General features: G+C 44.2%; 4 protein-coding genes and 1 long non-coding RNA gene across 6 annotated transcripts in view; 2 read left to right on the forward strand and 3 right to left on the reverse strand.

Annotated features, from left to right (window-relative positions):
* Positions 1–212: 212 nt before the first annotated feature.
* Positions 213–62,205, forward strand: LOC115457647 (persulfide dioxygenase ETHE1, mitochondrial-like). Of its 2 annotated transcripts, XR_003939990.1 has the most exons (10): positions 213–271; positions 20,698–20,842; positions 30,892–31,040; positions 36,689–36,818; positions 38,282–38,371; positions 38,475–38,591; positions 43,108–43,618; positions 47,966–47,976; positions 48,198–48,200; positions 62,193–62,205. XR_003939990.1 is itself a non-coding variant. In XM_030187170.1 (7 exons), exons 1-7 carry the CDS (start codon positions 242–244, stop codon positions 43,155–43,157), a joined length of 711 nt encoding a protein of 236 aa, XP_030043030.1. In that variant the 5' UTR covers positions 213–241; the 3' UTR covers positions 43,158–43,690. The 2 variants fall into 2 exon arrangements, 1 of the variants encoding a protein (XP_030043030.1); XM_030187170.1 differs by lacking the exons at positions 47,966–47,976; positions 48,198–48,200; positions 62,193–62,205 and having other exon boundaries at positions 43,108–43,690.
* On the reverse strand, positions 53,421–82,042 carry MPZ (myelin protein zero). The gene is made up of 6 exons (XM_030187169.1): positions 81,876–82,042; positions 65,001–65,167; positions 63,880–64,090; positions 59,570–59,705; positions 56,489–56,546; positions 53,421–53,979 (listed from the first exon to the last, which is right to left on the reverse strand). The coding sequence occupies exons 1-6, from the start codon at positions 81,940–81,942 to the stop codon at positions 53,881–53,883; spliced, it is 738 nt and encodes a 245-aa protein (XP_030043029.1). The 5' UTR covers positions 81,943–82,042; the 3' UTR covers positions 53,421–53,880.
* Positions 82,043–102,655: 20,613 nt separating this feature from the next.
* SDHC (succinate dehydrogenase complex subunit C) lies at positions 102,656–129,054 on the forward strand. The gene is made up of 6 exons (XM_030187333.1): positions 102,656–102,803; positions 106,638–106,694; positions 109,055–109,156; positions 113,255–113,316; positions 126,026–126,189; positions 128,601–129,054. The coding sequence occupies exons 1-6, from the start codon at positions 102,784–102,786 to the stop codon at positions 128,703–128,705; spliced, it is 510 nt and encodes a 169-aa protein (XP_030043193.1). The 5' UTR covers positions 102,656–102,783; the 3' UTR covers positions 128,706–129,054.
* Positions 129,055–138,251: 9,197 nt separating this feature from the next.
* Positions 138,252–140,224, reverse strand: LOC115458460. Its single transcript, XR_003940061.1, has 2 exons — positions 140,030–140,224; positions 138,252–138,429 (listed from the first exon to the last, which is right to left on the reverse strand). It is a non-coding gene; the product is annotated as an uncharacterized LOC115458460 (long non-coding RNA).
* A 155-nt stretch (positions 140,225–140,379) lies between these two features.
* The window catches only part of CFAP126 (cilia and flagella associated protein 126), a 10,381-nt gene continuing 6,581 nt past the window's right edge, over positions 140,380–144,179 (reverse strand). The window contains exons 3-5 of the mRNA XM_030187702.1: positions 142,136–142,216; positions 141,843–142,019; positions 140,380–141,013 (exon numbers count right to left, since the gene is read on the reverse strand). Of these exons, the coding sequence (XP_030043562.1) occupies positions 140,633–141,013; positions 141,843–142,019; positions 142,136–142,216 (639 nt within the window). The 3' untranslated portion in view covers positions 140,380–140,632. The remainder of the gene's footprint in view (positions 141,014–141,842; positions 142,020–142,135; positions 142,217–144,179) is intronic.

Below are 144,179 nucleotides of genomic sequence, written 5' to 3' on the forward strand. Positions count from 1 at the left end.
AAAAGTTTTATCTAGCAAGGATTTCAGTTCTGAGTTAGCTAAAATCCCCCCTCGGATAAGCAGCACACAGAACCGAAATCATAACACCTTATTGCCATGGGTAAGGTCTGGCAGGTGCAGGGAGAAGCAAGATTATTCAGTGTGGTTGCTGGGAGGAGAGAAAGGAGGGACAGAGCAGGGAGTGGCATGTTAGCTGCAGGCTGTCTCTCAAGACAGCAAAGAAGGAAGTGCAAAGCCGGTCATGACAGCAGCAGGATTAATCTTCAGGCAGGTAAGAGACTGACGATCACTGGCACAACAGAACAGAAAACAGAATGTTTTAGAAAAGTTAACAGGCTGAACTAGTTCTTGTCTATGATAGTTCCACTTCCTGCCATATCTAGAGAAAACAGAGGAACAAAGTCACAGTGCTTTGGGGGTGAACCATCTGGTCCCTTTACTTGAATGCTTCTGCACTGGCACCTGGGAAACATCACCAAGGGCTGATTAGTTATCTGAGAGGCAAAGTTAACTGCTCTTTTCTTTATCAGTCACAGTGAGAAGGACATTAAGGAACGTGACTCCCAGATTCCATAAGTCCTAGACAATCAAAGCGAATGATCCCATGCAGCCCTCATTTGACTACCTAAATAGCTGTGTAGGTGTGGTAGTGTCCATCTGTCCTGCGGGCCATGGGAATGATCTGAAGTAGGGAAGATGCATAAGAACATCAGCGTTGCCATATTGGGAACAGTGAATTTTCCCAAGTCCATCTTAATAATGGCTTATGGACTTTTAGGAAATTTCCTAGATCTTTTTAAAATCCTGCTAAGCTAACTGCTTTGACCACATTCTCTGGTAATTAATTCCAGAGTTTAATTACAAGTTGAGTGAAGAAATATTTTCTCTGATATGTTTTAAATTTACTACTTAGTAGCTTAATTATATACCCCCTAGTTCTAGTTTATATAAAAGCTGTATTTACTCACAAGTCATGCTAGCTAGGAAAACTCTTCAACACCCCCCCCCCCCCCCATCCCTGTTAAAAAGCAGGACAACAAATCCCTACATGCACTGGGGCAAAACCAGAACTGGATTAGCCCATGCCTAGTGACATAGTAACATAGTAGATGACGGCAGAAAAAGACCTGCACGGTCCATCCAGTCTGCCCAACAAGATAAACTCACATGTGCCATTTTTTGTGTACCTGTGTTTGATTTGTACCTGTCTTTTTCAGGACCCAGACCGTATAAGTTTGCCCAGCACTATCCCCGCCCCCCAACCACCCGCCCCGCCTCCCACCACCGGCTCTGGCATATTGCCCAGCACTATCCCCGCCTCTCACCACCGGCTCTGGCACAGACCGTATAAGTCTGCCCAGCACTATCCTCACCTCCCAACCACCAGCCCTGCCTCCCACCACCGGCTAAGCTTCTGGGGACCCCTTCCTTCTGAGCAGGATTCCTTTATGTTTGTCCCACGCATGTTTGAATTCCGTTACCGTTTTCCTCTCCACCACCTCCCGCGGGAGGGCATTCCAAGTATCCACCACTATCTCCGTGAAAAAATACTTCCTGACATTTTTCTTGACTCTGCCCCCCCCCTTCAATCTCATTTCATGTCCTCTAGTTCTACCGGAGCAAGGTGGTATCCCCAGTCTTATCTCACATGGAAAATGCACTGGAGAAAATGAAGGTTTGGCCACAGAGGTTGCTTGAAAGCGTTGGGGTGTGAGTCACAGCTGCTTGAATGACGAGGCTGGCATCCGAGACCACCAACATCTCTATTATTTTTGCAGGAATCTGTAAAAATTCTGTCTCCTGGGCTCTAGCTTTTTCTTGAAGCTGATAATCCATATAAGAGATATGAACTTCCAGCAAAACTCATGGCAGTCATTTCCAGCAGGGCGAAGAAACCTCTTGAAGGCCAGGAAGCATCCCTGTTTGGGTTGAACCGGTCAGGCCTTTGGGCAGGATGGAAAAAGGAAGGATTCATGACTTACAACAGGGCAGGAAGGAGCTTCTGCTAGTTCACTGTGACTCAGCTACCAACTGAAATAGATATGTTGTCATACTGCCTTTCTCTCAGCTTTCACCTCTAAAGCTAGGAAGATTATCCACAGGGGAACAGTTGCCACATGAAGATTATTTGCAGGGGAGCTGGATAGCTGCTACACCGGGCCCGGGGATGACAAAACCCACCAGAAGCAGCTGCAATACAGTGCATATACCAGCATGTGAAAGTTCTCAATGGGTAGATTGTAGGGATAAAGGGGAGATGCCCTTTTAACTCTGGCCCCAAGATCCCGAGGCCTTAGAGGCCACAAAAACAGAGAAACCTAATACAGCAGCAGATAAAGATCTATCTGATAAGCTCTACAACCGCTTCCTCTCCCTCAGAGATTCTCTGTGCTTGTCCCAATGCTTTCTTGAACTCACTCAGATACAGTCCTGGTCTCTACCAGCTCCTCTGGGAGGCCAACGCATCCACCACCCTTTCCATAAAGAAGTATTTCCTTAGATTATTGATGAGTCTATCCCCTTTTCACCTTCCTTTCAATTGAAAGAGACTTGTCTCCTGTGTATTTATGCCACAGAGGTATGTAAATGTCTATCATATCTCCCCTCTCCTGCCTTTCTTCCAAAGTATTATATTGAGATCTTTAAGTCTGTATCCGTATATTTTATGACGAAGACCACTGATCACTTTAGTAGCCTACTACTACTACTACTATTTAGCATTTCTATAGCGCTACAAGGCATACGCAGCGCTGCACCAGCTGCTCCATAAAGCTGTCCTTGATTTCATCAAGGAATTGTACCTCTCTAGCGTGTCCCGATTTACCCAGTCTATATTTGGATAATTGAAGTCACCCATTATTATCACATTGCCCATTTTGTTTGCGTCTCTGATTTCTTTTATCATTTCTGCGTCTACCTACTCATCCTGGCGAGGTGGACGGTAGTACACTCCTATCACCGTCCTTTTCCCTTTTATACATTGTGAGAGTGCAGGTGAAAGGGGATCCGGGAAGGCACGAAGAAAGGGGGTACAGGGAGCCGGGGAATCCCAACGGGGCAGATTTCATGTGCACAACACCCACATTCAGAAAGCTGGGCTACCGGAGGCAGAGAGGTTGGCTGGGTTAAGGAAGAAGGGGAGGAACTACCAGTCCCAGAATCCTTCTCTTCCCCACCCGGCTGTGCAAGAGTTAGGGAAGGAGATAGAAGATTGGGAAATGGTCTCTGAGGAAGGTGATGAGGGCCAGCTGGAGAGATTGGGGGCAGGGGAAGTTGAAGAGGAGGATAAAATGGAGATTACTGAAGGACTAGGGGAGGAACAGATGGAGATTGGAGCCCTGGCTCAAACCCAAAAAGCTGCTGTAAGAGGGTGGCTAGCTGTACCTTGGAGAGACTGGTGGAAGACCGGAGGAGAGAGGCTGAGGCACTGGGGGAAATCTCTACTAAAGAGGAAACAGGCGCAGCCTGTGGGGGAGAAAGAGAGCTGGGCACAATTGAAACCCAGCCTGAACCAGGTGGGAATAAAGCTGTGTAACCATAAGTACATAAGTACATAAGTAGTGCCATACTGGGAAAGACCAAAGGTCCATCTAGCCCAGCATCCTGTCACCGACAGTGGCCAATCCAGGTCAAGGGCACCTGGCATGCTCCCCAAACGTAAAAACATTCCAGACAAGTTATACCTAAAAATGCGGAATTTTTCCAAGTCCATTTAATAGCGGTCTATGGACTTGTCCTTTAGGAATCTATCTAACCCCTTTTTAAACTCCGTCAAGCTAACCGCCCTTACCACGTTCTCCGGCAACGAATTCCAGAGTCTAATTACACGTTGGGTGAAGAAAAATTTTCTCCGATTCGTTTTAAATTTACCACACTGTAGCTTCAACTCATGCCCTCTAGTCCTAGTATTTTTGGATAGCGTGAACAGTCGCTTCACATCCACCCGATCCATTCCACTCATTATTTTATACACTTCTATCATATCTCCCCTCAGCCGTCTCTTCTCCAAGCTGAAAAGCCCTAGCCTTCTCAGCCTCTCTTCATAGGAAAGTCGTCCCATCCCCACTATCATTTTCGTCGCCCTTCGCTGTACCTTTTCCAATTCTACTATATCTTTTTTGAGATACGGAGACCAGTACTGAACACAATACTCCAGGTGCGGTCGCACCATGGAGCGATACAACGGCATTATAACATCCGCACACCTGGACTCCATACCCTTCCTAATAACACCCAACATTCTATTCGCTTTCCTAGCCGCAGCAGCACACTGAGCAGAAGGTTTCAGCGTATCATCGACGACGACACCCAGATCCCTTTCTTGATCCGTAACTCCTAACGCGGAACCTTGCAAGACGTAGCTATAATTCGGGTTCCTCTTACCCACATGCATCACTTTGCACTTGTCAACATTGAACTTCATCTGCCACTTGCACGCCCATTCTCCCAGTCTCGCAAGGTCCTCCTGTAATCGTTCACATTCCTCCTGCGACTTGACGACCCTGAATAATTTTGTGTCATCGGCGAATTTAATTACCTCACTAGTTATTCCCATCTCTAGGTCATTTATAAATACATTAAAAAGCAACGGACCCAGCACAGACCCCTGCGGGACCCCACTAACTACCCTCCTCCACTGAGAATACTGGCCACGCAATCCTACTCTCTGCTTCCTATCTTTCAACCAGTTCTTAATCCATAATAATACCCTACCTCCGATTCCATGACTCTGCAATTTCTTCAGGAGTGTTTCGTGCGGCACTTTGTCAAACGCCTTCTGAAAATCCAGATATACAATATCAACCGGCTCCCCATTGTCCACATGTTTGCTTACCCCCTCAAAAAAATGCATTAGATTGGTGAGGCAAGACTTCCCTTCACTAAATCCGTGCTGACTTTGTCTCATCAGTCCATGTTTTTGTATATGCTCTGCAATTTTATTCTGTGTAAACTGTTTCATACTAAAAAGGTCTGGGCTGCAACCTACCAAGCTATTTGGTTTTTCCCTCTGATAATGTACTGTTCCCTAAGTGAAGTAATCTGAGCTAAAGTGAAGTGAAGTGAAGTTATATGGACTATTTTTGAACCTGAGTTTGAAGTTATATGGACTGTTTTTGAACCTGAATTTGACTGTGTTGAACCTGAATTGTGCTCTGGCCTGCTAGCCTAAACAACCTGGAGTGAAGGGTGTTTTGTTGATTTGAAGCCAGAAAATAAAAGCTCTTACTTATAAACATTGGGCTTTGAATGTGCCTCTGTGAAAGGAACGGAGGGAGGAGGAAGTCCTGAGAATTCACAGGGCCTGGAGCCAAGGCTGAGGAGCCAGATTGTGGTGGAGTGAAGGCAACAGTCGTGTGGAGGAAGAGGCAGCTAAGCAGGGTCTAGCCTGGCTGGGTCCTGGATGGGTGACCCAGCTACAACATGGAATTTCAACCCCCAATGATTCAAAGGTGTGATTTGTGTCCTGCTGGAACAGGAAGACATGAATCATTTGTTTACTCTTTCCAAAAATACTAGGACTAGGGGTCATGCGATGAAGCTACAAAGTAGTAAATTTAATACAAATCGGAAAAATCTTTTCTTCACTCAATGTGTAATTAAACTCTGGAATTTGTTGCCAGAGAATGTGGTAAAGGCGGTTGGCTTAGCGGTGTTTAAAAAGGGTCTGGACGGCTTCCTAAAGGAAAAATCCATAGTCCATTATTAAATTGACTTGGGAAAATCCACTACTTATTTCTGGGATAAGCATCATAAAATGTATTGAGCTTTTCTGGGATCTTGCCAGGTATTTGTGACCTGGATTGGCCGCTGTTCGAAACAGGATACTGCGCTTGATGGACCTTTGGTCTGTCCCAGTGTGGCAATACTTATGTACTTATGTAAGGTTCCAAGCATAAGCCAAGAGATTCTTCTTTGTTAAGGACAATTTGGGAATACTTCACTTGTTCAAGGTAAATGCCAAGAATCTGTGAACTATGTCTACTGTTCTAGTCCAGTGCTGGCTGGATCTCAGGACAATCAGTTGATGGCCTTCTGACTTTTCTGGGTGCATCTGTTATGCGCACTATAGCATAAGTAGATAATCCCATGATTACAGCTTCTTTTACCTTCAGTGTGGGGAGATGCACAGTACTCAAGGTCCATGACTTTCTTTTAGACAGCCAGATAAGAGTGCTGTATGTTATCAGGAAATATGCATGTCATCTGTGTGTGAACATATCAGAAGGCAAATTGCAATACCAGTAATGACCATGGGGTGTCAATATATGAAATTAATCAGAGAGTTCAATAACTAACAGCAGCCACAAGGTGTCAGTAAAATAGATTTGTAGAGGTGTGCAGGTAGAAAATATTCATTTAGTTTCAATCTGGACTATTTGTTTTTTCATTTTATGTTGGGTTTTCTTTGTGTTATTTTGCTTCATAATAGTGCTATTACAAAATAACAAAAAATGCACAGCCCTATTAATTAGAAGTGGCAATAACCAGCAGCTGCCACAGGGTGCCAATGTAAGCTTCGTGAAACAGGAACTGCCCCTTATGTGTAGCTGTTCAGTGGCATGTGTCTTAATAGATCTACAGAAATGGTAAGTAGAAATAATGGATTAATCAAAGGCTGCAGTACTAGCAGGAGCCACAGAGTGTTAGAATCATAGAGGTATTAGAGGCTGCAATATCGACAGTGGTCACATGGTGTCAGTATAATGGGAGAAAGGGGCATGCTAAGTATTGCAACAGAAGACAATTGGCTCCTCCAGTCTGTCCAATTATTATTTTTTTTTTCTGGTAAGCAATTTATGCACCACTGAGGTGAGATTAGTTCATTTTTTGAGAAGATCTCAGTGCTCTGTAAACTAGTTACACTGCTTGGTTTCTGATTCAGCGCAGTCTCCCAGGTTTAATTATCGCAAAGGAGAATAACACAGCACAAGCCTCTCATTTTAAATTAGTCCACATAGGAACTAGGACAGGTGAAGAGCAGAGTTTTTTTTAGTATATAGGGAGTTCTGTCTGATATCTACGGAGCTGCCAAGGGATCCAGCATCCAGCTGACTTTGGTTACTAGCTGTCTGCTGCATGGACTCAAGAGTCTCTGTGTCCGTGTAAATAAAATGCATATGCCTTCAAGCCCCTGAGTAATTGATCTGCTGAGTTACCCAGTTCCAGGAGGGAGACTTTTTGGCCGGTTCTGATTTTGAATTCACATCCCAAAGCAGTGTGGGATTTGTAGTTCCTGATTCTATCTATTGCTCTAGCCAAGGACAAGGACACAGCCAAGGCTTTCAGCCAATTTCAGTTTTTGGACGTCTCCTTGTAGTGCTGATGGCAAATGGAAGAGACAGGGCTACAGGTCCCAGAATGCATTGGTGCGCAAATTCAAAAACCAGGCATGATCAAAAGGTGGAACCAGATTGTGTTGGATTCTGCATTTGGAATCAGTTGGATTGCATTGCTGGTGGCCCCTCATTTTTCCCCCCAGAGGTTAATACAGTGACACATATCTCACAATGCATTGGGAAAACACTGCAACTAAGATGGAGGTGGGACTACCACCTGATCCAGATTAGCACTGAGAGGCTGATCCAGTCCTGGTTTTCTTCCATTAGATCTGTGAACTTAGGTAACACCCTCTTGTGAGAGTCCCTGAGTTCAGGGCTGACCTAGTTGGAGTATCCCTTGAGCAGGCTCCATGGGGCCCTGGAAGTATTGACACCTGGTGCCTCCATCTGGGGAAAAAAAGTAATAATGGGTCCCCCCCCCCCCCTAAAATTCAAAAAGACCACTATTGAACTACTTACAATTTATATATATGAGGCGTTATGATATTTGCTAATGAGAAGTATTTGTGATAATTAGTCTTCTGAGTGAATGGTGTTGAATAATCAAACAACTAAACAACTCTTGAACCCAAGTACTGTCCTTGCCAATGTGGCAGCTTCAAGCACATCTCTTGGTCCTTCATTAAGCCTTTTTATTGGAGAGGCAGTATTATCTATGCCCCCCTCACGCCTTTTCGGAGTCTTTGCCCTTGTCCTTCCCCACCAGACCATCTGGCTGGAGCACTCTGGACTGGTGGCTGCTGGACCTCCAATGAGAGCTGAGTCAGTCTGGCTTGACCAGTCTCTGCTGCTGAACTCTGAGTACTGATTGCACTCCCAGGAGCTTCCTCAATGGCAGTTTTTCTACCCTGAGCTTGCTCCCAGTGGCCTCCCTGACCCCAAGGCCTGCTTCACTACCGTCTTCTGGGGGTGCTTCTAGGGGTCCTTTTTCTTGCCAGGTCCACAACTCCTACCTCTTTTGAGCCAGTGGCCTGCAGTTCCACAGTTTTCTCAATAGAGGGAGCCTCCCCTCTTAGCTATAAAGCCAAGAACTGGAGATCCTGGACAGAATCCCTGAGTATCAGGGAAATTAAACTTCAAATTGAGTCTGAATTTCAGAGAAGTCACTGCTAGAGTGCCCCAGAAGTCTTCTGGTGAGTTCCACATTTTCCCAACAGATGGAGACTCCCCTCTTAGCCAAAAGCCAAGAACTGGAGATCCTGGACAGAATCCCTGTGTATCAGGGAAATTAAACTTCAAATTGAGTCTGAATTTCAGAGAAGTCACTGCTAGAGTGCCCAGAAGTCTTCTGGTGAGTTCCACAGTTTCCCAACAGATGGAGACTCCCTTCTTAGCCAAAAGCCAAGAACTGGAGATCCTGGACAGAATCCCTGTGTATCAGGGAAATTAAACTTCAAATTGAGTCTGAATTTCAGAGAAGTCACTGCGAGAGTGCCCCAGAAGTCTTCTGGTGAGTTCCACATTTTCCCAACAGATGGAGACTCCCCTCTTAGCCAAAAGCCAAGAACTGGAGATCCTGGACAGAATCCCTGTGTATCAGGGAAATTAAACTTCAAATTGAGTCTGAATTTCAGAGAAGTCACTGCTAGAGTGCCCCAGAAGTCTTCTGGTGAGTTTCACAGTTTCCCAACAGATGGAGACTCCCCTCTTAGCCAAAAGCCAAGAACTGGAGATCCTGGACAGAATCCCTGTGTATCGGGGAAATTAAACTTCAAATTGAGTCTGAATTCCAGGGAAGTCATGAGTTTTCCTGATCCTCCCCTCCCCCCCTCCCAGTTTCAGTTACTTTTAATCAAATCAATTCTTGTATACCGCTAATATCCCCGTTCCAGGGTTCAGTGCGGTTTACATTCTAGGTGAGACAAAAGCCGATAATGTTAGTGTGAGGTATGAGAACAATTAGAGACCATTGGTAAAAAGCATGAGACCAAAAACATTATAGGAAAGGATAATGGATGATACTAGGAGGTAGAAGTCAATGGATTATGAAGCAGTCTTTAGGAACAGAAAGGTTTTTAGTCTTTTATAATGCTGTTATATCGCTCCATGGTGCAACCGCACCTTGAGTATTGTGTTCAATTCTGGTCGCGGCATCTCAAGAAAGATATAATGGAATTGGAAAAGGTGCCGCGAAGGACGACTAAAATGATAGCGGGGATGGGACGACTTCCCTATGAGGAAAGACTAAGGAGGCTAGGGCTTTTCAGCTTGGAGAAGAGACGGCTGAGGGGAGACATGATAGAGGCATATAAAATAATGAGTGGAGTGGAACAGGTGGATGTGAAGCGTCTGTTCACGCTTTCCAAAAATACTAGGACTAGGGGGCATGCGATGAAACTACAGTGTAGTAAATTTAAAACAAATCGGAGAAAAGTTTTCTTCACCCAATGCGTAATTAAACTCTGGAATTCGTTGCCGGAGAACGTGGTGAAGGCGGTTAGCTTGGCAGAGTTTAAAAGGGGGTTAGACGGTTTCCTAAAGGACAAGTCCATAAACCGCTACTAAATGGACTTGGGAAAAATCCACAATTCCGGGAATAACATGTATAGAATGTTTGTATGTTTGGGAAGCTCGCCAGGTGCCCTTGGCCTGGATTGGCCGCTGTCGTGGACAGAATGCTGGGCTCGATGGACCCTTGGTCTTTTCCCAATGTAGCATTACTTATGTACTTAGACGACAGAGAGGAAAGCAGAAAAGCGAAATTGGAACCAGCAAGATGGAAAAATAAAATGTCCAGACAACAAAGGTAGAAACAAAGCATTTTATTTTGAATGTTTTAAATGGAATATGTTAGCTTTTGGAAATGTGCATAGCAAATGCCTTTGTATTGTGTTCTGTAGAAAATGAAATGCATCTCTGTTTTATGTCTCCAGTGTTGCAGTAATGCTATGTTTAACTTCTTGGGGTTCCTTTTCAATTTTTGTCTAAATATTTTTATTTCTAATTTGTGATCCCTTGTTCTGTATTTGGTGAGGGTCTGTTGGTGTGATAGTAATGGCAGGTGGGAAATTGGAGGGGAGGCAAAAAGGAGAAGGAATCAGGGAGGGGAGCCCTCTTTTATTTTCTGACCTGGGCCCAAGCAGGTCTAACACCAGTCCTAACCCTTGCTGTATAGGTGGTGAGGATTCCCAGACATCCTCAGCTAAGGACCTCCTCCAAAGGCGGCCAGAGCTCCCTTCTACCAAGCTCTGGCAACAGCATCCTTGAGCCATCGACAGCTAAGCATGTGTGGGGTGCTGGCATCAGTGGCTTAGGGTCATTGCTGCTGCCTGCCAAGCTTGGTAAAAGAGAGTTCTGGCCACCTTCAGAGAAAGTCTTCAGCTGACTGAGCTTGAGGATCCTCATTAGCTAAAGTATTTATATTTTGAGGTGGAGGTAGGGCGGAGCAGAGAAAATGTTGTGCCCACCCACTTTGGGCTCAGGCCCACCCAAAACTGGCTGTCTGGCTACGCCATGACCTGGACTAGTTTGCTTCACATAGTGTAACTTAGATCAGTTCCTTATCTCTTGCTTAACTATACAAAGGAGTTCCTTGATTTTAGCTAACCATCAAATTATCCCAACTGACTTTGTACACACATCTTGGTCCCTCTGATCCAGCAACTTTGGGGAATTTCGAGCTCCAATTCTTTCTCTCTCTGGGATGCTACTACTACTACTACTATTAAACATTTGTATAGCGCTACTAGACTTACGCAGCGCTGTACAAATCAACATGAAAAAGACAGTCCCTGCTCAACAGAGCTTACAATCTAAATTGAACAGACGAACAGACAGTTAGGGGTGGAGAAATTGCAGTGGTAGGGGTGATAAGTGAGGGTGTTGAGTAAGAGAGTCATGGTTAGGAGTCGAAAGCAGTAGCAAAGAGGTGGGCTTTAAGCCTAGACTTGAAGACAGCCAGGGACTGAGCCTGACGTACTGGCTCAGGGAGTCTATTCCAGGCTTAGGGAGCAGCGATAATAATAATAATAGGTGGGATAATGTGGGGTACAAATGCAATAAATAATAATAATAATTTCTTCTGTCGGATCCACTGTTAGCAGAGTATATGTTGAAATATCTGCTAATTGATTCAAGATTTCTGTTTCATAATAATTTTTATCCAGGAGGACCAATGCTCCTCCCTTATCTGCTCTACGGATGTTAATATTGTCACCTCCTCCGCTTCCAGGGCTGCGTATCTGCTCTTCAGTTGAAGGGCAGTTGTGGTATCGATCCTGCAGGTCTCGTGATCTGAGTCCAGTTATCCTCGTTCAGCACAGCTGCTTCTTCTTCACTGCAGGAAATCTTTGATGCTTCATGAAACATTTCTTACTTTCTCAGATGCTTCTCAACCTTGCCACCTCCTCTCTCAGTTTTCTTTCATGAAGGATTCAAGCTGAAGTAGCAGCTGGCTTCTTTTGTGCATGGTCTAGCCAGCAGAACCGCAGGGACTTCAAAAGAGATTATTTTGGTCACCTGTCCTTTTGAAATGGAGGTAGAAAAGAAATCCTGGTGCAAGCAAGCAAAGAAGCTCATTAAAGAGAAAATTAAATTAAGCCCTCTCTACTAAGATATAAAAAGAAATAAAGCAAGTTTCCCCAGCAATATAAAATAAGAATTTAAATTAACCCAATGCAAAAAAGCCCCTCCCCCCAAAAAATCTACTTCAATCTACAATGTCTTCCTCCTGATTGTCTGGAGAGTCTATAAATCAGTGATCAGCTTTGGGGTGGGTGGGAGATGGGGTGGAAGGAGGGAACTGAACACTAAACAGAGGCTTCCTTCACTTGCGTCTGTGCTCTAAACTGATGCTATGCCAAGCTCTACAATGCAACCTAAAATACTAAACTAGACTCTAAAACACTATTTATATAAAACCCTAACAGACAGTGACGGGCAGGGTTGCCAGGTGGAAAATTTTTTTCCAGCCCGATGAAGCCCAAAAAACAGCCCAAAACCCGCCCAAACACAAACCCCGCCCCTGACACCCCCACCCCCGCGTCATCAACCCCGCCCCCGCCGTCATCAACCCCGCCCCCGCCGTCACCGGCCCCGCCTCCCACATCACCGGCCCCGCCTCCCCGTCATCGCCCCCGCCTCCATGTCATCGGCCCCGCCTCCCCGTCATCGGCCCCGCCTCCCACGTCATCGGCCCCGCCTCCCACGTCACTAACCCCGCCCAAAACGTCATTAACCCCACCCAAAAACGTCACTAACCCCGCCCCCCCGCGGCCGAAAAAACCGCCCTGAAGGCCAAAAACAGCCCAAAAAACCGCAACCCGCCGCGGGCAAAAATTTCCCGCGGCGGGTCGCGGAAAACCGCCCAATTGGGCGGTAAAACCGCCCACCTGGCAACACTGGTGACGGGGCGATGGGGGTGGTCCGGCCTGGGTGCACGCTGCAGGAGGGGTGCAGGGCCTGCTGGTTCCCTGCTCCCTCTGCTGTTACTTCCTGTTCCGGGGCAGAGGGAGCAGGGAACCAGCAGAGCCAACAGCCGCGCGGCTGCTCCCAGCACCCCAGCAGGTAAGAAGAATGCACCCGGGGGGAGGGGGGGTGCGCAGCGGCGATCCACCCCAGGTGGCAGCTGACCAAGGAGACTTTAAAGATTACACTGTTGTGTAAATTGACTTTGCTAAATAAGTAGAGTAATTTAACAACAACAACAAAAAAACAATGAAATTACCTATTCAATCCCAAGTTTACCTTTTCCCAGGTTTGAATGCAAGCAAGATACAGCAGTAACTTTTCCTCCCCTCAGCAGGTCCTCTCTCAGCACCTCTTCAGCCCCGTCGATGCACTGAAGCTGTGGAAAAGTAACAATGGCCCACCCATTCCCTGCACAACTTCTGGTGCTCTGTGTCAGTCAAATGAGTCTCCTGCAGAAAAGCAATTTCACCCCCCTGGCGGTGTAACACAGCACACAATCTCTTTCCTCATGACAGAGGAGTTGACCCCACATATATTTCATGTTAGAAATGTAAGGGCAGTCTTTTCAAATTCAAAAAACAAAACCAACTTCCAAGTAACCAAATCTGGTCCCTATTGGGATACGAAGAAAAGAACAATTGGACAATTTTGGGATGAGCTCACAAAACAACCATCAACTCCAAATACCCTTCCTCCCGATCCCTTTTTGCTAACAGAATATCCCATTGCCTCCTACTTGGGTCATAACCCTTAAACCTCCTCCCCCCATGAACCCCCAACTCACCCCCAACTTCCTCCCCCTTTTTAAAACAAAGAAACATGTAACAAGAAATTGGGTGCACAAACCCCCTGATAACAATAACAACTTTTAACTGGTCCCCCTCACCAAGAATTAAGCCACATTGAGCCTGCGAATAGGTGGGAAAATGTGGGATACAAATGCAACAGAGAAATCTATATATATAAAACTCACCGTCAACGTTCTAATGTCTGACGTCACTGAAGCCAAGGTTCGTAAGTTCGAAGCTCTGAAGCCACGAAAAAACACAGTCTCGGGGCCCCGCCCTCACGTCAAACGTTATGACATTGAGGGCGGAGCAATTCACTCACATCGACGGCAGCCAGGGCGGCGCAATGGCGTCACTGACGACGAAGGTGCGTTGGGTGGGGAGGCAAGAGTCACACATCGACGGCGACCACGGCGGCACAATGGCGTCACTAACAACGAAGGTGCGTTGGGTGGGGGGGGCCTTGCTAGCGCCCGTTTCATTGGCTCCAGAAACGGGCCTTTTTTTACTAGTAAATAAATAAATAAATAAAAAGACGTTTGGAATCAGCACAATTTTTATAAAACTTACAATAATATACATAGCAGTTAAGTCAAATTGACTCAAACTAAAACAGACAGTGCTAAGTGAACACCCTGAGAACTGGTTAACAGATCGTGCAGTCACAACACTCAGACTCCCCAGAAAACCGGTGCCTCGGTAGGATAACAAAAATATATTAATAATACCAGAGCATATCTTCCACAGCTAAGCTAAGAAACACCTGAGCTTTCAAAAGATTGGTGTTCCAAGCTCTTATTTTTATCAGGAATCCGTTGCCATCAGGGAGTCAGCAGCTGCGGGCCTGGCTCAGAAACACATGGAGGTTCCGGGTCTTTCCAAAGACCCACCTTTCTCAAGTGGGTTTGACTCGGAAGGATTTATCACTGATTCTAAAAGATAAATCAAACAGAAAGAGCCATTTGTGTTTGATCTACTTTCTGTGCAACAAAGTCTTGATATAATTCTATTTTTCTATTCCAGTATGTAAAAGTTCCTTTCTTTCTCTATATTGAGCAACATTTCATTTAAGGCAAAGGAATGTTCGAGGTCTTATTGTTACAGAACATTCCTAGAGCTCAATGTTCCCTTTCAATCTTGATGTCCATTGCTGTTATAGGATCAGAAGAGTCACTGCTCAATATATGCTGATATATCTCTTGCTCTATTAAAGAACAGTACTCTTCCGTGTCCGACTCTGGGATGCCCCTAATACGGACATTGTTCCTTCTGGAATGATAGTCTAGATCTTCAACCTTTTCCAACAATTACAATTGCAGTGTTGGCATCAATTCGGCCCGCCATCTCCCTCAACATGACAGCCTGCTCCTCTATCTGATTCTCTACCTCCTCCACACGGTGACCCAAATCTTCCAGGCCACCGCGGAGATCTGCAGTCAATGTTTTCAATTCCATAGTTCTAGTTGCGGCATCTAATTTTTCCCGTAACTCACACTAACATTATCGGCTTTTGTCTCACCTAGAATGTAAACCGCACTGAACCCTGGAAAGGGGATATTAGCGGTATACAAGAATTGATTTGATTTGATCTTGTTGCAGTGCTTGTTTTAACTCCTTCAACATTGTTTTCAAATCACTTTGGTGAGTGGAGCTTGCTTATCTATCCTGTCAGCCAACTCTGATTCGAACAAGGCCGCATCCTGGGAATCTAACGCGTCTTCCCGCACTACTGTGTCACCAGACTCCTCTTTCCCCACCGCAACAAAGTTGTGTTTAATTTCACCAGTGTGTTTCTTCAACATCACAGCTCGTTTCCAAAAAATCCTGTTTCCACTTTGCTTAATAAAATCCTAAATACCGGTGAGGGGGACACACTTTTTTCACCTAATTACAGAGGGTCTTTTTCAGAGCCTCAGGCTGCTGCGTCCGTCTTGCGATGATGCCACCGGAAGCTCTAAACATCTAAATGTGTGTTTTTATAGGATTGTATTGGGAGGGTTGGTGTTGATGCAATCATGATTGTTGAGTTTAATTATCAAAATCTTGGGGGGAGGTGCGGTGCTAGAGGTCTAAAAGTTAATTGAGAAGGGGCACCAGGCTGAAGGTTCAACTAAGGAACCTAATACCCTTTACTGGCCCTGCTCCTTTTCAGGGAATGTGGGACCCTAGCCTTAATTTCTTTGAGGGTCAACAGACCTTTCATGTTGCTGGGGGAGGGGAGCAGAGCACACTCCACTGATTGAAGTGAAATCTGGTGTGGAGTCAGCTCCATGCCACTGTGGGTTCTTGCTCTGCCACTCCTATTGCTCATGCTGTGACCAGTGCAACTGCTTAACACAGCCCTGGGCCCTGTGTCCTCCACATGGAAGAAAATAAACAGGTGATAGTTTTAAGAAATGATGCAATATGTTGTATTTGGGTTTGCCAAAATAAAAAATATAGGCATTGCAGGTGATAAGTACATAAGTAGATAAGCATCACCATGCTGGGACAGACCAAGGGTCCATCAAGCCCAGCACCCTGTCTCCGACAGCGGCCAAAAGAACAAACAATTTGTCTCACCCATCCCAGAAATAGTGGATTATTCCCACGTCCATTCGCTAACATTCTATGGCCTTTTCATCCAGGAAGCCGTCCAACCCTTTTTACAATGTCCGCTAAGTCAACCGCCTTAACCACTTTTTCCGGCAACGAATTCCAGAGTCTAACTACGCGTTGAGTGAAGAAAGATTTCCTCCGATTCGTTTTAAATTTACTACACTGCAGCTTCATCGCATGCCCCCTTGTCCTAGTATTTTTGGAAAGTGTAAACAGACGCTCCACATCGACCCGTTCCATTCCACCCATTTTCTTATAGACCTCTATCATATCTCTCCTCAGCTGTCTTTTCTACAAGCTGAAGAGCTCCAGCTTCTTCAGCCTTTCCTCTTAGGGAAGTCATTCCATCCCCTGTATCATCTTCGTTGCCTTTCTCTGCACCTTTTCTAATTCCATTATATCTTTTTTGAGGTGCGGAGACCAGAATTGAACACAATACTCGAGGTGTGGTCGTACCATGGAGTGATACAACGGCAGAATAATATCCTCATTTTTGTTTTCCATCCCTTTCCTAATAATACCCAACATTCTATTTGCTTTCCTAGCCGCAGCAGCACATTGAGCAGAAGGTTTCAACGTATCATCAACGATGACACCTAGATCCCTTTCTCAGTCCGTGACTCCTAACGCTGAACCCTGCATGATGTAGTTATAGTTTGGGTTCCTCTTTCCCACTTGCATCACTTTGCACTTGTTCACATTAAATGTCATCTGCCATTTAGACGCCCAGTCTCCTAGTCTCGTAAGGTCCACTTGTAATTTTTCACAATCTTCGACGACTTTGAATAACTTTGTGTCATCAGCAAATTTGACTACCTCACTAGTTACCCCCATCTCTAGGTCATTTATGAATATGTTAAAAAGCAGAGGTCCCAGCACAGATTCCTGAGGGACCCCACTAACTACCCTTCTCCATTGCGAAGACCTTTTAACCCTACTCTGTTTCCTATCTTTCAACCAGTTTTTAATCCACAGTAAGACACTACCTCCAATCCCATGTCCCTCTAATTTCCTCTGAAGTCTTTCATGAGGGACTTTATCAAACGCCTTCTGAAAATCTAGATACACAATATCAACCGGCTCACCTTTGTCCACATGTTTGTTTACTCCTTCAAAGAAATGCAGCAGATTGGTGAGGCAAGACTTCCCTTCACTAAATCCATGTTGACTTTGTCCCATTAGTCCATGCTTTTGAATGTGCTCTGTAATTTTGTTCTTGATAATAGTCTCTACCATTTTGCCCCACACCGACGTGAGACTCACCGGTCTATAATTTCCCAGATCTCCTCTGGAACCTTTTTAAAATATCGGCATTACATTGGCCACCCTCCAATCTTCTGGTACCACGCTTGATTTTAAGGATAAAATACAAGAACGTAAGACCTTTGAAGTCAGAATGATTGAATATTTTAACACCCAACAGAAAGGACTCAACAAGGATCTGGGGTTCCTAGCCCATTATAAACCATAAAGCTGTATGTCTCTGTTGATCACCTTCCCCTCACCTATCCACACCCACCCTGTTAGAATATCAATGATATGCTTTGATGTCCCCATGCATACTTCCTACCCACCCCTCTCCTCCCACCCTGTCAGACTGTCATAGTAATGCTTGAATGTTTTCACTTATATACACTGTCAGCTAGCACATTTGCTTATTTCCGATCTGAGGAAGAAGGGCAACCTTCGAAAGCTAATCAAGAAATGTATTAAGTTATGTCCAATAAAAAAGGTATCATCTTATTTTCTTTTCCATGTTTTATTTTGTTTGATTTCTAAGGATAAAGTACAAATCACACAGTAGCTCTGCCAGCTCATTGTTTAGTTATTACTTATTTATTTATTGCACTTGTATCCCACATTTTCCCACCTATTTGCAGGCTCAATGTGGCTTACAAAAATCTGTTATGGCATCGCCATAGCAGGGAAAAGAATACAGTTGGTGTTACAAAGAGATAAATGAAGACAGGAGGATCTAGTGAAGCAGTTGTAGAGAAAGATATTCTGAATCAAGGAGTATAGGGGTTGTGTTCTAGTTAATTATGGGTTCTTGTGGTAGGCCTTGTTAAAGAGATAGGTTTTCAAAGCTTTGAGGAAGTTATTTTGTTCATTGATCGTTTTCAAGTGGATTGGTAGTGCATTCCACATCTGCGTACTCATGTAGGAAAAGCTGGTCGTGTGTGTTAGTTTGTATTCTATCAGTACCTTGGGATGAATACCATCCGGTCCAGGAGATTTACTACTCTTCAGTTTGCAGAACTGCTCCATTACGTCTTCCAGGTTTACAGATATTTCATTAAGTTTTTCCGACTCGTCAGCCTCGAATACCCTGTCCGGCACCGGTATCCCTTCCAAATCTTCCTCAGTGAAGACCGAGGCAAAGAACTCCTTTAGTTTTTCTGCTATTTCTTTGTCTTCCTTGATCGCCCCTTTTACACCCTGGTCATCCAGCGGTCCAACCGATTCTTTTGCCGGCTTCCTGCTTTTAATGTATCTAAAAAATTATTTACTATCAGTTTTTGCCTCTAGCGCTATCTTTCTTTCAAAATCCCTCTTTGCCTTTCTTATCAGCGCTTTGCCTGACTTGACATTCTTGATGCCGCTTCTTATTTTCTTCATTCGGTTCCTTCTTCCATTTTCTGAAGGATTCCTTTTTAGCTCCACTAGCCTCCTTTACCTCATTTTTTAACCATGCCGGCTGTCGTTTAGTTTTCCGTCCTCCTTTTCTGATCCGTGGAATATGTTTGGCCTGGGCCTCCAGGACGGTGTTTTTGAACAGCATCCACACCTGTTGTAGGTTTCTAACCCTCTCAGTCGCTCCTCTAAGTTTTTTTTTTTTACCATTCTCATTTTATCAAAGAGTCCTTTTTTAAAGTTAAACGCTAACATATTCGACTTCCTATGTTTACCTTTTTGAAAGCAAATTTCAAAGGCGATCATGTTATATCACTGTTGTCAAGCAGCCCCCGGACCGTTACTTCCCATACCAGTTCATGCGCTCCACAAATGACTAAGTCTAGAATTTTTCCTTCTCTTGTAATGGTACAAAATGATACAAAATGGTTCTGCTCGACTGTTGATGGGTATTACCCGGTATGAGTAAATATCTCCAATTTTATGCCCTTTGCACTGGCTGCCAGTCCAGTCTCGAGTACAGTACAAGCTGGTACGGTTGGTACACCAAGTATTGTGCTCTGATTATAAGAACACAAGAGTAGCCATACTGGGTCAGACCAATGGTCTATGTAGCCCAGTATCCTGTTTTATGGCCAAGTCAGGTCACAAGTACCTGGCAGAAACCCAAATCGTGGCAGAACTCCATACTACAAATCCCAGGGCAAGCAGTTGCTTCCCATGTCTGTCTCAATAGCAGGTTATGGACTTTTCCTCCAGGAAATTGTCCAATCCTTTTTTAAACCCAGATATGCTAACTGCTGTTACCACATCCTCCAGCAAAGAGTTCCAGAGCTTAACTATTCATTAAGTGAGAAAATATTTCCTCCTATTTGCTTTAAAAGTATTTCCATGTAACTTCCTTGAGTGTCCCCTAGTCTTTGTACTTTTGGAATGGGTAAAAAATTGATTTATTTCTACACCACTCAGGAGTTTGTAGACCTCAATTATATCTCCCCTCATCCGTTTCTTTTCCAAGCTGAAGAGCCCTAACCTCTTTAGCCTTTCCTCAAACGAGAGGAGTTCCATTCCCTTTATCATTTTGGTCGCTCTTCTTTGAACCTTTTCTAATTCCGCTGTATCTTTTTTGAGATACAGCAACCAGAACTGAATGCAATACTCAAGGTGTGGACACACTATAGAGCAATACAATGGCATTATAGTGTTTTTGATCTTATTCACCATCCCTTTCCTAATAATTCCTAGCATCCTAATTGCTTTTTTTGGCCGCCACCACCGTAAACTGAGCAGAAGATTTCAGCGTATTATCTACAATGACACCTAGATCTTTTTCTTGAGTGCTTATGTTCCTCGATACCTTAACGATATAATCCAGGAATACCAACCCGTTAGATCCTTGTGGTCTGAAAATTTGAAGTTATTGGTAAATGTTAAGTTTGCATATGCTAATAACACAGAATACGGCATTTTCGATAGCAGGACCACAAATTTGGAACAAATGACCAGATTATCTGAGACCGTGTAATAGCAGGGTTCAGTTCAGTAGATTATTGAAGACATGCATGGGGCTGATGTTGTCTGCTTTATTTTGAATATTGTACAATTCTGTCTTGTTCTTGTTTTAACGTTTCTTTTATTGTGTATTGTCATCTGCCTAATTGTAGGCAGACTAGAGATTTTTTAATAAATAAATAAAAATATTCTGACATAACACTGTGGGTACTGTGGTGACCGAAACTGTAATACTGTGTAACATATTGTCACTGACGTAATCTGTCGCTTATCGCACAAGGACGCACACATGGGATTCCCAGGGCATTGAATCAAATTTAAGACATCTGTCACAGACACTCTGAGAAAAGCTGTTCTGAAAGACAGCCCCTCACCCAGTGCTGATCTTCTTCATCATTCTCCCTCTCTTCCCACAGCTGTTTGAGCTGAAAAGCTCTACCTATACCTACATTCTGGCTGATGCAGAATCCAAGGAGGCTGTGATCATCGACCCAGTCCTGGAGACAGTGGAGAGAGATGCCCGTCTGATCAGAGAGCTGGGATTGACGCTGCTGTATGCAGGTGTGTGCTTAGATCTCTTCCCATCTTCTCACCTACCTGGGCAGGAGAGTCATGCGAGGGAACCCACAGCTGGAGAGCGAAGCAGGGAGAGGTATTGTGAGGGTAAGGCTGAAAGAGAAGGGAGAGCAGAGGAGGGAAGGAGTGTGTGACCAAGGAGGGTTGGAAGGGGAGAGCAGGAGAGGAGGATATTGAAGTATAGAGAGAGCAAGAGGATGAGTTTGAGTTTGAGGGCAGAAGAGTGGAGAGGGCATAGGAAGGTGAGGGTTACCAGGGCTGGATTTAGCTGTATTGTGGCTCTTAAGCTGTAACATTTGAGAGGCCCCCCTCATTAAGTAGGAACTAACTTTTTGGTTTAATAGTTGTCCATGCTAGTGAAGCATGAGATCCCTTGTAAAGTGAGGTCCTATTCTTTAGCTTGTCTGGTTTGACAAAGTACCTAATGAAAGACTCCAGAGGAAACTGGAGAGTCCTGGGATAGGAGGTAGTATCCTATTGTGGATTATCAATAGAAATCAAACAAAATAAAACATGGAAAAGAAAATAAGATGATACCTTTTTTATTGGACATAACTTAATACATTTCTTGATTAGCTTTCGAAGGTTGCCCTTCTTCGTCAGATCGGAAATAAGCAAATGTGCTAGCTGACAGTGTATATAAGTGAAAACATTCAAGCATTACTATGACAGTCTGAAGGGGTGGGAGGATGGGGGTGAGTAGGAGGTATGCATGGGGACATCAAAGCATATCATTGATATTCTAACAGGATCGGTGTGGATAGGTGAGGGGAGGGTGATCAACAGAGAAATAAACAGAGAAATACAGCTTCATGGTTTATAATGGGTTAGAAAACCCAGATCCTTATTAAGTCCTGTTTGTTGGGTGTCAAAATATTCAATCATTCTTATTTCAAAGGTCTTACGTTCTTGTATTGTTTTAAAATTACCTTTCAGTATTCTTACTGTGAAATCACTGGTGCAGTGATCTGGTCTTGTAAAGTGTTGGCCCAGAGGGGTGGGGGCTTGACTGGCACCGGCTATTTTCATGTGATGTCTGTGCAGATTGAATCTTGTCTTAAGCATCTGGCCTGTTTCTCCAATATAGCATCCTTCGTTACATTTTTTACACTGAATGATATATACCACATTGGAAGATGAGCATGTAAAATAGTCCTTTATGTTGAATATTTTTCCCTTGTGAATGACTGTGGGGTATTGTGAAATGTTTTGGCATAGTTTGCAGCTGGCTGTGTTACAGGGAAAAGTGCCCTTTTCTTTTTCCGTCTGTGATGGGAGTTTACTTCTGATCAGCTTGCGTTTTAAGTTTGGTGGCTGTCGGAAGGCCAGCACTGGTGGGGATGGGAATATCTCTTTCAGTAATTCATCTTCCTGGAGTAGCGGCTGAACGTCTCTTATGATTTTCCTCAATTTCTCCATACCCCCACCCTCCCACTCTGTCAGACTGTCAAAGTGGTGCTTTGATGTTTCTCTTATAGATACTATCTGCTACCACAGTTGCTTATTTCCGATCTGACGAAGAAGGGCAACCTTCGAAAGCTAATCAAGAAATGTATTAAGTTATGTCCAATAAAAAAGGATGCTGGGCATGATGGACCTTTGGTCTGTCCCAGTGTGGCAATACTTATGTACTTATAAATCCCTGCAGAACAGGAAGTTTCTTTATGCCCCCCCCGTGTAGAGGGATAGGGTAGAAAGGCGGGAAGAAAGGACCTAAAGAAACACAATTGTTATGTCTGTTTCAGAGTTATATACGGGTACCACCATTCTAGTCCAGCAAAGGACACCCCAAAACAACTTACATCGATTCTTAAAATAATGCACACTCAGTTATCATAACTAGAGCTGTACTTAATAGCTTAGTTTACTATTCAGCCGAATACGAATAATGGGCACTGAGCTTTAACATAACAAATAATTAAAGAAGCAATGTGAAATCAGAGATCAAGTGTTTATTTCAGTAGAATTTAGCACAGTACAGCCCCAGATTATTCGTATTCAAATTTAAATTGCTATTCGACTGAATGCAAATAATGTATTCAGGGCACTATTCCGGGCTGAATCGAATCAAATACAGCCCTAATCATAACTGGTCATTCAAATTTTTAGGGCCCTGTTTACTAAGCCACATTATAGGCGCATTAGCATTTGTAACGCGCGTTAACTGTGTACGCACCTGTAATATCCGTATGCTAATTGTAGGTGCGTTAAAAACACTAGCACACCTTAGTAGAGAAATCATCCTCTGTCGCACAGGTATATTCCGTTGCCCAAGGAGACAGAGTACCTATCCCCTTCCCCAGCATCTGATCTCTCCACACCAAGGGTACTAGCACTGAGCCCCCTCCCCATTAGCAGGGCCGCTGAGAGGGGGGGACAAGGGGGACAAAATTCCCGGGGCCCGAGCCTCCAAGGGGGCCTGGCGCCGCAGTCCCACCCGCCACCGGGCCCCTTCCACCCGAACCTCTGCCAGCAGAAGTGCTGTCTTCTGACTCCGGTGTGCGCGGCCTACACAGACGCTCTCCTCTCAGATGATCTTCACTGTACTCTGCAGGGCTTCTGTGCGCCTGACGGCCCGGTAGCAGAGGCGGGTGGGACTGTGGCGCCGGGGGTGCCGACAACCTGGGGGGTGGCCGTGGGGGCGAGGCCGGGGGCGGCCTTGTCCCGGGCCCGGCCCAGTCTCTCGGCGGCCCTGCCCATTAGCAGTATTCCCCAAGTCTCCATCTCCCCATTTCACCCTTTCTGTCTTTCTTTGCTGCTCCCCTCAGACATTTATATTGATCAAGGGTCAGTTATACTGCTCACAAAACATGCTGATTTATCATTGCTTAACTGAAAATAAAATAAACCTATGTTCAATGTCAGGAAGGAATTACAGTAATTCTAACCAGTAATCAGTCATTCAAGATATAAATCTTCAGTTAAATAGCAGGGAACTGATGTATGAGGACATGCCCTGTTGTTTTCAAATGTCTCACTTTCTGCAGAATTGCAATGGATTGAAAGCTTAGGATATGGTTTTGTGCACATTTTTTTCTTTTTTTTTTAATTCAGTTTATTGTATTTTTAAATAATAGAAACAAAAATTCAACTAAAATGTACAATATAAGACATATATAAAAAGTGAACTTTGATAAACAGTGGAACTACAATGGTGTTTTACAAGTAGTTTAAACAAATGAAGGAATAAGTAAGAAATGAACATACTGGATCAGACCAGTCAGTGCCGTAGCGAGGGCAGCTGACACCCGGGGCGGGTCACAGCTGCGCACCCCCCCTCCCCCGGGTGCAGCACAGCGCACCCCCTCCGGCGCGCACCCCCCCCAAAGCGCATTCTTACATGCACAAAGTAACGAAGAAACGAGGTGAGGGGTGGGCCGATCCGCCCCCGAATGCAAGTCGCTGGGAGCTGCGTCGGCTCCGCTGGTTCCCTGCTCTCTCTGCCCCGGAACAGGCCTGTTCCGGGGCAGAGAGAGCAGGGAACCAGCGGAGCCGACACCCCCCTAGCGGCGTGCACCTGGGGCGGACCGCCCCCCTTCCTACGCCACTGAGACCAGTGGTCCATCTAGCCCAGAATCCTGTTTTCCAAACAGTGGCCAAGCCAGGACAGAAGTACCTGGCAGAAACCCAAATCCTGGGAACACTCCATACTATAAATCCCAGGGCAAGCGGTTGCTTCCCATGTCAGTGATAATGTTGTATCAGTCATAATGTTTAAATGAGAAGTTTTGAAAATACTACTCTCACTAATAGTAATTATAGTAGTGTCAGTGGGTGATGTCCAGGGATGAGCATCTTTCAATCGGTTTCCAAATCTGCCTAGGTTGTGCATATCTGGTAGTGTTTTTCAGCATCTTTGAGTTCAAATGTGCAAACAAAACAGTAAGCTACTAGAAAGTTTTATTTAGATTAATGACACTCTACCAGTTGCATAAAATCATTTAAATAGAGAGCGATATTAATATATCAAATAGCTTTTATTGAGATTCTTTTAAATTTAGATTCATAGGAAACGATCTAAGAATAACAATAGCTATGGATTGATGGAATTTGTGGTCTAATAATTCTTGTATGTATTTCCAAATGTCCATCCAAAAAATTACTTGACAATCATATATTATATGGATTAAAGAGCCTTTCTGTGTATTACAGCTCCAGCATTGCATGTAATATATGTAAACCGCTTTGGTTATACCACAGAAAAAAAGGCAATATATCAAATCTGTGACCCTTGACCCTTGATCCTTTAACCATATTTGTATCCCTCTGCCTGTCGGCGTACCGCAGGGTTCTGTTCTTGGTCCCCTCCTCTTTTCTATCTACACTTCTTCCCTTGGTTCATTAATCTCATCCCATGGCTTTTTCTACCATCTCTATGCTGATGACTCCCAAATCTACCTTTCTACCCCTGATATCTCACCTTGCATCCAAACCAAAGTTTCAGCGTGCTTGTATGACATTGCTGTTTGGATGTCTCAACGCCACCTGAAATTAAACATGACCAAAACCTTCTCACTTTTCCCCCCAAATCCACCTCCCCACTCCCCCCGTTTTCTATTTCTGTTGATGGCTCTCTCATTCTCCCTGTCTCTTCAGCTCGTAACCTTGGGGTCATCTTTGACTCCTCTCTCTCCTTCTCTACTCATATCCAGCAGATCGCCAAGACCTGTCATTTCTTTCTTTACAACATCCGTAAAATCCGCCCCTTTCTTTCTGAGCACTCTACCAGAACCCTCATCCACACCCTTGTCACCTCTCGTTTAGACTACTGCAATGTGCTTCTTGCTGGCCTCCCACTTAGTCACCTCTCCCCTCTCCAGTCGGTTCAAAACTCTGCTGCCCATCTCGTCTTCCGCCAGGGTCGCTTTACTCATACTACCCCTCTCCTCAGGTCGCTTCACTGGCTCCCTATCCGTTTTTGCATCCTGTTCAAACTTCTTCTACTAACCTATAAATGTACTCACTCTGCTGCTCCCCAGTATCTCTCCACACTCGTCCTTCCCTACACCCCTTCCCGTGCACTCCGTTCCATGGATAAATCCTTCTTATCTGTTCCCTTCTCCACTACTGCCAATCCCAGACTTCGCTCCTTCTGTCTCGCTGCACCCTACGCCTGGAATAGACTTTCTGAGCCCCTACGTCTTGCCCCATCCTTGACCATCTTTAAATCTAGATTGAAAGCCCACCTCTTTAACATTGCTTTTGACTCGTAACCACTTGTAACCACTCGCCTCCACCTACCCTCCTCTCCTCTTTCCTCAACACATTAATTGATTTGCTTGCTTTATTTTTGTCTATTAGATTGTAAGCTCTTTGAGCAGGGACTGTCTTTCTTCTATGTTTGTGCAGCGCTGCGTACGCTTTGTAGCGCTATAAAAATGCTAAATAGTAGTAGTAGTAGTATTGGATGTGCCAGTTCTCCGTTTTGTAAGGAGGCCAAATGGCATAATGTGCTGTACAGAACGACTGTGTAAGTGTAGAAACTTTGTTCCAAAAGTGTTTCCAATCCACTTCTTGATTACTAAGGTGCACTAGTGTTTTTAGCGTGTGCTAAAAATTAGCGCATGCTAACTGTGTAGACGCCCATAGGAATTATGGTTATCTACATTGTTAGTGTGCACTAAAAACGCTAATGCACCTCTAGCGCAGCTAAGTAAATTTTGAATTTTTGGACTAATTCAGCAAAATATAAAATTTGTGAACTGGATGGTGCACACACTTTTTCTAACAAGAGGAAAACGCATCCTGAGCTTTGCAGGGTATTATTATTTTCATTGTAACTGTGCTTAAGGGGAGAGGTGTGGTAGCCGTGTTAGTCCACTTTTAAAGGTAATCAATAGAAATAAAATAAAATAAAACATGGAAAAGAAAATAAGATGATACCTTTTTTATTGGACATAACTTAATACATTTCTTGATTAGCTTTTGAAGGTTGCCCTTCTTCATCAGATCAGAAATAAGCAAAAGTCGGTAGATGACAGTATATATGAGTGAAACATCAAAGCATTTCAGTGAGAGTCTATATGCATGGAGACAGGGGATGAGTGAAACATCAAAGCATTTCAATGACAGTCTAACAGGATGGGGGTGGATAGGTGAGAGGGAGACAGGAGAGCAATACAATTTACAAGGCAATACAATTTTATGCTTTGTAATGGGCTAGAAAACCCAGATCTTTGTTAAGTCCTGTCTGGTGGGTGTCAAAATATTTAATCATTTTGACTTCAAAGGTCTTACGTTCCTGTATTGTTTTAAAGTTCCCTTTCAGGATCCTGTTAATATATGGCCTAGCTTTGGATCTACCACTGGAATAGTGAGGGCCAAAGCTATGAAGCCTACAATAACTGAAGAAGTACTGACTAGGCCAAATAACAAGTACATGATTTAATATTTCAGAATCTGTAAAAAGCAGGTCTGAACAATGAGTCCTGACACAAACTGGTACAACTGTCACTTTAAATCAGATGAACAAAATGGAGTCTATTAGTTTTGTATAGAAGGCTACAGAGGTTATACAGAGTTCTTAAGATGGTGTGAAAAGTATTGCGACACAGAGAGATGTGGAACTGTTATCTCAACGCTTCCCAAAACATGCTGATAAGACTGTGTGGGAAAGTATCATCTCAGAAATTGAGAGCTAGGTATCTCACCATAGACTTCTATGGAGAGATTTGTGTATAAAAGAGGGGACAAATTGCCATAGCTTTGGAATCCTCCCCAACGCTTCCGTCAGACGGCGAAGCTCTGTCCGGTTGTACCAAGAATCTGTCTGCTGAATGTACCTGATTAAAGTCTGATGTCTGCATTTGTACCAACTTGAAGACTTGTCTTTGGGTAAGAAATAAAATGTATCTATCTATTTAAACCAATCTCTGTCTTTATTCTATTTTCTCTTTACCTTACATTTAGCTTACAAGGCACATCACATACACTCAGTCTCTGGAGAAACTTAGACAGATTTTTATTAGGCATTATCTGGGAACATAAATGGCCCAGAGTATACCTAGATCCAGGAACACAGAAAGCAGTAGTTATGGGAATTAGAATTCGATTACAGCCCCTAATGCAAACCCAGAGCAGACCTCCTTGTGATTGGGTGACAATGGAGGTCAGAGAAACTATACAGAACCTGTTATGTGACATAGGTATCTTTAGCCCCCCGTGTGATCTGGAGTCAGAAAGAGGTCCAAGAGGGGGGGAATTAAAACAATCCTTACCATGAAATCACCGGTACAGTGATCTGGTTTTGTAAAGTGCTGTCCCACAGGCGTGACATCTTTGTTTGTACTGGCATTTTTCATATGATGTCTATGTAAATTAAATCTCTTCTTTAGCATCTGACTTGTTTCTCCAATGTAGCAGCCTTCATCACACTTTTTACACTGAATGATATATACCATATTGGAAGATGAGCATGTGAAAGATCTGGGTTTTCTAGCCCATTACAAAGCATAAAATTGTATTGCCTTGTAAATTGTATTGCTCCCCTGTCTCCCTCTCACCTATCCACCCCCATCCTGTTAGACTCTCACTGAAATGCTTTGATGTTTCACTCATCCCCTGTCTCCATGCATATAGACTCTCACTGAAATGCTTTGATGTTTCACTCATATATACTGTCATCTACCAACTTTTGCTGATTTCCGATCTGACGAAGAAGGGCAACCTTCGAAAGCTAATCAAGAAATGTATTAAGTTATGTCCAATATAAAAGGTATCATTTTATTTTATTTTCCATGTTTTATTTTGTTTTATTTCTATTGATGTGGTTAAGGGGAAACTGTGTTCACAGATCTGAGCAGGAGGTGACTGAGCAGTCACACACACATGCACTGGCATTACCCTAACAAGGTCACTTTTACCTTATCGGAGTAGGATCACTTTTCCTTTATTTGCCTATCTGAAGGCATTGGAGTCACAGCGCCAGGTTTTTGCCACTTCCGCTGAGGTAAGAGAGTACAGTGTGAGTGTTTAGTCTGGCCAGGTTTGCTGCAGAGATAGTGTTCACATCCCTCTGTTGCCCCCTCCGCCCCACAGGAAAGGGGTCCTAACCATTACTTCTGACCTGGCTCACAGCACACATGTCATATTGAAGGCTTAAAGCTTCATAGTATAAATGTGACAGGAGAGAAAAGCCTGAACAGAGTCCAACATAAAACATTCTTTCTTAGGATCATGGAGTTTTCGCTGTCATCACTGGCTAAAAACAGGGCTGCTGAGAGATGAGCCATATGCCATCCCAGCCCCCCAACCCACTCCCCACACATAAACAGCTAACTCGCTCCATGTAGACAAAGATACATGTCATAGTACTTATAGACATGGACCTCATGTACACCTTCAGTCACTACTCACACCCCATACCCACTATCTGGACTAACACACACATCCCCTGCTACTCTGCTGAGACAGACTTTACACATTTCAGCCAAGTCCCTCCCCGCCCACAGACATGCTTAAGTCTGTGAAGGAAGCAGTGGCATAGCCAGAAATATTTAACAGGGGGGAGCATCCTATGAGTGCCACTAGGCAAAGACTGGAGCAGAGATGATTTTAAGGTACCAGGGAAGAGGGAGTCATGGGAGATGCTCCCCCTGTTAAAAATTTCTGACCCCCTCTTCCCCGGTACCTTAAAATCATCTCTGCTCCAGTCTTTGCCTAGTGGCACTCATAGGCTGCCTGTGGCCTGCACGGGAGTATTCTGTCTGTACCATCCCGCCCTTCACAAAACAGGAAGTTGCATCAGAAGGGGTGGGACCAGTGGCGTAGGAAGGGGGGGCAGTGGGGCGGTCCGCCCCGGGTGCACGCCGCTGGGGGGTGTCGGCGCCTTGCTGGTTCCTTGCTCTCTCTGCCCCAGAACAGGTTACTTCCGGGGCAGAGAGAGCAAGGAGCCAGCGAGGCGCCGACACCCCCCCAGCGGCGTGCTCTCGGCGGATTGGCCCTCCCACCCGCCCCTCACCGCCTTCCAGGTATATTCTCGCGGGCGGGGCGGGGGGTGCGTCGCGCTGCACCCGGGGGGGGAGGTGCGCAGCGGCGACCCGCCCCGGGTGTCAGCTGCCCTCGCGACACCACTGGGTGGGACGGTTCAGAAAGGAAGTTCCAGTGCAGAGTACCACTGCCCAGGCGAAGACTTAAGCAGAGATGATTTTAAGATATGGGCCGGGGGGGGGGGGGGGGGGGCAGGGGGCCAGTTGACAGGTCTAACAAGAGGCGCATACGCAACACACTCACTTTGAATTGGAAAAGGTGCAGCAAAGGGCGACTAAAATGATAGCGGGGATGGGACAACTTCCCTATGAAGAAAGACTAAGGAGGCTAGGGCTTTACAGCTTGGAGAAGAGACGGCTGAGGGGAGACATGATAGAGGTATATAAAATAATGAGTGGAGTGGAACAGGTGGATGTGAAGCGTCTGTTCACGCTTTCCAAAAATACTAGGACTAGGGGGCATGCGATGAAACTACAGTGTAGTAAATTTAAAACAAATCGGAGAAAATTTTTCTTCACCCAACGTGTAATTAAACTCTGGAATTCGTTGCCGGAGAAAGTGGTGAAGGCGGTTAGCTTAGCAGACTTTAAAAAGGGGTTGGACGGTTTCCTAAAGGACAAGTCCATAAACCGCTACTAAATGGACTTGGGAAAAATCCACAATTCCAGGAATAACATGTATAGAATGTTTGTACGTTTGGGAAGCTTGCCAGGTGCCCTTGGCCTGGATTGGCCCCTGTCGTGGACAGGATGCTGGGCTCGATGGACCCTTGATCTTTTCCCAGTGTGGCATTACTTATGAATAAATATGCCACTGGAAGGAAGGAAGGAATGGGGATACTCACCCTTATGTTGCATTGGAAGTGAGCTTGCATGGCAGCTTGCTCACCGCAGAGGGCCTCGGTCTGAACATGTGAATAACTCTGTGCCCTGAGACATGGGCATTAAAATTTTTGTTTCTCAGGCATGTGTCCAGACCCCTGCACTCACCTTTCTGATGAAAAGGATTCCTTACTGCTTGGTAATTCTGGCCTCTTTTCGTTTTAGCCAATACGCATGTCCACGCGGACCACGTGACAGGCTCTGGACGGCTGAAGGAGAAGATTCCTGGGTGTCGCAGTGTCCTGAGCCTGGAGAGCGGGGGCAAGGCTGACGTTTATATTAAAGCTGGTGACACGATCAAGTTTGGTGGCTTAGTAAGGAACTGACTGTGTTCTTGCATGTCGTTAAAATAGCAGGACTGACAGCCTCAGACTGACTTTGGGGTGGACGATAGGGAACCTGGTTAGAGCCAAGGTTGGATTTTGCATTAAGCGGGGTAGGCGTTGGCCTAGGGGTGCCATACAGCTTAAAGTGGAAGGCAGGGCCGGCGGAACGCAGTAAGCAGGGTATGCATGGCAGGGGGGGCGCCAACATTTGGGGGCACCAGAAATGGCATACGCTGGGCCAGCATATCTTCCCCTTCTCTCTACCCCCGTCCGGCGTCTCCCTCACCTGCCCAGTCTAATTTTAAAATGTTCCTTTCTAAACATAGGGTTTCCAGTGCGGGAGCGATTCAAACATGCTGCCTTCGGCCTCCTCGGCACTCTTCCTCTGCTGCTGCGGTCCACCCAGGCGGAAATAAGAAGTTACGTCATAGGTGGGGTGGACCACGGCAGAGGGAGAGCGCCGAGGAAGCTGAAAACAGCATGTTTGAATCGCTCCCGCAACAAAAACCCTCTGCTTAGAAAAATGTTTTTTAAGTTAGACCATGCAGGTGAGGGACACGCCAGTCGGGGGGGGGGGGGGGGGTAAGGGTTCAAAAAGAGGAGATGCCGGAATGAGGGTGGGGAGAGAGGTGAAGTGGAAGAAATAATTGGCTTGGAAAATGGAAGCGGTTGGGAGAATGGGGGAGGGAGAAGAGAGAAAGAAGATACTGGAATGGGGGGTGGGGTGGCGCCGACTGATAGGTTGCGAGGGGGGGGGGCACAAGAGTCCCTACCACCAGCTCTGGTGGAAAGTCTGAGATGAGAGAGGGGGTGACCTGGAGAAAGGAGGAGAAGTTGTCCTTTGATTCCAAAACCACTGAGGGAAACTTTGAAGCAATCATTTCCAGATCCCCCAACTTCTGAAGGATACCCCACACTCCAGCACCTAGGGATGCATCAGATGTAATTTGTTTCTTGGTAAAGAAAAATGTCTCGGTCAGCATAGACCTCCTCCATTGCATGCAAATCTCTCCTATGAATATTCATTGTAGATATCCTGAACACCTGACTTGCTGGGGATTCTCTCAGGACAGGTTTGGGAATCACTGGCGTAGACAATGACAGCCCTGTATCATCCAGGTCATGTTAACCTAGTCTTGATTATCCCAATGGCATGCATGCTGATGTGCTCCTGGTTTTCTTAGGTCTATAGGGGTAAAACCAGGACTGGAACAGCTTGTCCTTGTTGGCTAGTTCAAGGCTTCCCAAACATAGTAACATAGTAGATGACGGCAGAAAAAGACCTGCACGGTCCATCCAGTCTGCCCAACAAGATAAACTCATATGTGCTACTCTCTGTGTACACCCTACTTTGATTTGTACCTGTCCTCTTCAGGGCACAGACCGCACAAGTCCACCCCGCCTCCCACCACCGGCTCTGGCACAGACTGTATAAGTCTGCCCAGCACTATCCCCGCCTCCCAACCACCAGTCCCGCCTCCCACCACCGGCTCTGGCACAGACCGTATAAGTCTGCCCAGCACTATCCCCGCCTCCCAACCACCAGTCCCGCCTCCCACCACCGGCTCTGGCCCAGACCGTATAAGTCTGCCCAGTACTATCCCCGCCTCCCAACCACCAGTCCCGCCTCCCACCACCGGCTCTGGCACAGACCGTATAAGTCTGCCCAGCACTATCCCCGCCTCCCAACCACCAGCCCCTGGTGACCCCACAACCCATCAGATTTTCACAGAACTTCCAAGTTACCCAGTTTCTGGAGGGAGATTTTAAACCTGACCTGGATTCCTGACAACTTCAACCTGGTGTAGCACAAATAACACACTGCATTGGGAGGTAGGCTTAAAACCAGGTCTTGCCAAGAAGTCTCCCTCATAGAACTAGGGAATGTGGCAGCTCTGTTTTCAAGATATCCACAATGAATATGCATTGGAGACTTGTCATGAAACGCCTAGCACCCGCCTGGGGTTACCCTGCGGCCACCTGAAGGGTCTGCCCAACACTGCCTAGACTCACCTGCACCTGGGCTCATGCTCTATACTAGCACCCTCCTCCCACCGACTGGGTCACTTTTGCCTCTGGGCTAGTCTCCCACTCTCATGTTATTCCCTGGTGATTTCTAGGACACTGGGACCACACCTCAGGGGGCCCACAGTTCCCAGAAAGCACCCACAGACCCAATAACACGAACTAGGATTCTTAGTCAGTCCAGGACAGCAGAGTCAGTAAACTAAATAAGGTTTATTGTCACAGAACTTGAACAGTGAACAGAAAAAGGTGAAATCAGCAATCAATAACAGGTAACTGAATATGGATCAATTATAAAACTACCTAAACATTTGTTTACTACCTGGGGAGTAGATAGGGAGTTCAAGAAATATAGCTGCTCACGGGTTGTATCATATAACTGCTCACAGGGTCTCAGTAAAGAGATCTTTCCCTCTCCACTCCCTGGCTGAGACTGGGGAAAATCCAGTACCTTCAGACTAGATTTGAAATGCAGGGCCAATCAGAGCCCAGGGCATCAATTTTGAAAGTAGCTGCCCAATGGTACTACAGATTGCCTTTCCATAAACTGAAACTGGAAGAGAGAAAATATTTTCCTGCAACAGCTTTAAAACTCAAAACAAGCGCCATCTGTTGGCTAATTAGGAGAAATACACTTTATAAAATAATACAGTTTTCAAGCTCAGAAACCCACTGTTTCGTCACAGAGACCCATTATATTAGAATTTCTCTCATGCATATTAATTTTGGATAGCCTGAAATCCCATCTGGTAGGGTAACTAGATGCTTCGGATCATCAGGTACAAGTTGAGGCCTAGTTTTACTTTCAGTGCATACAATAAGGCTAAAACCAGTACCGGCTCAGCTGGTTTGTGATAACAATGGAGCAATCGGGTAATCCTATAATCAACTTGTCTAGAATTGGGAGACCTTGAGATCAGATGTAGCACATAGGAATAGAAACTGCAAAGCTGCCAACTGACCTAATTTCAGGAGGGAAGTTTTAGGCTGATCCTGGATTTCTGGCAATGCCCATCCTGACACTTTCTCTTCCAGCTGATTTCAAATGGTTTTTAACCAGGAACTACAAATTCCACGATGCATTGCGATGTGAGTTGAAAAACCAGGACGTCAAAAGTTTCCCTCCATGAATTGAGGGCACTTGGCAGCTCTGCAGCTGCTTCTTTGTATCTTCCCCTCACACAGGGGTGACTAGTTGACTCCCGTTCAGCAAGAAGAGGCACCGATCCAGTCCAAATTTTGCCCCATTGCATGCAGGGAGTTGTAGTTCTAAAAGAAATCAATGGGACAATCAGAACTACAACTCCCTGCAGGCAATAGGTTAAAACCAGGACAGGATTAGTCTTTTTGGTTGACTTGGGGGCTGAGTCGGCAATTCATCTAGAGATTAACTACAGATAAGAGAAGCAGAACTAAGGGTCCCTTGGTGCACGGAGGCAAACTCTGGACTATCCCGGCTGGTAATTCTCATAAAGGCACATGGCTCAAACTCAGATCTGCTTGTTTTGAATCCTGGGCCCTTATAGATCTTTCTGGTCAATCCTATATAATAAAGCTCACCTCCAACGTTCTGAGGCTGCCTGGTGGCTTCCGGAGGTGGTGTCCTTCATGGAGTAGATCGTGACCTCAGGGAGAGGGGAGGAGCCACGAGTGTCCAATGTGGAGGTGGAGGAGTAGGGAAACGTCAGGGACAGGGAAGGGAGCTGCGAGTGTCCAAGAATCCGAACGGAGCGCCAGCGAGGGCCAACGGTCTGCGTCCTCCTCTCCTGCAGCCGATACCATAGGACATTGTCAGGTAGGCGAGAAGCTCGCGCGCGCACTGCAGCACGTGGGAGCGGGGAGCAGGACTCGGATACCGGCAATCGCGGTGATCGCGGAAAACCTTGCTAGCGCCCGTTTCATGGCTTTCTGAAACGGGCCTTTTTTTTACTAGTTTTCAATAAAACATCTTGGGAATAATTGGAAACATACTCTAGGAATTTCAAATTATTCCTATATTCAGCAGTAGATTATTAATACAGCTAGCGCAGCTGAAAATGTAAATATAAATTATACATACATATATAGAGAATATCTGAACATCAGGACTTCTACATGTATATGCACATATAAGACCCCAAATATTGACACTATATAGAAAAGTTATATGTTTCCTCAGAAGGTCCAAGTTATACTGGTTTTCCCACATCTAAGTTAAATGTATAATCTATCCAACTGATATTAAGCCTGTGACAGTCGGCGCTTTTGAAACACCGGCCACTGTGGATAAAAGAGCAGGCTATTATTATTATTATTATTTATTGCATTTGTATCCCACATTTTCCCACCTCTTTGCAGGCTCAATGTGGCTTACAATACATCATGAATAATGGATATACATGATAAGATAGATATTTAGTATTACAGACAGATCTTGGGTGACATGATTATGATAAGACAAGATAGTAGTCTAACAAGCAGATATACTAAGCAGGGGCGTAGCCAGACACCCAATTTTGGGTGGGCCTGGGCCCAAGATGGGTGGGCAGAAGAACCTCGCCCCATCCCACACGTGATTTGGTCTCTCCTTCTCTCGCCTGCATGACATCTGGTCTCTGAAACATCCCCCCTCTCCTGTATACCTTTTAAATAGTAGATTTTCACCAGCAGCGAGCAGCAACTAATACACACTGCTCATGTTGGCCTCACACCCTTCCCTCTGATGCAACTTCCTGTTTCCGCCTAGGCAGAAATACATCAGAGGGAAGGCTGTGGGGCCGGTGTGAGCAGTATGTATGTCACTGCCCACTGCAGGTGAAGATCTGCTACTTACAAGGTATGCAGGAGGGACACTTGTTGGGAGTTTTCAGCTGGTGGGGCTTGGGGATCCCTGCCAGCCACATCACAGGTATGCTGTTACTGGGTGGGCCTGAACCCAAAGTGGGTGGGCCTGGGCCCACCCAAGCCCACCCTTGGCTACGCCACTGATACTAAGTCTTTTCTGGATACTTGTGGAGAGATTTACATTTGTTGGTCTTTGTGGTATGCCTTGTTAAAGAGATGGGTCTTCAGTAGTTTGTGGAAGTTAGTAAGTTCATAGTTCGTTTTTAAAGTTGCGTGGCAACGCGTTCCAGAATTGTGTGCTCAGGTAGGAAAAGGTTGACGCATGCGTTAGTTTGTATTTTAGACCTTTGCAGTTGGGGAAGTGAAGGTTGAGGAATGTGCGGGATGATTTTTTGGCATTCCTGGGTGGTAGTCTATAAGGTCTGACATGTAGGCTGGTGCATCCCCATGAATTATTTTGTGAACTAGGGAGCATATCTTGAACGTGATGTGCAAACACTGAATATCAGGAGTCAGCAAGGGACCATTAGTGGCACTATTCAGATTGCTAATCAGGTAAAGCTTTTTTGCTGTTCTAACTAAAGGGCGACCAAAACCGTCCCCCCCCCCCCCCCCCCCCCCCCCATTTTGACTAAAACTGAATCTGCAGCTGAAATTTGCTGCTCGGTTTCAACTAAAATCGAAATTTCCCTGCCCACAAACCACACCAACCTAACTAATCCCATAGTGTTGCACTGCTACTGTGTCATGATCATGTTGAGATTCCCCGTCTCATCCTTCTCCCGCAGACTCTGGAGGTGAGATCCACTCCAGGCCACACAAACGGCTGCGTCACCTATATCCTGGGTGACCACAGCATGGCCTTCACAGGAGATGCACTGCTGATCCGAGGCTGTGGAAGGACAGACTTCCAGCAAGGTAGTAGGTTTGGGAGAGAGTCTGTGTGCATGTAGGTAGGGGCAGGAGGTGAACATGGAGGGAGAGGATGAACGCATGTCTGTTTGTGAAACCCCAGAGTTCATGAACTGCAAAGTTGTCTTATGATTTTCATAATTTACAATAAAAAGAGTCGGAACATATAAAGAATTCCATATTCTCCAGGACTGACAAGGCTAGTCGAACTCTACAAGGAAATCCTCAGCTCCTGGACAGTGGTTGATGGCATATTTCCAGGGCTAGCCCAAGGGTATCTGATGCCCTAGGTGAAACTTCAGCCATGCCTCCCCCCCAGTGGCTTAAGGTCCAGCATCTCCTCTTACCCTCCCTCCTCTCCACCCAAGTTACCAGCATCCCCCTTCTCCTCTCTAATTTCTTCCTAAACACCCCTCCAGATAGCTAGCATCCCTCGTCCACTCCCTAACCCCCATTAAGCATCTCCTCTCCATTTTCCTCCTCCCATCCTGTGCTCAGCATCTACCCCCTCTTCCTTGCCCCCGCTGCCACTGACCTACCTTTTCCCAGACCCAGGAGTGTAGCCAGAACTCGATTTGTGGGTGGGGGGCAGGGATAGACTGAGGAAGCCAAGCATTCCCTCCCCCTTTACTGGCAGGGATGTTCAAGCCCCACCAGCTGAACAGATTCTCTGCTGGAACCCCTGCCCGAAGCTGGTAGGGTGCTCCAGCCTTTGATACCAGACTTCTGTGCATGCTTAGTTCAACGCATGAATTAAGCATGTGCAGATTTGCTGACATCGGTGGCTGAAGCACCCCCCTCCCCAACATTCTGCTGCTTGAACAGCACAGGTGGGGGCTCTGGCACAGAATCTCTTTAGCTGGCAGAGCTTGAGCATCGCTGCCAGCCAAGCACCCAGTGCTGCAATTTTGGAGGGGGTCTGAAGGGGGGTCCAGGCCCCTGAGGCACCCCTTGGCTACGCCTCTGCCCAGGCAGAAGTTGAAATCAGACTCAGAGCTGGCATAGGGCCATTAAATACATGTCCATACTTAACTACCACTGTATGCTGTCCTCCCCTGACAGGAACTCCTGTATCAGAGGCAGGTGGGACATAGCAATTCTTGAGCGCAGGCCTGAATGCTGGCACTGAAACTGATTGCAACTTGGGATTGGGTCTGGGAGGAGGTAAGGTAGCAATGAAAGGGGCAGAGGAGAGATGCTGGACACAGGAAGGGTAGAAGCTGCTCTCCTGCTGCCCCCCAAATGTTGCTCCCCTAGGTGAATGCCTAATGTATCTAGTGGTAGGGATGTCCCTGCATCTTTACAACACTGGAGGAATGACTGTGTGTGTGTGATTTTGTTGCTGTTAGAAGTGTGTAAATCTTACAAGAAAACGTGTATGATCCAGACGGTGAACTATGAAAACCTAAGATTTTATGTGATGTAAAAAACCTACCCACGTTTCTGTATTTGTTTCTGTCTTCAACCAGGGAATCCAGAGACATTATACAAATCAGTTCATGAAGAAATTCTCTCCCTCCCGGATGAGTGCCAACTGTATCCTGCACATGACTACACAGGTAGGCCTCAAATCCTTAAGGCAGGTAGCACTACAGTGAGGGGCAATTCACTATTGATAGCCATAATCTGACCTGATTCTGAACTTCCTCCAATTAATTCCAGGACAGACGGTGACAACGGTGGCTGAGGAGAAGCAATTTAACCCCCGGCTCACAAAGCCTCTATCTGAGTTCTGCAAGATCATGAAGAACCTCAACCTGCCATACCCCAAGCAAATAGGCAAGACCTGTATACTATGGGAAGAGAGTGGGTGGCAGTGGTACTGGGGGGGGGGGGGGGGAGGTTTAATATCTAAATACAACCTGCTAATGTTTCCTATCCTAGGGCCAATGTAATAAAGTACAGTGGGCTTGCTTTGCACACAGTTTAGCTCAGCTTTTGTGTACAAAACAGGGCCGCCGAGAGACTGAGCCGGGCCCGGGGCAAGGCCGCCCCCACCCCCCAATTGCTACCACTGTTGCCTCCCTCTCCTGCTCTCAGGTCGCCGGCACCACAGTCCCCAGTCTCCACCCGCCCACCCCCGGCCCCGTCGACAGCCCCTCTCCGTCCACCACCGGGCCCCCTGCATTCAAATTGGCAGTGCCTCACCTCCATGTGAAAGCGACAGATCGCCTCCCTTTGGGCCTTCCCTCACTGTGCCTCGCCCTCGCGGAAACAGGAAGTTACATCAGACAAGGGCGGGACAAAGTGAGGGAAGGCCCGAAGGGAGGCGATCTGCCACTTTCACACGGAGGTGAGGCGCTGCCGATTTGAATGCAGGGGGCCCGGTGGCAGACGGAGGGGGGCTGTCGACGGAGCTAAGGGTGGGCAGGTGAGACCGGGGACTGTAGCGCCGGCGGCCTGGGTGCAGGAGAAGGAGAGAGACCCCGGCGCTGGACCCCCACTTGGAGGCCCGGGCCTGGGGAATTTTGTCCCCCCTGCTCCTCTCTTGGTGGCCCTGTACAAAACTCACCCTATCATCACTGCACAGTTAATTTAAATGAGAGCACATGAAAACCCTGTAGTTACACCATCCTCTGAGGTACTCTGCAATAGGAGATGTTGGAAGTGCAGCAGCTGTGAATTCTTCCAAATAATAACTCCCATGCCATTTTGTATGGTCTGTGTTTCCTTAATTTATTATGAATGCATTTTTGTTAACTGTAATGCCAGTACTGGCTCCTGCACTTCCAGTCTCTCCCAGGAGGAGGTGCTGTATGGAATAGTGTCAGTGCTGGAGAGTGGGGGGAGCTCAGACCTCCCTTTCAAGGAAAATAAAGATTCTGCAGTATTGTGGCTGAATAATTGTCTTGCTGAGGTTGATGGTTGGTTAAAATCTAGTGGTCTTGTAGTTAATATAAGTAAAACCACTGGTTTGGGTATTGGTAACATCTCTCCCTCTGATGTAGGTGTGTTTCTCACACGTGGTCAGAGATTCGAATGGCAGCAGGCTTTAAGGATAGTGGAGGTCATGTTAGGACAAGATGAAACTGGAAAAGATCAGGTTGCTTTGTTACTCAAAAAGCCTTTGTGAAGTTAAAAATAATTAGACAATTGAGACCTTTTTTTTTTTTTTTAGAGAAGAAAGCTTTGACAACAGTCACTTATACCTTTATGCTGAATCTTTTGGATTATTGTAATCATTGGTGTTAATTTGGGGGGGAGCAGGCTGTTAAAGTAAGCCCCTTGTGGCTACTTTACTACTACTACTACTTATCATTTCTAAAGCGCTACTAGACGTATGCAGCGCTATACACTGGAACATGAAGAGACAGTCCCTGCTCGACAGAGCTTACAATCTAATTAGGACAGACAAACAGGACAAACAAGAGATAAGGCAACCGGCTCCCAAAATTTGGACTCAGGCCTCCTCCTGAACTTTTTACCTTAATGGCGGGGATGCCGAGCCCCATCAGCCAAATAAATAGACTGCCGCTGCTCCCCTCTGCTTATTTTCAGCTCTGAGCAGCATACCGGAACTTCTCGCGTGCACAAGGTCCTGGCATATGCCTGCAAAGGTATCCCTAGCACGTCCACACGGGGGGGGGGGGGGGGGGGGGAGAGAGAAATGCATTGCCCCCCAGTCTACCCTGTGCCCCCCCCCCCCCCAAGTTGCAGGGCTAGCTACACCCGGAGAGAGAGCCTGTTGTTAAACATTTACCAGCACACCACTGATCGTAATGTTTTATATATGGGTTTGGACAACAAAAAGAAGCACCAAGAGCCTTCAAAATTGGGACACAATTCCTTTAATGGTGTAACTTTAGAAACAGTCTTCCAATAGTGACCCGACAGGGGTCGTGTTTCAGTGCACAGTGCCTGTGTCAGGGGTCAGAAGTGATGTGACGTCTAATGGGTTCAATGTAAGTCATCCCTTTGAGGAAAGGCTGAAGCTTCTAGGGCTCTTCAGCTTGGAAAAGAAATGGATGAGGGGATATGCTATGATAGAGGTCTATAAAATAATGAGTGGAGTGGAACGGGTAGACGTGAATCACTTGTTTACTCTTTCCAAAAATACTAGGACTAGAGGGCATTCGATGAAGCTACAAAGTAGTAAATTAAATACGAATCAGAGAAAATGTTTCTTCAGTCAACATGTAATTAAACGCTGGAATTCGTTGCCAGAGAATGTGGTAAAGGAGGTTAGCTTAGCAGGGTTTAAAAAGCTACATTGAGCCTGCAAATAGGTGGGGAAATGTGGGATACAAATGAAACAAACAAATAAAAAAGGGTCTGGATGGCTTTGTAAAGGAAAAGCCCATAGACCATTATTAAATTGACTTGGGGAAAATCCACTACTTATTTCTGGGCTAAGCAGCATAAAATGTATTGAGTTTTCTGGGATCTTGCCAGGTATTTGTGACCTGGATTGGCCACTGTTGGAAACAGGATGCTGGGCTTGATGGACCTTTGGTCTGTCCCAGTGTGGCAATACTTATGTACCTATGTACTTATCACTCAGTGCTTGCAAAGCAAAGACCGTCCCTTGTTTCAACGGATCAAACATCAGACGTCACATCACTTTTGACCCCTGACGCAGGTGCTTTGTGCCGAAACACAGCCCGTGCCGTGTCACTTTTGGAAGACAGATTCTAAAGTTACACCATTAAAGGAATTGTGTCCCGATTTTGAAGGGTTTTGGTGCTTCTTTTTGTTGTCTGTTTTGTACTCTGGACCCTCTCTGTATTGACTTATATATGGGTTTGCCCAAGATTTGTTTAGGAAATTACAAGTTCACCAGAATACAGCTGCAAGAGTGTTGTTGGGTGAGCTCCGTTGAGAGAGTGCTAGTTCCCTTTTGGCTCAATTACATTGGCTCCCCATGAGAGAAAGGGTTCCGTTTAAATGTTTGACCATAATTTTTAAGGTTTTACAGTGCCATAAATCATGGGATTTGAAAGAGAAGCTCGTTTCTTATATGCCAAATCGCTCTTTACGTTCAGGTCAGGGCTATTTGCTTCAAATCCCTAGCACTGACATTATAAGAATAGTAGGATGGCCATCGAAAGCTTTCAGAGTTATAGGTCCAGAATTGTGGAATAAATTTCCTAGAGATCTGAAGTTAGAAACAAACTTTATGGTATTTAGAAGAAAGTTAAAAGCTTTTCTGTTGCCCAGTTAATTTGATTATTCTTTTGCTAATGCTTATGTAAATTTTTGTCCTAGGAAGGAATTCTGTGTTTAGAGTATTATTTTTAATATCTTGATTTTTTTTTTGTTTTATTATTTTTCACCTTTTTTTTTTACTGTTTTCATGGTTGTGTAAACCATTTTGTATGACTTTTTAGTCTGAAACAAAAAAAACAAAAAGGCACACAACTGCTTACAAAACAGTAGATAAAAAACAACAACGCAGTGGAATCAAATGCATTTATTGGAACAATACCCGACGTGGCCACGTTTCGCCCTCAGGCTGCGTCAGGGGTACAGTTCAGTTGGAAACAGCAGATAAGTGGAACTAGATTTTTGGAATAACGGTTCTCATCCCACTATTAGTGTATATGATATATTTATAAACACATTTGATAGTTTGCACCCCTGACGCAGCCTGAGGGCGAAACGTGGCCACGTCGGGTATTGTTCCAATAAATGCAGTTGATTCCACTGCTTTGTTGTTTTTTATCTGACTTTTTAGTCTGGAAAATGGTATGTAAATGTCAGTAAAGGGCCCTTTTATCAACTGGCGGTAGAGCTACTGTCCGTATGTCACACAGTGACTCACCCAGGAGCCCAGCAATAGTTCTGTTTCTGGTGCTGGGAGTGGGCGTGCCAAGCGCCGCACGCTGCTTGATTACCGCCAGGTTACCGCTGGAGCCCTCACTGCTTCCTAGGCAGTATGGGTTCTGGCAGTAAATGGCCGCACGCCACTTTTTGAAGTGGTGCACGGCCATTTACTGCATGTATTGCAAAAATGCCTTTTTACCCCCCTGCGGTAAAAGATGGCCTCGGCGCGCAGCAATCGCCTGCACCAACGCTACCGCAGGCCATCTTTTACAGCTGCTTGGTAAAAGGGCCTGTAAGTAAATAAATAAATAAATAAAATTGCCTCATGCAGTCCCAGCCTGACCCACTAGAAGGTGCTGTTGGAAGCTATTTATTTAATAAGCTTATAGACCACAAGTCGAATAAAACTGATTTGTGCGGTTAACAAAGGTGCATTCAGAATGAAATAAACACAGCCAATGAAGGGCTGGAAGGAAAGAAAGCAGAGTGTAGGACTAAATCCTCACAATTTCTCTCTTTTTTTTCTTTCTAGATTTTGCAGTTCCAGCTAACCTGTTGTGTGGGCTGCAGGGTGATTCGTAGCCTTGCTGCAAGAAGATGCATTCTCCCTGCCTCACAGTTCTGCTACAGCCTCCCCCTTCCCAAACTCTGTAAATAATGAGTTCCTATGGTACAGAATGAACCATAAAACCCTCTTATAGCACCTCTCCCTCAGCCTAAATCTACCTGTGAAAAAGACAGTTGAATGCTGCTTTATACTGTCAGCAGTTCAGTGTCCCTTTGGGGCAGCTCTGAGCTTAATTGCACGGGGTGAGAAGACTCCGGCACTATATAGTGAGTGAGTTTGTGTGTGGATATTTACGTTTTCAGCATGTAGTGAATTTGTTAACACCAAATCAGAGCAGGATCATAAGAGTTTAGCTGTGCATTGGACCAGCTTGTGGTATGCCTTCATGTGTTACCAGGAAAGTGTCAGTGAGCTCCATGTTATCCAAGGCAGGTGGATGCAGTTCTGATTTTATGCCAGCAGCATATATGCAAATGTCCTTAGGGAAAACAAGACGATCTGGAATGCTGTGGGGGTAAAAACAGGACTGGATCAGCTTGTTCTTGCTGACGTGGAGGGGCATAATCGAACGCGATCACCTATCTCCATGGGCGTCTAAGTCTGAAAATGGGTAAGTGAAGACGAGGCACAGACCATATTTTCGAAAAAAATGGACGTCTTTGTTTTGTTTCGAAAATACGATTTGTACGGACCAAATGCCATGGATTTGTTCGTTTCTGGGCTGGGCGGTTTTTTTTTTTTAGCAATAATGGAAACTAAAACCGGACAGCTCAAAAACGTCCTAATCCGAGCCATTTGGTCGTAGGAGGGGCCAGGATTCGTAGTACACTGGCCCCCCTGACATGCCAGGACACCAACTGGGCACCCTAGAGGTCAGTGCGGTGGACTTCAGAAACAGCTCCCACATGCATAGCTCCCTTACCACGGGTGCTGAGCACCCAACCCCCAACCCCCAAAACCCACTACCCACAAATGTACAACACTACCATAGCTCTTAGGGGTGAAGGGGGCACCTACATGTGGGTACAGTGGGTTTTGGAGGCCTCCCATTTACCAGCACAAGTGTTACAGGTAGGGGGGATGGGCCTGGGTCCGCCTGCCTGAAGTACACGGCGGTACCCACTAAAAGTGCTCCAGGGACCTGCATACACGCAGGCCTCTAGGACTTGTTGCTGCTGTAGAACCTTGGCACACCAGTTGACACCTGAACACTAATGTCTCCGAAAACGTCCTTTATTGGAATAAGCACGTTTACTCACAGTTAACTGCAGATAAGAGGTTGTGCCCCACTGGCAAAGAGTCTCCCTGGTACTGAGATTAGCAGTAGGTCCGAGCTGGCAGAATGCTGTACAATGCCCACTTTCAGTAACTTGGGTAACACATGAAGGGGAGTTAAAACTGTCTTACAAAAATGCCACTACCTCATGGAAACAAAACAGGGCACACTATGACCCAGTAAGCAGAGGGAAAAGCACCATGGGAGTAGAGCCTACCAACTACCAACATCGTGAGCATTTAACACAAGCTAGTGGAATCACGGAGCCCAATACCCTACACCCACCACAATGCATTGCTGATGTGACTCTGCAGTGCGCATAACAGAAAAGATGTCACACTCACCCGAGAGCCACATCAGAACCAGGGAAAGGCTGTCAGAGGATAGAACACATTCTGCTGTCATGGAGGTGGGTACAGCATTTGAGGCTGGCAAAAAAAGTTTGTAAATTGGGTTTTGTTTGGTGGGAGGGGGTTAGTGACCACTGGAGGAGTCAAGGGAGGTGATCCCCGATTCCCTCCGGTGGTCATCTGGTCAGTTGGAGTACTTTTTTGGGACTTGGACCTGAAAAAAAAGGGTCCAAATAAAGCGGACCAAATTCTCGTCCAAAACGCCCTTCTTGTTTCGGTTATCAGCTAAAGACGCCCATCTCTCCTCAGCCGATAACCACGCCCCAGTCCCGCCTTCACCACACCTCCGACACGCCCCCATCCACTTTGTTCGTTCCTGCGACGGAGTGCAGTTGAAGACGACCAAAATCGGCTTTCGATTATACCGATTTGTTCGCCCACGGGAGAAAGACACCCATCTCCCGATTTGGGTCGAAATATGGGCGTCTTTCTCTTTCGAAAATAAGCTGGATAGTGTCTTCTGGTCATCCTTTTATGCTCATCAGGAAACTACTCTCCGAGCTGGCGCTACCTGCCTTTCTTAGAATATTCTATTTGTTTGTCTGCATTCCATCTTCTGTTAGTCTTCTTTATTTCCCGGAAGAAAAGTTGTCCATCTGAGGCCACTCTCAGTTGTCTTGTTTGTAGTATTGCTGTAGATTTATTGTAATGGTGCTGGCACATAAGTCTGATAACAAACAGAACAGCGGGAGCCTGTTTCAGTTAAGTTCTGCAGTGGTGGGACTATGTAGGAAGAGCTTTCATAACCCTTTTGCTTTCTCATTTCTTTTAAGAGAGCAAGCAGAAATAAACAGGGATAAGAATGATGATTCTGTATTTCCTAACTACTTAATAATTATTGCATGGAATAATTTGTTTGCTTTTTTCAATGTCTTGGATACTGCACAACCAACTTGGATGTGGAACTCTAGCTGTGTTACTCCTCCTCTTATCAAGAAGAGAAGCAGCTGAAATTCCACTGATGGACTAAGTCTTATAGAAAGGGCGGTGGGTGCATGGAAGAGTCATGGAATTCAAGAAAGTCTGGGGACAAAACATAGAGGATTCTTAAGAACAGGGAAATGAGGGGTAAAATCTCAGATCAGGTCAGGTTTGTGGACTTGCAGCTGAAAAGGAACGTGGGCAGTGTGACTGGATGACATCTAGTGGTGATTTTCTAGCACCATCCTCTGTTTCTATGGTGTGTTACTGCAGCTGCTGCTACTGGAGGCGGCAAGTGCACAGCTTGAGCATTGTCAGCTGGATTGCCTGTGCAGTGCCGAGCAACCACAGAAAAGTGCTCTTTTGGTCAGCAAAACAACTGTGATGTGAAAACAACAGCTGGAATGGAATTCTATAGTACTGAGCATGTGAAAATATTCCTGGCAGCTTTATCCTTGTTCCTCTTATTATGGGTGTCATGTGGGAAAAGATGATAACAGCACACAAGGACACGCCAGACAGTGCACATCTCACACTGCATGGAGAAACAAAAGCATGCATCATCCCAGTGGCATTCCTAGGGGGGCTGACACCCGGGGCGGATCATCGATGCGCCCTGCCCCCCGGGTGCAGCGCCCCACCCGGAACAGCGCGACGCCCCCCCCCCCCCCCTCCGGCGAAAGAACCCACGATCCCCCGGCGAAAGAACACCCCCCTGGGTGCACGCCGCTGGGGGGGGGGGGTGCCGCGCGCCTGCCGGCTCTTCGTTTTCATGCTCCCTCTGGCCCGGAACAGGAAGTAACCTGTTCCAGGGCAAAGGGAGCATGAAAACGAAGAGCCGACAGGCGTGCAGCACCCCCCCAGCGGCGTGCACCCGTGGCGGACCGCCCCCCTTGGTACGCCACTGCATCATCCTCTAATCTGTCCTTCCCCACCCCTCCAAAACAAATCTGAAAAATATGATTTATTTATTTCTTCCTGTAAATTAAAAGTTTTATTTTATTGCACGCTCAGCTCTTTCACTTTGGTGTTTGTTTCTGTGCAAAGGTGGCACAGCAGGGATGGTGAAACCCAACCAGGTGCAAGCAGATGAAATTCAGGGTGGACAAGTGCAAAGTGATGCAGCTAGTGACAAACAGTCCTAACTATCAGTACGTGATCCTGGGTTAAGAGCATGGGTGTGCTGGTAAATGTTTAACAACGGACTCTCTCTCCGGGTATAGCCAACCGTGCAATTTGGGGGGGGAGGGGAAGGGTTGACTTGGGGGCAACGCATGCCTCTCTCCTCCCCTCGTGCGGGCACCCTAGGATGCTGAAGCCCTACCTGCCAATAAATGGACTGCCACCACTTTCTGCTGCTGGTTTCTAGCTGTGAGCAGCATGCTATCCTGCTGCTGCTCAGAGCTGGAAACAAGGATCGGGGATCAGCAGTAGTCTATTTACTTGGCTGGCAGGGCTCAGCATCTCCACCAGCAAAGTAAAAGGAGAGGGCCTGAGCCCACATTTGGGGAGCCAGTTGTTAAAAGTAGCCAAGGGGAGGGGGGGCTACTTTAACAACTGGCTCCCAAATTTCTTAAAATCTTAACAAACGGCTCTCGCAAGCCCGTGAGAGCCTGCTCCAGCACACCACTGGTTTAGAGTCAAGAAAAAGATCTTGGAGATATTGTGGACAATACCCTGAAATCCTTAGCTCAGTGTTGTTGTTACATTTGTAGCCCGCGCTTTCCCACTAATGGCAGGCTCAATGCCACTTACATGGAGCAATTGAGCCCAGAGTCACAAGGAGCTACCTGTGCCTGAAGTGGGAATCAAACTCAATTCCTCAGTTCCCCAGGACCAAAGTCCACCACCCTAACCACTAGGCCACTCCCACTCCTCCACTGTTGCTACTATTTGAGATTCTACATGGAATGTTGCTATTCCACTAGAAGTCGGCCCTTGCAGATCACCAATGTGGCCGCGCAGGACGTCAGACTCACAGAAACAGAAGCCTACACAACCTTCTACATGGAATGTTGCTAGTGGAATAGCAACATTCCATGTAGAATCTCCAATAGTATCTATTTTATTTTTGTTTCATTTGTACCCTGCGCTTTCCCACTCATGGCAGGCTCAATGCGGCTTACATGGGGCAATGGAGGGTTAAGCTGCCTGTGCCTGAAGTGGGAATTGAACTCAGTTCCTCAGGACCAAAGTCCACCACCCTAACCACTAGGCCACTCCTGTGTGGGATGAGCTATCATTTGAAACAAATGTTTGCTGATAACAGTGTGCACCATCCCCCAAATTCTGTATATGACATCTTAAGTTGTGCGTGCTAATTTGGCTGCACGGCCAAATCATGCACATAACTTAATTGATTAACAAGCCAGTCAGCACTGATAATTGGCACTTAACCAATCAGTGGCACTAATTGGCTTTAATTAGAATTTTAGTCACAAGAACAGCTTGTAGGCATATTCTATAAACTACACCTAACTATAGGCATAGTTTGTAGAATCATGCTATGTGGTTTTTTGGCACCAATTTTTAAGGTGTCATTTATAGAATTAGGCTCTATTTGAATATAGTACACACTTTTCTTAAAGAGTGTGTACTGTACGTATATCCTACCCTCCTGAATGTGAAACCCTTCTGCTACCCGTCCTCAATAAGAAAATCTACATGCCATACAAAAAGCACCTTCCCTGGAAATCTAGGTTTTAACCCTAGAATTCAGGTCATGCTTAAACAATGACTGCCGGAAGCTGAGAGGAGATGAACAACCCTCTACTTGCCACCACCTTCTACTCCCTGCTACCAGTGGAGACAGGGAGGTACCAAGAGGAATAGGGGGTCTGACCTGGCAGGGCAGTTTTTGTTCACATGATTTTCTTTTCTTAGTTAGTGAGGCTCTGTCCTGATAATATAGTGGAGGAGTGGCCTAGTGGTTAGGGTGGTGAACTTTGGTGCTGAGGAATTGAGTTTGATTCCCAGCACAGGCAGCTCCTTGTGACTCTAGGCAAGTTACTTAACCCTCCATTGCCTGCCACATTGAGCCTGCTATGAGTGGGAAAGCACAGGGTACAAATGTACAAAAATAAATAATGAACATAAAGTAAATCAGACGTGAGTTTTTTTAAATTATACTTTTTAATGATGTTGAGAAAAAATGTACACAAGTTGGGGGGAAATGAGGTTGAGGAGCAGGATAGACATTTTAGTCCTTTTAAAATACATGTTCTAGCTATTGTCTTGCTTCCTGTATACATAATTTATTTTTATAGGTTATATATACATTTTTTAGGGCCTAGTAACATAATGCTCCCAATTTTCCAAAATGGCAGCTTCATTGCCCCTGTAACTCTCTCATGATTTAACCCCTAATCCATCACTCTAAACTGGAACTTGTAGTTCTAGAGTTCATCAGTAAGACTACAATTCCCAGAGCGTAATGCAGGATGAAAGTGAGAAACATGAGTCTACACTGGACTACTTGGCAACTAGAATCTTTCTAAAGAGAAACTTACCATCCGACCCCAGTCCATAACCAAACAGGGAAACACTCCAGGCTTTGCTAGCCTACTCAGTCAAATACATTACGGGATTTATATTTCTGATGGCAGGGTGAGACGGTGTCAAAGAAACAGAAAGAGCTACTTGGTCTGATGCCGATGTCGAGAATTCTCATGAGAGTTTGATTAACATTGTAATTGTTCACCTTCTTGAAGAAACGGGTCGGGCGATGCTGTCCTTCAGTTTGGTGGCATCTTATTATTGGTGATGGTAGTGGTGGGGGTTTAAAATTGTGGTGGAGCCCCCACTGACACTGCCATGCCCAAATATAGGGTTGCCAAGCTACTTCCCATCTCAGTGCATGGTTACAGCCACCAAAATGCATGGTGGGCAGAAGGTGGTAGGGCTGGGATGACTCACAATGGTTTCCTGCTATGAAAGGAGGGATCATTGAAAAATAAGGAGCAAATATACCTTTACAAATCAGTTAATCTTTGAATACAGAGAAATATACAGAAAAGGAACAGAGAAATGTCTTCAGCCCTCTTCAAAACCATGTAACGTCATAACCTCTCGGTTGCATGGCTGCAGACATTAAGATCTATAAGGCTGAAGTATTCTTGTGCCAGGAGAGTTGGAAAGGGGAGACCACCGGACCTTTTAAAAAAAAAAAAGTCTCCAAACTTTTTTCTTCCAATCTCCTCGCCTCCCCACTAACCTAAAAATGGTGGTTGAGGAGGAGATTGCTCCAGTTTGTAACTGGAGAAATAGCGAACCCAGTGTAAGAAACTGAAAAAACAAGGCTCTCAACCTTACCTCTCCCAGCACAAGAATCACCCTCGAAAGAAATAAACCTGAACCATAACACATATTAAACAAACAAAGACTCTAATTCAAGGTTTTAGTAAAGAAAGTAAATCAATTTGATTTCAGCGCAGGTGTAATTCCTTCAAAATTTTTGGAACTTCGGTTCCGGTCCATTAGGTCTGACGAGTTTTTCTATAGATGTGATGGGGGTGGTTCTGACACAAGACACATGAAGGATATCAAGTTCCCATGAAGCACATGGTGAAGGAAGGGACTGGGCGACCAGATGGCTCCATATCAAAAGAGACGGGCGGAGACGATCCTAGATTTACTTCAGTACGTACAGGGAGATGTAGTCCCTGTTTTTTAATAGGGAAATCAGAGCTACATTCCCTTGGATGTAATGAGAAAAAAATCCAGGACCAGTCCAGCCTTTCTGTTTTGACTTGGAGCTACATGGTGCCTACCTGAAATATGAGGGTCTTGGCGCCTAAGTCAGGGTGAAGGGAAAGATATAAGCTGCAGCAGGTCTTTAACTCAATGAAAGTAACTTTTGCAGTATTTCATTGGTTTGTAGAATCTAAGGCACGCTCTACTTCTTCCTTTAATTACCAGGCATGCCCTCTTAGGTTCTCCTATTTTTTTTTGTTACATTTGTACCCCACGCTTTCCCACTCATGGCAGGCTCAATGCAGCTTACATGGGGCAATGGAGGGTTAAGTGACTTGCCCAGAGTCACAAGGAGCTGCCTGTGCTGGGAATTGAACGCAGTTCCTCAGGACCAAAGTCCACCACCCTAACCACTAGGCCACTCCTCCACTGTTGCTACTATTTGAGAAGTCGGCCCTTGCGGATCACCAATGTGGCCGCGCAGGCTTCTGCTTCTGTGAGTCTGACGTCCTGCACGTATGTGCAGGACGTCAGACTCACAGAAACAGAAGCCTGCGCGGCCTTCTACATGGAATGTTGCTAGTGGAATAGCAACATTCCATGTAGAATCTCCAATAGTAGCAACATTCCATGTGGAATCTCCAATAGTATCTATTTTATTTTTGTTACATGCTTTCCCACTCATGGCAGGCTCAATGCAGCTTACCTGGGGCAATGAAGAGTTAAGTGACTTGCCCAGAGTCACAAGTAGCTGCCTGTGCCTGAAGTGGGAATCGAACTCAGTTCCTCAGGACCAAAGTCCACCACCCTAACCACTAGGCCACTCCTCCACTCCACTTAGTTTACTGTTGAACTGTATTCTGACTTAACACTCTGCAAATAATTTTTTGACTGGAACAGGGTCAGGAACTTTGTATGATCTTATAATGCTCAAGTACTGCAGGACTATTGGAAAACACAAGGTCAAAAAATTATATCCTTCCTCTTAATGCTCCATGAGAACAGGATTCGGAAGGTCAGGCCAAAACCAAACCCTCCCCCACCCAAACAAGGAATTAAACCAGGCTGAATTTTACTATGGAACTGCCTTACTGATTCCAGGGCCTCAAGGGAACCTGAAGCCAGTTCTGATTTTGTGAACTCCCTTACTATTGCATTCTGGGACTTATAGTTCTATCGCCTTACAACAAATTCCAAGGTCTGGATCTAGCCTGGGTTTTCAAAATTCTTACCTTTAAGCATTCTGGGATTTGTAGTTTTTCTTTTGTTGTTGAGGTAAAGGCCATACAATCCCAGCATGCTCAGAGAAGGAAGCTTTAAAAAAAAAAAAATCTAATCGTGTCTTATAGCGTAGGGTTAGTTTGGTCTCCAGGCCTGTTGGAACTTGGTCAGCCAATGTGGAACTACAAGTACCAGAAGACATTGAGGCTGGAGTTAAGAAGCTGAGTGAGGCCTTAAAGTCATGGAGCAGAATCACTGGGCAGCAGATCAGTGACCTCCAAGTATACAAATAGATCTAGGCTTGGCTTCTATTCAAGCCACATACAATTCAGGCCAATGCCATTATAAGAAGCATTTGGCAGTGGAAGGTACAAGATGGTCTATTGTTTACAGGATCTGTTATTTCCAACGAATTTTAGCACACAAGATGTTTGAGGTAAGGGGTGACACAGGTTGTGGTTTAAAGAAACGCACCAGCTGTCAAGTTCAGCACAGTTGGATTCAAAGGTTGATGAGAGCTTTCTAGCATTTAAGATTGGGAAACTAAAGACCAAGAAAGTTCCAGCACCTAGGGGCAGAACTGGGAGGTGATCTGCCAGCCCTGGTTGCTGAAGGGCTACTGGTGAGAACTGGAGAAAGGAAAGTGATTGATTGTTCTTATTCTCGCATAATTGATGAACTTATATCAATTGTTTTGAACTGAATTGGAAAAAAAGGACATTGAGTAAACTATTACCAGGGCCCTAAAGGGCTCTCCCTACAGGCCCCAGCCCTGGGGCTTATGAATTGTAAGAAAGAGAGGGCTCTCCTACATAAGTACCTGTGAACTTTTCTCTTGTGGGTACATATCTGGAGCCAGCCTGGGCTTTTGAGTCTTTTTGAACTGAATCTAGTGCTTGTGAGCAGGACAGGCACACAGAGGAAAACCAGCAGGTGCTCCTAGAAGCCCCAGCCAGCGCCCCCAGGGATTACAATATTATGGATCAAAGAAACAACAGAGAGAGAATGCTACATCAATGTTTGTTACAAGAGGTGATATAGCAATTTTAAAATGCTGTTGTACCTTATGCAAAATTTCAAACATGAAAGATAGCTGAACATCAACCTTTGAGTGTACCATATAAATGGGCCTTATAGTCAGACGTTTCAAGTATCTAAGCCACCAACCTATTACTGCTGAGCTAAGTCTACCCCTGACAGGTCGATCTAGTCCTAGGTTTGCATCCATGATCTTGTCATTTTCTGCTTTTATAATCTGAAGTTTGCAGATGCAAAGCTGTGAAACCGAGACTGGGCTCAGCATGTCAAGGAGGACTTGAGCTAAGCGGCATTGTGATGCACCTGTGGAGGGTAATTTCATAATCCAGCAATTAGTTTAAGCTAGCCAAAATACCTTTTCTTTATACGATACTAGTGAAAGTGGCTAAAAATGCATCTTAAATTAAGGCGCAATCATTCACGCCAGCCCTAGAGCTGGTGTAAATGACTGCACCTACATTTTGCAAATATGCATGTAAATTTTAGTATTTTATCATCGACATGCACATTTGCCCACACTCCTCCCAAACTACTCGCAGTGAAAGCGGCTCCGAATAGAATTACCCCCAAAGCGATTTGGACGCATATATGTCTTCTCTTACCGGCACTTAATCTTTACACCAGTGGTTCCCAAACCTGGTCCTGGAGGGTATCCACAATGAATATTGCGTGAGAGGGATTTCCATGCACTGCCTCCACATCATGCAAATCGATCTCGTGAATATTCATGACTGGCTGGCTGGGGTGCCTCCCGGATCAGGTTTGGGAACCACTGCTGAATGCTGTTTTTAGGCATAGAAGTGCAATTTCTGAATATAGGACCCAAGAAAGGGAACCCACTAAGGAGGTTTTCGAAGGAACTGAGCAGACCAGAGAAAATATAGCACCCTTGGCCTCCTATATCAACAGAATCAAGAAAAATCACCCCTTCACATGCCCTCCCCTTATCCCCAAATTCTTGTACTTGATTAATAGCGTTTATTGTTCGGTGTCACTTTTGATTAAATTTTTTAAGGCGTTCTTGAGGCTGGTCTTGCTGGGCGACTTCACTGCGGCTCTGTGAGGTTCTTCCTCGCCGGCCTTGTCCCCCTTCATTTCCAGCTCAATGGTCATGACGACCTTTGAACTGCGAGGGGACCCACCTTCCGCCTTCTGGGTACCTTCCCTGCCTGCTAACTGCTATTTTCTATCTCTCCGGGAGTCCCCGGCCCTGGATTTCTTCTCACTGGAGGACTTTACGAGTCTGGACTGATCAAGCATGGCATACAAGACTGGAGTCTAAAAAAAAAGATTTTGGTGGAAAAGAACATTAGAAATGTATTCACAATAGGAACATAGTAAATGATGGTAGATAAAATGATTGATTTGCCCAACCAATCTGCCAGAATGAGAATTTTCCCTTTGGATCCTCAGGAGCTTAGTCGAGATCGGGTGGCAGAGCCGGTGGTGGGAGGCGGGGCTGGTGGTTGGGAGGCAGAGATAGTGCTGGGCAGACTTATACGGTCTGTGCCAGAGCCGGTGGTGGGAGACGGGACTGGTGGTTGGGAGGCGGGGATAGTGTTGGGCAGACTTATACGGTCTGTGCCAGAGCCGGTGGTGGGAGGCGGGACTGGTGGTTGGGAGGCGGGGATAGTGCTGGGCAGACTTATATGGTCTGTGCCAGAGCCGGTGGCGGGAGGCGGGGCTGGTGGTTGGGAGGCAGGGATAGTGCTGGGCAGACTTATACGGTCTGACAGAGCCAGTGGTTTGGAGGCGGGGCTGGTGGTTGGGAGGCGGGGATAGTGCTGGGCAGACCTATACGGTCTGTGCCCTGAAGAGCACAGGTACAAATCAAAGTAGGGTATATACAAAAAGTAGCACATATGAGTTATCTTGTTGGGCAGACTGGATGGACCGTGCAGGTCTTTTTCTGCTGTCATCTACTATGTTACTATATGTTACTATGTTTTCCACCTTGCTTTTTTCTTTTTTGTGGATTAATCCACAAAGCATATCAGAATTATGATGGAAGATGCCTGACCCATGTGACTGTTTGTCACGATACTCCTTCCATGTATAAATCCTTTTGCTCCTGGATTAATGAATCTGACTTCACTCCTTGCTCTGTTGATACAGAGAAACTAGTCCCAAATTAAATCCTGGTTTGGTTTTCTGTTGTATTCATCCTTTGTACGGCAGTTGTCTCCAAAACTGCATTTACACACACTTAATCCAGGATTCATATGGACTTCACTCTCTGCTCTCATTCTAGTGTAAATATACACAGGTGTGAACGTACATTGACTCATGTATTAACATCATGTCTGAAAATAATATTAGATTCTTCATGGATGAGGAATTCTAGGACCTATATTGCTTTTGCTGAAACCTGGAATGTTGGTAGATGTGTTAATGGGTCCATAGATCACGGTGCTGTAGTTAGTAGTCGAGCTCGGAAGAAGGAAAACATGGAGACAAAGGGCCTGGTTTACTATGCTTTTGTCCCAGAGCTATAGAATTAGGCCCTTAATGGGAAAATCCACTTTGTACATTTGGAGGACACATGGAGATACATAGTTAAGACAGTTTTAGGCCTGTTTGAGCCTATTATCTCAACTTCCAGGTCAGGCGTCCTCCTACATCTGCGTGACTAAACCCAATCCCCACGGAATTCCCTCAGTAACATAGTAACATAGTAGATGATGGCAGAAAAAGACCTGCATGGTCCATCCAGTCTGCCCAACAAGATAAACTCACATGTGCTACTTTTTGTGTATACCTTACCTTGATTTGTGTCTGCCATTTTCAGGGCACAGACCGTAGAAGTCTGCCCAGCACTAGCCCTGCCTCCCACCACCGGCTCTGCCACCCAATCTCGGCTAAGCTTCTGAGGATCCATTCCTTCTGAACAGGATTCCTTTACTTTTATCCCACGCATGTTTGAATTCCGTTTTCATCTCCACCAGCTCCCGCGGGAGGGCATTCCAAGTATCCACCACTGTCTCCGTGAAAAAATACTTCCTGACATTTTTCTTGAGTCTGCCCCCCTTTGATCTCATTTCATGTCCTCTCGTTCTACCGCCTTCCCATCTCCGGAAAAGGTTCGTTTGCGGTTTAATACCTTTCAAATATTTGAACGTCAGTTTTCCACCTTGCTGTCTCCCATTATGTCCATTTCTCACTGTGTGGATTGACGGACCTGGATAGCCCACGTGGTCTTTGTCTGCCATAACGTTCTCTGTTTCTTTGCGTCAGTCTTTGTTTTCTGCTTCTTTTTTAGATTTACTGGTCTCTCTCCTCCCCTTTGTCACTTGCTTATGGCTTTTCATTCTTTTTTCATCATGCTACTTAACAGCAGAATGCCGCGGCCCCCCCCCCCCCCCCCCACATACATCTTTTTCATTGCCTTGGTTTAGCATCCCTCTGCTTTTCCTTTCCTAGCCTCTCTGTCTTCACTCTCCCACTTCATCCTCTGTCTGCCTCTCCAATTCAAAGAATTTCATGGGGGCCGAATATGTTGGTCTATACAACGCAAGCCCCAGGATGCGAGACATAAGAATTTTAGCCTGCATACATGAAGATATGATAGAGACACTTATCCCTAATTGTATAATCTTGTGCGCACAATTTTATGCTTACCATACACATTGCTCTCTTTTCGCTTTCTTTTATTATCTTCTGTTTTGTTTCACCTCTGGACTTCTTTCTCTAACTTATTCTCTTCCTACTCCTCCCTCATTCGTTTTACCCCACTTTTTTTTTTTTTTTTTTGCTAAGGATATTTCAGCTCTTGAGTTCACTCACTCACCTGCCGGCTCCGCTTTGAGTCTTTGCTTGATTTATGATGTTTTCCCCTTTCCATAGCACTGAAAGAAAAACATCAACACACCTACTATCACCAAAGGAGGATGAACTTCTTTCATGACGTTCAGAAAATCTATTTACTACTCCCTTCTTATCATTCTTTTCCCCGTGCCTTCTACACTGCCAGTAAAAACCAGCACCTTGCCCCCCCCCCCTCCACTCTCACTATGTCCAGAGATGCCAAGTTGCCCAGTTCCAGGCTGGAGACCTTTTAGCCAGTCTTGGTTTTGAACTTAAATCCCAAAACAGTGTAGGATTTGTAACAGGGGCGTAGCCAGACACCCAATTTTGGGTGGGCCTGGGCCCAAGATGGGTGGGCAGAAGAACCCTGCCTTGTCCCACAAGTGATTTGGTCTCTTCCTCTCTCGCCTGCATGCCATATGATCTCTCAAACATCCCCCCTCCTCTGCATACCTTTTAAATAGCAGATTTTCACCGGCGGCGAGCAGCAGCTAATACGCACTGCTCATGTTGACCCCACATCCTTCCCTCTGATGCAACTTCCTGTTTCTGCATAGGCAGAAATACATCAGAGGGAAGGCTGTGGGGCCGCTGCAGGTGAAGATCTGCTATTTACAAGGTATGCAAGAGAGACAATTGTTGGGAGTTTGACTGGGGGGCTTGGGGATCCCTGCCAGCCACATCATAGGTGTGCTGCTACTGGGTGGGCCTGAGCCCAAAGTGAGTGGGCTCAGGCCCACCCGGGCCCACCCTTGGCTACGCCACTGATTTGTAATGCCTAATCCTGTCCATTGGAATCAGTGCTACAAATTGCATAAAGCACCAGGATGGGGCCATCAGAAATCCAGGATTGCCCCAAATCTCTAGCCTAGAACTGGATAACTAGGCATCTCTGTATGTCTACCGGTAACAACATCACCTTGCCTTCTTCTATTGCTCCTCACCCTGTGCCATCTGCACCAGTGATTCCCAAGTCCAGTCCTGGAGTACCCCTTGCCAGTCAGGTTTTCAGGATATCCACAATGAATATGCATGAACTTGATTTGCTACACTGCCTCCATTATATGCAAATCTCTTTCATGCATATTCACTGTGGATATCCTGAAAACCTGACTGGTAAGAGGTACTCCAGGACCGGACTTGGGAAACACTGCTCTATACCCCTATTAAAAGGAATGGCCCTGCCGCTAGGAGAATTAGGCATCTGCTTAGGGTGGCAGAATTTGGAGGTGGCAACATGACTCTGGCACAATAGGAGACCAGCATGTCAATGAGCCTTTAAACCAGCAACGGGACTTTCAGTACAGGTTCATGCTTGAGCACTGCCACACTCTCCTTCACCAACAAGAAGTCTGAGTTGGGGAGGGCAGGACTGGCAGCTCTTGAGCATGAACCTGTACTGAAAGGCCCATGACTGTACTGAGTACCATTACAGCTTTGAGCCTGGAAAGAGGTAGGATGATGGCAGCAGGCCCAGCAGAGGGAAGATGCCGAACTGAAGGGAGGGGTGGTGGCATGGGATGAGGTAGGGAAGGGGACATGAAATGCTAGACGTGTTTGTGAGGAGAGAGGCATAAGTAGAGACATAATGATATACCATAAGAACATAAAAGTAGCCATACTGGATCAGACTAGTGGTCCATGTAGCCCAGTATCATGTTTTCCAAACAGTGGCCAAGCCAGGTCACAATTACCTGGCAGAAACCCAAATTGTGGCAACACTCCATACTACAAATCCCAGGGCAAGCAGGGAGATGCTAGCCACCTGATGGGGAAGGGTAAATACTGCAATACAGACAGAGAGGGCAATACAGTATACAGTCAGACAAACCAAAAGAAAAAAGCAACACTAGGCCTTCAGAACTAGGACAACAGGAGTACTTTATTAATCAATGACCCGACACGGGCCGTGTTTCGGCGCCAACAAAGGCGCCTGCCTCAGGGGTCGATGTACTGATGCAATGACGTGCAGATGACAAAACACAAGTACCTTAAAACACTGAGATGTTGTCTACAATGTTCGCTGTGACGAAAAAACCGCTGAAAGCGCTGGCTCCAACAAAGAACCGTTTTTTTACTATTTCTGCCATACAGGAGAAAGCTCTCTGTCGGAGCCAACGCTTTTTAGCGCCTTCTGGCGCCACAACGTAGAATTGAATACGACACAGGAGAAGGTTCTTTTGTTGGAGCCAGCGCTTTCAGCGTTTTTTTTTCGCCAAAGCGAACATTGTAGACAACATCTCAGTGTTTTAAGGTACTCCTGTTTTGTCATCTACACGTCATTGCATCAGTACATCGACCCCTGAGGCAGGCGCCTTTGTTGGCGCCGAAACACGGCCCGTGTCGGGTCATTGATTAATAAAGTACTCCAGTTGTCCTAGTTCTGAAGGCCCAGTGTTGCTTTTTTCTGAAGGGTAAATACTGACCACAAGGAAGGGGAGATGCTAAACCGCAACCCTTGAGTGGACAGTTGGCTGAAAGTTTGTCTAGGGCATCAGATACCCTTGGGTCAGCCCTTCTCGGCAAAAACCATCACCCTGACCTCTCCTATTACTCCTCATCCCGTGTCCTCTACACCCACAGTAAAAACTCTGTTTCCTCTTCTTTTCATTCTTACGACTCAGATGCATCTGGACATAGATGATAACATATAAATGCAGACACAGTACAGTCTCAATTATCCGACCATCCGGCATATCTGACAGACCCTCTGGTGACGTCATTACGTTGCCGTTAAGAAGCACACAGGTTCTCGTCCTGTTTTCTGGCTTCACACACTGCAAGGAAGCCATGTTTGATACACCACCATGCTTCTCTGCAAGTGAACCATACCTATGTTTTCCATGCATTTTTTAAAGAGGTTACCATAGTTTTCCATGTTATCTGACTTTTCACGTATCCAAAATGGCTCAGTCCCATTTGTCAGATAACTGAGACTGTACTGTACATATAAAGACACAGTGAAATACAGATACTCATAGATAAGCACACCTAGCTTTACATATAACCCCCCCCCCCCCCAACCTATAATGGACACATCACAAAGAAGCGCAGTGCACCTCACCTGAGCTCCCGACGCACTCTCATTTGCCTCTTCAGCCAGCAATATCGGATGAGGTAGGCAACAATTACCACGATGAAGACTAATCCCAGTGCTGTTCCAATAATTGCACCCAGGATGACCCCAGCTCGTATGGGCACTGGGAAGAATAAAGGGGGTTGTTACAGTGCATAGGAGTCAACCCATCTGAACTTCACAGCCTGTTCTGTCTACCACCCAGGTCAGCTGCCAAAACAGTGGTGGATCACAGGGGGCAATTCTATAAAGGGGGCCAAGACGCAGCACACTAAGCGCTAATTCTATGACGCTGGGTCGCCCAAATCTTAAGGAACACTAGCACAAGTCAGCATTTATGAGGTACTTAAGCCATGTCAATAGCAGATGTAAATGTGGTACCGTAACGCAGGGCTTCTCAACCCAGTCCTGGAGGCAAACCTAGTCCCATCAGGTTTTCAGGATATCCATTATTAATATGCATATCTGTAAATGGGCTCATCAAAACCACCCTAAATCAACAAATTTAAAGATTACTATCTTCCAGATCTTTGAAGATCAAATTAATTCAAATTCGTCTATCTTTTTTCAAGCGGTCGGTGCTCTCTTAAGCTACATTCCAGAGAAGAAATGTTCCACACCCACATGTGAAAATTCTGAATTCCACATGAGCTGGTTCCACTATTTGAAATATCCCAAAAACGATGCAACCCAAAAAATATCTCTTAATCCTTCCAAGTTTCCCAAACAGCAAACTCACTGTTATTTGTAAAGCAGACATATCCTCCATTACATAAATCTGATATTTAAATTCCCAAAAGATGGTTATACTTTAAGTCCTTAGCCGTAGGTGTGATGATTTTTATCCGTTTGCCATCAAGTTCCAGGCTTGGAATGATGGGGATGTTCTGAACACTATTCACATACAGTAGGGAAGGGTATTAGCTTTTATGTTTTATATTAATAGAAGAACTTGAATTAATTTAATCAACAAAGAGTTGGAACATAAGAATTGCCATATTGGGACAGAATGAAGGTCCATCAAGCCCAGCATCCTGTTTCCAACAGTGGCCAATCCAGGTTACAAGTACCTGGCAAGATCCTAAAACAGTACAATACATTTTATGCTGCTTATCCCGGAAATAAGCAGTGGATTTTCCCAAGTCCATTTTAATAATGGCTTATGGACTTTTCTTTTAGGAAGCTTTCCAAACCTTTTTTTAAACTGCACTAAGCTAACTGCTTTTACCACATTCTCTGGCAACGAATTCCAGAGTTGAATTACAGATTGAGTAAAGTAATATTTTCACTAATTCCATTTAAAGTTATTACTCCGTAGCTTCATTGCGTGCCCCCTAGTCCTAGTATTTTTGGAAAGAGTAAACAAGCGATTCACATCTACCCATTCCACTCCACTCATTATTTTATAGACCTCTATCATCTCTCCCCTTAGCTGTCTTTTCTCCAAGCTGAAGATCCCTAGCCACTTCAGCCTTTCCTCATAGGGAAGTCGTCCCATTCCCGTTATCATTTTCATTGTCCTTCTCTGTACCTTTTCTGATTCCACTATACCTTTTTTGAGATGCGGTGACCAGAATTGCACACAATATTCAAGGTGCAGTCACACCATAGAGCGATACAAAGGCATTATAACATCCTCCATTTTTGTTTTCCATCCCTTTCCTAATAACACCTAACATTCTATTTGCTTTCTTAGTTGCTGCCGCACAGTGAGCAGAGACTATCAATGTATCATCAACGATGACACCTAGATCCTTTCCTGGTCGATGACTCCTAGTGCAGAACCTTGCATTACATAGCTATAGTTTGGGTTCCTTTTTCCACACGTGCATTACTTTGCACTTGCTTACATTAAACGTCTTCTGCCGTTTGGATGCCCAGCCTCCCAGCCTTGTAAGGTCCTCTTGTAATTTTTCACAATCCTCTGGTGATTTAACAACTTTGAATAACTTTGTGTCATCAGCAAATTTAATTAACTCGTTAGTTACTCCCATCTCTAGATCATTTATAAATATGTTAAAAAGCAGCAGTCTCAGCACAGGCCCCTGGGGAACCCCACGATCTACCCTTCTCCATTGGGAATACTGACCATTTAACCCTTCTCTCTGTTTTCTATGTTTTAACCAGCTTTTAATCCACAATAGAATACTACCGCAATAGATTTACATAGATTTGCATGCACTGCCTCCTTGGTATGCAAATCTATCTAATGCATATTAATTATAGATATCCTGAAACCTGATGGAACTAGGTGTGCCTCAAGGACTGGGTTGAGAAGCACTGTTGTAAATTAGGCATGAAAATGAGGAAAGGCTAAAATGGCTAGGCCTCTTTAGCTTGGAGAAAAGACGGCTGAGGGGAGAGATGATAGAGGTCTATAAAATAATGAGTGGAGTGGAACGGGTAGCTGTGAATCGCTTGTTTGCTCTTTCCAAAAATACTAGGACTATATAGCATGAAGCTATAAAGTAGTAAATCTAAAATGAATTGGAAAATTTTTTTCTTCACTCAACGTGTAATTAAACTCTGGAATTTGTTGCCAGAGAATGTTGTAAAAGCAGTTAGCTTAGCGGGGTTTAAAAAAAGATTGGACGCCTTCCTAAAGGAAAAGTCCATAGGGAAAATCCACTGCTTATTTCTAGGATAAACAGCATAAAATGTATTGTTCAGTTTTGGGATCTTGCCAGGTACTTGTGACCTGGATTGGCCACTGTTGCAAACAGGATGCTGGGCTTGATGGACCTTCATTCTGTCCCAGTATGGCAATACTTATGCACCCCCCCCCCCCTCTGCACGTCCTCTTGCATTTACATACTAACCCAATTTATGCATGCACCTTGAGTAACAAGCCAATCAGTGATGATAATTGACTGATAATTCCAAAATGTGTAGCTGAAAAGGGGGTGTGGCCATGGAAGGAGTGTGGGTGTGTCGGGGGCATTCCTCAAATTTATGCATGTGGTTATAGAATTTGGGGGAGGATGCCTATATTTAGAGGTGGGTATTTACACCAGGTTTTCAGTGAGGTAAATGTTCCCTTAAACTGTGCCTAACTTTAGGCATGGTTTATAGAATAGCGCTAAGCAGTATTTTTGGACGCTCCTATTTTTTTTAGATGCCATTTACAGAATCTGGCCCTCAGTGAGTTGCACACTATCATTACAAAATACCGTTTATGCTGGGATTCTATATATCGCGCCTTAAGTTCCGTGAGGAAATCGACGTGTATTCTACAACAATGCATGTAACTTAATTGTTTAACTAATCAGCACTTTTAATTGGATGTTAAGCAATTAGCACTAATTGGTATTAACTCACTAAACATATTCTATAACATGGTGTGTGTAAATTCTAAGTTGCATAGTTGAAAAGGGGGCATGGTCAGGGGTGGGGCATGGGCATTTCTAAAATCTATGTGCGTTGTTATAGAATACACCCATTCCGCGCCTAATTTAGGCATCGGGATTTATGCCAAGTGAAACATGGTATAAATGGCCACGACTACATTTGGTCGTGTGGAGAGGCGCTCTGTGTAATTCTATATACCATGTGGAAATTTAAGCCTAGCCTATAAAATTTAGGCGTACTTTAGAGATGATGCCCAGGCATATTTTTTGCGTGCAGAATTTTCAGGTGCTATATATAGAATCTAGCCCTTAATGCCCAACTAACACTTAGGTGGTTCCAAAAAACAGCAAGGCAGATGATCCGCAAAATCCAACATGGAGACTAACAAAACAGATCAGCTAGTAATACAAATAAACTTTATTGTAGGGTAAGTGCCCGACACAGTCTGTGTTTTGCCCAAAAGGGCTGCGTCAGGGGATCTAAATTAAGGTTTTAATTACCGCTAAATGAGGTAAATAGATGACAGACTAAGGCAAAAAAAAAAACTTACAGGCTGTCTCAGAGTTAAAATCTATAGGCGCACTCCACGCTAAGATTATCTGGACTATGTCGGGCACTTACCCTACAATAAAGTTTTATTTGTACTACTGACCTGCTTTGTTTGTCTGCAGCTAACACTTAGGTGCATAACTGTAACAGTCTTGTGCATGAGTGCTGGTATTTTATAACTTATGCGTGCAAATGGCACCTAACTTTAAGTGAAATGTTATAGGATGAGGGGGCAAGATATTTGGGACAAACTGGATGTGACTCAATTGCAGCTCTGAGCTTGTAATATCCTGGCACTGTAAGTCAGCTGATGAAGCGCTGTAAAACCAGGACTGGCACAGCTGGCCACACGGCTTGGGGTCAGTTGGTGAGTGTAGCCCAAAGCCCCCTTTCTTTCTCACCTTTCTCGAAGACAAACAGCTGGACAGAGGAAGACTTCCCCACAACGTCGGGTGGGTTCTTTACGTCACAGGTGAAGGTCCCATTGTCCGTATCGTCCAGGTTGTAAATCACAATGGAGCCGTCCTTCTTCCGCAGGTTCCCCACCCATTCTATGCGCTCCTTAAATATCCCCTTGTCGATGTAGGCCTGCCCCTTTGTGTAGTGGAATATCTGCGGAAGCAGGGTGCAGATAAAGAGGAAAGGCATGGAGGGGAAAAGGGAGAGGGGAGGACATGAGAAACCAACAGAAATGCACGCCATACTCTTTACGCACATATGCAGTTTTGCAGGTCTATAAAAGTCTTTTTCCATATGCAGAACAGGCTTTACACAATTATCCCCATGACTGTTTCCATGCAAGCATAATCTCACAAATGTTATGATTATAATATTTCATAAATAGGCATGCAAATAACGGGGTTTAAAGGCCTGGCAGAAGATCTGTACCATCTGAATGGCATAAAAGTTTCTAAAGGGGGTAGAGAGGGCAACCATGTTACAACTATCTGACAGAATAAAATGTGGCACACGGAAGGAAAGTGACTCAACCCAGGAACACACAAGAAAGAGGCAGAGCTGGGGTACAGGGAGGGAAAGCAACTCACCCTAGTGTCACATAGAGACAGGCAGAGCTGGGATCAGAACTGAGACACAAGGAGATAAAATGTCCCACCCAAGTGACAGGAACAGAACTGATATTAGAATTGTGGGCAGTGAAACACCATATTTATTGGGGAGGGGGAGCAAAATAGCCTTTACCCTTGATCCCCAGGCTCCCTAATTTCTGATGCCATGTGGGGCAAAAGGTTGATTGGGCCAAGGTTCCAGTGGTCTACCCCAATCTGTAGCCTACGATTAGAAGTGAGGTACAGGGAGAAAAGGTGACTCACTCCAGGGTCACACAGTCAAGAGCAGACCTGGAATGAAAACTGAAGCAGAGCTATATAAAATGACCTGGTCCAAGGTCACCCAGAGGTGAATCAGTGGCAGAGATGGAGATTCAAATTATGAAACAATGCAGCGTATGATAAAGGCAAATAAAGCCAGGTGAAAACCAGAGAGATGTATCAGAGTTCCTTACAGAATTACTGTCCTTGCCATTCTGAGGCCTGTAGTACCAAGTCACAGAGACTTCGTCTGAGATCCATTCTTCTGACCAGAAGGTGCAGGAGAGGGTGACCCGAGACCCAATCGTGCCGTGGACTTCTCGACTGGTATACACTTCAATGGCCAGGGCTGAAGAAAGCACTGTAAGGAAACAAAACACAAGCATGGCTGCAGCATAATTCAAGATCTGTCCAAGGTCACAGGTCTGCTTACAACTCTCAGCAATTCCCTCCGATAACAAATGACACTCATGGCATAATATCATAAAAAGTTGGGAGAACTGGGCCAGAGCATAAGAGGGGTTACAGGATTTAGTGCATTGGACTGACTCCGGAGGACAGAGTACCAAGTTATCCAGTTCCAGGCTGAAGACATTTTGGCCAATCCTAGTTTTGAACTTACATCCCAAAGCAGTGTGGGATTTGTAGTGACTGATTCTGTCCACCGAATCAGTGTTGCAAGTTTCGTAATGCAGTAGAATGAGGTCGTCAGAAATCCAGAACTGTTCCAAAATCTCCAGCCTAGAACTGAGTAACTTGGCAACTCTGGCACCATCCCTTGCATTATGGAAACTGCAGTACTGGTGTCACTGGGTAGAATCAGGAACTATAAATCCCACACTGCTTTGGGATACGAGTTATCAATAGAAATCAAACAAAATAAAACATGGAAAAGAAAATAAGATGATACCTTTTTTATTGGACATAACTTAATACATTTCTTGATTAGCTTTCGAAAGTTGCCCTTCTTCGTCAGATCGGAAATAAGCAAATGTGCTAGCTGACAGTGTATATAAGAGAAACATCAAAGCATTTCTTTGACAGTCTGACAGAGTGGGAGGGTGGGGGTATGCATGGGGACATCAGAGCATTTCGTTGATATTCTAACAGGATGGGTGTTGGTAGGTCCTGGAGGCACCCCAGCCAGTCAGAGTTTCAGGACACCCACAATGAATATTCATGAGAGAGATCTGCATGCAATGGAGGCAGTGCATGCAAATCTCTCTCATGAATATTCATCATGGGTATCCTGAAAACCTGATTGGCTGGGGTGCCTCCAGGACCAGGTTTGGAAACCACTGGCTTATGCTATTGGATCAGTACAAGAGGTACCAGAAAGTTATATGAAGAAAAGGGGGTAGAGAGAGTCAGAGAGTGTGTGAATGATCTCTTCCCCTTCCAGAAACTGAGTGGAGTGGCAGTTTTGAAGGACAGTGAATGGATGAACTGTAAAACTCAAGCACCCTATTTGTATTGTAATGTGTTAGAGATTTTGTCCCCATATGATTTTGTGTATGCCAGTTGTAATCTGCCTACTTGTAAGCAGAATAGAAATGTTGAATTAAATAAACAGAAAGTACTAGATCCGATTTTCAGCAATTTGATAAGCAAAATACTAGTAATAAGCTGAAAAAATGCTTAACTATCACAGTCTTATTCAAATGCGATATCCAGAAAATAAACTGCACTTTTTTTCTTATTAAAAGTGGAGAAAACAACCTCAGTAACCAAAGCGTGGCAACAATACAATGCTTATATTCAATGCCAGCATTAACTTGATTCCGTTCTTATCATTGGTCTGAAAACTCCACTTGCGTGCAGGTAAAAGGGTCTAAATGGGAGTTATATGTAACCCATTGAGATAATCTTAGGCAATTGCTTGAATAATAATGTTACTTAGCTTTAACAACTTCGCCCAACGGGGCTCACGGTTTCACTATTGCCATTAGCTTCCTCAGGGGGCCAAGTAACTGTGGGCAAGTCACACTGCCTTAAGTGTTGACGTCCATGGTTTCCAATAAACAAGCAGGTAGAGATCTCCTGCTAAAAGCAGGGAGTGCAGGGGCTGGAAACACCAAAGGTGATTCCTGCAGAGCACAGAGGCTGACAATGCTAGAGGAGACTCCAGCAAAATGCAGAGAGAGCAGGGACTAGAGACAGAGAGGAGACTCCAGCAGAGGGCGCAGGGTTTGAGAATATGACACAGCTTGGTGTTCCGCAGCCATTTGAATTCTGCAGTACTCAAGCTTAGCAGAAATGTGGTGTGTTCACTAGTCAGCAGAACAAATAAGAACTGGAAGGGAAAGAATCCAGTCAGCTACTTGTACAATATAATACATTTATTTAGTGATTTTACAAATGGGGTGGAGGAGTAGCCTAGTGGTTAATGCAGTGGACCTTGATCCTGGGGAACTGAGTTCAACTCCAACTTCAGCTCCTTGTGTCTCTGTGCAAGTCACTTAACCCTCCATTGCCTGGAATAGACATCCTGAGCCAGTACATCAAGCTCCATCTCTGGTCATCTTCAAATCTAAACTAAAAGCCCACCTTTTTGATGCTGCTTTTAACTCCTAACCCTTATTCACTTGTTCAGAACCCTTATTTTATCATCCTCACTTTAATATTCCCTTTTCTCTTATTTGTCCTGTTTGTCTGTCGAGCAGAGACTGTCTCTTCGTGTTCAAGTGTACAGCGCTGCGTACGTCTAGTAGCGCTATAGAAATAAGTAGTAGTAGTCCATTGCTCCTGGTACAAAATAAGTACCTGAATATATGTAAACCACTTTGAATGTAGTTGCAAAAACCTCAGAAAGGCGGTATATCAAGCCCCATTTCCCTACTTATTTATATGACAAATGCTCATCAGATACGCACAGTGAAATGTCTGCTACCTTGCCGTAGCTTCTGATCTCATTTTTTTCCCGTCAGCCATTATTTACTTTTCTGTTTCTCACCAGTAAATAAATTCTGTTTTATTAACCCTGATAAAATGCGGTTCCTAGATATCCCTAAATCATCTGCTTTAAGTCTCGCTATCTCTATTTTAAGAAGTGATAGAAAAAGAATGACTTAACCCGTTTCTTCAAAAGCTATTTATTAAACCTAAGAGAGACTTATGAATAGGAGAAAGAGGACTTGTGAGAAACAAAGGTGATGTGTGTGTGTGGGGGGGGGGGGGGGGGGGGGCTAGCTTCACTTCATATAATGGGAGGGGTCCTTTTCATCCAGTTTGCCTTGGGGAAGGCAATATCAAACTAGCGCACTAAAATTCACATAAACGCAGTGGCGTACCAAGGGGGGGGCGGTCCGCCCCTGGTGCACGCCGCTGGGGGGGGTGCCGCGGGCCTGTTGGCCGAGTCCACTCGTTCCCTCCCTGCTGCTCCCTCTGCACGGAACAGGTTACTTCTTGTTCCGGGGCAGAGGGAGCAGCAGGGAACGAGTGGACTCGGAGCCGACAGGCGCATGACACCCCCCCCCCCCAGCAGGTAAAAATGCACCCGGGGGGTCCCGCTGCACCCAGGGGAGGGGGTGTAATTTCCCCGGGGGGGCGCATTGGCGATCCGCCCTGGGTGTCAGCCAGCCTAGGAACGCCACTGCATAAACGGGGGAGGGGAGACTACCTTTACCTTTTTGCTTTGGTACAATGGGACTACTTGTGACAAACAGAGCATTTACTGGGCTGGGTGGCTGTTTCACAGTCCTCCGATTTTTTCCTGTAATAAAGTTGCCTTAAAGCTTTTTATGCTACAGCCATTAGGGGCAGGGAAAAATGTAACACAGGATAGTCCCAGGCTGAAGGGACCGAGGGAAGAATCCAAAATTTAGAATTTGCACTTAGTTGCATTGTGGACATCACAACTCAGAACTGTAAACCCTGTAAAGAAATTGTAAACTGGTTAGGTCTAGGCTGTATATAAATACTGAAAGTAAATAAATAAACCCCAAATCACTGACCCAAGGCAAGTTTACTCAAGCTCTCTCTTCTCTTCAGTGCCTTTAATTTAGTGAAACTTTACTAATCATTTTCATGCTGCTAAATCAACACTCTAGACCTGTTTAAACAGTATAAAACAATAAAACACCCCTCCAGCACGCATCCACAATCTTAACTGAAGGAAAAACACATATAACCCCCCCCCCCCAACTCAAACACACAACATTGTCTTACCAAGCACTCTACTCTACAAGCCTCTACGTCTCCCTTTCCAAACCTCCTTCACTGATTTCTCTCCCTTCCCAACAGAATTAGTTTTAGTGCGTTTTGATGCCTCTGAAAAGCATTTATGTGATTATTCCATCTGTTTGTTTGGAGGTATTTATTTATATCATTTATACCCCACAGTTTTCCACCGCTGGCAGGCTCAATGTGGCTTACAAAAAAGGGGGTGGGGAAAATAGGCTCTATTCAAACAATGGGGCATGCGTATAAATTAGTTAAAACAATGATTTTTATTGTGAATAGGTGACTCAACACAGCCGTGTTTCGGCGCCGTAGCGCCTTCCTCAGGAGTCTATAAAAACAAATATAATGACAGAAATAATACATAAATACTGCATGTATTATTTCTGTCATTATATTTGTTTTATAGACTCCTGAGGAAGGCGCTATGGCGCCGAAACACGGCTGTGTTGAGTCACCTATTCACAATAAAACTCATTGTTTTAACAAATTTGTACGTCTGCCCCATTGTTTGAATCGAGCCTATTTTCCCCACCCCTTTTTTTGTTTTCGCTTTTTTTGTCCTGTGGGGATCAAGTGCACCTCCACCCTCCGTGTGGTTTTTCTCTCATCAACGTGGCTTACAACATTTAGTAAACAAACAGTAAAATACAATAAATCGAAACTGGTACGGGTGACGTAAAGGCACAGGGTTACGAGAAAGTAGTTAAGTTCACAAGGTCTTTATAGGAGTTGGAGTCCAGGAATCACGGAGGCAGGACGGGATCTGTAGGGTAAGCTTGCCCCAAAAAAGTAGGTCTTGAGAGACTTCCTGAAAGTCAGATCGACCTCTAACTTTGCGTTAAGACTAACCGAGTTTCTAAAACTTCAAGAAAACTAAAGCACGTAATGAACATAACACAATTCTTCTGCTCTAATATTCCTATTGTGGCTCTGCCACATGATCTTTATCCTACCACAACATCAGATGTATTTGTTCACACCGGAGTCTGCTAACGACTCTACTACTACTATTTAACATTTCTAAAACGCTACTAGGGTTACGCAGCGCTGTACAATCAAACATATAAATGGCTAGTGACCGACTCACCTGCAAATGCGCAGTAGAGACTTCCCTCTCTGTCCCGCCCTCGCGTCAAGACGTGATGACATCAGAGGGCGGAACAGAGAGGGAAACGGAGTCGGACGCTGCCTGCCGCTGGAGCCTGGAAAGTTGAAACGAACCAACATCGCTGGCGCACCAACCTCCACCCCCCCCCATCCCCGATGTCGTCGCCACCACTCCCACCCCCCTCCGTATCGGGCACCCTGCACTGACATGACAGTGCCTCTCACCTCCGTGTGGAAGCGCTGCAGGCAGCAGCAGAGCGATCTGCTGCTGCCTGCAGCGCTTTCACACGGAGGTGAGAGGCGCTCTCATGTCAGTGCAGGGGGCCCGGCACAGAGGGGGGAGGGAGCGGCGGCAAGGAGGGTAGCTGGACATGGGGGGAGGGCAGGGGGGAGAAAGGAGGGTTGCTGGACAAAGGGAGAGAGCAGGGCAGAGAGGAGGGTTGGTGGACGGTGGGGGGGGGGGGTCCAAGGGAAAGAGGAGGGTTGTTGGATATGGGGAGAGGGCAGGGGAGAGAGCATGGTTGGTGGACGGGGGAGGCCAGGAGATACAGGAGGGCTGCTGGACATGGGGGGGGGCAGGGGAGAGAGCACGGTTGCTGGACATGGATCAGGGGAGGGGAGGGCAGGGAAGAGAGAAGGTTTGCTGGATATGGATGGATGGAGGTGAGAATTATTATATTTTGCAAAACACAAATCTCGCCCGTTTTAACGGGCTTAACAGCTAGTTTAACATAAAGGACAGTCCCTGCTCAAAGAGCTTACAATCTAAAGGACAAGTGAACAGTCTCTGGTACTATGTAAGCCACATTGAGCCTACAAATAGGTGGGAAAATGTGGGATTTAAATGTAACAAATAAATAAATAAATAAATTTACACTATTGAAAGGATGAACAGAATATGACCAATTAAATGCTAAAAAATCCATGCATAAGCATAATTTTAACTTCCGTGACATTCAGCCCCTTTAAATATGTGCCAAGTACTCACTTTGGTTCTAGCTTCCCTCAAGCTGGAACCAAAGTGAGTACTTGGCACATATTTAAAGGGGCTGAATGTCAAGGTAGTTAAAATTATGCTTATGCATGGATTTTTTAGCATTTAATTGGTCATATTCTGTTCATCCTTTCAATAGTGTTAATGTATTTATTTGTTACATTTAAATCCCACATTTTCCCACCTATTTGTAGGCTCAATATTGTTGCAGGTTCTTCACATCTGCTCAGCAGGAAGAAAATTTCAGCTTCCTCTTTCAAGATGATGCAGAGCAAGGATAAGTGCTACACCTAACACTTCCCTATCATGGATACGTCATTAATGGACCGTAAGACTCCAGCATATGGAAATCTTTCCTATGCTAATGCCCAGGATGTTCACACATGCCCAAATGAGGCCAGAATATGCCTAGCATGAACCACTGAAAACAGGCCTTAACTCTGTGGCAATCAGAAAATGCAAACACCAATTCAGTTCTGTTGTTGGAGTCTTTGGTAACGTAGCATATAGACCATTGCTAGTCACTGTGCAAAGAACTCCCATCAATGAGCCTTAAGCACCACCAGGTATTACAAAACACAGCTGCTAGACTTCTTTTGGGAGAAAGCAGGAACAACCTTATTATATCCATCCTATCTGACCTACAGTGGCTGCAACTGGTAAAGGCTGGTCTTCAGTTCGCAGTAGTCTGGTTTCTGGATAGCCATTATACCTGTTTTTACTGGCAACCCTGTCACTCTTCACGAACACATTTCTCAGAAGAACGGAGATCATGTTGGCAGTTAGATTCCATCCAGTCTGTGCCTATTTGCCACAAATCCTTCTTAATCCCCAGATTTACCTTCCCTTCCTTGTAGATGGATTCTCAGTTCTTGAATTCAGATGCTGTTTCCAGCTTCCGTCACTTCCACTGGGAGGCTGTTCTGTACACCCAGTACCCTCCCTGTGAGTCCCTTCTATCAGCAGCACTACAAATCCTAGAAGACCAAGACAAATATTCCCTGCTCTTCCAGAATTAATTTTCCAGCATCCACCTAATCTGAAGCTAAAACTAGCAAGAGACAAGCTTCTAACAGAAACGCCAAAAGAAGCAGCCTGAGAGCTAGTCTAGAGGGTGCCTGTTAAATGAAGGATGGGGCCCACCTTACTTGAGAGGGTGGAGGTTAGCAAGTTTCCTGAAGGTAGTGGAGCAGGGGTAAAAGGGGTGAGAGCAAGGTCAGGGGGAACAGGGATGGTTGGCTTGGCTTCTGCCAAACTTTCGCGAGGCCGCCCCTTGAACTCTTGTCAGCCATTTTGAAGCGGCGACGGGAGCAAGACAGGTCTGCAGCCGTGCAGGACAGGAAAGACAGGGCTCTTTCCTGCCCCGAAGAGGCCACTAGACCACCAGGGCATGATAATAAGGAAAAGGAGGGGAGGGTAGGCTAGGACACCCTGAGGCCTGTCTGTCCATTCGTCCGCAAACCTGGACAAACGGGCAAGTTGGCAAAACCTACCCAGATGCCCCTCAGTGTCCTCAAAAAGAGGACATGTCCGGGTAAAACCGGACATATGATAACCCTACTCACACGTCAACTATGCCGACCTGTCAAATATGGCCTAAAGGGGTAATTCTCAAGGTGCCGAGATATTGCGCTCCAACTGTGAATTCTATGCTGACAATTAAGCGCTAACTGCTGTTTTACAATACTAGCATAAGTGCTAACTTTAGGCACAAACACCTATGCCAGCTCAATGGCTCGTGTCTACAAGATACTAATAGAGGATTTTCTTGGAGCCTTGGGTTCCCCTGTGTGGTGTCCCCCAGGGCTCACCAATTTCCCCTTTTTATATAATATTTACATGACGACACTAAGTATGATTCAATTGTTATCAGGAGAAATAATGTTTTCTTATGTGGATGATGTTTTTTCTTTTTGTCCCTGTGCACATGAAGTTACATCACTTCATTATTAGGGTATCAGAGACATGGAGCAAGTTAAGTATTGGCCTGCAAAATATAGACTGAAGCTAAATACAGAAAAAATGACATTTTTATGGTTTGGTCTGAAGAAGGGTACTATTCTAGATTCCATCCAGTTAACTGATGGTCTTACTTTTAAGATCAATACTATTAACAGAGTATTATGTGTCCTTTTGGACTCATCTTTAACTTTTGAACCGCAGGAAAACTCAGTCAATAAAAAATCCTTCTTCAAACTGAAGCAGCTACGGATTTTTCAATCAAAATGTTATCAGGAACATTGTAGAGTGTTGGTTCAATCTGTTATTCTGTCAATGCTGGATTACTGTAATGCTCTATATATTGGGTTGTCATCGAAGCTTATGGAAAAATTATATTTAATCCAGAATACGGCAGCAAGATTGATTTATCGAAAATCCAAGTTTGCCATGCGACCCCATTGTTTCGAGATTTGCATTGGCTACCAATACACGGATTCAATTTTTAAAACTGTTTTCTGGTTTTTAAAACGTTTTATGGCAATATCCCTGACAATTTTCATTTCCTGGTTAGTTTGTTAGGTAATCAATTTAGAACATGGTCAAAAGTGTCTGGTGTTATCGTTTCCACCTGTTAAGGGTATTAGATATAAGAGAGTTCATTCGCGGTCTTCTTGCTGTTCTGCGGTTGAACTTTGGAATAGGTTACCCTTGTATGTTCGTCAAAGTCCATCAAATAGCATTTTGAAGAAGAAATTGAAAACATGGTTTTTTTACAGTGTATTTTTTTTAATTTTTAGTATGTAAAATGCTTTGTTTGCTCTTAACATAATTTTGTATCTAATTGTAACCCGCTCTGAACCTATATTTTCAGGGATTTCGTGGGATATAAGACTCTAATAGCAAGTTTTAGCTGCTAAGTTTCACAACTATCACCCAACACAATCATTGAGATCAGCTAGCGAGTGTTTGCTAGAAGTTCCATCATATCATACGATCAAATTAGAGAAGTCTAGAAATTCAATATTTTATATTGTAGGACCTCAGTGCTGGAATGAGATACCTTTGAGATCAAGAACAATACAGGGTTTGGATGAGTTTAAGAAGGAACGGAAAACATTTCTCTGTTTGCAGGCATATGAGAAGGTTGATGAGGAGAAATGACTGGTTAAGAGGCAAAGTTGGAGATGGTCGTGTTAAATTGTGTATGTAACATTTTTAATCTGCCTAGAACGCTGTGATAAGGGGCCCTTTTACTAAGCTGCGGTAAAAAAGGGCCATGAGCTTGTGGCAGTGGCCATTTTTGCCGCACACCAGGGCCTCTTTTACACAACGGTTGTAAAGGCCAAAAAAAGAAATGGCCATGCAGTAAGTTCCGGCTTGCTGCGTGGCCATTTCGGGGGAGCACTTACTACCATCCATTAAGGGTAACCCCCTGTGTAAATATTTTAAAATATTTCTGCTAGCGCCAGAAATGCCACAGGCTGGGGGTGGGGGGGTGGACCTACTGCCAGCACCCATGTTGGACCGTCGGTAGTTCCAGGTTGCCGCACAGCAACCCTTTAGTAAAAGGGCCCCTAAGATTTTTAAATAAATAACTTTAGGCAGGCACATAACTGATAGTATGTTATATCCAAGCTGCAAAGGACTCAAATACAAATCAACTTACGCATCCAGTTTCTCCTACATAAGCACTCAACTGTGGAACGCATTACCAAAAGCCTTGAAAACTACGTACGACCATCTAAACTTCCTGAAAACACTAAAAACTAACCTGTTTAAAAAGGCATAAATGTCTGATCTCTGCAACACAACAAAACTAAAGCACGTAATGGTCATAACAGAACTCTTCCGTTGTACGATTCCCTAGTGTGGCTGTGCCACTTGAACTTTATCTTACCACAACATCACTTTGTATCTGTTTACACCGGAGTCTGCAAACGCCTCTCCGGTACTATGTAAGCCACATTGAGCCTACAAATAGGTGGGAAAATGTGGGATGCAAATGTAACAAACAAATAAATATCCTGTGTGCATGCTAGGCACGCCCCGACCCACCCATTCACCCTCCAGGTCCCCTTGCAGTTGTGTGCTGGGATTTATTAACCACCTTTATGAAGAGATTCATCCAAGGTGATGGCGGGTAGATGGGCAGGCAGGCCTCAGGGTGTCCTATTCTCCCCTCCCCTTCTTTACCTTATTATCGTGCTCTGGTGGTCTAGTGGCCTCTTCAGGGCAGGAAAGAGCCCCCTCTTTCCTGCTCGGCACGGCTGCAGACCTGTCTTGTTCCTGTCGCCGCTTCAAAATCGCTGACGAGATTGAAGCGGTGGCCTTGTGAGACTTTTGCCCCCCTCCCTCCTTTATCTTATTGTTGTGCCCTGGTGGTCTAGTGGCCTGTTCGGGGCAGGAAAGAGCCTCCTCTTTCCTGCCCAGTGCGGCTGCAGACCTGCCTTGCTCCTGTCGCTGCGTCAAAATGGCTGCTGAGAGTTCAAGGTGATGTATAACAGGTACAGTTTAACATACAACTTACAATTTTGTTAACAGCATAACAATAGTAAAACTACCAAATATAAACATAAATACAGCAGTTCCCTTGGAAAATGCACAAGCCCTGTACTTCGTTTAACAGGGTGCAGCCAAGAGCACTGTAAGGCAGTACCACTGCACCAGAAACATTTTTAGTACAGTGAGTGTAACATAGTAACATAGTAGATGACGGCAGAAAAAGACCTGCACGGTCCATCCAGTCTGCCCAACAAGATAAACTCACATATGCTACTTTTTGTGTATACCTTACCTTGATTTGTACCTGTCCTTTTCCGGGCACAGACCGTATAAGTCTGCCCAGCACTATCCCCGCCTCCCAACCACCAGCCCCACCTCCCACCACCAGCTCTGGCACAGACCGTATAAGTCTTCCCAGCACCATCTCCGCCTCCAAACCACCAGTCCCGCCTCCCACCACCGGCTCTGGCACAGACTGTATAAGTCTGCCCAGCACCATCTCAGTCTCCCGCCACCGGCTTTGCCACCCAATCTCGTCTAAGCTCCTTAGGATCCATTCCTTCTGAGCAGGATTCCTTTATGTTTATCCCACGCATAAGAAACAAAGATATCCATCCATACACACACACACATAGGTGCCAACATTTCAAGATGATTGGGGATGCCAACACACAATATAAATTATTTATTTGTTACATTTGTATCCCACATTTTCCCACCTATTTGCAGGCTCAATGTGGCTTACATAGTACCAGAGAGGCGTTCGCCAACTCCGGTATGAGCAAATACAAAGTGATGTTGTAATAGGATAAGGTTCATGTGGAACAGACACATTAGGGAATCGTAGAGCAGAAGAGTTATGTTATGTCCATTACGTGCTTTGGTTTCGTTGTGTTGCAGAGCTCAGGCATTTAAGTTGGATCGGTAGGGTATGCCTTTTTAAACAGGTAAGTTTTTATTGATTTCTGGAAGTTTAGGTGGTCATACGTCGTTTTCAAGGCTTTTGGTAATGTGTCCCACATTTGTGTGCTTATGTAGGAAAAACTGGATACATAAGTTACGTAAGATGCGTAAACTACCCCTCCCTGTATGGGCTTATAATTTGCAGAACCCCAGCTAAGCACAGTTCTGTGTATAACTGATTAGTGTCAATTAGCGCTAACACCAATTATAGCTAATTGATCATTAATGTCAATTAGCAACTAATTATCAAATTAAGTTACGCTCGTAACTGACAGTATTCTATAACACGGCAGCCAGACTAATCTTTGGCAAGACAAGATTTGATAGCACAACAGCTCTTCGTGAGAAGCTTCATTGGCTCCCCATCAGAGAGAGAATTAATTTTAAAGTCCATACACTAATTCATAAGATTATATATGGAGAATCCCCTAACTACATGAATAACCTCATCGACCTCCCAACCAGAAACAGATCAATGTCTTCTCGTACTTACCTCAATTTACACCTTCCCAACTGCAAAGTTATTAAATACAAAACCTCCTATGCATCCAGCTTCTCCTTTTTGGGCAGCCAGCTTTGGAACGCTCTACCAAGATCCATCCGAATAATCAACGACCATCTGCCCTTCAGCAAAATGTTGAAGACCCATCTCTTCAAGAAAGCTTACCCTAAGGACCCAACTTAACTTTTAAGCCCACCCACATGATTCCTGTCCTGATGATTATTATACCTTAGACCATGTCTCCCAATCTCCTTATGCTCATCCCCCAATCTTATCTTCTCAATTCTTACTACTCCTTACCTCTCCCAATCTCCTTTCCTTTTGCACATCTCTGTTTACCTCTCCATGTTTAATTTACATATCCTTAAAACCCCACTATTACTATGTTTACTACAATTTGTAATATTCTCATTCAAAAATTGTAATTCTATTTACTATGTAAGCCGCATTGAACCTGCTATGTGTGGGAAAGCGCGGGGTACAAATGTACGGGAGATGTATGTGTTAGGCGGGGGAGAATCTGATAGGTACGGACGGGGAGAGGGATCTTGGGGTGATAGTATCTGAGGATCTGAAGGCGACGAAACAGTGTGACAAGGCGGTGGCCGTAGCTAGAAGGTTGTTAGGCTGTATAGAGAGAGGTGTGACCAGCAGAAGAAAGGAGGTGTTGATGCCCCTGTATAAGTCGTTGGTGAGGCCCCACCTAGAGTATTGTGTTCAGTTTTGGAGGCCGTACCTTGCGAAGGATGTAAAAAGAATTGAAGCGGTGCAAAGAAAAGCTACAAGAATGTAAGGGATTTGCGTTACAAGACGTATGAGGAGAGACTTGATGACCTGAACATGTATACTCTGGAAGAAAGGAGAAACAGGGGTGATATGATACAGACGTTCAAATATTTGAAAAGTATTAATCCGCAAACGAACCTTTTCCGGAGGTGCAAAGGCGGTAGAACGAGAGGACATGAAATGAGATTGAAGGGGGGCAGACTCAAGAAAAATGTCAGGAAGTATTTTTTTCATGGAGAGAGTAGTGGATGCTTGGAATGCTCTCCCGCGAGAGGTGGTGGAAATGAAAACGGTAACAGAATTCAAACAAGCGTGGGATAAACATAAAGGAATCCTGTTCAGAAGGAATGGATCCTAAGGAGCTTAGCCGAGAGTGGGTGGCAGAGCCGGTGGCGGGAGGCGGGGATAGTGCTGGGCAGACTTATACGGTCTGTGCCAGAGCCGGTGGTGGGAGGCGGGGCTGGTGGTTGGGAGGCGGGGATAGTGCTGGGCAGACTTACACGGTCTGTGCCCTGAAAAGGACAGGTACAAATCAAGGTAAGGTATACACAAAAAGTAGCACATATGAGTTTATCTTGTTGGGCAGACTGGATGGACCATGCAGGTCTTTTTCTGCCGTCATTTACTATGTAATAAATAAATAAATCACGGCATGGTGATCAGCAAATATGCCAGGATATTATAATCGGATTCAATGTCTATTTGGTTTGCACAAAAATCACTGAACTTTCTGTTTTTATTTATTTATTGCACTTGTATCCCACATTTTCCCACCTATTTGCAGGCTCAATGTGGCTTACAAAGATCTGTTATGGCATCGCCGTTACAGGGTAAAAAGATACAATTGGTGTTACAAAGAGATCCGGGATGACAGAGAAGAACTAAGCAAACAGTTGTAGAAAGACGTCATTCAAAGTCAGGGTGGAGTGGTGAAGTGTTCTAGTTAATCTCTTATTTTTGTTTTGTCATGTTTTCTCTTTCTTTTTCTTCTTTCAGTGCTTACTGATCCTTAATATTTATGTTAACTGTGAGACACAATAGTACAACTTCCAGGGGCAAAAAAGGAGATGCAACTAGTCACAACACAAGAAATGAAAGAAGAAAAGTGACTGGGAAGGCAGAACCAGGCAGGTTGCAGACATGGAACAACAGCCAGTCTACATACCATAAACATAATCAAAGAAATGGGCTTTGCTATCACTTGGGGGTTCTGAAAAAGGAACCAGCAATTTAATGGGTGGCAGAGCTGGTGGTTGGGAGACGGGGCTAATGCTGGGCACACTTATACAGTCTGTGCCAGAGCTGGTGGTGGGAGGCGGGACTGGTAGTTGGGAGGCGAGGATAGTGCTGGGCAGACTTATACAGTCTGTGCCCTGAAGAGGACAGTACAAATAAAAAAAGTAGCACGTATGAATTTATCTTCTTGGGTAGACTGGATGGACCGTGCAGGTCTTTTTCTGCCATCATCTACTATGTTTACTATGTTTAATCATAAGAACATAAGTCCTGCTTCCAACAGTGGCCAAGCCAGGTCACAAGTACCTGGCAGAAACCCAATTAGTAGCAACATTCCATGCTACCAATCCCAGGGCAAGCAGTGGCTTCCTCCATGTCCATTTCTGGACTTTTCCTCCAGGAACTTGTCCAAACCTTTTTTAAACCCAGATACGCTGACTGCTGTTTCCACATCCTCCAGCAATGAATTCTCTCCCATCGTCCGTCCTCCCAAAAAAAGAAAAGAACAAGGAATCCCACACAGAACCAACGGAGCCTACTTTTCAAAATACTTGTGTCCCTCAAAAGAAACCATGATTGGGAACCCCTTTCATCCCCTGACATGGTCTGAAAATCTGGTGTGGATAGGCTATCAAAGACAAGAGTTATCCAGGAAATATACATGCTTTCCTTACAACCTCTACTGGTCCTGTGTGAAAAACAACCCAGGGCAGTAAAATTCAGAAACTTCTATAGGGCTAACAAAAAAAGATCTTAGGGGTTTATCCAGAATCGGTTTTTGTTTATATGTTTTATTATTATATATGTTTATTGTAACCTGACCAGATCACTGGATGGAGTGGGATATAAATCTGAAAATAAATACATACAGGGAGAAGATCCGCCAGAAACGCGGAGAACTCAAACACCCCACGGTAGAAACAATGTAACAAAAAAAAGTGGGAGAGCGACCAAGGATGCCAGAAAACTGGAGGATGTTAAATGATAAACAATTTTATTGATAAATTTGAAGACTCGACACGTCGTGTTTCGGCCGTCAGGCCTGCATCAGGAGTCTCTGGGACAATAACGTTGAAAATAATTGTTCAGACGTAACGTTGTAGTCTTTAAAAAGACTGTGTTTGAAAAAAAGTAGCCGTCTGATGCGCTGCGTGCGCAATTCGTAGTGCAGTTCGGAAAAAAGTACATTGAAAAAAAGCCAGCGTTATAAGGAAAAAAAGAGCGCCAAAAACAAAAAAAGCCGAAATCCACGGGAGCTTTTTTTCAATGTACTTTTTCCCGAACTGCACTACGAATAGCGCACGCAGCGCATCAGACGGCTACTTTTTTTCAAACACAGTCTTTTTAAAGACTACAACGTTACGTCTGAACAATTATTTTCAACGTTATTGTCCCAGAGACTCCTGATGCAGGCCTGACGGCCGAAACACGACGTGTCGAGTCTTCATATTTATCAATAAAATTGTTTATCATTTAACATCCTCCAGTTTTCTGGCATCCTTGGTCGCTCTCCCACTTTTTTTTGTTACATAATAAATACATACATACATACTGGGCCGATAAAGACCTCAATAAGTCATCCATGATCATAGAAAGACTTGGCCGGAAGAGACCCCTCAAGGAGTCAGTCATAATTATAGAAGGATAGTGCTGAAAAAGATCTCAGTATGCCATCTAGAAAAATGAAAGATAAAGCTGGAAGAGACCTGAGGGATCCAGAATCACAGGATAAAATCATATGGTTGCTGTGGTTTATGAAAATAAAGTTAAATAAATAATGGTGATATACCTCTTCATTGGACTAAGATTTTGAGAGTTGTCATTCCCTTCCTCAGGTCCAAAACAGAAAGTAAATAACAACAACGGCCCCAAAATACACATGAATCATAAAAAACATAACAATAGTGCATAGGGAAAAGGTGAAGGTGGAGGAGAGCCTCGTTGATGTGTTAGAGTGACTAGAAAGTGACTGGCAGTATAACTGGGTAGTGAGTAAAAAAAAAATCTCATGTCTTGATTTAGTTCTTTCTTGTCTGATCCAAAATGTTTGTTGTGGAACCATAGGGAGATAGGGCTATATAGGATGTCCAGAATCATAGAAAGACAGAAATGGAGGGGGCCTGAAGATCTTACACGGTGCTGCAGGAGATCTATTGAGGTCTCATAGACCATCCCTTGCCTCAATCAGAATCCACTGCACATCTGCAACTCACATGTACGAAATTGATGTCTATCTAAACTGCTTTTAGAATGTAAAAGTGATGTCTGAATGGATAACGTGTGTCATTTTTTCCATCTAGTAACAATGTGTGTCCAACTCATTTAGAATCAGGCTACGATGCAAAGATCATCATTGATAACTACCTGGGCTCCCCCCCCCCCCCCCCCCCACACAAAAATTCTGTATCTTCTTTCCAACTCAGCCCATCATTGCAGTGTGAATCCTCAGCTGGGATCCACGAACCAGGGCGCTTTCCAGAATCATGCAATCATGGATCCCAAGTCCATCCAGTGGGTGTCACTGTTGTGCAACAATGGCACTTCCTACCCCCAGGGGCTGAAACCATTGCCTCTGAAGCCTTCCCAGCCCTGGTCCCTAGGAAGCCATAGACATGAGCCACAAATCCATGCTAGGTCCTTCGCATGTGGTTGTTCACAACATACCCCAGAGCCACAGGCCAGCCAACCAGTTTCACCTCTTAACTTTACTGTACTTACAAACTTAACTATGCACCCTAAAGGAAAATCAATTATCAAATCTGATTTTATGAGTTTCTCACCCTCCCTTCTGCTATAGAGCAGCTGCTCTGGGCCGCCTCCATCTCAGGGAATGAAAGTAGATGCAGAGTTACTTACCCATTAAAATTAAAAAAAGAGCAGAAGCCTGGGATGCAGCAGTTTTCCACCAGTTCTTAGGAGTCATGGCTTTGCCGTTAAGATTAAATCCTTGGATACATTAGACATGAAATCACAAAGCCCAGATCCTCTCGATGAAGAACTGAGGGTGGGATCCAGTCTGCAGTTGGGCTTAAAAACTGCCTGTGGTCGGCGGGTGCGGGGTCTGCTAACTATTGGGCCAATAGAGACTTGGCATTTTATTAGTGGGAGCCTTTAGGAGAAAAAAAAAAAGCAAATAGAAAGGAGAATTTTGTTTTCTGTTTGGAAATGTGTGGCAAACATTCAGTGGTGAAATATTTTGAGACACAGCAGGGCTTTGTCACTCTTGCATTCTCCCTGCAGATGTGGGCGATTCTTTAGCCCCCCGATAAGAATGCTGTGACAGACATACAGAGGACAGAGAGATGGAGGGCACTGAAGAGAGAGACAGAGAAACTGAGTCAGAGTGTGTGTGTGTGTGTGTGAGAGAGAGAGAGAGAGAGAGAGAGAGAGAGACCAAAAAGAAGAGAAAGTGAGAAAAGGAGGGATAGAAGAGAAAGGATAGGAGAGACAGATAGAAAGAAAGTGAGGAGGGATAGAAGTGAAAGGGTAGGCGAGATAGACAAAAAAAGAAAAGGAGGGATAGAAGAGAAAGGGAAGGCAAGATAGAGAGACAAACAAAAAAGAAGAGACAAAGATAGACAAAAAAAGAAGAGAAAGTGAGAAAAGGAGGAATAGAAGAGAGAGTAGGGAGAGAGAGAGAGAGACAAAAAAGAAGAGAAAGAGAGAGACAAAAGAAGAGAGTGAGAAAAGGAGGAATAGAAGAGAAAGGGTAGGAGAGAGAGAGAGAATGAAGGAAATATATACAGAGAGGGATACAGAGATAATTAGAGAAAGGAGAAGACAGAGAGAGGGAGAAGTGATATAAAGAGAGGAAGGGAAAGACAACGAGAAGCAGAGAGAGAGAGGAGGAAAAAAGAGAGAGGAAGGATACTAAGAAGCAGAAAAGGAGGGAAAAAGAGGAAGGGAGAGACAAAGAGAATAGAAAAAAAGATGGGGAATGGAGAGAGGAGGGGAAATGGAGACAGGCAGAGAGAGAGAGAGAGAGAGAGAGAGAAGAAGAGGAGAAGTGTATAAAATAATGAGTGGAATGGATCGGGTGGATGTGAAGCGACTGTTCACGCTATCCAAAAATACTAGGACTAGAGGGCATGAGTTGAAGCTACAGTGTGGTAAATTTAAAACGAATCGGAGAAAATTTTTCTTCACCCAACGTGTAATTAGACTCTGGAATTCGTTGCCGGAGAACGTGGTACGGGCGGTTAGCTTGACGGAGTTTAAAAAGGGGTTAGATAGATTCCTAAAGGACAAGTCCATAGACCGCTATTAAATGGACTTGGAAAAATTCCGCATTTTTAGGTATAACTTGTCTGGAATGTTTTTACGTTTGGGGAGCGTGCCAGGTGCCCTTGACCTGGATTGGCCACTGTCGGTGACAGGATGCTGGGCTAGATGGACCTTTGGTCTTTCCCAGTATGGCACTACTTATGTACTTATGTAAGAGCAAGTATAGTATTTTATACCATGTTCATATCGTATGAGTGTGGGTCAGTGGGGGAGGGGAAAGCATTGTATAGTGGAACTTAGCCAGTAAAATGTTTTAGCAATAAGGGATTGTTGGTTCAATAATGCCTTGATAAAAAATGTGACTGTTGGGCAGACTGGATAGACTGTGCAGGACTTTGTCTGCTGTCATTTACTATGTTACTATGGGGTCCTTTTACCAAATGGCGGTGAAAGGTGGCCCACAGTAGCGTTGGTGTGTGGGATTGCCATGCACCAAAGCCACCTGTTACTTTACATAAGTACATAAGCACTGCCAAAGGTCCATCAAAGGTCCATCAAGCCCAGCACTCTGTCTCCAACAGCGGCCAATCCAGGCCCCAAGAACCTGGCAAAAACCCAGAATTGAATAACGATCAATGGACTTTTTCCTTCAGGAATCTGTCCAGACCCCCTTTAAACTCAGCAAGGCCAGCTGCTGTCACTACCTTCTCCAGCAATGAGTTCCAGAGTCTAACCACACGCTGAGTAAAGAAAAACTTTCTCCAATTTGTTTTAAACCTACCACATTCTAATTTCATCTTGTGTCCCCTAGTTCTATTATTGTTAGAAAGCGTAAACAAACACTTCACATCTGTCCGCTCTACCCCACTCATTATTTTGTAGACCTCTATCATATCACCCCTCAGCCGCCTTTTCTCCAGGCTAAAGAGTCCTAGCCGTCTTAACCTCTCCTCATAAGGTAGTCTTCCCATCCCTTTTATCATTTTCGTCGCCCTTCTCTGCACCTTCTCCAATTCCTTTATATCTTTTTTGAGATGAGGCGACCAGAACTGAACACAATACTCCAGGTGCGATCGCACCATGGAGCGATATAACGGCATTATAACATCCTCATGCTTGTTTTCCATCCCTTTTCTAATAATACTCAACATTCTGTTCGCCTTGTTAGCCGCCGCAGCACATTGAGCGGAAGATTTCAACGTTCTATCCACGATGACTCCCAGATCCCTTTCTCGATCCGTAACTCCTAAAGCGGAACCTTGCATGACATAGCCGTAATTTGGGTTCCTCCTTCCCACGTGCATCACTTTGCACTTGTCAACGTTGAACTTTATCTGCCATTTGGACACCCAATCCCCCAGTCTCATGAGGTCCTCTTGTAATCTTTCGCACTCCTCCCGCGACGAGATGACCCTGAATAACTTTGTGTCATCTGCAAATTTAATTACCTCACTAGTTACTCCCATCTCAAGGTCATTTATAAATATGTTAAAAAGCAGCGGTCCCAGCGCAGACCCCTGAGGGACCCCACTAACTACCCTTCTCCATCGAGAATACTGACCATTCAACCCTACGCTCTGCTTCCTGTCTTTTAACCAGCTCTTAATCCATAATAATACACTGCCTCCGGTCCCATGACTCTCCAGTTTCCTTTGGAGTCTTTCATGAGGCACTTTGTCAAATGCCTTCTGAAAATCTAGATATACAATATCCACTGGCTCCCCTTTGTCCACATGCTTGTTCACCCCCTCGAAAAAATGCAGTAGATTTGTGAGGCAAGACTTCCCTCCACTAAATCTGTGCTGACTTTGTCTCAGCAGCCCATGCTTTTGTACGTGCTCCGTAATTTTATTCTTAATAATAGCCTCCACCATTTTTCCCGGCACCGACGTCAGACTCACCAGTCTATAATTTCCCGGATCTCCTCTGGAACCCTTTTTAAAAATCGGCATTACATTGGCCACCCTCCAATCTTCCGGTACCACAACTGTTTTTAGGGATAAATTGCATATTACTACCAGCAGCTCCACAAGTTCATTTTTCAGCTCTATTAATACTCTGGGATGAATACCATCCGGTCCTGGTGATTTACTACTTTTCAGTTTGCAGAATTGCCCCATTACATCCTCCAAGTTTACATAGAAATCATTTCGTCTTTCTGACTCGTCTGCTGCAAATACCTTTTCCGGCACCGGTATCCCTCCCAAATCCTCCTCGGTGAAGACCAAAGCAAAGAATTCATTTAATTTCTCCACTATGGCTTTGTCTTCCCTGAACGCCCCTTTAACACCACAGTCGTCCAGCGATCCTACCGACTCTTTATTTTCTGAAATGTCCTTTATTGAATAAATCTAGAGAGTTTACCCACAGTCATATGGTCAGAAGTATTGTCCCCAGGACAAAGAGACACCATGATTCTAATAGCTGTATCAGTGGTTGTAGATAAAAATCTGAAGAAAGGAAGCTTCAACCGGCCGACTGTTTACCGATGGAAGAGAGAATGCAAGTGAGCTACAACGAGCAGCTCATTTGCATTCCTTTTCCTTGATGCATGCCTGTTCCTTACCGATTCGCTAAGGGAATCGGTAAGGAAAGGGCTTTACCAATTTTTTAGTGCATCTTGGCTTCAGTGCATATCAGGCACAGAAAAAGCTTCTTACACAGTGCCATGTTTCACTTTAGCTGCATCAGGGAAGCATAGTATTACAACTTGAAAACACTTTTGGGCACCTTCCACTTTAGTAAAGCTCTGGAACTCATTGCCGGAGGATGTAGTAATGGGTAGTACTAAGTTTTCTTATAAAATGACCATCAGAAAGTAAGCACGAACTATAGCAAATATAGCTTACAACAACAGCATAAATAAGGTTATGCCTCCAGCCCTCATTGGTCTCAACATTTACTTTTTTATTTCTATATAACTCAAAATATAAACATAAAAATAGCCATATTGGGTCAGACCAATGGTCCATCTAGCCCAGTATCCTGTTTCCAACAGTGGCCAATCTAGGTCACAAGTACCCGGCAGAAACCCAAATAGTAGCACCATTCCTTGCTACCAATCCCAGGGCAAGCAGCGGCTTTTCCATGTCTGTCTCAATAGCACACCGTGGAATTGTCCTCCAGGAATTTGTCTAAACCTTTTTAAAACCCAAATATGCTAACTACTGTTATATGATTATATATGTAGGGTGGTCTAGTGTTTTTATTTAAATTTGACCACAAATTGCTGTTTTAATAATAATGTCAAGTCATAGGGCTGCAATGCCCCTCCTGCCCCAAGAGCTTATAATCTAGTTTGAGTTTATGAACAGTAAAATGCAGAGCTAAGTTTCCCAGTTCCAGGAGGGGGACTTTTTAGCCAATCCTGGTTTTAAACTTACCTTCTTCAGAAGCGTGGAATTTGTAGTCCCTGATTCTACCCATGGAACTCAATGCTTCAGCTGATAATGCATCAGGCTATGGCCTAAAATCCAGAAATGCCAAGTTACCCAATTACAGGCTGGAGCCTTTTTGGTCAGTTCTGGTTTTGAATTTATATCCCAAATCTGTTTGGGAGTTGTAGTCCCTGATCCTGCCGATTGACAACAGTGCTGCAAGTTGCATAATATGGATGGTGTGGTCCGAAAATACCCTAAGTTCTCCAGAACTGGGTAACATGGCATCTTTGAAAATCTCCCTCCTGGCACTGGATATCTTGGCAACTATTACCAGGGAACTAAGGCAATATTACTGAGGTGCCCTGAGCCAATTTTTGCCTGGGAGACCCTCTCCCCCTCCAAATGTAATATGGTATCTACTCCCCCTCCTCCACACCTGCCAGTGATAAAGGGTGCCAAAATCCCATCCAGTATCTCTTCCCTCCACCCCTCCCCCAGCAGTCTGGCATTACCTCTCTTTCAAACCACTCTGGTTTACCATCAAACTCCTAGAGGGCACTGGCAACTGCAGCAATCACACACCTTCCCTTTGCTGTGTGCCGCCATGCTGGAAACAGGAAGTTGTGTCAGAACAGTGTGAATCACTGCTGTTGCCAATGCCCTCTAGTACCACCCAAAACATTCCCAGAACATGCCCCCTTGCTAAATGGACATTCTACAGTGTTGGATATCCATATCCTGCTTTTGCAAAATTGGGATTTGGACGTCTCTGAAATATGGTCATCTGAATGCCAGTTTTCAGACATCCAAAACACAAATACAGCTTTGACAATAAGCTCCAAAGCTTCCAGTTTGGGATTACACACACACACACTTTCTATAGTACAAACATGTTGCAGAGTTCAAATCAGGCATCCTCAGTACCCCTCAACCTTAATAATGGGTTGCAATAGATCAGAAATGGCCAGACTAGCAGGGGCATTGTGGAATTCACAGTTACCTGGATGGGGGAGGGTAAGAGGGGATAGAGGATAGCAGGGAGATAGAATTAGATACTTTTCCCATAGTTTTAAACTGAAACCTTTTCTAAATGTAGAGACTTAACAGCCAAAGAACTTTAAAAGGATAGTAGGAACGCTTTTCTAGCATTAAAAGCAAGAACGTTGGAGATAGGCGGGATGTTTTTCCTTGCCTATCTGTGGAAATGCTTAGTTAGGTTGGGTCAGGTTAAATATACCTTTTTTTCACCAGATAGTCTAAAATCATTTCTAGATTCTAAGCAAATCTAATAGTTAAAGTAAATGGGAGTATTTACGCCACCTTATTTCCTTTATATAAGTTCAAGTAATAATTCTTCCTAACTCTGTTCGCCCCATGATTTAAATGGGGTCTAAGGAAGCCTAAAATGTATGTTTGTGATAATATGCTATTACTTTTTCTTTTGCTTTATTGTTTATATGAAGAATTATTGAATTTCTTATTAATCTAACTATTGCTGTATTTCAAAACAAGTGTAATCTTGTTAAAATTGAAAATCAATAAACAAATTGAAATAAAAAAAAAAAGGATAGTAGGAAGGCTCAAATCTTGTTCTAAAAGACAGTTATTTTTGGTTGCACTGCTACTGACCTGAATTAGGTGTTAATTAAGGTGCGAGGCAGTAGACTATTTGCAGAGGTTATTAAGGGCAATCTGATTACTGAGTTAGCTTGAAAGGGTCTGTTTGAAGCAATCCCCTTAGATTCAGAGGAAAGGTCCCACTTAACTTTCTTTCTTAGAGGTTCTGAGAGGACATTTCACTGGTAAGTGAACATTATTTTGCTTTGGGAACTTAAAGATTGGGGTTTAAAGGAGGAATTGTAGGTTAGTGATAGGCAAAATAAAAATATAAAAAACAAACTTTATCAACTAATCTACATAGTCTATTCCCCCTAGTTTTAAAACTTGAACTTTGTACCACAGCATTAACAGATACCCTCTAGCAGGCACTGCATGCCCTAGTTGTCTTCCAAAAGTACAAAGACAAGGAAGTTACAAATAGGAGGCAATATTTTTTCACTCAACAAATAGTTAAGCTCTGGAACTCTTTACTGGAGGATGTGGTAACAGCCATTAGCGTATCTGGGTTTAAAAAAGGTTTGGACAAATTCCTGGAGAAAAAGTCCATTGTCTGCTGTCTGATATTGAGACAGATATGGGAAGCAACTGCTTGCCCTGGGATTTGTAGTATGGAATGTTGCCACAATTTGGGTTTCTGCTAGGTATTTGTGACCTGGCTTGGCCAATGTTTGAAAAACAGGATAGTGGGCTAGATGGACCATTGGTCTGACCCAGTATGGCTACTCTTATGTTCTTATTGAAATTGGGAGCATCCCCACTCCAATAACAGGGGCAGGGGTGTCACCTGCTGATAATGTGGCCAGCGGTGATATCTGCTGCAGATGCTGCAATGACAATAGTGGTGGTAGCATAATACTCATTGGACCTGGCAACCCAGGTGGCTGCCCATCTCGTCCATCCTTTCTGAGGGTCCTGTGGACTGGCATAAGCATTAGGGAAGTTAAGCAGGCTCCAGTTTCTGTGGGGTGGCACTGGCAAAGAACAGCAGCAGAAACACCTGAAAGAACCATCAATGTTTTAAATTACTTTTCCCTCAATACTCAGCTGGCGGTGGACAGCGTTTCTTTTGTCCAACGCCACAGCTAAAATCAGAATTTCAATGCTGGGTCCTGTGAGGGCTTCGGCATTGAATTTCCATTTTTTCAAAAGTCGGTTAAGTCAAAATTTAGACTTAACTGGCCATGGGCTAGCACATTAAGATAGGACAGATATTTATGCACTAAATATGGCCACTTAGCTCTGAATATTGGGAGCTAACTGGACTCCATCACTGAACGCCCCCCAACGTAGCCAGCTTACACTTTGTTACTAACGAGTCATTTGCAGCAGTGCTAACTGGTTAAGTGCTGCTGAAAATGACTGGATAGCCCATGCAAGTGAGTTCTCAGCCTGTTAACTCACTGCTCAAACTAAACAACCACAGCAGTACTGCTTTCCACTTTGACTTGTGTATTCTTTAATACTGGCACTCATGACACACTCCCCCAGCTCTCACATAAGCAATGCTTAATAATAAAAGCACACTGACACCATTTCAATGGTCACAACTTGGCCACAGCTTTATTAACATGCAGTTTAAGGACACTGTTGTACAATGAACTCTCCCCACAGGATGTCTCCCACCATGCAGCAACGAGGGTTCAACCAAGGCACAGCTTACCCAACATCTCCACAGTGAAGGCAAGTGTCACCTTCAGGTGTCCCCCAGGCGTGGATGCTCCTGCTAAGCTGTGACAATGAGGATAGAAAAACCATCATTGCACGGGTGGGTAGGATAGTTACCCTCTCCGTGTCCAGGCTCATAATGGCGCACCCAAAAGCAGAGGAGCTTTTAAACCTCCCATTTGGAGCACCACCTCTTAGCAGGATGCCCAGGCTGCGGTGGGAAAATCTCTCCAACTCAGCCTGGGTGACCCCCAAGAACTAGATTCAGGCATTGGTGCGTTGGGTGCGTGGGGCCAGGTCTGTGCAACCGGGCACTCCGCCTTGTAATTTATGCTTAATTGGTTTGATTTAATTTGTGTCTACCTCTCTGGCAAGACCTGAGCTTTGCACCCACAGCTTAGCCTGTGGTGAGGGAATAGGACAGGAGGAGGCGAGTCTGAAACCGACGGAACAGAAAAGTGATTTGATTTATTCATTTGATATACCAAATTTATACCCAAAGACACCACAGTGGTTCACAATACTGCAATTACAATTATTAAAACATGTATAAAACATCTCAGACAACACAAAATTGTGCCCAGTTTATCATGTACAATGCAAAGACGCCACAGTGGTTCACAATACTGCAATTACAATTATTAAAATGTGTATAAAACATCTCAGACAACACCTTATCCACTACAATTGCCCAAAACAATTGTCACAAATCCAGGTTTTCACAGCCTTACAATATTGCAAATAATTCCCCATACAACTAATATCCTCAGGCAACTGATTCCACAAAAAAGGGCCAAAGTGACAAAATGCCCATTTCATGGTAGTTGTTAATTTAACCATGGATAAAGGGGGAAATTCCAATAAAGTTAGTTGTGAGGATCACAACTGCCTGGATGGAAAACATCTCTATATATAAAAGGCACCTCCAACGTTCTAATTGAAGCCTCCAGCCGGAAACTTGAGGTGGCATAGATATCCGGTTTAGCAAGTACACAAAGGAAAGGGAGATAATTGTTTTCTCAGGCACCTGGAGTGGTTGCCCTAGGTGATTAACAAGTAAAGCAATTAACTCTGCTCTGAACTCTGCCCTGGGTGATTAACAAGGTCAGCTGGGGTCCACAGCTCCTTGCAACTAAAACAATTAACTCCTTCCAGAGTCTTAGCAGCTTGCCTTTACTCACCCAGGCTGCTGTCATTGCCATACACTCTAAACCAAACAAACCTAGCAGCTGCTGCTCCACATTGTCGTTTTTAAATTGTTGCTCCATCAGAAACAAGTCTACAGCTTTTTCAACTGGGAGGGAAGGTGGCCCTGGAAATGGGAGGGTGGGGACTCTGAAACTCTGAGGGACGGAGGGTGGGGGGCCCCTGAAACTTGGATGGACCCTGGGACTAGGAGGGGGGAACGACCCTGGGACTCTGAGGGAGGGAGGAGATGACCCTGGAACTTGGAGGGAGGAAGGAGTGATGGGCCCCTGGCACACACTCTGATTTTCATTCCTTCTCACAGTCAATCTCACACACACTCTCTCAAACATACACTCTCCGAGGAAAACCTTGCTAGCGCCTGTTTCATTTGTCAGAAACGGGCCTTTTTTTATTAATAAGGGAAGAAAGGTAGCTCTGCTGATCACAAATGCAGCCCTCTCCTCTTGGCTGGTATGCAAAGAGTAGTTCAGTTTTTGTTTGCATACTTCTATTTCTTATTCAGTATTTAGTGCCTATCTGTATTCTGCTAATGTGTAGTTTCTTTGTAGGGATCGGTATCACTCTGGCTTATTCTGTTTGCCAGTGAAAGGTGTGCTACATATGTAATGAATGTGTTTCCAGAGGCTTTCACTTCTAGGATTGCAGGGGTCAGTGGATGGGCACAGCCTGGGATATAGAGGGACTGGGTGGCACTGGCATAGACAGCCTATCATTTCTAGGACTAGATGGCACTGGTATACAAAGCCTGTCATCTCTAGGACTGGATGGCTTGGGAAATTGGCACAGGCACACTGAACCTTTGTGACTCTACATTGGACTTTGCACACTGTTGTGGTTTCTGTTCTGGAGCTCACTGGCAATGGCTGAGTGGCACAAATCATATTCTCTTTATTGTGTGAATGACCACAGAAATAATAATGTTAGATTTAGAGATGTGTGCTGCAGAACTACATGTGGGCAATCCCCCCCCCCCCCCCCAAATTGTATGTTGATCCTGGATCAGTATTGTCAGCAAAATTACACAAGCACTCCTTCAGTTCTGTGTGGGCACGCCACAGATCTCTAAGAATACAGAGCCATTCCATGGCAGTGAATTCCACAGCTCTCTAGACCAGATCTGTCAAGGGTTCATTCTATTTCCACAGACACAGGAGAGCCCCTTTGATAAAACTCTCTCTTCCATCTGGTGTCTAAGAATGATGTTAACACTGGTACAATTAAAAGGATCATGTTGGGAACCAAAACTGAGATTAATCAAACAGAAAATAAGTACAAGTTTTATGTCCTCTACCACTCACTCACTGTTCATAACAAAAAGAAAAATTTCCATAGTGGCTTCATTTTGGTAAAATATTCATGTCCTCTTGTGGGGTTTTCTAACATAGCTATGATGTGAAGCATTTTCCATATAGAAGGTGCTATTGTCGTTTTTTCTTCTTTTTCTTTTGTTGTGTTTTGCTTTTTCCTTTTGTTTGTTTTTTTGTTACTGTGTTTAAACCTATAATCAACAACTTCATACTGGAAAGGAGAAAATTAATTGGAATGGGAAAAGCTAAAGAGGATATCTGGTCTTGAGCTGGGATGTTTAGAGTTCAGGAAAGAAAGGGTGAAACGGGATAGCTGGTACCTTGCAGCAAAGAGAGAGGCTGAGCAGGGATAGCTGGTACCCTGCAGCTCCTTGTGACTCTGGGCAAGTCACTTAACCTTCCATTCACCCAGGTACAAAATAAGTACCTGTATATAATACGTAAACTGCTTTGACTGTAACCACTGAAAGGTGGTTTATCAAGAACCATCTCCTTTCACCACCACCAGTGAGAATGGGCAAAGCAGGTGCGTCAGGGGATGCCCTCCATAACTGTGACCTGTGTCGCCATACTGCTTCTACAGCTCTTTGTACATCACTGCTCAGGAGGATAGGACTGTCACCTGGATTTTTTTCAGGATTCTACAAACGTATCATTTAACTGTCTCAAAGCCAGAAGGATAGCTAAAGTGTCTGATATTGTTTTTAATCCTGATGTTTTTATTGTAGCCTTGGTGGTATTTGCTGTATGAGTGACTAATCTGACCTATCTGTCTTTGACGTTCCTTCTGTTTGTTTTTAAAAATTGTAAAATTGGAATTTTGGCAGGTTATCAAGTTCTTAATAAACATACAGTATTTAGTTCCAGCCTTTTTTCAGCCTGCAACAGCAGACCCCTCACACTTTTCTTCATGTCTCTTATTTATTTATTTACTAAAAACAGAACAAACCTGTTCAGAAAGGCATATCCCACCGACCCAACATAAAAACCTGGATACCTGCAACACAACAGAACCAAAGACTGAAATGGAGATTTCTAACTCTTCCTTCTCTAAGTTCCCCCGTTGTATTTACCATACATGAACCTTAATCTACCACAATATCACCTTGTATTTGTTCATACCGGAACTGGCAAATGCCGTAATGATACTATGTAAGCCACATTGAGCCTGCAAATAGGTTGGAAAATGTGGGATACAAATGTAACAAATAGAATAACAATACATTTTTATCACTGTACATAAAGTAAGGAGCTGGTTAACTGGGCCACGGTTATTTAAGTCCAAATGCCAATTCAAAAAAATGTGCTTTAAGCAGTGATTTAAATTTAACAAAGGACAATTCCAATCGGAGATGGGAGGACAAGTTATTCCAGAGGAAAGGTGCCAAGAAAAAATAAGCTGATGATGAGCAGAGCTGGGTGTGGGGCACTGACTGAATGAGCACATTGGCAGTAGACAACAGCACAGCACCAGAAGAAAGAGAGTACATGTCTGTCTGTCTATCTGCAAAGTACGTGTGTGCCTGAAGCATGAGTGAGTGCATACATAGCGAGGCAGTCCATTCGCATGTTTGTGCATATGTGTCTGAAGAGTGTTCTGTGTCCTTGGTAGGGGCAGACTGATTAGTAGTGTTTCACTTTGAAAATTTGGACTGGAGTGGAAAAGTCCTCTGGTTCAAATGTACCCATTATTATTATTTATTACATTTGTACCCCGCGCTTTCCCACACAATGTAGGCTCAATGCGGCTTACATAGTAATTTGAAAAGCAAAGTCATATACCGTAATAGAAATTTCAAAACATTTTAAATTGAGCTTGATAGTATATGATAAGTTGATCTTGATAATGTATGATTAGTATAAGAGAGGGAAGACAGGATAGGATAGTATAAATTTGGGAGAAATGGGGTAAGGAGGGATAAAATAAAGGGGAGATTGCGAAGAGAAGGATGGGATGAGATGGGGAATGGGGAGATGGGCTCCGCGTGTTTCCCTACTCCTCCCCCTGCCTGGGAATCAGCTGTGAGTGATGTTAGCCTGGCTACGGAGCCTAGCTCAGCAACTCCAGGAGCCATGGACTCAGGCAGCTACTTTAGAACGTTGGAAGTGAGAATTATTATATAGGATAATTAACAAAACTCTATGGGAAAGGTTGCCAATTTATTATAATATACACGAACCATATAGTATTCCTAGTAATAAATCTCACGTTTTGGAGCAGTTCCGGAGATGGGACATAGGCAGATTCAGGCACTGCAACTCCCAAACTGCTTTGGGATGTAAGTTTAAAACCAGGGCTGTCACAAAAGCCCCAGCCTCGGACTGGGTAACTTGACATCTCAGCTTTGTACTTCCCTGGTTTGCAGCCCACTGCTCCAGAGATGTCAACTGGCCCAATTCCAGGAAGGAGACTTTTTGGCAGTCCTGTTTTGAATTTATATCTCAATTCAGTGTGCTATTTGTAGTCCCTGATTCTAACTATTGAAATCAGCGCTGCAGGTCCTATAATGCACCATAGGGTTGTCAGAAATGCAGGACTGGCTTACAAGTTTCCTCCTTAGAACTGTGTATATTGGTTGTTCTCAAGCTCTATCATTAAGTCACTCTTTTGAAAGCATGTGCTTGCGTGGTCCCCATGCTCACTCACAAACTGTTATTGCTGCCATGCTCAAAGCTAGGCCCTTCACATTTTCCTGCTACTTCTGGACAGGTGAAAATATGGGGGGGGGGGGGGAAACTAAGAATTGAGATCTGGAGGCAGGGAAGGCAAATGATTGGGGAAGAGGGAGAAGAAAGGGAGTAAATGAGTCCCTGAGCTTCCAATTGCCCCAAGAAGTAGATTTTAGGATAGTCCTGGATTTCTAAGAACCTCATCCAGATGCATTATGGAACCTGCGGCATTGATTTTAATGAATGGAATCAAGGACTACTTTAGGGATGTTCATTTAAAACCAGCACTGGCCAGAAAGTCTCTCTCCTGGAAATAGATAACTTGGCAGGTCTGGAGCCAATGGGGGAAGGGGGCACAAATGTATGTTTGTCTAGGGCCCAATACAGAGTTAATCTGGCCCTGTCAATAACATATGTGCTTGAATTGTCCCATATGACAGGCTATCCCAAACACTAAGATTAATCTGCCTTGTTTCTCACATTCTTTGGAGGGCACCTCAGCTCTTAAATTGTGCAGACTGCAGAACCTCAGCCTGCACACTGCCCTGTGTGTGGGAGAGAGCTAAAGAAAAATCAACTACACTCAGAAGGGTTCCAGTGTGATTTCACAAAGAGAACGCTGTCTACTCCTGGGCTGAGCATCAGCAAGTGGGCAGCAAAGGCCAGTGCACGTTCCCAGAATAAACCACATATAAAACTCCACACCATGCAAAAGGATGCCACACACTTGCAGGGATACAGACAATTGAGCCCTAGGTCTGGACAGGGAAAAGGATGGGCACAGAGACACAGAGCCTAATTGTTCTAATTCACTTCTGTGATTTTACATGATTGTGACTGTAAGTTGCCTAAGACACAATTTTATTTATTTATTTGTAGCATTTATACCCTGCTCTTTCCCGCTCGATAGCAGGTTCAGTGCGGCTTACAAAGTATGGTACAATGTATCACAAGGATAATACAAAGTAAGGTACAATGTATCACAAAGATAGTACAGTTGTATAGCATGGGACAATAGTAAAAGATGTGGGGAAAGGATTGGAGTATGGGTAGTATTGGTGGTGTGGATTAGGTTCGAGATTTAAGTTGGGTCTTTTGGGTAGGCTTGTTTGAAGAGGTAAGTCTTCAGCAGCTTTCGGAAGGGTAGGAGTTCATTGGTTTTTCGGATATGTCTAGGTAAAGCATTCCAGAGTTGGCTGCCTATAACAGAGAAGTTGGATGCGTAGTAGGTTTTGAATTTGAGGCCTTTGCAGTTGGGAAGATGAAGGTTGAGATATCTTCGAGAAGATTTGGACCAGTTCCTGGCTGGAAGATCGATCAGGTTGGACATGTAGCTTGGGACTTTGCCATTAAGGATCTTGTGGATCATTGTGTGGGCTTTGAAGTTTATTCGTTCCTTGATAGGGAGCCAGTGAATAGGCAATAAAAATAAAACCTCATAAGAACATAAGCATTGCCATACTGTGACAGACCAAAGTCCATCAAGCCGAGTATCCTGTTTCCAACAGTGGCCAATTAAGGTCATAAGAACCTGGCAATATCCCAGATTTTATGCTGCTTATCCTAGAATATGCAGTGGATTTTCCCAAGCCCATCTTAATAATAGCTTATGGATTTTTCTTTTAGGAAATTATCCAAACTCATTGAGTGAAGAAATATTTTCTCCAATTCATTTTAAATTTGCTACTTAGTAGCTTCTTTGTGTGCCCCTAGTCCTAATATTATTGGAAAGAGTAAACAAGCGATTCACATCTACCCGTTCCACTCCCAAATGAATTAAAAAATATCTGTGAACAGTGTCAGCGATACTACGTATCGCAGATAAAAATAGCTAGGACCTCATATTTTTCAAAACAAATACAAGCTGCATCAAATTCATCTAAACTATTATTCTCTATAATGAAACAATTAACAAGTAAACCTAAAGCGTCCATTGAGGACTGTTTTATAGAATCCGAACTATTGGCTACATTTTTTATATCTAAAATAGACATATTAAGAACTAATTTGAACAAATTAATAGTACCAAATAATATCAGGCTTATTTTCGAAAGAGATCGCTGGCCATCTTCCGACACAAATCGGGAGATGGCCGGCGATCTCCTGAATCCAACCAAATTGGTATAATCGAAAGCCGATTTTGGCCGGCTTCAACTGCGTTCTGTTGCGGGGCCGGCGAAAGTTCAAGGGGGCATGTCGGCATGGTAGCGAAGGCGGGACGGGGGCGTGCTTGAGACGGCCGGCTTCGCCCAATAATCGAAAAAAAAAGCCGGCTTTGACGAGAATTTGGTCCACTTTATTTGGTCCCTTTTTTTTCAGGTCCAAGTCCCAAAAATGTGCCCGAACTGACCAGATGACCACTGGAGGGAATCGGGGATCACCTCCCTTGACTCCCCCAGTGGTCACTAACCCCCTCCCAACCTCAAAAATACAACTTTAAAAACTTTTTTTGCCAGCCTCAAATGTCATACTTGGGTCCATAGCAACAGTATACAGGTCCCTGGAGCAGTTGTGGTGGGTGCTGTGGTCTTCAGGCAGGCGGAACCAGGCCCATCCCCCACCTACCTGCTACACTTGTGGTGGAAAATGGGAACCCTGCAAAACCCACCCGAAACCCACCGTACCCACATGTAGGTGCCCCCCTTCAATCCTTAGGGCTATGGTAGTGGTGTATAGTTGTGGGGAGTGGGTTTTAGGGGGGTTGGGGGGCTCAGCACCCTAGGTAAGGGAGATATGCACCTGGGAGCTATTTTTATTTTTACTTTTTAGACGTGCCCCCTAGGGTGCTCGGTAGATGTCCTGGCATGTGAGGGGCACCAGTGCACTACGAATCCTGGCCCCTCCCACGACCAAATGTCTTGGATTTGGCCGGATTTGAGATTGCCAGCTTCGGTTTCCATTATGGGCAAAAACCGATGCCGGCCATCTCTGACATTTGGGCGGCCCCAACCGTATTATCGAAAAAAAGATGGCCGGCCATCTTTTTCAAAAATACGGTTTGCTCTTCTCGCTTGCGGCGCCAGCCATAAAGTTGACCGGCGCCTTTCGATTATGCCCCTCTTAATGTTCTTTACCATCTTCAGAACTGTGGACTACATTTGAGATTCCATCTTTAAATTCTTTCTTAACAACCATATCACAACTTTCATTAACTTATAATCAGCTAGATCCAATACTATCAACTTGGTTAAAAAATTCTTCTTTAGAAATACAAAACCAACTTCATTCGATCATTACAAGAAGCCTTATAGAGGGAATAGTCCCTTAAATTCTTAAAGAGGCTCTGGTAAAAACTATGTAGGTTGCTTACGTCGAGACGAAGAATATACTACATCCTAGACAATCAGGTTTTAGAAAAGGCAACAGTACAGAAACGGTTTTAACGTCATTCTTGAGTGAAATTAATTCTAGATTAGAGCAAGGTTATATTGCACTGGTTGTTTCACTTGATCTGTCCGCAGCATTCGATCTGATAGATCATACTCTATTATTACAAAGGCTAAAGGAAATTGGGATCTAAGGTACAATCTACAACTGGTTTACTTCTTATCTTGAGAACCGTTCATTTAAAGTTATTCAAAATCAATCAATCTCTACTTCCTATTTCAGCTGTTGTGGGGTACCACAAGGATCGGTGTTATCTCCTATGCTGTTCAATTTATATGTTAGTCCACTTTCACTACTTATTCAAACCTTAGGTATTAGTTCTTATTCATATGCTGACGACTTCCTATCAAGGCAACATGTCAGGTCCACCACCTTCGCAACAAGCAGGCAAGTGACCGAGTGATCCTCACTTCCGCCAGCCACCCAGCTATCTAAATGCCTAATAATTGAATCACCAACTACAACAGCCATCCTAACCCTTTCCTCCTGGGAAGCAGCTCCTGGAGACACATCCTCGGTGTGAGAGAACATAAGAGTAGCCATACTGGCTCAGACCAATGGTCCATCTAGCCCAGTATCCTGTTTCCAACAGTGGCCAAGCCAGGTCACAAGTACCTGACAGAAACCCAAATTGTGGCAACATTCCATGATACAAATCCCAGGACAAGCAATTGCTTACCCGTGTCTTTGTACTTTTGGAACGAGTAAAAAAAAAAAAATCAATTGACTTCTACTCATTCTACACCATTCAGGATTTTGTAGACCTCAATCATATCTCCCCTCATCCATCTCTTTTCCAAGCTGAAGAGACCTAACCTCTTTAGCCGTTCCTCATACAAGAGGAGTTCCATCCCCTTTACCATTTTGGTCACTCTTCTTTGAACCTTTTCTAATTCTGCTATATCTTTTTTGAGATTTGGCAACCAGAACTGAACGCAATACTCAAGGTGCGGTCGCACCATTGAGCGATACAAAGGCATTATAGGATTTCCAGTCTTATTACCAATCCATTTTCTAATAATTCCTAGCATCCTGTTTGCTTTTTTGACTGTTGCCGCACACTGAGCAGAAGTTTCAACTTATTATCTACAATGACACCCAGATCTTTTTCTTGAGAGCTGACCCCCAAGGTGGACTCTAGCATTAGGTAACTATGATTCGGATTATTCTTTCCAATGTGCATCACCTTGCATTTGTCCACTTTAAATTTCATCTGCCAATTGGATGCCCAGTATTCCAATTTCGTAAGGTCCTACTGCAATATTTCACAGTCCGCACGTGAATAGTTTTGTGTCATCTGCAAATTTAATCACCTCACTCGTCGTTCCGATTTCCAGATCATTTATAAATATATTAAATAGCACCAGTTCCAGTACAGATCCCTGCGGCACTCCACTTGTTCACCCTCCTCTATTGAAAGAAATGACCATTTAACCCTACCCTCTGTTTTCTGACAATAACCAATTCCTAATCCACACCAGAACCTTGCCTCCTATCCCATAACTCTTTAATTTTCTTAGGAGTCTCTCATGAGGAACTTTATCAAAAGCTTTCTGAAAATCGAGATACATTACTTTAACCCGCTCACCTTTATTCACATGTTTATTTACGCCTTCAAAGAAATGAAGCAAATTGGAAAGGCAAGACTTCCCTTGGCTGAACCCATGCTGACTCTGTCCCATTAAGCCATGTTTGTCTATATGTTCCGTAATTTTATTCTTTATAATAGTTTCTACTGTTTTGCCCAGCACTGACGTCAGGCTTACTGATCTGTAATTTCCTGAACACCCCTGGAACCCTGTTTAAAAATTGGCATCACATTGGCCATGCTCCAGGTACTACAGACGATTTTAATGACAGGTTATATATTACTAACATCAGATCAGCAATTTTATGCTTGAGTTCGAGTACCATTGGATATATGCCACCCAATCCAGGTGATTTACTACTCTTTAATTTGTCAATTTGGCTTACATATTCCATGTTCACCGAAATTTCAGTTCCTCCGCATTATCACCCTTGAAAGTAATGTCCAGTACAGGCAGATCTCTTACATCTTCCTCCCTGAGTGTCCCTTTTGCTCCTTCGTCATCTAATGGTCCCACAGATTCTCTCACAAATTTCTCTTCATATTCTCTTTTACCCTTCTTTATTAATGCTTTGCATTTGACTTGCCAATGCTTATGTCGCTTCTTATTTTCTTCATTTGGGTCCTTTTTCAATTCTTTGAAGGACAATCTTTTGGCTGTAATAGCCTCTTTACTTCACCTTTTAACCATGCTGGCTGTCGTTTTCTCTTCTTTCCACCTTTGCAAATACATGAAACGCATCTAGTCTGGGCTTCAAAGATGGTACTTTTGAATAGCGTTCACACCTGATTTAGTGTGTTAACTTTAGCAGCTCATCCTTTTAGCTTTTTAACCATTTTCCTCATTTTATTAGTTGCCCTTTCGAAAATTAAATGCAGCTACAGTAGATTTCCTTTGCAGGTTTATTCCAGATAGTAGCTCAAATTATGATCATTGTTTTTTAGGGGACCCAATACCATCACCTCTTGCACTATGCCCTACACGCCACCAAGTATCAGATCCAAAATAGCTCCCCCCTCTTGGTGGTTCCTGGACCAGTTGCTCCAACAAGCAGTCATTTATTACATCTAGAAATTGTATCTCCCTGGCATGCCCTGATATAACATTTATCCAGTCAAGATTGGGGTAATTGGAATCGCCCATTATTATAGTGTTGCCCAATTTGCCAGCTTTCCTAATCTCTGTAAACATTTCTTCATCTGTCTGTTCATTCTGGTGGGCTGGTCCTGGCTACAGGATTACTTCCAACTTCTTCTGGGTGATGCTCTCCTTTTAGGAAACCTCCCTCTTTCAAGGTAGCACAGGGACTGCCAGAGTGAAGGTGGGACTTCTTTTATAATGTCCCTGTAGGCCTCCTCTATGTATCTCTAAGGCTAGATGTTGCAGGAATGGGCACAGGGATACAGAACCTGTCACCTCTAGGACTGGAGGGCTCATGGGATGGATACAGAGCCTGACACCTCTGGGACTGGAGGGCTCAGGGAAGGGACATAGGAATACAGAGCATGTCACCTCTAAGACTGGAGGGCTCGGGGTACAGAGCTACAGAACATGTCACTTCTACACCTGGAGAATTCAGGGGATGGGCACAGATATACTAAGCCTGTCAGTGCTAGGGCTGGAGGGCTCAGCAGCAGGGCACACAGATATAAAGTCTGTAGGTAACTAAGCAGGACAGGCCTGGCTAGGCAACTGCCTTGAGTATCAAATTCTCAAGGCACCAAATAATTGTTCTAAATATAAGCCTGATTTAGCACCATATTCTGAGAGAAACCTCCCCTTCCATTGTTCTCCATCCTGCCTACATAGGCACAAACATCGCCTCCACCTACCCTCCTCTCTTCCTTCCCATTCACATTAATTGATTTGATTTGCTTACTTTATTTATTTTTTGTCTATTAGATTGTAAGCTCTTTGAGCAGGGACTGTCTTTCTTCTATGTTTGTGCAGCGCTGCGTACGCCTTGTAGCGCTATAGAAATGCTAAATAGTAGTAGTAGTAGGATCCAGTTCTGGCTTAGAGAATAGTCACATGGCCAGAAAACATGTCACTTCTGAGGCTGGACGGCTCAGGAGGCAAATGCAGGGAGTCAAAGCCTGTCCCTTCAGCACTCACTGGGAAATTTTGTATGGCTTAAACCACAGTAATATCCATTACAGTAATTCCTGTCTCTACTGCCAGGATCCAAATCACTTACTACCCATTCAACATGACCACTTGTAGGCTACCACTCCTCTAGTAAGTTTTTATATTCTACCCTCTTTGATTCTGTAATTCAATTAAAAGACCAAGGGAGTGAGTTACACTTAGCACCTAACTAAAAAATTCATTCAAGTTAACAAGAAACCAGAAATGATCCACTAAGCCTCCAAGAGAGGCATGCTGAGGAGACCCTTTACGTCTGACTTTTCAGTTTCCGTTTTCAGCACTGCAGCTGCGCCTTCACACAAGAACCTCCCTTATTTTTCTCACTTTGTTGCCCTTTGTTGTGGGTGGTCTTAGTTTTTAATGCCCTGTAGTTAATCGTGGGGGTTGCTTCTTCTTAGACTCGTGCACGTAGAGCGGCTTTACTTGAGAAAACTAAGGAGTACATATAACCTCCTTAAGCCAGCAGCAGCCATCAAACAACTCTGACCACCTGAGCGAGCGCGAGCCTAGGACAAGGAGAGGCGGTTGGGCGGTGACGTCATTTCTAGGCGCGGCAGGCAGAAAAATGGCGGCGGTTCTGCTGAGGTGACTTTTGAAGCGGGGAAGAGGGCGGTAGTAGCAATGTCTGGTGTTTCTTTAGGGAGGTGGGGTGGTATATGTGAAAGATAGTAGACATTTTATATTTGGGGAGGGGGAGGGAGATCATAGACACCGAGGGTGGGCTGCATTGCCCTCCAGCTGAGCTAGCTGACAGCTACCTATGTACTGCCTCCCCTTCCCCGGCACAAGTTTATCAGGACTTCAGCGTTGATCGGGTTTTTTTTTTTTTTTTTTTAAAAGCCTATTTTAGGCATGCATAGAGGTGTCAAGTTACGTAGCTTCGTGAGAGAGACTTCTTGGATAGTCTAACATCAGCAAAAATCGCCCTTTCCTTTCTGAACACACCACCCGAACTCTCGTCCACGCTCTCATTACCTCTCGCCTGGACTACTGCAACTTACTCCTCACCGGCCTCCCACTTAGCCATCTATCCCCCCTTCAATCTGTTCAGAACTCTGCTGCACGTCTCATATTCCGCCAGAACCGATATACTCATATCACCCCTCTCCTCAGGTCACTTCACTGTCTTCCGATCAGATACCGCATTCAATTCAAGCTTCTCCTTCTTACCTACAAATGCACTCAGTCTGCTGCCCCTCACTATCTTTCTACCCTCATCTCCCCTTACGTTCCCGCCTGTAACCTCCGTTCACAGGATAAATCCCTCCTCTCAGTACCCTTCTCCACCACCGCCAACTCCAGGCTCCGCTCATTCTGCCTCGCCTCACCCTATGCTTGGAACAACCTTCCTGAGCCCTTACGCCAAGCCCCCTCCCTGCCCGTCTTCAAGTCTTTGCTTAAAGCCCACCTCTTCAATGCTGCGTTCGGCACCTAACCCTTACCGTTCAGTGAATCCTGACTGCCCCTATCGGACCGACCGTTCACTTGTCTATTAGATTGTAAGCTCTTTGAGCAGGGATTGTCTCTCTTTGTTAAATTGTACAGCGCTGCGTAACCCTAGTAGCGCTCTAGAAATGTTAAGTAGTAGTAGTAAAGTTACATCTCAAAGCAGTGTGAGATTTGTAGTCCGTGTTTTCTACCCAGTAATCAGTGCTGCAGATCCCATAATGCATCCTGATGAGGTTGGCAGAAATCTCCCTTCTGAAACTTAGAACCTCTGTTTGCCCATATCTCAACGGAACATCCACAGTATCTGATTTCCACTGAAACCCAGAGCCTGCACCCAGCAAGCCAAATTTTGAAAAGTATTTCTATAGTTACCTCTTTACTCAGGTTGTTAAGCTTCTATGAACATTTCTGCCTAATAAGTTGTTAAACCACAGGAGTGAGCAGCCATGGTCCACAAGGGCCACAACCCAGTTGAGGTTTCAAGATTTCCACAGTGAATATGAATGAGATTGATTTACATGTACTGCTTCTGTTGTATGCAAATAACTCTGCATATTCTTTGTGGCAATCTTGGAAACATGATGTTGTGACTCTCAAAGATCGTGATTGCCCACCCCTGTGTTAAGCTTTCTTGTAGGTAGGGTTTGTGTGCCTAACTTTATCCATACTAAGTGGAGATGTTGGAGTGGGAGAGCACAGCATTGGGGAGGGGTTTGTGTTTACACTAGTTTGAAAATTCAGCTGTATGGAAAGGTGTAGACTTGAGTGCATAAATTATCTGAGATAATTTTCAAACTAGAAATTCGTATGTGCTTTTGGTTTAAAATTTTGACAAAACATGCACAGGGAAAAGTATATATTCATATGTACAATTGCTCCCATAGACTGTAATAATATTAAAAGCTGTTTTCATGGGTGAAAGTAATATTTACCCATGTATATCAGGGCTTTGGTTATTGTAAAATATGTGTGGTGTTCATCTGCAGAGAGAAGAGGTGGTGCTGAGATCAAAGATTGAAGATGTGTGCATAGTTCTGCATAATCAAAGCTACATGCATATTTTCCAGTGGAAAAATGCACAGAAAAACCAGGAGCAATCTAATCTTTTAATTTTTCTGGGGCAATAAAGCCAAGGCCTTTGTGGACTCTACCCTTGATTATTGATGCAAATCCTGCAGGTAAAAGTACATAGAAGGACTGCACCAAGGCCCCGATGCACAAAGGCAGCTATAAAATATGTCTGCCTCGCTAAAATTTAGCGAATCACTAACAGCCAGCGATGCACAAAGGGGATTGCATGCAAATAAGACCAGTTTGTGTTGTGAAGGCAATATTGATGACCTGTGTGACACATATCGTGATATATCGTGCTTATAACAATTATGGGCACGTTGATAAACATGTGAAGGTTATATTAGGCAGTAAGGGCGAGTGGTGAATGAATGTTGATGGATGTGAGTGCAGCTAGTTGACATGTCACCTGTTTTGTAATAATGCAATTGGCGATAATAAAAAGTAAAGGTTTTGATATATTTCTGGAGTTTTTAGTATTATAGTATAGTCATAACGCTGGTATAGATTTTTTTATCCCCTATCTTTTGGATTGGTATGATTATTATCCCCCAATAATCAAAATGCTTTGATTAATGTCTAATGAATAATTTATCTGAGTTTTGTCTGCTATCTTAGCAGGTCATTTTTTTTCCCCAGAAACATGAATTGTTCTTTCTCCACCCTGGGAATGCTTCAGTGAAAGGGGTTTGAATAATGCCCTCTGCCTTTCCTTGTCTGTCTTCAGCACCCATACAATTAGTTGCTGATTAACCTTTATAATGGTTATGCTAATGGTGTTTTTACAAGACACTTAGGAATTGATCAGTCTGGTTTATTTAATGGAAGTAAAATAGGAAGCATGCCAGTGAGTTTCAATATTCTTATGGCTCCTATTTCATGTTTGTAATATGTGTATGCAAGTGATTTTATTGTACATGTTGTTGATTTTATGTTGTTTTTGAAAATTTGTAGATAGTGTGGGGTAAAAGATTTTTTAGATAAATAGTTTCTGGATTCTCCATGGGATTGTCTTTGTTATACAAGTTTATGAACTGTAAGAACCACTTAAGTGTGAATTGTGTCTGAATTGAATGAAGAAAATGCCAGTGTCCAGGATCTCCGCACCCAGGAGCTCCAAATTTGAGACCACACCATAGATTTTAACATTGGCCCCAGAAATGCTACTTTATATATGACCAAGGACTTTCACTAACTACACCCTCTCCAAAAGACATTACATGATGTGATACCTGCAAGCGAGCCTTCTCCGGAGTAGCTCCCACACTCTGGAATGCATTGCCTGAAAGGCTCCGCTTAACACGACTATCTGTACCTCAGGAAGCAGGTGAAAGCTTGGCTCTTCAACCAAGCCTTTAATGGAAGAAGTAACTAACTTGTTATTCTCACTCACACACACAAGGATTGACTCGGGCTGCACATACTGCAGCGGGACATGTTTATCCACTCCTAACCATCTCTCTGACCTCATGTGCAACTTTCTTCAAATCAGTCACCTTACTTTCTAATTCTTCCTACTTTCTTACTCATCTATATGTTACAACTTTGCCTTACCCTTCACTACCAATTAAAATGTTCTATTACGTATTGTGTAGTCATTGCAAGTAGTATACCATGCCATACTTTGTATTGTTATTTGAATATTTTTACTGCTGTAATTGCCTATTGCTTGTTTGATCTGTTCTTACTGTACACTGCCTTGAGTGAATTCTTTCCAAAAGGCGATAAATAAATCCTAATAAATAAAAATAAATGTCAGGCACTAAATATGAGTTAAATCTTTAGGGCCTTAATGCAGTAGCCTGAATTAAGAAGTAATGGCTAACCCTTCATTTAAAAATCAGATTTGTGTGGACGTGTAGAAACTTCTGCCCTAACCTTCCTTTTGTTCTCTTCCAGACATGCTAGTCGGCATTGCCTTCATGCTCGGCTGCGGCCAGTTTTCAACATCAGAAAGTAAGTTATGTTTTCCCCCTTGTTCTTCCCCAAGGTTGGCATGGTAAAAAACAGTTGAAATCTCTTACTTTTGTCTGCCACTGTCATGGGTGGGCAGATAGAAACACTTAAAATCCTCAGCACCATTTACATTCCCATTTTTGTCTTTTTATTTTTTTGTGCCAGAGAAGGGCATAATGGGCACACTTTTTCACAAGTGGATGGGAGTATGTCATAAGAATGAACCTCCACATTTCACAGATTTTTTTTTTCTATCAAGTTGCAAACCCAGCTCTGCTACCACCCTCAGTCTTGATCAGATTGCAGTACTGAATCAATTCAAAGAGGCATTGTAACCATGCTTCTTGCAAGATGCACTACATATGTACTGCTCTGTACATGATAAATAAGACATCACACACTGCCTTCTCAACTATTCACTTTTTTCTGTGTGGTGGAGTTTGAAACTCCCTATTTATTATATATTGGGCAACTTTTATGGAAACTCTACTCACTGAATAATAAACTAGTCAAAAATGATTTGAAGGCTCAAGTTTAACCTGTGTTCAAGATATCTGCAATGTATATTCATGAGTTAGATTTGCATACACTGCCTCCATTCATATTTATTTATTTATAATGACATTTGTATCCTGCATTATCCCAAACAGAGTTGAGGTTCAATGTGGCTTACAATCCATACAATTTAGTACATACATATTATAGCTATAAAATTTCTGATAAAGGAAAAATGTTGAGTAAATCTTCTATATATGGCCATATGAAACTTTACAAAATGTAGTTTATGAATTATTTTACAAGATTATATTGTGTAACAAACATCAAATTATAAGCAGTTTTACAGGATAAAGTTTGAAACAACATTTTGCATAAAAGTGGTTATTCCTGTCTTCCGTTATCTTGTTGCAGGAAACTTTTTGAAAAATATTTGTAATAATTTCCAAAAGCAACTGTAATCATGTACAGATCTAACAGCCCTTGGAAGAAGATTCTACTACTACTACTACTTAGCATTTCTATATTAGTACATTGATAGGAGAAGTCGGCAGAGAGGACGGTTTTGTAAACAATCTTTTTACAATTAGGATTATGAAGAATTAGGAATTCTCTGGATCCAGGGATGGAATTACGCTTAGGGAGGTCAAAGGGAGCAGATAGTCAGGGGCCATATCATAGATAATTTGGAATGCAAAGACACATAATTTGAAGGCAACCCTGGCTTTGATCGGAAGCCAGTGTAATGAATAAAAGAGTGGTGATGCTTTGTTAAATCGTGAGACGTTACATGCAAGTGTTGTGGCAGTGCTTTGGGCAGTTTGCAGTTTCTTTATGACCCTGTCCTTGCATCCTTCATACAGTGCATTACAGTAATCAAATTGGAATAGTACTAGGATTTGGGCTAAGTTTCTGAAAGGTGTCGATCGATTGTAATACCTAGAATTTTCATGTTCTGTTCTAGTGGGAACTTACATTGATCTATAACGAATTATTTGGCAAGATATGAATGGAATGGATCAGTAAGGACTAGGAATTTGTTTTTTTCCCCCCCCAATTTAGTTTTATTTATTCATTGCAGATATCCTGATAACCTGACTGACTGGGGTTTCCCCAGGGCAGATTTGGGAGCCACTGTTTTAAAGATTGAGAGCAGGCATGACTCCTTTCTGCCAATTTATACTTCAGTAGTTTTGAAAATAGTGAATTTGGACTTGAAACTATCAGTTGAAGAGAAGTTTGCCTTCTCTGCATTAAGGTTACTGGCTAGTAGGTTGGGCATTGGAGAAGAACGGAGGCAATTCTGGCTCTCCATCTTCTGGCTTCTTGCTTTTTGGGTGCATAGTCCTGTATTTCTAAGGAAAGCAAGCTGTCGCATATGCTTTACTAAACGCGATGAAAGTTAAACTAGACTGACAGCCTATTTGTACTAAATTAGCTATCTGGCAAATTCAGGTATAAAGATATGCAGGCTCTTGTAATTACTGTTATGACAGTTGCTTTGGGCTTCCAGCTAAACTGAAATTGGTGTAATTGGAACTGACTCCTTCAGGTCTCTTATGGGCTTCTGCCACATGATCCACTGTGTGCTCTACCTTAAGCTATTTAGTCAGTTTACTAATTTAGACTTTCTATTTTAAAATATTTATGCATTGCGTTCTCAGTGGTCTCTAGCCAGGAAGCCCTTAGCAGACTCAAGGTCTGGATGGGCACACTGTCAGCACTGTCAGTTGGCCAAATGGGGCCACTATTGCAGTAACCACAGGGCTCTACAAACTTTTTGTTTTATTTGACTATTATTACAGCTATAAGTGGAAGCAGTGCACACTTAACCATAGTTTAAGTGTCTTATTGCTTTATCCCAGTGTTGTTCCCATGGGCACAACAGCAAAAGAAGAAATGGAGCAATTTTGGGACAAAAATACCAAGCTGAACCGTCCTGTCTCTCCTCACGTTACCATCTACAGGTAAGGTGTTCATTCTCTTATCATATTAGATCTGTAGCAATCTTTTCTGTTAGATATCTCATTTGTAATACTCTATCGGCCCAATATTTAAAGTGATAAGTGGTCAGGAGAGGCTCCTGCCTATTTAAATCATACTCAGCAGGCTGGCCCCTGATAATTTACTGGCACTTAACTAGACAGTGCTGCTGAATATTGGCACTAACCAGACATTTTTAAAGTGGGCAGGAGAGAGGCGATACATAACTCCTGGCTCCTCCCCGACTTCACGAGTGCTGGTGTCTGTGTAGCTAACCGGGCATTTAGGACCATGTAAATAGCAGTCCTAACTTTGCCTGGTTAGCTATGCGAGTACTGGCTCTGAATATCATCTGGCACTCGCATAACTTCCAGGCTGCAGCTGATGTTGGTCCATGTGCTCTCCCCCCCCCCCCAAACCGGCCTATCACAAGAATACTGCTAGAGATCATGGCAGCCACAATGGGCAGAAGCGAGTGGGCATTACTCCTGTCCTTTGTCAAATAGACCACTAGGGAGTGTACAGATAGGCCTGGAGGGAAGGGGTCTGGAGTGGATCAGATTCAGGATTGATGCTCTTCTGGGGTCAGAATGGCAGATGGCAATAATCTTCTTGGTGGGGGTGGCGGGGGGGAATTGAACCTGCCTCATAACTTTATGTAGGTGCCCAGCTGAATATCAGCCAGGACCCACCTAAATCCCTGTGACTTCCGCCTGTCCAGTCTGCCCTGTATATTGAATGCCGGTGGTCGGACATGGCCCAGCACTGAATATTGGGGCCTAATTCTGCCCATGTGGTCAGCAGTCAGCATTTCAAAAAAAAAAAAATTTCTCACCATTACCAGCTAAATATTGACTGGTACGTATTTAATAATCTTATAGTGAATAAAGGATTAGAGACTATCGAGCCATATCAAGTCAACCAGTGGTCTCCACCTCACCATTTCAGAAATTGATAATAATCTACCAGAATAGAGACCGGTATATAACATGTAAAATTGAAAACATTTCAGACTCTATTTTCAACAGTTTTTTGAGGGGGGGGGGGGGGGTCGGCACAGTTTGGCCGGCTACTGCACTAAAGGGTGCTCTGAGGGCAGTATCCATGGATCTTGCTAGGAAAATTTCTTACAGCAGAAGATAGCACCAAAAAATTAAACCTGGCCAGAAACATTGTCCCAAATGTTTAACATCAGCTTCTGCAGCAAGTTCTTCAGGTGCTGTATCAGAATACGAAAAAGAACCTTTGAGTAAATTTGAAGAGACTGACATTAACGTGAGTCTAACTGCTGTTGGGTGCAGTCCAATGAAACCTGGAAAAGTAAGCAGAAGAGATTGTGTTGGCTACGAAAAAAGAAAACTTGGGCCAACAAAAGAAACTGAAGACAAAATTTGCTCACACACTGGAAGTTGAAACAGAGGATCTACCAGAGTTGGTACGAAACTGAACAAAATGTTCTGATGCGGATGAAATAATTAAAAACATGAAGGATAGAGTTGCCAAGTCCTCTAAAAACAAGAAGATTCGGGTACTGACAATGGTACCTTCAAACTGGACAATAGAGCAAACTGCTGGAGAATTGAATTTTGAAACATATGTTTAAGAAAGCTCTCAAGTTACTGAAAACTACTGGTTTCATTGCTGAGCCCGAATTCAATAAAGGTAAAAAACTGTCATCTGTGTTCTCTAAAGTGGCCAGATTTTATGGGGTTGATGATATTTCCTGAATCTGCCCTGGAAAGAAAGACGGCCTCTGAAGAACGATGATGAGCGTATCCGTAAGCAGAAAAGACTGCTCCTAGTGAATCTTCATGAACTATATGAAATATTTAAACAGAAGACGAATGGACTGTACACGACTGGAATTTCTAAATTCTGTGAATTGCGACTACCTTGGTGCATTACTGTTCGTGCTAAAGGAGATCATTCAGCGTGTGTTTGGCAGATTCACCAAAATGTCAAATTACGGTTGTCAGCCATTAGTGAAGCGAAGTTAGACTACAAATTGCTGATATCTTTTAGTTGTATGTGATATAGGATCACAAGACTGTATGATTCATCGGTGCCAGAACTGTCCAGGCAAAGGAGGTCTCCACCGTTATGTACTTCAAGTTCCACTATGCTTCGACTTGGAAAAAGGTGATGAAATCTCATTCAAGCAACGGGGCCACACAGATCATGCAACAATATTCACTAGAGAAGAGTCTGTTGAATTTCATTGGCATACTTTGCAATCAGATTGATGATCTTCTATTCATCACTACACAGCTGCAGCTCAAGCTGCCTTTCTGAAGAACAGTAAAGAAAATATGAAAGTAGACACAGCCTTAATTCTGCTAGACTTCTCTGAGAGAGACTCATTTGTTGTCCAAGATTCCATTCAGGGATTTTACTGGGAAAATATGCAAGTGATACTCCATCCCATTGCTATTTACCACATGTCAAATGAGATCCTGGAATGCGTTTTTCAAGTTTATTTACACTTTCTATCCCACTCTATGGACGTGCTTTCTAGGTGGTTTACAGACTTAAAAGGAGAAAAAGAGAGAGAGTGTTGGGGAATAGGGCAGAACTACAATTCAGATAGGAAAGTTGGGGAGGGTCATACAAATGGCAGCATTGGCATCTCTCAGTGACAGACCGATGATCAGAAGCCCCGCACTGTTCCAAACAGCTCGGGGCTTTAACGCTCCTATGATCAGAGCTAATAGCATGCAAATTTAAGCACACTATTAGCTTTGATCATAGGGGTACTTCTGCCGGAGGATTGTGCCTGGGCATGCGCCTAAGGCACAATCTTACCACAGAAATTGTTTGACAGCCCCCCCCCAAACCCCCCCCCCCCCCAAACTCACAAAAACATGTGGTCCTGTGGGACCGCTAGCTTCACCCCTTCCCACCTGCCAACATGAACTAAAATGCCCTGGTGATCCAGTGGACCGTTACTCCAACTCCTGATGCCCCCCACCTCGCCCACGGCCTGCCTCGTAGTAGTTGGCAGGGCAGGGTGCCGCTAATTTGAGCAGGCGCCCGGAGGAGGAAAGGAGTGCTAGTCCCTCCCTCTCTTCAACTACTACAACGAGGTAGGCCGCGTGGAGGGGGGATAGCGGTCCACTGGAACACCAGGGCATTTTAGTTCATGTTGATGAGTGGGGGAGAAGCTAGTGGTCCCAATGGACCTTCAGGGTTTTTTGCATTTTGGGGGTGACCTCCGGACCTTGTGTTGTGGGGGGGAAGGATGGGCTTAGGTTTGATAGGTCTCCTCCATTCCTCCCTGGGATTCCCATGGGGATGGAAGAAGTTGCCATGGGATTCCTGTAGGAGTGTAGTCAGAAATTTCTGCTGACTCCAGAATGAGGCTTGGAATGTACCGAGAGAGGCAATTGGAGCACCAGACTGAGGCTTGGAACACTCATTGGTTGAATAATGAAAACCATCTAAAAAACCATGGGAAACTGTTGGGGGTTTGGTTGAGAGGAAACAGAGGGCTGCCAATGAGTAAGTAATAGCGTCAACTCCTGTGGGTACAGGTAGATTTTAGGTTTTAGTGCTGGGGGCAGGTCTGGTGGTGGAGAGTGGGTGTAGGGCCGCCAAGAGACTGAACCGGGCCGCTGCCGCCCCCACAATCGTCAGCTGCCGCCCCCCCCCCCCCCCCCCATCGCTATCACTGCTGCAACAGGAAATAACCTTGGCTGGCAGGGATCCCGCCAGCAGAAGACGTGTTCCTCCAGCGCTGACTGCCTGCCCCTGCGGCTGCTTTTCCTCTCAGGGCAGGCTTGGTTTCAAAACGTCCTGAAATGCAGTTGGCATTGCATACGCTGTGATCGGTGGCTGACGAAGAGTAGGGATCGTAGAGGGTAAGGAAGAAACTCCTCTAATTTTTCCCTTTCTCTTTGGCATTATGGTTCAAGAAAAAAGATCCCCTGAGCTCAGCATAGCACATCTGACCTCAACGCCATCTTGATCAGTCTCCCAGTAATCCATTTTGGTCTTCAGTATACCCAAACATTTGTAAATTAACACCTGAGACAAAATAGCATTTTCCAAAGTGGTCCAATATAGGATGTTTCATTGTGTTGCAGGTGGTCTCTGCCCATGATCTTGTCTATCACCCATCGAGGCACAGGCATTGCCATGAGTGCAGGTATGTACTTTTAAAATTTTGCATCTGTCAATATCCTTCTGTTCCCCACTGCCTCCAACTACATCAGAACCAGGGCTAGGATCTGATACATAGTGCTAGATTCTAAATATGGCTTGTGAAAATTCCACGTGGAAAAAAAATACACCTAGGCGTGTTCTTTAAAGTACACCTAAATCTTGGAGAATAGGCTTAAATTTCTGTGAGGTAAATAGAATATGCCGAGCGCCAGTCCACGCAAATAAATTTATTTTATTTTTGTTACATTTGTACCCCGTGCTTTCCCACTCATGGCAGGCTCAATGCGGCTTACATATTGTATACAGGTACTTATTTGTACCTGGGGCAATGAAGGGTTAAATGACTTGACCAGAGTCACAAGGAGCTGCCTGTGCCTGAAGTGGGAATCGAACTGAGTTCCTCAGATTCCCAGGACCAAAGTCCACCACCCTAACCACTAGGCCACTCCTCCACAGTCACGGTCAATTACGCCAAACCTGGTGTAAATCCTGATGCTATAACAATGTGCATAGATTTTAGAAATGCTCATAACCACACCCACTTTTCAACTATGCAACTTAGAATTTATGTGCATCACATTGCAGACTATGCTTAGAAAGTACTGTGTGTAAATTGTAAGTAATGCCAATTAGTGCTGATAATTGCATTTTAATATCCAATTATCAGTGCTGATTAGCTTGTTAATTAAGTTATGGAATATGCTTTGATTTCCGCGCAGAAATCTCAGCGTGATATATAGAATCCAGGGGATAGTGCTTTCATTCACAACTACCTGTGGATCTTTCCTCATTTTATATCTTCTCCCAGTCCACTTAGCCTAATCATTTCAGTGACAGACCTTGGTTTAGGGGACTATGTTCCAGAGCCACTAGGTGCCGTTGTTGTGTAAAACTGGGACTCTCCCCCTCCAGGGGCTGGGAGTTCTGCCTTTATAGCATTCTCAAGTCTGACTAACTCAAGGACGCGTTCTTTCTTCACTCAAGTGTGCACGATGGCTGTCAGTGAAATGAAAAATACAACACAGCTTGAAAGGCCCTAATTTGTGCACTTATCCCACCTACTCAATAAAAATACAAAAAAGGTCAATATTCTTCCTAGCAGGTCACCTGGTCAGGAGACAATCTTGCTCAGCCTGAATGAGGGGGCATATGACAAAATTAAGAGGGAATAGGCTTAGGAGTAATCTAAGGAAATACTATTTCACAGAAAGGGTGGTGGAGGCATGGAATGGCCTCCTGTTGGAGGTTGTGGAGTCGAGGACTGTTCCAGAATTTAAAAAGACATGGGATAAGCATGTGGGATCGCTTAGGAACAGGAAGAATTGGGGGTTACAGAGGATGGGTCATATGGCCTTTATCTGCCGTCATGTTTCTATGTTTCTAAATAAAATTTGCAGAAAAATAAGGTTTCAACCTATCTTTTAAACAAAGCATAGGATTGCTCGTTCCAAATATCTTGCGGGAGCGGATTTATTTATTTATTTATTTATTTGCATTTGTATCCCACATTTTCCCACGATATGGTAGGTTCAATGTGGCTTACATATTGCTAAAATGCTCTTACAACAAAATTAGATTTGACGATGTTTGGTGTATAATAGGTGTACAATGATCGCTTGGGTTAAATTAGTATAGTAAGATTGGCATTTTGCGGGAGAGGGTTAGTGTCATTGTTTTCCATTTTTTTTAGCATTTCGTGAGATTTGGAGGTGTATGGTTTGGTAGATTCTGGGGGAAGGACTTCTTGAAAAGATATGTTTTTAGGTTTTTCCTGAATTGTAAGTAGTTTTCAGTGAGTTTTATGTCTTTCGGTAGTGAGTTCCAGAGTTGTGTGCCTATAAAGCTGGCAGTGTAAGATGATTTGTATTTTATACCCTTACAGTTGGGATAGTGAAGGGTTAGATAAGCTCTTGCTGTTCTTATCATGTTTCTTAATGGAAGATCAATTAAATCAGTCATGTAAGCTGGAGAAAGTACGTAGATGATTTTGTGGACACTTGTGCATATTTTGAAGGTTATACGAGCATTAATTGGAAGCCAGTGTAGATATCTTAGAAGGGGTTTTGCGCTTTTTGAAGCTTGTTTTTCCATAAAGAGGGGGCGAACCAAAATAAATCCCTCTCATAGAGAAAAAAAGACCAGTTTGACCCATCAGCTTACATTTATTTATTTATTTATTTATTTGCATTTGTATCCCACATTTTCCCACGATATGGTAGGTTCAATGTGGCTTACATATTGCTAAAATGCTCTTACAACAAAATTAGATTTGATGATGTTTGGTGTATAATAGGTGTACAATGATCGCTTGGGTTAAATTAGTATAGTAAGATTGGCATTTTGCGGGAGAGGGTTAGTGTCATTGTTTTCCATTTTTTTAGCATTTCGTGACATTTGGAGGTGTATGGTTTGGTAGATTCTGGGGGAAGGACTTCTTGAAAAGATATGTTTTTAGGTTTTTCCTGAATTGTAAGTAGTTTTCAGTGAGTTTTATGTCTTTCGGTAGTGAGTTCCAGAGTTGTGTGCCTATAAAGCTGGCAGTGTAAGATGATTTGTATTTTATACCCTTACAGTTGGGATAGTGAAGGGTTAGATAAGCTCTTGCTGTTCTTATCATGTTTGTTAATGGAAGCTCAATTAAATCAGTCATGTAAGCTGGAGAAAGTACGTAGATGATTTTGTGGACACTTGTGCATATTTTGAAGGTTATACGAGCATTAATTGGAAGCCAGTGTAGATATCTTAGAAGGGGTTTTGCGCTTTTTGAAGCGTGCTTTTCCATAAAGAGGGGGCGAACCAAAATAAATCCCTCTCATAGAGAAAAAAAGACCAGTTTGACCCATCAGCTTACATTTATTTATTTATTTATTTGCATTTGTATCCCACATTTTCCCACGATATGGTAGGTTCAATGTGGCTTACATATTGCTAAAATGCTCTTACAACAAAATTAGATTTGATGATGTTTGGTGTATAATAGGTGTACAATGATCGCTTGGGTTAAATTAGTATAGTAAGATTGGCATTTTGCGGGAGAGGGTTAGTGTCATTGTTTTCCATTTTTTTTAGCATTTCGTGACATTTGGAGGTGTATGGTTTGGTAGATTCTGGGGGAAGGACTTCTTGAAAAGATATGTTTTTAGGTTTTTCCTGAATTGTAAGTAGTTTTCAGTAAGTTTTATGTCTTTCGGTAGTGAGTTCCAGAGTTGTGTGCCTATAAAGCTGGCAGTGTAAGATGATTTGTATTTTATACCCTTACAGTTGGGATAGTGAAGGGTTAGATAAGCTCTTGCTGTTCTTATCATGTTTGTTAATGGAAGCTCAATTAAATCAGTCATGTAAGCTGGAGAAAGTACGTAGATGATTTTGTGGACACTTGTGCATATTTTGAAGGTTATACGAGCATTAATTGGAAGCCAGTGTAGATATCTTAGAAGGGGTTTTGCGCTTTTTGAAGCGTGTTTTTCCATAAAGAGGGGGCGAACCAAAATAAATCCCTCTCATAGAGAAAAAAAGACCAGTTTGACCCATCAGCTTACATTTATTTATTTATTTGTTTCATTTGTATCCCACATTTTTCCACCTATTTGCAGGCTCAATGTGGCTTACATGGTACCGTAACAGCATTCGCCAGTTGCGGTGTGAACAAATACAGGTGTTATTTATGGTAAGAAGGATCGTGTTTGGTAGATATATAGGGGGACGTTAGGGAGAGGGGATGAGGGTTAAGGTGTGTCCATTACAGTCTTTGGTTTTGCAGTGTCGCAGGGTCTTGGGTTTTTATGTTGGGTCGGTGGGGTATGCCTTTTTGAACAGGTTTGTTTTTAGTTCTTTCCGGAAACTTAGGTGGTCTTATGTTGTTTTTACTATTTTTGGCAGTGCGTTCCATAGTTGTGCGCTTAAGTAAGAAAAGCTGGATGCATAAGTTGATTTATATTTCAGTCCTTTAGTACTTGGGTAGTGGAGATTTAGGTAAGTTCGTGCTGATCTTGTAGTGTTTCTGATTGGCAGGTCTGTGGGACTTCTCCGTATGAACCATGGTGCAGACCTTGAAGGCAATGCGTTCTTTGATTGGGAGCCAGTGCAGTTTTTCTCGGAGTGGTTTGGCACTATCATAACGTGTTTTTCCAAATATAAGCCTGGCTGCTGTGTTCTGGGCGGTCTGAAGTTTCTTTATAATTTGTTCTTTGCATCCCGTGTAAATTCCATTGCAGTAATCTGCGTGGCTTAGTACCATTGATTGTATCAGGTTGCGAAATATAGCCCTTGGGAAGAATGGTTTCACATGTTTGAGTTTCCACATTGAGTGAAACATTGTCTTTATGGTAGAGTTTGCTTGGCTCTCTAGGGTGTTTTATTTATTGAACAAGATGCTTTCTTCCTTTAGTTTAGATCAGGGTGGGGGGCAACCTGCAGGCCACCTGCAGTCTGATAGCAAATTTTATGCAGCCCACAAGCAGATCTTCCCTCTCACTTCCAGTCCCACAGGACTGAAAAAAAGTACCTGGCCCAGCTCAGTACTGGCGATTTAACTTCAGTGTGCATGTGGCGCCAAGGCTCCTGCACATTGAAGGCCCTGTTGGTCGCGCACCCACTGACACGTATGCAAAGTGTATGTAACGTGTCAGAGGGGGCAGGACGAGCAGGGCCTTTTGTGTATGTGGCGCCAAGGCTACTCCGTGCCAAAGTTAATTGGTACGGAGCAAGCTGGGCCAGGTACTTTTCTTCAGTCCCATGGGACCGGAAGAAAAAGGGGGAGATCTGCTTGCGGTGAGTGAGGGAAAGAGAGACAGGGGGCAATGTTGGCATCGGGAAGAGGAGAGATAGAGAGGGGAACCGGGGAGCACATATATTGTTAGGCAGGAAGAGAGAGAGGGACTGCGTAAATGGATTATGTGGCAACTGGATGAAAGGGGGAGATAGGAAGGGGAAAGACCATAGAGTTGGGGAAGGAAGATAGAGAAAGAAGAGAAATTAAGGAAACCATATGTGGGTGAAAGAATTTTATATGGGGCTGGGAGTGGATTTTATGTGGAAGGAGCAGGGCTTTTTTTGAGGGGGTTCTTGGGGGTACTGAGTACCGGCACCTTTTCAGTTGTCTGCTAAAATTGACCCATGGACCCCAAGTTTTAATGAAAGAGTTCAGGCTGTACACACCAATTCTGCCTTGCTATAGATTCTGTGACTGGTTGCAGGGGGCCTGGCTATTGTGGGGTGGGTCCCCTCAGTGATCACCCCACCCTTGAAGGGTGGCCTAGCACCGGCACCTTTTTTGCTAGAAAAAAATACACTGGGAAGGAGATAAAATTTCCTCTCCTCTCTTCCCCTCCTTCCACATAGAATTGTGTGTGCAGCCCTTTAGGGATAGTGCTGACATTCATGTGGCCCTCCATGTACCCCTGGTCTAGATTAATTTCACATTTACAGTTTTATCTTCCTGTGTGCTGAAAAGGGAAAAGTTCTGGCAGACTTTGTCCTATTCAGCCATTTTAGATAGGAATGTCCGCAGGAGCTGGCATTTTCATGGAATATTCCCAGGCCCTTCTATTGCATCTTTTCTCTTGCTAAGTCTACTGACTCTTCCACCTTTTTCACTCCTGGCAGCATGTGATCTTGGAGGCTGGTGACTTTCTCCTTTGCTTTATTCCTCGGATTATCTCACTTCTTTTTCCTTTTTACCCTTTCTGTTGCCTTGTCTCGGCCCTTGCTTCTTCCTCAACTCTGACCTTAAACAGAACATAATGGCAGGGGATGATGCCTCAATCCCTTCTTCCGTTAGTTTTGGTATTTAACATTTGGTGTGAGGGGTCCTGCTCCCTTCTGTTGCTAGGCTTGTGTTCATTCTGCAAGCAGTAACGGGCTGTGGGCTGATTATGTTGCATAGAAAGCCAGCAATTTAAGTATGAGCCTGCGGCATGGAGAGCACATAAAAGCTATTGGGAATTTGAAGGCCATGCTAGGGTCAGATGGCAGACTTGGAACTCCGCCAGGATGAAGAAAATGTGAAATGAGTATCTTTTAGTCCTGCTCTTGCACAGTGTCTGCAGGCTGTGTAATTACTGCAGAGGTTTCTTCTTTGCTTTTATGGTCCTTTAGGCATTTCTACTCCAAAACTAGCAGATTCGACATGGCTAGCTGTTAGCATAAAAGAATGAGTCTCAGATACTAGATTTGTTCATACACATTCAACATTTAGTATTACAGGGTAAAGGGTGTGAGTAATGCTGCTTGCTTACACTTTTCAATAGAACCTTGAGACAAAGCAGAGGCATTATTAAAACACCCTCATGGGCATGGGAACCTTTTTAGCAGCAAGACGGAGACAGAAACAGATACATGTAGTTTGTTTGTTTTTTCCTCTAGAAAGAAAGGTGCCTTATTGGAATGATTACCCATGAGGATCAGTTTAAAGTTTGTCCTTGGCAATGTAGCTGGTGGCTAGTGAAAATGTGAGGAGAATGGTAAAACTGATTCAGTGGGCCCAAGTCAAAACTTTATTCTATTAGTGACTCGTGACAAAAAGACCTTCAATTTATGTGGAGTGGCCTTTCATGAAGGCTGCTCTTAGAGATTTGGTTTTGGCCCTAACTTTAGGGGCCATCTGTAACTCTATAGAACACTTCCATTCAGTCTGCTGTGCCATGAAAATGGCAGATACAAATCAAGGTCAGGTATACATATAAAGTAGCACAAATGAGTTTATCTTGTTGGGCAGACTGGATGGACCGTACAGGTCTTTTTCTGCCGTCACTTACTATGTTACTATAAGTCTTCTAGAACTCCTCGGATTTGTGATCAGTTACCCCAAATCACATCTTCAACCGGTTCAGATCTTAGAGTTCATGCGGGCTCTCAGGGACGATCCTTCCTCCCTCAACCTAGGGCAAACAACATACATCTTGCCACTCAGATGTTCAAATCCATCCAAGTATTTGCTCGTCAGATGCTCCGCCTACTCAGTCATGGCAGCAACAGTCCATGTAACACCATTGGCTCATCTTCACTTCCAAATTCCTCAGTGGATAATCTCCTCTCTGTGGTCCCAAGTCATGGGATTACTAATAGCTTGTATTCGAATCACTCCACAGCTATGTCGCTCTCTACAGTGGTGGATTGTGTCCTAGAATCTCACCCGAGGTCTTCCATTCCAGCCCCTTCCCACATCACAAGGTCCTCACCACAAATGCCTCCATGACAGGTTTTTTGGTCCTTATGAGAGAAACATCATTTCAATCTCCTGTTTGGAACTCTTTCAAAACCTTCCAGGACCGTATCCTTGGTCAGATAATACTTGTTTGCACGGACAACCAGGTAGCAATGTATTACCTGAACAAACAGGGAGGAACTGGTTCTTACCACATCTGTCGACAAGGAATCTAAATATGGACTTCGGCAGCATCTTGAAACATCTCTAAAGGAGCTGTTTACCTAGCCAGCAAACAGCATGCTATAGCAGACAGAGCCCTTCAACTTCATGAATGATTTCACAGCACTTTGTCAAATATTCCAGCAGTGGGGGACCCCAGCGATAGACCTTTTTTTTTTTTTTTTATTATTTTTTATTTTATATATTTTGCATATTTGTTTAAGGGCGCACCATGTGAACTCAAACAAAAAACAAGGAACATACTACCTCTTAGTAGCTGATTAAGTTAAAAAGACACTGACAGCAGAACTATAATTCAGATTTTAAAATGTATGAAGAGACTTGTTAGATAATAGCAGCATAGAAATTCCTGTGCATCCCAGCAATAGACCTCTTAACTTTTCCTCAGAACAAGCTTCCCAGCTTTTGTTCCCGAATATATGCTCCCAACCATACAGCCCCAGATGCTTTCTTGCTCCACTGTAGAATGGACCTTCTATATGGTTTCCCCCCCACTACTTCTCATAGGGGAAACTCTTCTCAAACTGCATTGAGACCAGGGGACTATGATTGTAATAGCTCCCTGCTTACCACATCAATTCTAGTTCCGTCTTCTAGAGTTATTGTCCAGGGAACCATTGAAGTTAGATCCTTTTCCAACCCTAATAATGCAGAATGAAGGGTGCCTCTTTCGTCTAGACCCTTGCTCTCTAGCCCTGACAGCTTGATTCCTGACAACATAGATTTTATGTTCCTTAAACCTTCCTGATGCAGCCTCTAGGAAACCATCTACCTGAAAATGTTACCATTTAAATTGGAAAAAAATTTCTCTCTGGTGTGCAGGCAGAGCATTCAATCCTACTATGAGCTCTCTACCTACCCTTATGGAGTACCTCCTCCACCTTTCAGATTCTGGCCTCAAAACTAACTCAGTCAGAGTACATTTGCGTGACATTAGTGCTTTTCATTCTAAGGTTGATAATAAAGCCAGTTTCAGTTCATCCCTTAATAGTTAAGTTCATGAAAGGTTTGTTTCTTGAATCTAAACCTCCTATCAAACCATCTCCGGTGGTGTAGGGCATCAATGTCATCCTAACAGCTCTTGTGAAACTTCCATTTTATCCTCTTCATTCCTGTTCTCTAAAATTTCTCACATATAAAATAGTGTTCTTAATAGCTCTTACTTATGCCAGAAGAGTTAGCGAGTTTCAAGCCCTTGTTGCAGACCTACCATACACCAGGTTCTACCACGACAGGGTTGTCCTCTGAACCCACCCCAAGTTCCTTCATAAAGTGGTATCAGAGTTCTATCTTAGTCCATTGTACTACTTGTCTTCTTCCTTAAGCCACACCATAATCCTGGAGAAGCAGCTCTGCAGTCTAAGGTAGACTGTAAGTGTGCTCACAAAGCCTCATAGGAAGTCCTCCCAGCTTTCTGTGTCCTTCAACCGTAACAGATTGGAGATTCCCATCACCAAAAGTACAGTCTCAACTTGGCTGAGTGACTGTATCTCCTACACGTATACTTGGGCTGGGCTGACCTTCATGGTGGGGTCACTGCTCACAATGTAAGAGCCATGGCGGTTTCAGGAGCCCATTTCTGCTCTGCCTCCATTGAAGACATTTGCAAGGCGTCAGTTTGGACTTCTATGCACACCTTCACTGCCCACTACTGTCTGGAGCAACATTCTAGGCAGGATAGCCGGTTTGGACAAGCAGTCCTGCAGAATCTTTTTAGTACTTGAAAGCCAACTCTGCCCCCTGGCCCTTTTTTAAAAAATCTCTCTCTATTAAATTTTTGCATAAACAATACTAACTGCCTTTTATATCATTACAATTCATACCTCAACACGTAGGTAAAATTCTAAACATACCAGTAAGGCTGCCCCCTCTCCCTTGATCTCCCCCCCCCCAACCCCCATAACAATTCACTATAACCATTCAGGTGTTTTATTGCTCAAGAATGTCTCTGATCTTGCCACTTAACATAGATGTCCCAGGAGTGAATGAACAACTGCATCCTATTTCATCTCAGCGCTGTAAGACGCGACATCTGACACATGTAGTCCACTTTAGCAAGCACCTGTGATCTAGATGGGAGAAAAAGCTGCTTCCACGCTGCTGCCAACAATAAGCGGGCAGCAGTCTCAATATGTAAAGCCACGAGCGAATTTTCCTTGAAGCTCCTTTGGTTTAATATGAAGCAGTGCACAGCCCATAGATTTTGGTATGGGCAACCTCAGGACTTCTGAGATCAGTCCAAAGACCATGTCCCAATATTTTATTAGTCCCAGACAGAGCCACAAAATTTGTACAAATGTTTCTATATCACCACAAGCCTTCAGAGACTGCTGGATAGATTTTATGAAGACGAACTGGAGTGAGATACCAATGGTATAGCATTTTATAGCCATTCTCTACTAAATGACTCACTATAGACAGCTTAAGGAGGCGTTTGAATATCCCCTCCCATTCTTTGATTGTATAGGTGATCTCCAATAGTCCCTCCCAAATGGCTATATACTTAATGGGAGGGGTGTTCTGCTGTAACAGTGGTTAATGAAATCAAGACACACACCCTTGCCCACTACTCTTATTAAGCACTACCTCTAGTAGAGTCTCCTCTTGCATCAACTTTGATAGGGCACGCTTGCTAAGGAAGTCAGATACCTGCCTATAGTAGAAAAGGTTTCGGGGACTTAGGCCAAATTCTTCAGCTAGGGCATTATCTTCCCAGCCTCCACCATTTGGCCCAAATGCATTAGGCCCTGATTCGCCCAGGCTCGGTAACATGGGTCCTGGGCACCCTTGTGAAACCCCTGCGCCACCGGGAAGGGTGAATCTCTAAAATATTGGCAACCCTTCAGGAGATGCTCCCAAGCCTGTGGCCAAGCTTCTATAGTGACTTGCAAGTATGGGTTGGCTATTTTAATCATGGTTCAGATCTCCCCCCTCCCCCGGTAAGCCATGGGAGCTGGGTATAGATATCAGAAGAATAAGGAGCCCACTCCACCCTTTCCCAACGTTTATGGCCATTTTTATGCCAGCCCAAAAAGGATTTAAGCTGATCCGCTAAGTGTGGGACTGCCATACCCCCCATCCCCTTGGGCTGATAGAGAACCGATCATTGTACCCAAGGAGGCTTATGTCTTTTTATTAAGAATGCAGAAATTTTTTTTCGGGAAGCTGAATAGGAAGCGCCATAAACAGATAATGCAGACATGGAAGAACCATCATCTTTACCCCCTGTATCCATCCCAACAAGATACATGTATATTCTCCCGTCTCTCTAGATCAGTCCATATAGTCCTAAGTAGCGAGGGATAGTTGGCTTCATACAAGGTTCTATTTGCTGTTATATTTACCCTAAGATATTTTATCGCCATAGTGGCCCAACTAAATGGCAAATTGGCATGCAACCAGGTGCTCTCTGACTTGCCTACTGATATATTTAGAATTTCAGACTTGTTGGTATTAATCTTAAAGCCTGACACCTTACCATAGCTAGCCAGTACAGATAGCACACTGGAAAGGGTTTTGCTTGGATTCGTAAGGGTCAGCAATAGTTTATTAATAGTTTAAACAGGGCTGGCACGAATGCCCTGTATGAGCCTATGGTGCCGAATCTGTTGAGCTAACTGCTCCATTGCTATGGCAAACAAAAGGGGCAAGAGAGCACACCCTTGGTGGGTGCTATGTTCAAATTCAAAATCATCTGTATACCCCCCCCATTAACCTGCAGACAAGCTAGCGGTTTATTATAGATTGAATGGATCCATCCTAGATAATGACCTTGGATGCCTTTCTTTGACAGGGTGCCCAGCAAAAAATACCAGGAAACCCTGTTGAATGCTTTTTCTGCATCTATCTATCTTTCTCTCTCTCTCTCTCTCTCTCTCAGTGGCTGACCATATCAGATAGAGGACTTTGCAGATGTTATCAAAAGTTTGGCGTCCCTCTCTGAACCCCGCTTCATCATCTCGCACAAACTGGCCCATGTAGATTTGCAACCGCATTGCTAATGTTTTGGTGAAGATTTTATAGTCTGTATCCAGAAGGGATATTGCCCTTTGGCCATTTTTTCCACCAGGCTCACTATCTGCTTAGTTATAAAACTGATCTTTGTTGTGAGCCTGATAGCTAGTGAGTCCCATATGTGAGAATATTATGCTTGCTTGTCCTTGGAGAAAGCCAAGATACTTACCTATAGCAGATGTTCTCCGAGGACAGCAGGTATATTTTTATTTTATTTACATTTGTACCCCGCGCTTTCCCACTCATGGCAGGCTCAATGCGGCTTACATATACAGGTACTTATTAGTACCTGGGGCAATGGAGGGTTAAGTGACTTGCCCAGAGTCACAAGGAGCTGTACCTGAAGTGGGAATTGAACTCAGTTGGTTCCTCAGTTCCCCAGGACCAGAGTCCACCACCCTAATCACTAGGCCACTCCTCCACTCACATCCCTCCCTCTTCCCCTTGGAGTTGTCTTCTTAGTTTTAGGTCCCACGCTTGAGTGTGTGTGTGTGGGGGGTGGGGGGGGGGGGGGGGCACACATGCACAATGGGGGAACTGCCTCAAAGATTTAATGTGACAGTATTCTTGGCAGACAGTGTCTGCACTGGGCTCTGTGGATGATATCACCCACATATGAGAGTAAATACCTGCTGTTCACAGAGAACACCTGTTACAGGTAAGTAATTTTATCTCCAGGTGCCCCATAGATCAGGTTGAAATTCTACTGCCAGCATGTTAGCATAGGAAGCCTAACGTTTAGTGCAGTGAGCCGAGATCGTCAGGAACTGGGTTTTATTCCCACTGCAGCTCCTTGTGACCCTGGGCAAGTCACTTAAACCTCCATTGCCCAGGCACAAAATAAGTACCCGTGTATAATACATAAACCACTTTGATTGTGACCACAGAAAGGCATTATATCAAATCCCATCCCCATTTTCTAAGTGTTGCTATACTCAGCTTCTGGTATTTTCTGCTTTCCCTTAGGTGTAGATGAGTGCTGCAGTGAGCAGGATGGTGTTTTCTCAGAGTCACTAAGCAGGTTGGCCATCTTGTATCAATACGACTCAATACCCCTATCCATCCCAGAGCCTGTGAGCGATAACTCGCTAGCATTCCTAGGTTCATGCACCCCAGCCAGTCCGTGCCAGGGAACAAACTCGCTTCTGATCTTGCACTCTGATTTTGTTTTTCCCTTTAACTAAAAGTCAGTAGCATATGTGGAGAGAATCCTCATGCTAGTGATTCTTTCCCAAAAATACTCAATCATATGTCTAATTCATATGGGTGACACTTACTTTCTTCTCTTCAGGTGTTTCTCTTTTTGGTTTGGCTGCCTTGGTCCTCCCAGGGGACTATGCCTCTTACCTGGATCTAGTCAAGTCCCTTAACCTGGGGCCAGCTCTGATTTGTTCAGCAAAGTTCATGCTGGCATTCCCTCTCATGTACCACACCTGGAACGGTGTCCGACATCTTGTGAGTACTTAAGGCTACACGGTAAAGCTGAAATTCCCGAAATCTTGAAATGCTAATACAATCTCTCTCTCTCACACACACGCATACATCTACATTTTACAAATGCTGCTTCTTTCAGTGACACAGAACCAGCTTTTCTCTCTGTAATTATTTTTCCTTAGCATCTCTACCAATCTAGAAAATGTGGTTATGTCTGTTGACCAGCAGATAGAAACAAACTAGTTCTGCATGATTTGCCCTTTAGGGACACTGGGCAGCCTTAGAATGTTCAATATTTCTCTGTCTCCAGCAGATGATGATGAGCACACATTTAATTTCTGGCCTGCACTGAGGCAGCTCCTGACCCAGTTGGAACTGGATGTCAGTTGAACAGAGGGATACTTCAATTGAGGTTTTAAGCTCCATTTAAAAAAATGGGGTAGGGGTGGGGGGCATAAAGCAAGTGAATTGACCTGGAACAGGGATGATACTCAGAGGAGTCTAAGTTTTGTCTCCCTTCCCTTTCACTCCCTGGTTCACCGCTGTTTTCCTCATTCCCCTGAAAGGGGTTTAAATAATTGGATGGAAAGTTGTTTCCTCACCCCAAGAACTCAGATGAACTCTACAGTATTTGTTCCAGCAGAAACAGGTGGGAGTATGCAGCCATACCACAAAGAGGGAGGGATGATTTCCTTTATTTAAAGCGCTTGTATTCTATTCTACCTACAATTCTAGGTGGATAACAGCAGCCCTATAACATACAATACATTTAAAATTTGGCAGCCACATACCAGTCAGGAAAGTGCGTATCAAAAACGCAGCACAATCAAATAGCATAATATGCCTATTAGCAAACATACTCAGCATTGATGACCAGACTTGCCGGCTATAAGCCAACTAATATTTTCATGCTATGAAACATTCCACTTTTTTTGTCACGGCAAGCCAATAAATTAAATATCAGTAAATGCAAGTTTTTTGACAACATTTAAAAATGTATTTGTTAAAAGTTGATCAAATTTATGAAGTTTGTCGGGTAAAGAGTTCCAAAGTTGTGGTCCCATAATTTGGAAAGTACCATTCTTTAATTCCATTAGACTAATAACCTGAAATATCTAATATTTGTATTCATTAAGCATGAAGATCTTGGTGGTCAATAAATTTTTAAAGTAGTAGCAATGATTCAGGGGGGCTAGCCTTGAGGAACCTTGGATTAGAGGCCGAGTGTTCAGACTGGCAGCAGCGCTTCTTTCAGAATGACTAAGCAAAAGCACTGGTATTTCCTGCCAGCTCAGCACGAGCTTATTTACCCAGACTATTCTTGGTGGACAGGTGTGGGAGGTTATTAGTGTTTATGTAGGTTAGTTTAATTAGTTTTGGAAAAGTGGTCAAGCAAAACAAACTACCAAGGTGTATATACTAACCCGGTGATGGCGAACCTATGGCATGCGGAGCCCTCTCTGTTGGCACGCGCGCCGCCAGTCGCCTCACCCGAGACTTTCAGCCCTCCCACCCACCCGGCGTCAAGCATTCCTTCCTCCCTCCCTCCCGGCGTCAAGCATTCCTCCCTCCCTCCCACCCAGCACCAGCCCGCCATCCCTCCCTCCAAACCCGAAGAAATTTAAAAGTCTTCCCTTGTCCGAGTAGGCGGCGTCAGCATCAGCAGTAGCAGCGAAAAGCGTGCTGCTGGTTCGGCGCGTCTTCAGCCTTCCGTCTCTCAAGCTCTCTGGTCCCGCCCTCATTTCCTGTTTTCGCTGCTACTGCTGATGCTGACGCCGCCTATTCGGACAAGGGGAAGACAAATTTCTTCGGGTTCGGAGGGAGGGAGGGATGGCGGGCTGGTGCCGGGTGGGAGGCAGGGAGGAATGCTTGACGCCGGGTGGGTGGGAGGGCTGAAAGTCTCGGGTGAGGCGACCGGCGGCGCGCGTGCCAACAGAGAGGGCTCCGCGTGCCCTCTCTGGCACGCGTGCCATAGGTTCGCCATTACCGGGTTAGTATATACACCTTGGTAGTTTGTTTTGCTTGACCACTTTTCCAAAACTAATTAAACTAACCTACATAAACACTAATAACCTCCCACACCTGTCCACCAAGAATAGTCTGGGTAAATAAGTTTGCCCACATAATTGTACATTACCAAGAACATTTTTGATTGAGCAATTACTAAGTCTAAACAAATATGTAGCAGGATGTGCAGTTTTATATACGCCTTTATCGGTATGTAAAACACTGTTTTACCTGGAGAAATGTTTTTTAAGAGCCTGGTAATAGAAATGGATGAATTTATTGTTCTCATTTGGATTGCGTTAATAGATGTACATAAAAGTTACCAAACACACAGTAAACATTTAGCTATATATATTTATGGGGTCTGTTGTGCTTGTTGAGGCCAGCTTTCATTCACTCAGCTTTTTTTTCTTGTCTCTTTGTAGGCTTGGGACCTTGGCAAAGGCTTTAAGATTCCTCAGGTGTACCAGTCAGCGTATATTGTCCTGGCTTTGACTGTTCTCTCCACTGCTGCTATCACTGCTATGTAACAGGCCTGCCCTAGTGCTTCCCTCACACCAAAGGATTGTACTCATATGAACCACATCCAGTAATTAAATCTATTTCCAGCAACAGTGGGAGAAGTTTCCTTGTTGGGGATGGAATAGTAGGGAGACCTTGCAAGTAATCAAATCTTTTGTTCTTGGGAGGTGCTTATGATTTTTGTAGAGGAGGTTATGTGAAGTATAGCCTCATTTAGCTGCTCTTCCATAAATGAGCTAAGCCACAGCAAAGAGTCATTCAGGACAGCCATGCTTAAAATCATACTCATCGGGCTTCAACTCTGTAGCAAATACTGAGGAACCGTAATTTTGTCCATTAAAGAGAGTTCTAATCATGGAGTATTTTTTTTTCTGCCTTGGCATGGTTGTGGGAATTTAAGAGACTATCGGGCTTATTTTCGAAAGAGAAGGACGCCCATCTTTTGACACAAATCGGAAGATGGACGGCCTTCTCACAGGGTCATCCAAATCGGTATAATCGAAAGCCGATTTTGGACGTCCCCAACTGCTTTCCGTCGCAGGGACAGCCAAAGTTCAAGGGGGCATGTCGGAGGCGTAGCAAAGGTGGGACTTGGGTGTGCCTAACACTAGGACGTCCTCGACCCATAATCGAAAGAAACAAGGACATCCCTGAAGAACACTTGGACGACTTTACCTGGTCATGTTTTTTTTACGACCAAGGCACAAAAAGGTGCCCGAACTGACTAGATGACCACCGGAGAGAATCGGGGATGACCTCACCTTACTCCCCCAGTGGTCACTAACCCCCTCCCACCCTCAAAAAAACATCTTTCAGAATACTGATTGCCAGCCTCAGATGTCATACTTGGGTCCATCACAGCAGTATGCAGGTCCCTGGAGCAGATTTAGTCGGTGCAGTGCACTTCAGACAGGTGGACCCATCCCCATCCCCCACTACCTGTTATGTTCGTGGAGGAAACAGCAAGCCCTCCAAAACCCACCAGAAACCCACTGTACCCACATCTAGGTGCCCCCCTTCACCCGTAAGGGCTATGGTAGTGGTGTACAGTTGTGGGTAGTGGGTTTTGTTGGTGGTGGGGCGTTTGTGTGGCTCAGCACACAAGGTAAGGGAGCTATGTAACAGAGAGCAATTTCTGAAGTCCACTGCAGTGCCCCCTAGGGTGCCCAGTTGGTGTCCTGGCATTTCAGGGGGACCAGTGCACTACAAATGCTGGCTCCTTCCAAGCCATTTGGTCGTTTCGGAGATGGACGTCCTTGGTTTCCATTATCGCCGAAAATCAGGAATGACCAAGTATAGGGATGACTAAATCTAGGGACGACCAAATTTAAGGATTTGGATGTCCCTGACCGTATTATTGAAACAAAAGATGGACGTCCATCTTGTTTCGAAAATACAGGTTTCCTCGCCCCTGGATCGGGACGTTCTGCGAGGACGTCCCTTTCGATTATGCCCCTCCACGGCAGAGAAGTCAGGGAACGTTTTAAGAAAAATCTTGAAAATATATCTTAATGGAGTAGATAAAGCAATTCCCAAACAGAATAAGTAAGTTGTGGTATCCTAAGTTTAAAAAAACCCTATTTATAATAATCGGGCATTGATGGACAAACACAGATCTTAAACAGCGTGATTCATTTCATCATCTGTATGGGTTATGATTTTGGTGTTGGCTTGTCATTTGATTTCACCGCACAGTTCTCTGACATCTGTATGTGCTGTATAACCCAATTTCAGATGGAACTTGAAGCGTTGGCCTGCAGCTTGCTGTTCATAACAGTGCTAGTTAGCCTGGGTGCTATTGTTTTCCCCAGTGAGCAGGCCCCTGCTGTGGGAGTGGGAGCAAAACAATGCTGGTTCTGTCTGTTTGCTGGCGGGGGAAGAGAATAAGACAATGCTCTCAGTCCGGTCCAGTGCAGTGTATTTGTGTAGGCATACTGCGTATCTGTGCTGCTGAAAGTCTCTTTGTGAACATGAATCTTTTTTTTTTTTTGGGGGGGGGGGGGGGGCTGTGTGTCCTGTGATCTAGTTTGCTGTAATTTTTCTTTATCTTCTTTCAGTTGGACAATAGCTTGGTAGAACAAACAATAACAGAATCTGACCCCTATAGCAGCTTGTGCCACCCTGGATTATTTTAGCTTTTAGAGGAGTGGGGATAAGGCAGCTAAAGACCGGCATGCCTGTTTCTAGTACTTTATCCTATCACCTCTCATCCCCTTCCCAGGGCTCATAGAAAGGCTAGAGTATATGAGCTGCCCCTGCCCCCCCTCTCACTTTGAGGGGTCCTACAGCAATGTGTAGAAGAGTGATGGGTCAGCAGAGCCCCTGGGAATGTGCCAGCTAGCCTGAGGAAGGGAACACACTTGTCTGACATTTATGCTTGAGCTACCATCCTAGCTCCTTTGGACACTTGTACAACGCAGTGGTTGATATACTCTGTAAGTGGCAATTCTTTGTGAAGCTCAGGTGTTTCATTATCATCAACCTGGTGTACCTGGTGTCATGAGTACAAAGCTTTTATTCTGTGCAAACTTTTTGCCTCTGTGAAAGGTTCTGTGTAGATGAATAGAGGGCGTGAGCTCAACCTTCTCTTCACTCTGAATTAGGAACCAAAGCAGATTAGAGCTGTGATGCATTGAAATGTTGCCCATTCTGTTGTGCCATGTTTGCACAGTGCCTTCCAGCAGCAGTGTACCAGTGCTTTAATGGGCTGGTGCTGTATTGCTACTTTTTTGGTATTAGCACTGGGTTTGGAATATCAAGGCAGGAGACCAAAGTTTGGGACTACCATGTGCAAATCACAGTGCTGCAGACTTCTCTAAAGTCCATCTAGAATGGGACAGGAACACACTTTTATTTGGGATACAAAACTTAAATCCCATTTCAAGCCTACAGACAGATGAGTGAGTGGGCAGCTGATATCATCCCACTGAACAAATACTGGAGAGTATTGTTAGTTGGGCTCCATCTGCAGCTTAGGGCAAAAGACATCAAGGTCTTGACTCATCAGTTTTCCTAACTCTGATGAGATTTCAATCCAGTCCTGAGAACAGGCTGTTTATACCAGCCATCGAGCATGAGCACACCATAGGACAGGTATTTTTAAAAAAATTGGCGTGAAATCTTAGAGACATGATCGGGACCTGAGGAAATTAATTCGCTGGAGCACAAGACACATATTCTGGTTTTCAGTCTGTAATCAATAATAATGAGATCAGTTTGCATATGTCAGATCTGCACACATGTGGAAAAACATCTCCTGTCCGTTCATTATGGCAATCCGAAAACCATGACAGCATCAGGAAATGCTGTTCTATGGTTTAATGTTTTTGTTTTTCAGAACAGAGGTTTTAACTGTTCAAAATTGTTTTCTGTTCAGAAAGCTGTTAATTTTGTGTAATAAAATAAAATAAAATTATGTTTAAATACCTTTTGGTTTTCATTTTGAATCAGCTTGTTTTTAGGGGACTGTATTCTCATTTGTACTTGGCTGTCTCAGGGAGTTGCTGTGCATAGCTATCCATTCTGGTTGACTATGGGCAGAATTTTCCATTTATAAAAAAACTTTTAAAAGGGGATGAAACACTTTAACTTGGCCAACCCAAAATCTATTTAGACCATGGTTCTCTGCCCCTCTTCCTCCCCACCCAAGCTAGCTGAATTTTCAGACTATCCATAATCAAATAAATACTTGAAGAATTCACCTATTCCATCAACCTAGTTCTTAGACCTCAAGCATGTAATTCCATCAACCTAGTTCTTAGACCTCAAGTATGTAAATATGTGTCTTGCATGTTTGGTGGGTTATCCTGAAAACAAACCTGGCTCCATTAACCCTAGTTTGGCACCAGATCCAGCTCTTTCACACAGCAGTGCATGGCACTACTCCTGAGAAACTGGGCTGGCCAGTAGAGGCTTGTTTGTCCACTAGCTTATGCATGGCTTTAGGCAAAAGTGTGGTCCCTATAAAACTGTAAATCCTGCAGCACACCATTATTCATTTGATATTTTTTCTGCAGTTTTTTATACTCCTGAGGATGTGCTTTCAGCTTCAGCTTGTAGGCTTTCCCTGAAGATGAACAGAGAGAGAGACTAGAATCCCTCCGAGCTGGGAGGAAGAAGTGTGGAGCAAATCCAGTCATCTCGGAGAAATTGTGGTCAGGGTCCTGAACTTTTGTGTTGGTTCATAAAGGGCATGTGCTTACAAACTCAGCTGTACAAAATCATTTATGTTTAACTCATCTTTATTGTTCCATGTAAAGCATCAAAACAGTTACAGTACAACCAAGAAACTACAAAAGATCCCCCCGCACACTCTCTGGGTGACCCCAGAAGGGGGAACAGAAGGAGAATGCACTACAAAAGATCCTCCCCCCCACCCCAAAACTCGCACACACTCTGGGTGACCCCAGAAGGGGGAAAAGAAGGAGAATGCAGGCTAGTTCCAAGATTCAATAGATAATTGCGTGCCTGAGAGGTCAACGCTAGCCAAAAAGGTTCCCAAGTCTCACGGCATTGACGGCCTGGAAGATTATCCAAAGTAGAAATCCCTTGACACACCACTCTCATTTGAAAAATTAATAATGGACGCTAATGCTGTAGAGTGGGGCCCAAGGGTAACATCCAGAATAAGAGAATTGTCTTCCGAGAAAGGACTGCCATCTGGGAAAAGCATTTGACATCAATAGGTACAGAGTCCATACACACAGAGTATCTAAATATTAGCAGGGGATCGTAGGTAACAGAACAGTTCCAATAAGATGTAATGGTGCTTAAGAAACTTCTCTAAAATCGAATAGCAAGAGGGCCAGACCCAAACATATGTCCCAAAGTTGCAGGGGCTTGTCCTCACTTGGAACATGAGTCATTTAGAGTTAAGTTGTAGGCTCTGTGCGGAGAAATATGCAAACCTAAGTAAAATTTGTAGAGAAGTTCATGGAGCATTATAGAGACGTGTAATTTATGAATCCCCAAACAAAGCTTTGGAAGCGTTCTGCCAAAAGAGCACAGTGAAGATCTTGTGACCACTTGTGAGCCAAAGCAGTATAATTCAGGTCAGGAGTAGAGTTCCAAGTGTTGATGATGAAAAGTTAAAGATACTGCTTGCTGTGACCCAAGGGTAAAAGCCTCTGCTAACGTTTCCTGGACATCTTCAGTAAGATCTGTCCACTGCAGTGATGAAAGATAATGTTGCTATTGTAGATAACAAAAAAAAAAAAATGAGAGGCTAGAATGTGGTGATCTCACTGCAGGTCCCCAAAAGAGATTTGCATGCATAGCCCCAACTGCCTTCAAATCTATCTCGTGAATATTCATTGTAGATATATTGAAAACTTGACTGGCTGGGGTGCCTCCAGGACCAGGTTTGGGAACCACTGGGTTATGTCCTTGCAGGTTTCCCATTCCAGAAAAAAAATTATATTTTGTCCTTGCATCATCCAGAATCTAGAGAAATTAATTATTTTGTTCTGCATCATATAGAGTGGTCCTTACCAGAGAGAGTTTTATTTACACTCATATAGTATTAGACTCTGGCAGCTTCGATGCAAGGAAAGAGAACCACAGGACAGAGTACCAGAGCTCCTGCTCCTGGCATAAACACAAAACGTGGCAGTCTGCACTGTACATGGCTCCACCATAAAACAGCTGACAAAAAAAATAGAGTCTGCCCCCGCACACTCAAACCTCTCGTTCTATAAAAGCTGTCCGTTGTTCAGATTAACAACGGGAAAAGCAGAGGAGAACACTCAAACCTCTCGTTCTGCAAAAGCTGTTCGTCCTTCAAATTAACAGTGGGAAAAGCAGAGGAAAACTTTTCTCCCCCCTCCCCCCAAGGAGATCTCATACACTACTGAAGAGACAGCTGGAACAAGAGTAGACCACTGTCAGAAAGGTCTGCGCCGCTCCTCCACAGCTACAAACAAAATGGCAGAGTTTCCCGCTGAAAACCCAAGTGGAGTGGAAAGCTGCTAACACCGCACTGAAAACTGGCACTACTAAACGGAGAAGTTCTCTTACTTCCTCTTTCATATTTTTTTAAATAAATGGAACTCTGCAGCTCCAAGCTGAATTAACACTTTGCCAGAACGACAACCCCTGCGCCGGTAAACACCAGAAAAAGGACCTGACACTTAAACTAAACCAGAACAGAGGAAGAGGAACCAAAACTTGAACCCAGGACCCTGCAGGGAGACAGCCACAACAGCAGGCTATAGCCAGAGACCCTACCTGCTAAAGAAACAGCACAGTAATGTGAATGCTGGTGTTTGTTTTTAATATCATAATGGCTGTTCCCCGCGGCTCTGCAAACTCCCTGCCCTCGGGGTTGAGGCCAGCAACCAGAGTCGACCCTGAGCCCTCAGGCATACAAGCAAAGCTCGGGGATAGGCGGGGGGAGGAACCTGGCCACCCGATTGTAGCACCCCCGAGGCATTAGAGAACCCCCGCGTGCCTCTGCCTCTACTGGCAGAAAACCAAAATGGTTTACAGATGTATAAAAGAAAACTTCTAAACCTTTTAGTCTGAGAAAGGAAATAGGTACCTTTATCTTAACTAGTAGAAAATAAAAAGAGAAAACAGATTAGACATTTTGAGACCAAGGGGCTCACAACATCTACCACATACTGGAGACTGAGAATACTGAGGTTTCCATGGGGCTGAGCATGGCTCTTATTGGCTGCCTCGAAATCAGTCTTCTTGGTCTCCACCTGCTGGTAGGCGTGCACAACCCAACAGTCATTCTGGGCCGGTCCGGAAGGACGCTAAGGAATGTGGGTTTGTTCATGGATGAGTGTATTAAGCGCCACTTGGGTAGATAGGAAGATTTATTTTGCAAAGAAGAGGACCTCATATAGATTTTTTTAGCCTTTTGGAGTTGCATCTCCAAAGTATGGATACTGGCAGCAAGTTTTTTATGTCAGGAAGCTGTATAAGAAATATCACTGTGCAATACCGCCTTTGTGCGGCCCTCCAGAAGAGTTCCAGTTGGTCTGCACATTGGCCATTATGGGTTAAATAGGAATCTCATTTGGAAATCAAGTAAGCTTGAAAGTCGTGGAGGGGCATAATCGAACGCGAACTCCCATCTCCATGGGTATCTATGTCCGAGAACGGGTACGCAAAGGGGCGGGACAGACCGTATTTTCGAAAAAAATGGCCGCCCATCTTTTTTTTTCGATAATACGGGTTGTGCCCGGCAAATGCATCGGATTTGTGCGGATTTGAGCTGGGCGGTTTCGTTTTTCAGCGATAATGGAAACTGAAGGCGCCCAGCTCAAAAACGAACAAATCCAAGGCATTTGGTCATGGGAGGGGCCAGGATTTGTAGTGCACTGGTCCCCCTCACATGCCAGGACACCAACCAGGCACCCTAGGGGACACTTGTAACAATAATAAAAAAAAGTCAAACACCTCCCAAGTCCATAGCTCCCTTCCTTTGGGTGCTGAGCCCCTCAAATCCCCCCCCCAAAACCCACAACTCTACACCATTACCATAGGCCTTATGGCTGAATGGGGGCACCTACTTGTCGGTACAGTGGGTTTTGGGGGCGGTTTGGAGGGCTCCCATTTACCACCACAAGTGTAGTAGGTAGGGGGGGATGGGCCTGGGTCCACCTGCCTGAAGTCCACTGCACCCACTAACAACTGCTCCAGGGACCTGCATACTACTGTGATGGAGCTGGGTATGGCATTTGAGGGTGGCATACAGGCTGGAAAAAAAGTTGTTAAAGTTGTTTTTTGTTTGGTGGGAGGGGATTAGTGACCACTGGAGGAGTCAGAGGTGGTCATCCCCAATTCCCTCCGGTGGTCATCTGGTCATTTAGGGCACTTTTTTGGGACTTGTTCGTGAAAAAAAAAGGGTCCAAAAAAGTGACCTAAATTCGCGCTAAAAACGCCTTTCTTTTTTCGATTATCGGCCGAAGGTGCCCATCTCTCCTCAGCTGATAACACACCCCAGTCCCGCCTTCACCACGCCTCCGACATGCCCCCGTCAACTTTGTTCAGTTGAAGACGCCCAAAATTGACTTTCGATTATACCGATTTGGGCGCCTTTGCGAGATGGGCGCCTATCTCCCAATTTGGGTCGAAATCTGGGCGCCCATCACTTTTGAAAATAAGGCTGTTTGTGTGCGAGGTAACTGGGAAAACCTACCACAAGCACTGCCCTCCCCAAGTAGGGAAGCATGCATATCACCAGGGAGGGGTAAAAAGTGTGATTATATGGGGTGGGACTATAAAGGAGAAGCAGGTAAAGCTCTTTCCTTGCACCCATAGCTTTAACAACAAGTATTATCTCTGGGGGTCTTTCACTAGTACTTCAGACTTGCATGCTAAACAAAATCATTTAAAATATGTGTGTTTTATGGACTGACACAGTCTATATAAAATCTTCCCTGGAGATTTATTCAAGTATCGTAAGTGGTTCCCAAACTGGACCTGGAGGCACCCTAGCCAGACAGGTTTTCAGGATACCCACAATGAATATTCATGAGAGATTTGCATGCACGGCATCTACTACATGCAAATCTATCTCATGAATATTCATTGTGGGCATCTTGAAAAACTGACTGGCTGGGGTGCCTCCAGGACCAGGTTTGGGAACAATAAGGTATCTAAGCTTAGGATGCTGCAAAGCTTCTGCAAGATTTTTTTTTCTGGGTCATACGCCAACATTCTCTGAATGAGGTCAAACAACTGCAAGAATATATTCGTCCCAATCTAACTGGTCACGGTGAAAATATTTTCTTAGGGTACACACAGCAAGGTGTGCACAGTGGTCAGAAGAGAGCACCACATAGATTAGTTAGAATCCTTAAATGCATGGCAGTGCCATTCCCTTATATAGGAGTTAGAAATACATTCATCTACTTCCACCACACTAGTAACTAGATAAAAATTACTGTGTACAGCTGGGTGCAGGAATGGAGGTGGTGGGAGCAGACATGGAATTAAAGAGAGATAGCGACAATGCAGTTTGTGATACTACACAGGAAGAGAAAAATGGCAGAAAGAAAAAGCATCCATAATGTTATTTGGGGGGGGGGGGGGGGGGGGGGGGATTTGGCAGTTCTCTCCTGCTCCCTAACTTTTGTGTTTCTTCTCTTTTCATTTGGGATTTCGTTTCATGAACCTTCATTGCCCTACAAGTGGATTTGTTTTTATTTTATATGCTTCTCCAGACCCTCCACAACATACCCTGGTAATTGCAGTGCTTAGGCCTTGTAGCCTGGCACCATTTGGAACTTTACAACCATGGTCCATCTTGTCATTATTCCTCTCCAATAGTCACAATTCCCCCTCTTCCCCCCCCCCCCCCTCCACGGTGCTACCTTCATGGCACCCCTTGTCAACCTGGGGAGATGCCTTGACTTGGGAAAGGAACCAGGGACTTTCTGCATGGTAATGCACAGTACTTAATTTGAGACACTGGGTTGGCCTTGTCTTTCATACTGTGAGATTCTGTTCGTAATTTTTCTTATTTTGTGCTGAAATGCACTATTTGATTTTTGCTTCATGTATTCCATTTTGCTTCTGGCTCTTCACGGGTTTTTTTTTTTAATTCAACCATTGAAAGCATTGCCCCTCTGTGCTGGCGTGGCAGAATTAGGATAGTTCCTGGTGCTCTGCTTGGTATGGCATGGCATGGAATGCAAATCCAGGCAAGTGAGCTGGTCTCCTCTATCTGCTAAGAGTCATACTTTAACTGGACCCTACTGCGCTATACTCAAGACCTACCTTAGTCCCGGGGGGCGGAGCAAGATGGCGGCAGCAACACCAAACCGCGAATGAACCTTTGGATAATGCTGTGTCAAACCCATACCTATACCTCTTGGTAGATTTTTCCTTTTTAAAGATTTACCTTATTTCTTTCTACGATGCCGCATACTAAGAGGAAGGGGGTTTTGAGAACTGGATCCCAGCCGGTTCGAACTTCGACGCCAACACAGCTCTCTATCCAAGGTTTTCTCGCGAGAACCCCTGTTACGACGCCGGGAAGCCCTGCTGAGTTCGATACCCGAGGAGAGGTTGAACTCCAGGGGCAGGACGTTTCTTTGTCCCCCCCGGCGCGCCCACCCCCACCGCAACCGGCTGAAATCGATCTGGGTGAAGTAGCCTCTAACCGCGGTGACGGAAGAGGAGAGCTACTACTGGGCCCCCACATCGATGTTGTAGCTGAGGCCAGTGCAATAGCAAAGGCTAAGAGTCAGATGGCACAGAGACCAGAAAAATCTTTAGTCTCCTCGCCGGCGGTGACTCTTGAGGCGATATGGGAGACACTACAGACGGTAATGGAATCAACAAGCAAGATAGAGCCGTTATTGGGTAATGTGCAAGAATTGTCAACTGCATTTGCTTCTATGAAAGACGAGGTGACTGAAAAGATTCAAAATTTGTCAATTGAAACCACTAAGTTGAAAGAAACTTCAGTTAAATTAATACAGGATAGTATGCTGATACATAGAAAAATGGAACATTTTGAAAATTATAACAGGAGGCTAAACTTGCGACTTTTGAACTTTCCACGGACTTCTATATATTCTCCATTAGAAATCTTCAAAAGGTATTTGATAGAAAATTTAAAATTTACTTTAGAAAGTGTGCCTCCACTGAATAAAATTTATTACCTTCCTACGAGAAAATCAACACAATTGTTGGAACAACCAGATTTAAATGTATCAGAATTACTGGAAACATCATTGACTGACATAACTGAACGGCAAACTTTGTTGGTCTCATTTATATTTCCCCAAGATTTAGAATCAGTCAGGAAAATGGCTTTGAAGAATCTGCAAACCCCATTTTATGGGGGAAAAATCTGGGTATTCCCAGATGTTACAAAACAAACTCAAAGTAGAAGAAAAGATTTTTTTAGCACTTCGTGCTGAAACTTTGTCTTTAGGAGCTTCGTTTCACTTGAACTATCCTTGCAAATGCAATGTGAAATATTTAGGGGTAAAATATGTTTTCTTTGAACCCGAACATTTAAAACAATTTATTTCTCAGAAAAAATTATTATAAATGCTTTTTGACCTTAAACCGTTATGTCTCGTCTTAAAGATTAGGATGTTGGGAATGTAAACTTTTTTGGGGGGGTTTGTAATAATATAACAATAATCTGCTATAGCTTTACTAAAAAAGTAAATATTCTTTTTCTCAACTTAACGGCTTTTAGCCCCTCGAATTTGGTGGTCTAATATAAGTTATGTAATATTTACCTATTTTTTCTTTTTTGCTTCTATGTGGCAAGTTTCTAACTGTGTTACCTATTCAAGTAGTAAAAATGCTTGTAAAATTGTAAAAATGATAAATAAAAAAATTAAAAAAAAAGACCTACCTTAGTGCCTGTTAGCATAGTGCTCTTCAAGAGATTCTCCAGTTCCCTGACTTAATCCAGTTTGTGAGCTGCTTCTCTATATTGGCAAAAGAACCAACTGCAATCGAGAGGGAGACTAAACACGTTTTTGTAGCATCCTCAACAGGCCAGTCCAGAGCTTTTGGTTTTGTGCCCATTGAGAAGGAGGTGTCAATGGATATTAACTCTCAAGTTCTGGACCGGTCTGTTGGAACTAAAGGAAAGAAAATTTATGGGGTCTTTTACTAAGGTGCGCTAGCGTTTTTAGCTTGTGCTAAACGCCGAGATGCCCATTATATTCTTACAGGCGTCTCGGCATTTTGCGCCAGCTTATTTTTAGCATGAGCTAAAAACACTAGCGCACCTTAGTAAAAGACCCCCTTAGCTGGACTGAACTAATTTCTCCTCTGAAGGACTACCTTTGATATGATATGGTCTAGCTATGCAAAAAACACTCAGGAGTTTTGTGAATTTTTATTTCAAACTACAGGTGCCGAAATCTATCAAAGCAGGACGGTGATTAGAAATTAGCAGGAGTTTCTGATTCACTGTTAACATCCTAGTTTAAGATCTTCCCTGTGTTTTCTAACTATCAATATCACACAAAGTTTCCTCCAGGGGTTTGTCAGGTTTCTTCTCCTGGCAGGAGCTAGATCGGGAGCCCGCTTTTATGCTTGGAGTTGAGCACTTAGACTCTGCTTCCTCCTTGGGTGTTCCACAGCCAGAATGTGGTGGAGTTGAATCAGAGGGAGCCGCTTCCTTTCCTTCATCAGCCTTGCCCTCTTCGTTGGGCTGTGGTTCAGGCAGATGGCTTAGCTTCTCTGATGCGTGGCTGGAGCACCTGCTATTCTGCCTAGGCTGTGATTCTGGAGAACGGTTCAGCTTCTCTGATGAATTGCTGGGGCACCTGCTATTCCGTCTGGCCACCTTTGCAGAGTGCTTTGAACTGTGCAACTCTTCTGTTGCCTGTTAGAAGAACAACAAACTTGGTCATGCGTTGCCCTTTTGTTGCCCTAGTAATTGCAGGTGAAAATGTCATGTGATCAAGGTGCAGATGTGGTCTAAAATGTTGCCTGATATCCTCTTTGGATATTTCTTAACACTAGTGACCAAAACATTGAGACAACACAAGTGGTAAATTAAAGGGAGTTGGGTATCACGATACCATCCATGCACATGAACTCCATGCACACTAATAGAAATGCATCAATACACTCTCTTCTGAATTCTCTTCCCCCGTATTTTCTCCACACTTAAAAAATCTACCCACAGATAAAATTGTTATACCCTAACGTTCTCTTGCTATTGCTCGATCGCCCTATCATTTCCCCACTGCTACACTCCATAGTTTCTATGACCCGAATGATGTTTTGACTTGACTTTGTCTTCCCATAACTCTTCACAATGTAACCCATAATCGTACTGTAACAAATTGTATGTCCATCATTCACAATGTATTGTAAGCCACACTGAGCCCGCAAATAGGTGGGAAAATGTGGGATACAAATGCAATAAATAAATAAATATGGTAAAAGTAACTTTATTTAAAAAATAAAAAGCCTGATGTAGCCATATTCTTACATTGCGGTCCCTGACGGTGCAAGAAATTTGAATTTTAACTCATGCCTCTGATGCAGGTGTAAGCCAAAATGTGGCTGCATCACGCTTTCTTGATAAAGTGACTTTTATCTTACTGCCATGGATGGTGTTTTGATATCAAACTGTTCTTAATTTACCACTTATTTCTTACACTAGGCCAATGAAGGGTACCACAACCTTGGTCTTGAGTGCATACCTTGCCAGTGATCTGGGGCTGCAGCCCGTTGCTAGCATCAGTCAATGAAGTTGGTTTAAGCATCCATTCTGTCAAGTGTTTGGCTGCTTGGGCTGATCGACCTGTCAGGCTGGCTTTGAAGGGGGGGATTTTTAAAGGCATATCCCAGGTGCCAACAAACATTCCCCATGGATTCCGCTGGAGGAGAAAAGGGAAAATCATGGGGTTTGTAGTTGCCCGACTAATAGAAGCTTGAGGTAGGCGGGTAAGCCCAAAGGGAGACAAACACTTTGGATGTCTCTGGAATAACTCACCTCTGACTTTGGAATTCCTGGAAGTAGGTGACCCCTGTCATTCGTTATGAATTCTGTGTGGCCATCGTGGGTAGAGGGATGCTAGGATAGGAGGAGACAAGAGAATAAATGAAGCATAGCAAGTAGGGGTCTGACAACATGAGCTGCAGAATTCATGGTACAGAAGGAATATTTTCCATCAACAAGCAGGATTGAGACAAGCACACAGTGGGTGACATCACCTGACAGAATGAGGATGGAACTGCTCTCCTACAGCTCAGAACTTAGTGTAAAATAGAAACAGAGAAAATAATGACAGGCGAAAGCCATATGGCTTAAAGGTCTGCCTATCCATATCATCTACTATTTTTTACTATCTCTAAGAGAGTCTATGTGCCTGTCCCATGCTTTCTTGAATTCAGAGACAGTCTTTGTCTCCACTATATTCACGGGAAGGCCATTCCACGCACCCCCCTTCATAAAGAAGTATTTCCTTAGATTACTCCTGAGTCTATCCCCTTTTAATTTCATCCTATGTCCTCTCATTCCAGAGTTTCAGTTGAAAGAGACAGACTTGCCTCCTGTGCATTAAGGCCACGGAGAGGCGGAGATATTTAAATGTTTCTATTATATCTTCTCCTGTCTTTCTTCCAAAGTATACATATTGAGGTCTTTGTCTCCGTACACTTTATGATGACCACTGACTTTTATTAGCTGTTCCTTAGACTGACTCCATCCTGTTTGTGAAGGTGCGGTCTCCAGAACTGTACCCAGTACTGTAAGTAAGACCTCACCAGAGACTTTAAAATAAAGGCACTTTCACCTCTTTCTTCCTGTTGGCCATTCCTCTTCCTATGCACCCAAGCATTCTGGTTTTCATAGTTGCCTTTTCTATCTGTTTGACCACCTTAAGATTCTCATACACAATCACCCCATGCCTCGCTCTTCTTTCGAACACAAATACTTTACCATGTTGTACTGCTCCCTTGGGATTTTGTTGCCCAAATGCATGACCCTGCCTTTTTTGCATTAAATCTGAGCTACCAACTTCTGGACCATTCTTCAAGCTTCAGCAGATCCTTCCTCTCGTTATCCAGCAGAGGGTGTCTACCCTCTTACAGAGCCTAGTATCATCTGCAAAGAGGCAAACCTTACCAGGCAGCAGTTCCGCAATATCACTCACAAAGCTGTTTAAAAAAAGCTGATCCAAGGACCAAACTCTGTGACACACCACCAGTAACATCCTTTTCCTCGGTGTGAACTCCATTTACCACTACCCTCTGTCTCCTTCCACTTAACCAGTTTCTAACCCAGGAAGTCACGTTAGGCCTCATACCAAGAGCACTCAGTTTATTTATCAGTTGTCTCTGTGGAACCATATCAAAAGCTTTGCTAAAATCTATGTGCACCATATCTAGTGCTCTTCTTAAATCCAAATGTTTGGTCATCTAGTCAAAGAAATGAATCAGAGTCATCTGTTAAGATCTACCTCCATGCCGTCTCAGGCCCTGCAATCCGTTGGATTCCAGAAACCTTGCTGTCCTCTGTTTTAGAAGCATTTCCATTAATTTACTCACCACAGAAGTCAGATTAAGTGGTCCATAGTTCCCAATCTACTCCTTACTTCTATACGTTTGTGAAGAAGAATGACAACAACTCTTCTCCAGTCATCCGGGACCACTCCATACTCTGAAGTCTTGAAAAGGACAGACAGGGGGCTGCCAGCATTTCCCCAAGTTCTTTCAGTATCCTTGAACATATCCCATCTGGCCCCGTTGCTTTGCCTGTACTGTCATTCTTCAAATCAGATGCAAAAATTAGCCTGTGATGGTTCAGTTCATAAAGAACACGGCAAAGAATCCCATAAGACAAGTGCTAGACAGATTCCACTCATTATTCAGCATTTTTCTAAGTAATCCTGAGAAAAGCTAGGAGAGAAGAAATTTGTTTGAAGAGCGGAGATAACAGGCTAGCTTCTAAGGAATCAATATTGTTGCTAAATACAGTGAGGTACCCATTATGTACCTTTCATTTCGATAATACGGTCGGGGTCGCCCAAATCTCA

Source organism: Microcaecilia unicolor, chromosome 14 (genome assembly GCF_901765095.1).
Source record: "Microcaecilia unicolor chromosome 14, aMicUni1.1, whole genome shotgun sequence".
Classification (NCBI taxonomy): Eukaryota; Metazoa; Chordata; class Amphibia; order Gymnophiona; family Siphonopidae; genus Microcaecilia; species Microcaecilia unicolor.

Excerpts from the sequence above, each read along its gene's own strand:
- LOC115457647 (XM_030187170.1), top strand. The coding sequence starts at position 242 with ATGACAGCAGCAGGATTAATCTTCAGGCAG. Across the intron at positions 20,843-30,891 it reads ATTGACGCTGCTGTATGCAG|CCAATACGCATGTCCACGCG; the intron begins GTGTGTGCTTAG and ends TTTTCGTTTTAG. Across the intron at positions 38,592-43,107 it reads GCCATACCCCAAGCAAATAG|ATTTTGCAGTTCCAGCTAAC; the intron begins GCAAGACCTGTA and ends TTTTCTTTCTAG.
- MPZ (XM_030187169.1), bottom strand. The coding sequence starts at position 81,942 with ATGACTCCTAAGAACTGGTGGAAAACTGCTGCATCCCAGGCTTCTGCT. Across the intron at positions 59,706-63,879 it reads GCTGTTTGTCTTCGAGAAAG|TGCCCATACGAGCTGGGGTC; the intron begins GTGAGAAAGAAA and ends TATTCTTCCCAG. Across the intron at positions 56,547-59,569 it reads AGAGTGCGTCGGGAGCTCAG|TGCTATGGAAAGGGGAAAAC; the intron begins GTGAGGTGCACT and ends TTTTTCTTTCAG.
- SDHC (XM_030187333.1), top strand. The coding sequence starts at position 102,784 with ATGGCGGCGGTTCTGCTGAG. Across the intron at positions 102,804-106,637 it reads ATGGCGGCGGTTCTGCTGAG|ACATGCTAGTCGGCATTGCC; the intron begins GTGACTTTTGAA and ends GTTCTCTTCCAG. Across the intron at positions 126,190-128,600 it reads GGAACGGTGTCCGACATCTT|GCTTGGGACCTTGGCAAAGG; the intron begins GTGAGTACTTAA and ends GTCTCTTTGTAG.